Below are 144,179 nucleotides of genomic sequence, written 5' to 3'. Positions count from 1 at the left end.
CACCAACTCTATACTACAGGTATACAGCACCTCCACCAACTCTATACTACAGGTAAACAGGACCCTCTATACACACTGACACTTTATACCCAGGCAGCGCCAGTTACATTTTCTAGTAAATTAATAATTGTCCCTTTTCCCCAGCTAAGTAGGTATGGCCACCATTCCCATTAGAAGATGCCATGATGCAATTACAAAGCCTCTGTGCTGCCAGGACAGTAGAAACCCCCCACAAATGACCCCATTCTGGAAACTACACCCCATAAGGAATCTAACGAGGGGGGCAGTGGGGATATGGCCCCCTGGTGACGGCCACATTTGGGCCGTGAAAATGAAAAAAATTTATTTTTTATTTTCACGGCACATGTTCCACATATGTGCCCGTCACCAGTGGGGTCCATATGCTCACTGCACCCCTTGTTAGATTCCTTATGGGGTGTAGTTTCCAGAATGGGGTCACTTGTGGGGGTTTCTACTGTCCTGACAGCACAGGAGCTTTGTAATTGCGACATGGCCTCCATCCTCCATTCCAGCCTCTAAATGGCGCTCTGTCCCTTTGGTGGCTTGCCCTGTGCCCATATGGCACATTATATCCACTTATGGGGTATTTTTGTACTCAGGGGAAATTACCCTACACGTTTTATGTTCAATTTCTTTTTTAACCTCTTGTGGAAAAGGAAAAAATCAAGGCTAGACCAACATTTAGTGTAAAAAATGTTTAATTTTTACACTAAATCATTGATCTTGTCTTGATTTTTTCATTTTCACAAGAGGTTAAAAGAGAAAAAAAACACAAAATGTGTAGAGCAATTTCCCCCGAGTCCGTAAATACCCCACATGTGGACATTAAGCGCCATGTGGGCGCAGGGCAAGCCTCCGAAGGGAAGGAGCGCCATTTGGATTTTGGAGGCTGGATGTGGCCAGAATGGATGATGAACGCCACGTCGCATTTACAGAGCCCTCGTGCTGCCAAAACACTGGAAACCCCCCACAAGTGACCCCATTCAGGAAACTACACCCCTCAAGGAATCTAACAAGGGGTGCAGTAAGGATATGGACCCCTTGATGACGGCCACATTTGTGACGTGAAAGTGAAAAAATGGAATTTTTCCCTTTCACGTGACATTGTTCCACATTTGTGCCCGTCACCAGTGGGGTCCATATGCTCACTGCACCCCTTGTTAGATTCCTTGAGGGGTGTAGTTTCCAGAATGGGGTCACTTGTGGGGGGTTTCCAGTGTTTTGGCAGCACGATGGCTCTGTAAATGCGACATGACCCTTGAAATCCATTCCAGTAAAATCCAGCTTGCAAAGGCCAATTGGCGCTCCTTCCCTTTGGAGGCTCGTCCTGCGCCCGCTTAGCACTTTATGTTCACATGTGGGGTATTTCTGTACTCAGGAGAAACTGCGTTACACATTTGGTGTTTTTTTTTCTTTTATCCCCTTGTAAAAATGAAAAATTGAAGGCTAGAACAGCATTTTAGTGTAAAAAATAGATTTTTTCCTCTTTTACACCACATTGTTCTGAAAATCTGTGAAGCACCTGTGGGGTCCAGATGCTCACCGCACCCCTTGTTACATTCCTTGAGGGGTGCAGTTTTCTAAATGGTGTCCCTTTAGGGGTGTTTTTTAGGTTTTGGCACCCCAGAGCCTCTGCCAACCTGAAGTGGGACGGTCAAAAATGACCAAATATAACGGAGGCATTGAAATTCACTATATCTGAGGCTTGTGGTTGCGTCAAATAGCGCAATAGGGCCACATATGGGGTATATCTATAAACTGCAGAAACGGGGAAATCAATATTGGGGTGCATTTCTCTGGTAATAGGTTTATAATTATGAAAGATATTGGATTACAATAAAATCTCTGCACAGAAAATAAAAATTTTCAAATTTCTTACACACTTCGCTTTTATTTCTGTGACTCCCCTAAAGGGTTAAAACACTTTCTGGATGTGCTTTTGCAGAGTTTGGGGGGTGCAGTTTCTGAAATGGGGTGCTTTGTGGGGCTTTCTAACATACAGGCCCCTCAAATACACTTTGAACCTGAACCTAAAAATATCTGATTTTGAAATTTTACTGAAAATTTGGAAAATTGCTGCTAATGTTTTAAGCTTCCTATTGTCTAAAAAAAATTAAATATAGTTTAATAAAAGCTACCAACATAAAGTAGACATGTTGCTAATGCTATTTAATATATAATTTATGTGGCATAACTATTTTCTGTATAAGCAGAAAGGTTTCAAAGTTGGAAAAATGCATTTTTTCACGATTTTTCACGTTATTTTGGTGTTTTTCATAAAGATTCGTTATGAATATCGACTCCATTTTACCAGAAATGTAAAGTACAATATGTCACGAGAAAACAATCTCAGAATCGTCCGGATAGGTAAAAGCATCCCGAAGTTATTAATGAATAAAGTGACACAGGTCATATTCATAAATGTTGTTTTATTAAAAAAAAATCGGTCATTAATGTTAGATCTGTAAGGGTCTGTTTCTTGGCACCCCCCCACTGATCAGATGCTGCTATGAAAAATAAACCGTGTGCAAAAGTCACATGCTCCCATCCATGGGTGTGAGCTCTGTTCCACCATGCACAAGGAGGTAGAAACGGTGAGTACACAGATGCATAATGCAGTATAACTATGCAGAAGAAGTACTATATATCAGTCACCAATACAGTGTTTTTTAAAAATATACTAAAATATGGTCAAACCCTTTAAAGAACTTTTCGAGAACATACAAATTGAAGCCCAGCTTTTCATATTGAAACATTTCCTGTTTGAATGAGGCTTTGATCATGAATGGGGATGTTTTACAGTATATTAAAAGATTAGCTCTCACTGGGGGGATGAATGGGGATGTATTACAGTACATTAAAAGATTAGGCAGCAGTCCTTCATAATCTATCCAATGTATATTAGTGAACATTTTGAAAAATAAGATTATTTACAGTTTTTGTACATATTCTCTATAATCCTTAGTCTGAAGGGTCTAGAGCTCTAAAAAATAACTTTTGAAGGTGTACACATTGTAAGGCTGGTATTATTAGGTCAAGATTTCATTTATATAGCCACAGCTATTTTTTTATTTCCTGTTTCTAATATAATAATATCTTATAGAAGGCCAATTCACTTATCAGTATGTGTTTAGAGTGTAGAAAGAATATGCAGTACTTGGAGGAAAGCCTATAAAACACAGGGAGAACATAAACATTTGTGCAGATGGTGCCGAATGGCTAAATTTGAACCTAAAGAGAACCAATCATGGGGGAATTATTGTTTTTTTTTTATTCTTTAATTAAATTACTATTAACAGTATTTTTTTCTAAATATATTTAATTATTTTTGTGCCCCCATTTAATATATATTTATGTTTTTCTGTACGGGCTCGTGGCGGCGTGTATTATTAAGTGTCCTTGTACTTGTCCCTAAATCTGTCTATAAAGATACAGACTGCCTTTGCAGTCTATATCTAATACTTTACCTAATCCTGTGTCCCGCTGCCATCTTTGTGACGTCACTTGCGTTTCAGAAGTGCATTCCAGTAAGTGACGTCACCGAGATGGCAAAGACAATCTGTATCTTTATAAATAGACTTAGGGACAGGTAAACTTTTATAATAAGGGCAGTTAGTATTACATGATATTTTCCCTTTAAGGACAAGCAAGACAACAGAGTCAATAAGCTAGCCATTTGATATTAAGGTACCAACTTTATTTACTTAAAGAGAAACTAACAGCAGATTAGAAGACTCCAACCTTCAGTTTCCATAGGGCTGGAGATGCTGTGATTAAAAGTAATTTTTTTTTTATCCTTATCCACTGTGCTGTTTTTGTTAAATCTTTAGTTTAATTTATTGTCACACCACTGAAGGCTTTGTTCAGAGATAATGGGGCGCTGCTGACCCACTGTAATCCACCTGGTAGCAATGTCTGAATACAAGGAAAGGGTGAAGAGGGTGGCATCTTCCTCAAAACATGTTATCCATTTTACTAATAAAGTATCAGTTTTGTTGATCACTTTCTGTCCCTCTATTGCTAATATTTGTGGACCAGGTGGCTATTACCATTCAACTATTTCTTAGAGGAACGTGTTGCCTTCATCCTTGTGTTTAAAAATGATATTAAGGGTACAAACCCACTTGACGTATTTGCTGCGTGAATCAGTCTTAAAAATAAGCAGGCAAAACGCAGGTTGGCTTTATACGATTGTTCTGCATTAAAATACGCAATTGCGTATTTTTGAAGCGTGAAGCTTGTTGTTAGCAAAGCATCAGTTGTTAACAACCTGTGTGAAAAACGCATGTAGCTTCACGCTTCAAAAATACGCGATTGCGTATTTTAATGCAGAACAATCGTATAAAGCCAACCTGCGTTTTTCCTGCTTATTTTTAAGACTGATTCACGCAGTAAATACGTCAAGTGGGTTTGTACCCTAAGGGTGCGTTCACACGTACAGAATCTGCTGCAGATTCAAATTTGTTGCAGATCCTGTACGTGTAAATGCACGCAAAAAAAAATATTAGGGTCTGGGTGTTCAGTCTCCCAGTGATTTTTAGCTATAACCAAGAGAAGCGCTGCTGTGCACTTCACTCCTTCATTCTCAAAAGTTGGACTCCATAGAGTTACTACCGCCTCCTGTGATCAGTCATACAGAGTATTGAGTTGGGAAGTAAAGTGCACAGCTTGTGCTTTATCTACAGCGAAGTCTGAAAACCCAAATCCTGACAGATCGAAACTTTTAACATGACTGTTTGATGTAGGATGAAGGGAACTCGTCAATTCCTTAAAGCAAATATACCACTAGGAACATCCCTTTTTTTTTTTTTTTTAAATGGACATGGACATGGACGTGGATGCCAGTCCTTTTATTAAAACTGGTTCCCGCACACAGCACCGGTCTATTTCCCAGCACCGGCCTGACAAGAAGCACTAGTGGCGGCCTACTGGCCCCCGGTGTGATTATCTTCACTCTGTGGCGCAGCTCCATTGATTCTAATGGGGCCGCATCAAAGAGAGGAGGGCAGATCGTCACACTGGGGGCCAGCCGGCCGGCCTCTATCGTTTCATGATCGGCCGGTGCTCAAGAACAACAGAACCAGTATCTCAGGGTGTAAAAAACAAAAACATGTAGAAAACAAAAAAGCGATGCACCATTGGTACATTTACTTTAAGAAATAGATGTTACATTCCCAAGTGGCACAATCTGGTGGTAATGGCCATCCAGTCCGGAAATATTAGCCAGTGACAGACACACTGCAACTGATCAAAAATTTGACATGCCTATCTGACATATCAAAAGTTTTTTGGGGTTTTTTTACGCGACAGTAAAATATAGTAGCTTAGGGGGATGCAGCTGCAATATCTCTCTCATACTAAAGAAAGTATGAGATACAAATGTTAAAGGGAAGACTAGCCAGATACCACAGTTCTAGGCTACAGAACAATACTATGCAGCTGCCTAAGCAGTGAATGTCTATGCAAAGGTTTGGAACTCGGTATCATAAAAACTGAGCTATGGCGGCTATAACGGTATATTACGAAATTAATCAGCAGAGAAATTAGGACCTAAAACAACATGATAATAAAAGGTGAAGATTCGCATTAATGTATTTGTTCATATTAACCCTATCCATCAATAGAGCTGTCCTACCCATTAAGATGAAACTGGCGGCTCTGTATTGGCTTTAAAGGCCGTTTATTATCCGGACGTGACGTATATCATTATTTATATCATATATCTCTCCTCATTTACTGGTGCGTTTTATTTGGCTTTGTTCGTCTTCAATCTCCTAATTTTCTGGTAAATTGAGCGCAGAGCTCAGGAGCCTTTATAGAATGGGAAAAGCTCCATGAAGCAGATATTGATAAAATAATAGATGTTTCTCTGCGATGTCCTTTTAAAGGAATTATTTTTTTTCAACAATTTCAGCCGTAATACACAATAGAGCGGAGAATGGATCTCAAGCAGTTATTAGGGCCATTACTGTTAGAATGTGTCACTAATAATAACCAATATCTTTTAAGCAGTTCGTGGAAGGAGTCTGGAGGTCTTTGTTATTCAAATGATCGTTTCATTATTCTGCGACGATAATGAATAATACATCACACAAAGGAATAAAGACTGGTTCAGCCCATGTCCAACCATGAGCATAGGGGATTAAAGGGATACCGAGTATTGTCATAATTGGAAACAGAACAGACGGAGAATCTAAAGCATAATAGAATGTTCTGTTAAATAATTGAAGAAGATAAAGCAAGGTTACTGCTATTTAGTATTAGGTAGGCTCAGTCACTTATTATTTTTAGCATTTATTATCTGTAGGAGTTTTATGGGCATAACAGACTCTGATTGACAGGGTGTCTACACCCAGTACCCCCACTGATGAGCTGTTTGGTGCCCACACTACACAGTGAATTGGTCTGATAGCAGTTTGTCTACATTCACTGTGTAGTAATGGTGACACGCAACCGCAGCTCAAATCCTGATCAGCTGAGCTGCAGTAACCAGGTTTGCCCACTATACAGTGAATGGAGCTGTCTGCTTCCTGCCCTGTTCACTGTGTATAGCTGATTGGTGACTGATGTGCTACCCTGTAGACCAATCACCAGTCTGTTTTGCCCAGAAAACCCCTTCAATACATATTTTCTGATACAGTATTTGGCTATGTTCACACATTGTATGACACTGGCAGTTCCTTGACCCGGATGTCAGATAAGATCATCCCGGCTGGTACTGCAGTGCCAGCCGGATGATCTTTAGCGCCGCTGAGTTCTGATGCAGGCGCATCAGTGTGCGCATGCATCAGAGCTCTCAACTGCACACAATGGAGCGCTCCATTGTGTGCACTGACAGGTTCTCTGCGGCCGCTATTCAATGAATAGTGGCCGCAGAAAAATGACATGTCAGTTTTTTGCTGCGCCGCTATAGATCCCGTCCCAAGCGTATACTATGGGGGGGATTTATGAAGACCAGCGTACAAGTACGCCGGTCTTATATTAGGCCCCGCCCTCTTTCCCCCTTAGGATTCACTAAGAGCACACGCCCGAACCTGCGCCTGGCGTAATAAATCTACACCTGCTCCCAGCAGGTGTAGATTTCGATCATGACTTATACCTGAGAGCAGGCATAAATGATGATAAATGAGGCGCGGGAGGAGGCCTCCTCCCCCCTCTTCACTCCCCCCAAGCTCCCCTGGCCGCCTATGGGGCGAGCAGGGCGTACGGGAGGTGTACACCAGGGAGAAGGGCGAATCTGCACCTTCTCCCTGGCATACGCCTCAGGCGTACACTTCGTAAACGTCTCCCTATGTGTATACGCTCCGGCCGGGATTCCATAGACAGCAACGTAACATATATTTTCGTATTAATCGGACATACTTTTACGAAAATATACGTTGTGTGAACATAGCCTTTGTCCTCATTTTAGTTATTTTAGTTTAGAATAAATCTCTTGGTTACAAGAGCGAATGTTGGATCTCGTAATATTGCATCAAAATGATTTAACCCCTTAGGGAGCAAGCCAATATGGACCCTATTCCCAAAACTGTTTTGTTTTTATTTCATTTTTTTCATCTCCACATTCTAAAAGCTATACAGTCTATGGCTATGTTCCCACTATGTTTTTTCCTCTCTCTTTTTAAGTTCAAAATTACATCCATCATTTGCTGTTTGGCCGCCCGTCAGTGCAGTGACAGCTGCTGGTACATTATTCTAGTTTAGGTGGACTGATTGGCCTGTGGGTGTTTCTTTAATTGAAAAGTCCATTGAATTTGATAGTAAAAACGGTGAAAGGATGGTGAAAAAAGAAAACCTGTCTGTGAACAACTTAAAAATAACGTCCATTGTTTGCAAAAGACGCCACCGATGTCCGCTCAAAGAATTATCATCTCAATTGTGGAGGCGGAGGCGCGCAAGGATTCCTATTGACACACTGAGGCAGACCACTGGGTCTGGGCTATAACAATGGAGAACTAATGTCCAAATCTATATTTCATGCAGTTTGATAGTCCTGTGGTTTATTTCCCACTACCTGACATCCTCCGATTAAGTGAGTCAGCTCTTGGCTTTTGAGGTTTTGTATTCCGTCTCCAATATCACATTCAAAGGATTTTTTTCTCAGCCCAGTGGTTTGATCATATCTCTATTTGTTAGAGTTCAGTCTGTGTGTGTGAACTCGGCTGGAAGAATCAGCCGACGCCCGATTTCTCTCTGACCTGTTCACACTTCTTGCTCTGCTGCCAGGGAGCCGACACCCGGCTTCATGCTTCTCCTGACTCCTCTCTGGTGCTCGTGGGGTTAAGCCTTCAGGTGTTGCATTCTCCTGAGGCTTGCTCCTGTCTGAGTACAGGGGAGGGCTCCCTGGCTGCTATTGGTGTCTCATGCTGCTGTCAGACTCCTTGCTCCTATCAGGGGCTGGGGCGGGAGCTCTGGTAGCATTTAAGCTGGTGATTTACACCTTGTAGTTGCCAGTGTATGTTTGGTCTCCAGCGTATCTTATTGTTCTGCTTGTTATTTGACATTTGGACTTGGACTTCGCCTCTGCCTCATCCTCTGTACTGCGTTACCTCTTGTGCTTGACCTAGGACCGGACTCTGTTTACCCTTTGTTTGTTGATTTGGTTTTGACGTGACCTCCTGTTGCCGACTCGGACTGCCTGACCTGTTTGTATATACCTGTCTGTGTGTTCTGTTACCTCCCCGTATCCCTAGGTAAGTTAGCTGCCCTAGGGGTTAGCCTAGGGAGGCAAGCAGGTAGGGACAAGGGTTGCGGGTCGAAAGAAGAGACTGCCAGCTTCCCGGACCCCAGGACTCCCTGACACTATTCATATATCTAGTGGTTGGATCACTCACCTGCTTGCTCAAAGCTGTCCAGCTTTTTTCCTTCTGCTAGAAGAAATATTGCAGTGTAATAGTTCCTTTTAAAGGAGAAGTCTGGTGAATTTTTTTATTAAAGTATAGTATTGCCCCCCAAAAGTTATACAAATCACCAATATACACTTATTATGGGAAATGCTTATAAAGTGCTTTTTCCCCTGCACTTACAACTGCATCAAGGCTTCACTTCCTGGATAAAATGGTGATGTCACGACCCGACTCCCAGAGCTGTGCGGGCTGTGGCTGCTGGAGAGGATGATGACAGGGGGACACTGAGGGACACAGGGCACTGGGGGGACACTGAGCATCCCCCTGCCATCATCCTCTCCAGCAGCCACAGCCCGCACAGCTCTGGGACTCGGGTTGTGACATCACCATGTTATCCAGGAAGTGACATCACCATGTTATCCAGAAAGTGACATCACCATGTTATCCAAGAAGTGAAGCCTTGATGCAGTAGAAAGTGCAGGGAATAAAGCACTTTATAAGCATTTCCCATAATAAGTTTATATTGTGATTTAAGTGTGTACAGAGACACATCGGTGAGTTCACTCAGTGTCAGCAGCAGCATTTTGTGGTGGGATGCAGCCTCCCTATTTCTACGTATATTGTGATTTGTATAACTTTTGGGGGGCAATACACTACTGTAATAAATTTTTTTGCTGGACTTCTCCTTTAAGAATTCGTACTTAAAGAGCAACTCCAGCAAAAAAAAAAACACACAAAAAAAACATTCAAATCAACTGGTGTCAGAAAGTGACAGAGATTTGTAATTTACTTCTTATAAAAATGTCTTTTTTTTTGTCTTCCAGTACTTATCAGCTGCTGTATGTCCTAAATGTCTATTTCTATGTATATGACATACAGCAGCTGATAAGTACTGGAAGACGTGAGATTTTTTAATAAAAGTAAATTACAAATCTCTGGCATTTTCTCTTACCTGTTGATTTGAAACAAAAATGTTCTCGCTGGCGTTGCCCTCTAAAGAGTATGTTAGTGCTATATATACTGTAAACATCAGTGTATACATAGTCATTACATTCATTCAGCACCATGGACAGAAACAAATATTCATAACACAGGATTACCTGTAAGTGCATTAGATCATATACAGATATACAAGAGTTGAGTTTGTCGCAATGGTTTTTTTTTTTTTTTTTAATGGTGCTGCAGGTAAACTCGCTGCATTATCATAACTCACAGTCACAGAGCACAAAAGAAACATCTGTTACACTGATATACTAGAACCCATAGCCCACTGCAGAAGGGATGGGTTCCCTCTAGAAGCCACTGCTGTCAGGGAATTACAGGGACACTTTATTTAGTGCAATTCTTTAATGCGTTACATAGGGAATATTCCATACATTATTGTTATATTAAAAGTCCTTTAAAGCTATTTAGACTTGTAAGTTTCAATTCTTAGCATAAAAATATATATTTTCACAATTTTTGTGTCCTCCTTTATGCTACTAATCTGTGCTGCAGGGAAAGGCAGTGAACAGAATCAGTCTACTTCCTCCTCTGGCAGATGACCATATGGCCCATGCATACTTTCCAATCCAGATTTACATTACTAATAAATTGAGAAGGAGTCCTTTCAGCAATGCTGAAATGTCACTGATGAGACATCACTAAGAGGTGCACGCCTCCAGCCAGCCAAACCCCCGACCCTGCAACCAGTGTAACAAATCTACACCTGCTTCCAGCACTGCTTCCAGCAGGTGTAGATTTGGATCATGATTTACACTTATGAGCAGGCGTAAATCATGATAAATGAGGCGCTGGAGGAGGCCACGCCTCCTCCCCGCCTTGCCATGCCCCCCCTCTACGAGGCTCCCCTGCCTGTCCATTGTGTGAGTGGGGGATACAGCAGGTGTATGCTAGGGAGAAGGGTCAAATCTGCGCCTTCTCCCTGGCGGACGTCCCTGCCGAAACTTTCATAAATGTCCCCCTAGGTGTTGCAATAGTATACACCATGACCCTTCATTGGATATTTTTTTTTATACAAAATGTGTAGTTTGATCTCCTAGAGCATGTGTGCCAGCTTGTTTAGATTTAAAGGGGCAGTGTGCCCTTACGTGGCTGCAGACTGCAGCCTCTCCCCTATAAAGTCCAGCTCTATCATGGCTCCCTTGTTTGAGGTTCTGCATGCTTAAAGCAACTCTGTACCCACAATCTAACTCCCCCAAACTGCTCATACCGTCAGATAGCTGCTTTTACTCCAAGATCTGTCCTGGTATCCATTCGACAGGTGATGCAGTTATTGTCCTAAAAAACAACTTTTAAACTTGCAGCCCTGTGTGAAATTGGCGTGGCCTAGAGTACCCATGCCCCAGAATTGCACCACCCCTCCATCCCTCCTCTCCGCCCTCCTCATCATTAGGAATGTCCCCGGGCAGGATTTTTCCTATTCATCACCTGTCTGAACACTGCACAGGTGCCTTAACGATCCAGCTCATGTGCTGTGTTCACACAGGTGATGAATAGGAGAAATACTTCTATGGGCATTCCTAATGATGAGGAGGGCGGGAAGGAGGGGTATCACAATCCTAAAACATGGGTACTCTAGGCCATGTCAATTTGACACAGGGCTGCAAGTTTAAAAGTTGTCTTTTAGGCTTTTAGGACAATAACTGCATCACCTGTCGAACCGAACCCAGGACAGAATTTGGATTAAAAGCAGCTATCTGATGGTAGGAGTGGTTGGGGGGGGGGGGGGTCAGATTGTGGGTACAGAGTTGCTTTAAGCTTTAGTACTATGGACCCAGCCTGTTTACAAATGCATATAGATGTGGTGGGGAAAAGGAGGAATCTCCTGCCTGGAACTCACAGATAAGAATTACTAACAGATGTGAATAGCCAGCATGTAGTAATAATTGCCGGAAATACAATCTATGCACCTACAGTATAAAGGTGTGATAATTCTTTGGGGGTAATGGAGAACAGGGGGTAATGCTAATGGTACTTTCCCTTTTAGAGCTTTTCAAATGTCTCACCACTAGAGATGAGTGAACCTTGAGCATTAACAGTTTTTCTTCAACTATACCTTGCATTTTATTATTGTTGGCTGAAGAAGTTGGATGCAGCCCTAAGGAGTCCTGGAAAACATGTATATAGCCATAAGCCAAAGTCTGTATCCATGGTTTCCAGGCAGCTTTAGGGCTGCATCCAACTTCTTCAGCCAACAATAATAAAATGCCAAGCGTTCGGATTCGGGGAAAAAAAAAAAAGATTTTGCTCAAGGTAATCTTATCTCTAGTCAGCACTATAGTGCATAGATTTTTAATGCATACTTTTACTTTACAATGTCATTGCTGTTATAATGGCAAATGATGCTATGAGATTATTATATTTTCTATAAAACCCTGTTTTATAGTTATTATACAAATCTATAAGTTTACATATAATATAATAATATAAAATGTTGTTCGGAGATGACAAGGCGATAATGTTCACTTTTACTTATTTTTAAACATTCCCTGGAAAATCCATATTGGAAAACAGCAGCTTAGATTCTGCCTATCCCTCCACCAAATCAGATGCTCACAGGCAGGGCTGAATAGTAGCAGGAGAGCGCCACCCAGTGGGGAAAAGCAGCACTCTGGTGGCATGCAAAGCTACACATGCAGTTTACTATATGTACAATATGTGAAATGTAACAAGGCAAGAGACGAGTACTTTATGTACAGTGCGATACATTCATGTCACACTGCAATATCATCATCAACCCTGTGTATCAGGAGAGATCAGAACACTTACACTGTAGAACAATGTAACCTTTCGAAGCACGGACTCCTGCTACTTTTCCATTTTGCATTTCAGACATATTAAAGACAAGCTGTCAGCTGTTCGGTCAGGATGTCTTTACTATTTATCTTTATTCCTGGTGTCACTTTACTCTTACTGCGCCTCTTTTTTCCTGCAGGTTGTACTGCGTCTCTGTAAGGTTATTTACACACCATGGGGAAGATTTATCAAACATGGTGTAAAGTAAAACTGGCTCAGTCGCCCCTAGCAACCAATCAGATTCCACCTTTCATTCCTCACAGACTCTTTGGAAAATGAAAGGTGGAATCTGATTGGTTGCTAGGGGCAACTAAACCAGTTTCACTTTACACCATGTTTGCTAAATCTCCCCCCACGCTTTCGTGGTGTGTCAAAGAATTCTGAGGAGTAAAAAAAAAAAAAAGCATACCGCATGGTATATGATTTTTAAAGGACACTGGAAGCCACCTGGAGGTCAAAATGACACATTTCTGGCCTTTACTGGGTTAGTGGGGGTGAAATATTAGATTTGCTGTCTGGTTTAGTAGATGGACATGGTGTGAACAGAGCCTTAAAGTGTCACTGTCGTGAATTTTTTTTTTTGCAGAAATCAATAGTCCAGGCGATTTTAAGAAACTTTGTAATTGGGTTTATTATCCGAAAAATGCATTTTTATCATGAAAAAGCAGTTTGAATCTCTCCCCCCTGTCTTCATTGTTCTCCTATGGAGAGAGCTAAAGAATAGACCAAAACAGGACAACAAAGAGTTAATCTACAAATCCCTCACCCGTTATCTCTTCTGACCATCACCAGTGACCTGTCTGAGCTCGGATTACAGCTGTCACCCAGCTCCGTGCCTGTAATCCTCTGTTATCTGCTTTCTGCTGCCGGCTAACTCCCTCCTTCCTCCTCCCCCCTCCCCTCTCCCTAGAACAGACAGGGTACGACTCCTGCAACAAGTCACAATTTTCAGATTTGTTTGGAGTGGATGAAAAAGAGGAAGGGGGGGGGGGACCTGGGAAAAGGCTTTTTACATGCAGATAATGGCAGATTTGGCTAATAAACCCAATTACAAAGTTTCTTAAAATCGCCTGGACTATTGATTTCTGCAAAAAAAAAAAAAAAAAATAGATAAAGCCTTCTGGAACTGATCACCTGATCAATGATCTCATGGTCTTGGTTTTTTAGTAGGAAGCTCCACAAAAGAAGATAGCAAGACCCTTCAGTTTTATCGAAATACTTTAAGATTTCAGGATTAATATTTCAAGCTCTACAGGGAATTATTGCTGAGTATAATATGCATATGGTTGTCATACCATACTGGGGGGTCCCCTTCTTGAACCCACCCTTTTATAGCCAGAGCAGAAGAAAGACCCTTTTGAGAAAACTACTACTATTCTTATCTGGTTAAAGTGAATGTACCATCAGGTATATTCGTTTTAATTAACCCATTTTTCGAACCATGGCTCGGTTCCCGTGTACGGTGCTGTTCTATCCACGGGTATTGGGCCAGGGCTGAAGCACTGGAGTCAGGTTGGGCCGCCACCAGTGGGAGGAATCCCCCGCCCTCTATGACGCGGCTCCATTAGTATCAATCAGCCCCGGCCCGATACCCGTGGATAGAACGGCGCCGTACACGGGAACCGGCCCATGGTTCAAAAATTAACCATGGCATCGGCTTCTCTGCGCCGGCACCGATCTATCCGTGGGTCAAATTAAAGCGAATGTACCTGATGGTACATTCACTTTAAACACTAAATTTTGCATAACTATCTAAGCTCCAAACAGAGGTGCAGTTTTTTTTTATCAGATTCCACTTTGTATAACACCCAAAAAAGATAAAGTGGCAATAATACTGAATACAAAAGGCAATGGCTCCTTCCCAGTTTAGTAACTGCAGTGTACGTCCTCATTGTGCTCCAGTTTTGTTCTTTTCTATCCCCAATTAAAGCAAATTTTAGTCTTTTTTTATTGTCTTGGGCACATTTTCCCTTCAAAGCCAGTTCAAAAAGAGTCAGGATAAATGAAGAGTGACGTGGCCGCTTTAGTGTACCTGGCCTGTCTGCCGTATGGTACCTAACAACCTGTGATTCCTTAGATCTTGAGATCTGAGAACCAGGACTATATTTAAAAGTGTGATGTCCATAGCAATTCTTCCCCTTTCCCGAACAGAGATGAAAGAGAGATGAAACATTTGATCAATGAATTTAAAAGAAGATCTTGAGTCTGATTTCTGTCTTTTATGACTTTGTATAGTAAATACGTGCACTTGTCCTAAGTGTGACTGTAGTCATACCTGTACTATAAAGCCAGAAGGACACTGCATTTCCAGCCCCGGTGCCATCAGACATACCATCATTCTCTAAGGAGAGAGGTGCTTTGTTCTTCTGTATTTTGGTAAAAATGAATGTATGCTGCAGTCACACTGTATAACTACGCTGGACCTGCAAGACAATAGAAAAAGAAAGCCCTGCTGTGTTGAGGCCATAGTCAGCCCACCTTTCCATAGAAACTGGTTCAATCCTAGTTAAAACAAAGTCCTATTTCAGCTTTTACAGATAAATTGCCAACTGGGTGTTACCATTTCTTTTGTGAAATGGCTGTTTCCTCATTACATCTTTTTTCCTTTTCCATGTAGCCCAGACAACAATGACAACTTTAGATCTTCCGGTCAAGATCTCTGGTCCCTCTCTCCTGCAGCCATTAAAAGGTTTTTTTAGCAACACAAATTAATCCAGACTACAGACCACTTAAATAGGCACTATTGTTTCAACAAATTTTGCATAGATTAATAATAGAAGTGAATATAAGAAATGTTGTAATATATCTTATCAGACAAAAATGCTTCCTTTTCCTGTTATCAAGCATCTTCCCTCTCCCTCTATTCCTGCCAAACTGTCATCCAATTACTTTTTACCGGCTACCACTCATAGCACCTCAGGAATCAGATTACAAATAATACAAGTCTATGGTGGAGGGGTTTAACCCTTTAAGGACACATGCTGTACCCGTACGGTACCAGGATTCAGAAAGGGGTCGTGCCACGACCTCACTCTGTATCACGCTATCTGCAGCTAGGGACCAGGGCTATTAGACATTTAAATGCAGCTGTCAAAAGTGACAGCTGCATTTAAATGCTGTTAAATACAGTCATTGGTAGTTCAGTAGCGGTGATCAGGCTTCCCCGTATGCGATTGGCGACGCTGATCCTGCTACAAGAGCTGCTACAGCAGCCCTTACAATCAATCTGCAGAAAAATAGATTCAATGTAAAATATACACTGTACACTACATTAATTTCTATGAGGAATCCGTGTAGTGTATAATGTTGCCCCCTAGTGGAGCAAAAAGAGTAATGTAGTGTAAAAAAAAAGCCCCCTTTTCTCATTTTATAAATAAAAAAATAAATAAATAAATAAATAAAAAAAACATGTTTGGTATCGCCACATGTGTAATCCCCCCATATTATTAAAGTATCACATTCCTGTTCTCGCATGGTAAAACGTGTGAGCGCAAATAAATTCCAAAGTGCAAATTTGCTGATTTTGTGTCACATCACAACAGAAAGAACAGACAAAGCGCAAAAAATGACACCTCACATACCCCATAGACAAAAAATAAAAGCGTTATAAGGACCAGAATACAGCAATTTTAAGAATATATATATTTTTTAAAGGATTTATATTTTTAAAAGCAATCACATGAAATAAAAGTTATACAAGTTTCATATCGTTGTATTCGTACCGACTTAGGAAACATAGATTACATTTCATTTTTACCATAGGGTGAACAAAAAAAACAAAAAAAAAAAATAAATTGTGTTTTATTTTCAATTTCACTGCACAAATAATTTTTTTCTGGTTTCGCAGTATACTTTGTGGAAGGATTAAGTTGGCCACTGCAAAGTACAATTAGTGGTGCAAAAAATAAGGGCTCATGTGGATCTGTAGGTCAAAAAATGCAAGTGCTGTGGCTATATATATATATATATATATATATATATATATAGTGGTGCCTTGAATTACGAGCAAAATTCGTTTCAGGACCGTGCTTGTAATCCAAATCACTCTTATATCAAAGCAAATTTTCCCATAAGTAATCATTGAAATGCAGACAATTGGTTCCACACCTCCAAAATAATGATTTTTTTATTCTGAATAACATAAAACGAATGAAACAAACATTTAGAAACAGCTGAATATGTGATATTATAAGTTACTGTACAGTATAGCAATCAGCATGTGAAATGTAATGTATAGTAAGGGCATAAACCTTAAGCAGCTGTCACGATCGCGCCTGAAAAGGCATCAGTGCCACCCTCTACTGCGAAGGCCAGATCATCAGCGTCCAGATGACTACCAGAAGGGTCATCTGGGCGCACAGGTGGGTGGAGCTTATGTGCATTGTCCTGCTGATGATGCCATCTCTATGAGTTCATGTAATGTAGAAACTGGTTCTGTGTATCCTGCTGAGGATGCAATATCTTTGAATTCATGCAGTGTGGAAGTTGGCTCTGTGTGTCCCGCCGAGGATACTATGTCTGCCAATTCGTGTAAGGTGGAAATTGGCTCAGTATATCCTGGTGATCTTTCCACGTCTGTGTCTTCACGTTATGCCGAATTTGGTTCTGCGTCTGGTACAGATATGAGCGGTTATGGGAGATCTGTCAGGAGACCAGCTGTACGTCACCTGGATTCTGACTCTGATGAGTGGGAGACGGACAATGACATTTCCAGTGACACCGAGACATGCATTTTAAGAGGTCCTTTCCCTCCTAGGTCCGGTTCGTCTGGTGAGGGTCCAGAGGCCCCTCATAAAAGGGGTAATGTCACGATCTCGCCTGAAAAGGCATCAGTGCCACCCTCTGCTGCGAATATTAGAGCTCTGCGCCAAAGACTGCGCTTTTGGCCATGATCCGTTCCTGGTTTTACTATGTTCTCTGCCTATGTCTTCTGTGATCTGGTCCATGTTTCTTATTTCTCCCTGCACTTTCCTTGCTGTGGTCTGTTCACTAATTGTGTCTGCTGTGTTGTGATTGACAGGTCTCCTCACCTCTGGCTTTCTGTGTTTCTCCTGTTCTACCTATCAGCTTAGAGTCCGGGACTTCTGTTCCTTTATAAGCTTTTCCTTCCCTTCACTCTGGGCTCTTCATAGCGTTGTTCAGCTTGTCTGTCTGCTAGATCCTGCCTTTCCTCAGATTGTCTGTATTTCTGGTTTCCTGATCCCTTCGCTTGTCTATTGTCTTTTGGTTCAGTTTACCTTGCCTTGTCCTCCAGTTACCTGGTTATTGTCTCTGGTTTCTGTTTCACCGTGTACCTTGTTTACTGTCTGTTTTTGCGTATAGTTCCTTGTACCTTTTCCTTGTATCTCCGTTCCGTGTTTATTAGTATTTCTGGATTTCGTGACCTGGATTTCGTGACCTCGACTTTGCTTTTGGATTCTGACTCTGTACTTCTGCTGCCCGTTTGTTGCCAACCTTGCCTGCTGACTATTCTTTGTTAGTTTGTCTCGTCTTGTTTTGTGTTTGCACTTACTGCAGCATAGGGAACACCGCCCAGTTGCGGATGGTCATTTAGGACCTGCACTGCAAGTAGGTAGGGACAGTGTGGGGGGTTGTCAGCCATAGGGCCCACTTGTCCTGTGTCTTTGTTCCCTGGGGCCCTGACAGCAGCAGTTTGTAGATATAGGATAGAACTGCAGATCCCCATAATGCAGTAGTGTTGTACAACAGGCTGGAATAGAGAAGCAGGGCTGATGTCAGAGGTCTGTGTGGTCACATGACAGCAATGGGGAAGGGGTGTGTGTTCAGCGTGGACCAATCAGGAAGTGACAATCAAAGCTGTGCAGGAGGACAGTGACAGAAACTTTTCTATACAGCAGTGTGAATGGCTGAGTGTAAGTGCAGGCACATTATAACAGCAGTGTGTATAGCTGAGTGTAAGTGCAGGCACATTATACCAGCAGTGTGTATAGCTGAGTGTAAGTGCAAGCACATTATAGCAGGAATGGAGAGGATGGGAAACACAAGGGCTGACAGAGACTGCAGAGAGCATGAAGGAATGAGCAGGGCATATTAGGGGAAGTTAAAGTCTATCGGTTTGGAAAGTTTAATGTGTAACTGGATTGAAAACTGGCTTAAGAGACTGATGGTCAATGATTCCTACTCCGAATGGTCCACGGTAATAAGTGGTGTACCCCAAGGGTCAGTACTGGGCCCCCTTCTGTTTAACTTGTTTATTAATGATATTGAGAATGGAATTAACAGCAATGTTTCTATCTTTGCAGATGACACCAAGCTTTGTAGTACAGTACAGTCTATGGAGGATGTGCAGATGTTACAGGATGACTTAGGCTGCATTCACACGTTCAGTGTTTTTCCCGGTCCGTAATTGTGGTCCGGCAGCAACCTCCGTGATCCGTGAAAAACACGGATCTCATTGATTTCTATGGGGAATCCTTTCCGTGCATCCGTTCCGAGTAATGACATGTCCTATTTTTTAACGGAACGGATCACGGATCTGTGAAATCACGAAACATCTGAATAGCGCACTAGAAAGCAATGGGCTGTAAAATTGTCCGTGCGCACGGATCCGTGAGCACGGACTACTTCCCGGAACGTGTGAATGCAGCCTTAGACACACTTGGGTGTCCACTTGGCAAATGAGGTTCAAAGTGGATAAATGTAAAGTTATGCACCTGGGTACTAATAACCCGCATGCATCATATGTCCTGGGGGGAGTTACTCTGGGAGAGTCACTGATAGAGAAGGATCTGGGTGTACTTGTAGATAATAGACTACAGAACAGCACACAATGTCAGTCAGCTGCTTCTAAAGCCAGCAGGATATTGTCATGCATTAAAACAGGCCTGGACTCTCAGGACAGGGATATAATATTACCGCTTTATAAAGCTTTGGTGCGGCCTCATCTGGAGTATGCCGTCCAGTTTTGGAACCCGATTAATAAAAAGGACGTTCTAGAGCTGGAGAGGGTACAAAGACGGGCAACTAAACTAATAAGGGGAATGGAGCATCTTAGTTATGAGGAGAGATTAAAAGAATTAAATTTGTTTAGTCTGGAGAAGAGACGTTTAAGGGGAGATATGATTAATTTATTTAAATATATAAATGGCCCCTACAAGAAATATGGGGAAAAGATGTTCCAGGTAAAACCCCCTCAAAGGACAAGAGGGCACTGCCTCCGCCTGGAGAAAAAAAGGTTCAATCTCCGGAGGCGACAAGCCTTCTTTACCATGAGAACTGTGAATCTGTGGAACAGTCTACCACAGGATCTGGTCACAGCAACAACAGTAGAGGGCTTCAAAACAGGGCTAGACAAGTTCTTAGACCAAAATAATATAAATGCATATGTATAGAACCTATCACCCCTCCCCCTTCCCTGTATTGATCCCCTCCTTGGTTGAACTTGATGGACATGTGTCTTTTTTCAACCGTATTAACTATGTAACTATATGTGGACGCATAGAGGGGTTACAGCTATGAAGAGATTACCTCCACAGTCCTGTCCCCTGATACAAGCCCCAGCCTGAAGTGGATCTGCTATAATTTGGAAGGTGAGGGAGACTTCCTGGGTCAGAATACAGTGCTGTAGACCCTGCCATGCAGACCATCCCCCTCCTCCACTCCCCTTCTTAGTACAGGGAGCTCTTAAAGCAAAGCAATGCTCTTAAAACAAGTTACAAATTTGAAAAAAATGTGAGCTCTTCTTGCAAAGCGCTCTCAATCCAAGTTACACTGTATATATTTTTGGACAAAAATTGATGTAATGGAAAACAGCGCCTGAAATATTGATAAATGAATGGGTATAAAGTCATAAAACCAGACAGATAATTAGAACAGCAACACAATGTTTTTTTTACAGACATAATATACACATGCCAGACTTCAGAAGGAGAAAATACAAAGACTTTTAATTTTATAGGCTTTGCCTCAAAGGTCACCCACCTCCTGATAGTGATGCATCATCCCGTGATCAGTGAAAAATATCCCTTCCATCCCTGTTCAGGAGCCCATTGCCAGTGAGATGATGGATATAAAAACCTTGGAAGTCAGGTGGATCAGGGAAGGAAAAATCAGGTGACAAATTGTAGTGTGAATGATTAATCTACATGTAAAAGAATTTCCTGTGAGTTGTCTTCCCGATCCTGAGATGTTTAACAGTCATAGCATGTTTGATACTATACATATAATGATATCTGATGCAGGGGTTTGTGTATATTATTACATATACATGTCCATTATATATTTCTAGCTGGTGCATTTTCATAACATAAATCTAGATAAGGTTGTTGAATGGTAGAGGAGGCTTCAAGGGTATGTGAACTTTTGCAATGAATTTGAAAGAACTTTGCACATAGTGTGTAATACAAATGTATTATGAGGGTTGCATGATCCTGCAGCCATAATTCATTTTATTTGTCCTGTACTTCTTACTAACACATATTCACACATTGTTACAGTAACCTTTAGGGAATAAAGGCCCCCCCATACACTTTATACAAGCCAGTGGCAGGTTCGGCCATCAGTATAAAGTGTATGGGGGCCTCCTGAGTCCCCACTGACAGATGATGTTGGTGGAGATAGGGTTTGGGCGTGATGGTTTTTTACTGGCTGACTTCTTTGTTCTTGGAGAGATAAACTGGTGCCAGAGCAGTCTGGTGGCAGCTTACCCTTCCATAAGGGAACAAATGAATATGGGAAGCACAGGAGATAACTATCAACAGTTATTGAAGGTTTATAGGCACCTTAAGGCCCTATTCCACGGGCCGACAATGAGGAGCAAATGAGCGCTGTGAGCGCTCGTTTGCTCCTCGTTCCCCGCTCGCTGCCGCCGGCAGCAGCGAGCGGGTGAGTCCGGGGGGAGCTGCGGGGGGATGCCACGTGATCACTGATTGTCTGGGCAGCCTATAGGATATAGCGGCGGTCTGCTGCCGCCGCTCCTATTCCGCGGAGCGACTGCAGCAGATCGTTGCTATATAAGTCGTTTGTCTTTCAACATGTTGAAACACAAACAACTTCAATGATCAGCTGACATGAACGATGTCGGCTGATCGTTGCTTCCTGTTTCATGTGACGATTATTGGCCGTAACGGTCGATATCGGCCAAATACGTCCGATAATCGTTCCGTGGAATAGGGCCTTTAGGAGTACAGAATCAGACTACATAGGATTTATTAGTGCTCTACTCATACAGAGACAAAAGTATACATAGGAGCTGTAATCGTAGTCAGTAAGTGAGCTGTCACTGTCTCACAAGTGGAGAGCAGAACAGCGAGCAGAGGACTGGAAGACATCACAAAGGGAGCTGCAGGGGAGCCAGGTAGGTGAGTATGTCTTCTTTTTTTTCTCATGCCAACCCTAACAACTTTTTCTTTTGCTATCTAGATAATCCCTTTATAGGGATATTTTAATTTTAACAAATTATACCCTATCCATAGTGTCCACAATATATGGCATAAATAATAGATCAGAAACCCCAAAATCTGACTGGTGTGCTGCCACTTCATTCATTTTATACATAGCTGGCAAAGATAACTGAAAGCTACCTTCATCTATCTCCAGCAACTCCATAGAAAATGAATGGAGAGGTGGTGAGTATGCATGGCCCTCAGCTCTATCCAGTGGAGATATCTGGGTACACATTCTCGAGAGATCCAGCGCGGGGTGTGTGTGTGTTCTGGAGGGGGGAAAGCAGTAGGACTCCCCTGCAATCCTTAAAATACTGTGGATAGAACATAACTTGTCAAAATGGGGACACCCCGAAGTATGCCAAATGCCAAGAATGCTATAATAAGATTTGTAACAGGAGAGAACCCTGCTGAATACCCTGCTGAGGACCGCAGTACTTCTTATCACAGCGTGTTTCATTTAAAGATTACATCTACTTCTGAAATATTCTTAAGAATATTTAGTATTACTTTGCTTACCAAGTTAATCTTATTAGAAAATTAAGTAATGGGAAGTTAGCTGGGAGAATTTCCTAGTCCCCATGTCTTCCCCATATTTCCTCATCAATAATATCTTTTTTATCTCATTATCAGAGGTCGATAGCTTAAAAAGTCACTGTCGTTTAATTTTTTTTTGCAGAAATCAGTACAGGCAATTTAAAGAAACTTTATAATTAGGTTTATTAGCTGAAAAATGCCTTTTTTTTATCATGAGAAGGCAGTTTGAAGCTCTCCCCCTGTCTTCATGGTTGTCTATGGAGAGGGGATGGGTGGAGGGAGATGAGGCACCAAAACAGGACAACAAAGAGTTAATTTACAGCTTCATCACTGGGCTATCTCCTCTGAAGTCAGCAATGACCTCTCTGACCTCTGAATACTAGCTTTCACACAGCTCCCACTGTGTAATCCTTGGTTCTCTGCTGCCGACTAATCTCCCTCCTCCCCCCCCCCCTCTCCATAGGTTACACAGGGCCCGACTGATGTAAACTAGTCGAGATTTCCTGATAATGAGCAGTGAATGAGAGAGAGGAGGGAGGGGGACCTGGGGAAAGTGTTTTTGAATGCAGATAATGGCATATTTGCATAATTACAAAGTTTTTTAAAATCGCCTATACTATTGATTTCAGCGAAAAAAAACAAAAACAAACAAAAAAATAAATAACAGTGACACTTTAAGTTCCTACTACATAGTCTGCTGCCTAACCCAATATGGTGGATAAGTGAGTGACTATCTGCTGAATCGGTGGTCGCTTACAGAGCCTATTACATGTCTTAACTATCATGCAGGAAGGGCTGTGTGTATGTATATATATATATATATATATATATATATATATATATATATATATAAAGGGACCACTTAAATAACACATCCTAGATCTGAGTGAATGAAATAATCTCATTAAATACTTAGTTCTGCACAAAGTTTATGGTGCTGACCAATAAATCACACAAAAATCATCAATGGAAATCAAATTTATTATCCAATGAGGGCCTGGATTTGCAGTAACACACAAAATTAAAGTGGAAGAACACTACAGGCTGATCCAGCTTTGATGTAATGTCCTTAAAACAAGACAAAATGAGGTTCAGTACTGTGTGTGGTCTCCATGTTCCTTTATGACCTCCCTACAATGCCTGGGGATGATGAGGTGGCAGATGGTCTCCTGAGGGATCTCCTCCCAGACCTGGACTAAAGCATTCGCCAACTCCTGGACAGTCTTTGGTACAACATGACATTGGTGGATGGAACGAGACATGATGTCCCAGATGTACTTAATCGGATTCAGGTCTGGGGAACAGGCGGCCAGTCCACAGCTTCAATGCCTTCATCTTGCAGGAACTGCTGACGCACTCCAGCCACATGAGGTCTAGCATTGTCCTGCATTAGGAGGAACCCAGGGCCAACCGCACCAGCATATGGTCTCACAGAGGTCCGAGGATCTCATCCTGGTACCTAACGGCAGTCAGACTACCTCTGGCGAGAACATGGAGGGCTGTGCAGCTCTACAAAGAAATGCCACCCCATACCATTACTGACCTACGGCCAAACTGGCTGGATGATGTTGCAGGCAGCAGATCGCTCTCCATGGTGTCTCCAGACTCTGTCACATCTGTCACATGTGCTCAGTGTCAACCTGCTCTCATCCGCACAGGGCGCCAGTGTTGAATCTGGGGTTCTCTGGAAAATTGCCAGTTGCCCTGTACGGTGTTAGGCTGTGAACACAACACCAACCAACGGAAGTTTGGCCCTCATACCATCCTCATGGAGTCTGTTTCTGACACTTTGAGCAGACACATGAATATTAGTGGCTCACTGAAGGTCATTTTACAGGGCTCTGGAACTTCTCCTCTTTGCACAAAAGAGAAGGTTGTAGGGTTGTTGGGTTGTAGACACCACCTCATGTTACCTCTATGGGTATTAGCAATGACAAAATGCAAAAGTGACCAAAAAACAGCCAAAAGGGATGAGACCAGAATAATGGTCTGTGGTCTCCACCTGCAGAATTTCCCCTTTATAGGGGCTGTCCTGCTATTTGTCAATCATTTCTACCTTTTAATTGTTCCATTTGCACAAAAGCAGGAGAAATGGATTCACCATCAGTGTTGCTTCATAACTGGACAGGGTGGTTTCATAAAGGTGCGATTGATTTGGAGTTATATTGTGTTGTTCAAGTGTTTCCTTTATTTTTTTAAGCAGTATATAATATATATATATATAGCAACACGTGTTCTTCAAGCTTCTGCCTGGTCCCACAGCTGCTGCTGGAACTTCAAGTGTCACTGTTGTTTCGTTTTTTTTGCAGAAATCAATAGTCCAGGCGATTTTAAGAAACTTTGTAATTGGGTTTATTAGGCAAATATGCCATTATCTGCATTCAAAAAGCCTTTCCCCAGGTCCCCCCTCTCCCTCCCTCATTCACTGCTCATTTTTACATCAGTCGGGCCCTGTCTGTTCTATGTAGAGGGAAGGGGGGTGGAGGAAGATTAGTCGCCAGCAGAGAGCAAAGAACAAAGGATTACACAGTGGGAACTGTGTCAAGGTGGTATTCAGAGGTCAGAGAGGTCAGTGCTAAGGTCAAAGGAGATAGCCCTGTGATGTAGCTGTAAATTAACTCTTTGTTGTGTTTTGGTGCCTCATCTCCCTCAACCCCTCCCCTCTCCATAGACAACAATGAAGACAGGGGAGAGCTTCAAACTGCTTTTTCATGATAAAAATGCATTTTTTGGCTAATAAACCCGATTACAAAGTTTCTTAAAATTGCCTGTACTATTGATTTCTGAAAAGAAATTTAAACAACAGTGACACTTTCAGGACCGTTCTCTGAAGTGACAGGCCACTCAGAAAGTCACTGGTTGCGGCACTGTCCCGTCTAGGCCAGCGATTGGCTGAGCGGCCTGTCACTTCAGAGAACAGCTCTGAAGTCCCAGTGGCGGTTGTTAATCCCAGTGATTGTCATCGTCGGCTGATCGTTGTCTTTATTACATAGAGTGATAATCTGACAAATCAGCCTTTACTGTGGGATGTTCAGTCCACTGTAAAAGCCCCCCTTACTCTATTTCCAGCCTCTGTGACTACCAGAAATTTTTTTTAATACTATAAATATATTATGGAGTTCCCCTTAGAGCCCCTCCCATTGATATCCAGCTATATACCTCTATACATATATCATACTCGCTGCAGCTATCATTGATCTCCATTGTGTCTCCAACCTCGGCAAATATGTTTCGGATGCCCCCTGCTGCTTTCTATCTCCAGGTCCGGACACTGAACATTTCCCGCTAATGTGAGGCTATTTCTTTCGGATACTGAAATTGAAAGGAATTCTTAAACCTTGAGTCCAGTATTAAAGATGTTTTATTGCCGAGCCCATCTCCCCCGTCTGCATCATTTTCTCTATTAGCGGCTCTATATTCGGTTGCTAGGGGAAAGCTTCTCTTCTATTTCCTGCCTCCTACTGTTACTCCTTGTGGTTACTTCTCATTATTAGTTCTTAACCGTTACAAAATAGAAGCTGGAGATGTTGAATCCAGAAATCTATTAATGAAGAGTTAAGAGGTGAGAATGAATTGGATGAGAGATATTTAATGCTTCCCGTTGCTGCTGACGGAGATCTTTCGGAGCTCCTGATTTCTGTGGTTTGATGTATTCACTGTAATGTGCCGACTGCAGATGAATCTGTGACAACATGCTGACTGCATCACTGCAGAGATCCTCGCAATGGTGATTCATTTGTTTTTCAGTCTTAGCAGCTAAACATCTATAATAATACGAAGGGGGGATTCTAGCCTTAGCTAAAGAGAGATATGGCACCCGCCACCTCACACACAGATGCCACCTTACTGCCACAATGATGCCCCCTAAAGTAAGGAAAGGGCGTCACTCACTGAGGATGCAAGTGCAGAAACCTAGAGGGGGCGTCATTGGGGACAGAGCCAGTTGGCAGTCACAGATGAGGTTGATGGACGTGGATTCCCCCATGCCCCATGGGTCAATACAGTGCCAGGGGGGTGCACAATAGGTATGGATGGTGTAATGTCCCCTGGGGCACACCCTGTGTAGTGTCCAGTAGCAGAGAAGTGGAATACACTTAAGGCCCTATTCCACGGGACGATTATCGTTCGCATAATCGTTAACGATAAACAATTCAAACGACCGCTATTGCGAAAGACCTGAAATCGTTCACCCATTTACATGGAACGATAATCGTTACTTATGATCATTCTTGCGATCGTCTTGTCGTAGCTATTGCGTTCGTCACTACTGCGAACGACCGAACGACGTCTTATTCAATGTGAACGATTTGCGAACGAGTAACAATAAAAATAGGTTCAGGTCTTATGAAACGATCAACGATTTCTCGTTCGATCGTTAACTGCTATTCAACCGAACGATATCGCTTAGATTCGAGCGATTTAACGATAATCTGAACGATAATCGCCCCATGGAATAGGGCCCTTAGGGCTGGACTGAGGAGGTGTCCCTTTGGAAGAAGCAAGGTAGTAATTGTGGGGTCCTTAGTTCTAGTCCTAAGTATCTTCACTTCATTGGTTGCATAAGCATACTTACTGTGGCTGAGCTGCAATGCCCACTACGAGGTGCAGGTCTTTAGGTAACCCCATGCTGTGACAGCCATAGCTTCCCTAGGCCTGGAAAGAAGCTTGTGAAGACTAGAAGATGCTAGACCTGCTATCCTTTTATACATCTTCACCCATAGTCTTTGTTTTCTATGTCTGTGTCTCCTCCCAGGTCAGATTGAGTTTGAAGCCCCAGAGCATAAAGTCCTTTCTTCAGAGGAGTAGTGGTACCCGGAATGGTCCTGGCCACTAAGGCCTAAGTAATATAGAATGGGATTCTAAGTACTCCTCACCCTTCCTCACTCTGAGCTGAAATCCAACCAACTAAAAACAGTATTTTCTCTCTCTAAGGAGAGATAAGCTGGCCTATGGAGACTCCTCCGACAAACCAGAATGTTCCTAAATGTAATGTGTTAGTGTGAATGTATGGGTGACCACTTTCATGGGCAGATACCCCATCTGATGGCCTAGATGATTCCTAACATATTTGTAAATCACTTCATTTACCAAAAATGACTCATTCCCCAAGAAAATCAGCTCTAACATCTTGGTCACCAGGTGTCTCCCTTCTCTGCAATCTGCTGTTCACTGCTTGTTGTTAGGCTTAGTCTGTCTCTAGTAACAGAGAGACCAAATCAGATCAGAGGAAGTGGAGGAGCACAGTAGGTACGGGAGAGAGAACCTGGACTGTATGAATGCAAGCTGAACCTGTCTGTTCTTTAAAGAGCATCCTCACTGTGAATGAGAAGCAAATCAATGTGACCATAGGGGCCCTCCTCAGCAACTTTAAGAACAGAGACCCAAGTGCGCCATCTTGTGCATACAGGATAACAGATGGGAATACCCCTACTGGAAACCACAGGCTGCTCACCATCCTGAAGGGAATGGTGAAGGGAAGGTACAGGATGACACTGTTATATAGAAACAGCAGACGTTTACCCCCCGTTTGCCGGAGCGTATACATCACCTGCTCACCGCTCTGGCTTGCTTCAGGGCTTCCGGCGTTTTCATGTCCCGCTCAGCCAATCAGTGCACTGTGGCGGGGCAGCGCACTGATTGTCCGAGCAGGACCTGCCGGGAACCCCCGAAGCAAGCCGGAGCAGGGACCAGGTGATGTATACGCTCCGGCGGCAGGGGAATGAACGGAGCGGGCTGCTGAAAAACTGCATTCTGCTGTGAGTTTGTCTGCCATTGAGTGCACAGGGCAGGGATATTCGCAGCAAGACCTGCTGCGGATTCGCCCAGTGTGTTTGTGCCCTAACAGTGTATATAGGTGTATACAGTAAGGGTCTTACCTACCGGGTGGTGGTGTTGGGGAATGTATACAGTGAGGGGGTGTTAGGGAATGTATACAGCATGGGGGCTACCTGTGGGGGGGGGGGGTATACAGCATGGGGGCTACCTGAAGGGGGGAGTGTATACAGCATGGGGGCTACCTGCAGGGGGGGGAGTGTATACAGCATGGGGGCTACATGCAAAGGGGAGTTTGTACAGCATGGGGGCTACCTGAAAGGGGGAATATATACAGCATGGGGGCTATCTGCAAGGGGGCAGTGTATACAGTATGGGGGATACCTGCAGGGGGGAGTGTATACAGTATGGGGGCTACCTGCAAGGGGGGAGTGTATACAGTATGGGGGCTACCTGCAGGGGGGAAGTGTATACAGAATGGGGGCAACCTTGAGGGGGTGAAGTGTATACAGTATGGGGGATACCTGCGGGGGTGGAGTGTATATAGTATGGGGCAACCAGCAAGGGGGGGAGTGTAAGGGTATGGGGGCTACTCGCAGAGGTGGGGGGTGTATAGAGTATTTGGGGCTATCTGCAGGGGGAGAGGGGGAAGTGTATACAATATGGGGGCTACCTGCAGGGAGGGAGTGTATACAGTATAGGAGTACCTGCAAGGGGGGGTGTATACAGTATGGGGGGATACCTGCAAGGGGGGGGTTACAGTATTAGAAACTTTGAAACCTCTTCTGTGTTGTCCTCACCAAGGATGAAAGGTAGTGCCTAAGAGGGTCAGATTATGATGATACAGGATCGTGTATGCACTTATTATTATAAGCTGCAGGTTTTCTGCACACACACTTAACTTATGGTCTGCAGTTGGCAAGAAGGGGGGAACCCAAACTATACACTACAGGTATACAGGACCCCCAAACTTTACACTACAGGTATACAGGACCTCCACCAACTCTATACTACTAGTATACAGGACCCCCAAACTATACACAACAGGTATACATGACCTCCACCAGCTGTATACTACAGGTATACAGGACCTCCACTAACACTGTCAATGTTGTGTATAGCCAGGCTCAGCATAACACTACCAATGTTGTACATAACCAGGCTGTATATAACACTGCTAATGTTGTATATAACCAGGCTGTATATAACACTGCCAATGTTGTATATAACCAGGCTCTGTATATAAAACTGCCAATGTTGTATATAACCAGGCTCTGTATATAAAACTGCCAATGTTGTATATAACCAGGCTCTGTATACAGTCTGATCACATGACATCTCAGTTTGGCTATTAGGCATTTAGGATGTTTAAAGTTTTTAGTTTATTTCTAATGAACATAAGCTACAATTTACATAAACAGTGCAGAACTGTTGGGGTATATATCATATAAAGGGAAATATAGGGCTCCTGGTGATTTTCTCTTAAAGGGAACCTGTCACCCCCCGTGCCAGGGTGACAGGCTCCCGACCCCCCGTTAGAGCCCCCTATACTCACCTAATCCCGCCGGGTCCCGCTTCTGGAGGTGGTCGGGTGATGAAGATCTCAGCCGCTGCAGCCCGATGCGCGCGCTGACAGATGAGTCCAACGCTCATAGAGAATGACGAAGCGCTGGACTCTCCTGTCATTCTCTATGAGCGTTGGACTCATCTCTCAGCGCGCGCGCCGGGCTGCAGCGGCTGAGATCTTCATCACCCGACCACCTCCAGAAGCAGAACCCCGCGGGATTAGGTAAGTATAGGGGGCTCCTGGGCGACCTTGGAACATATCTAATTAACACACTGAGGGCCCTATTCCACCGGACGATTATCGTTCAGATTATCGTTAAATCGTTCTAATCTAAACAATAATCGACCGAACGAGAAATCGTTGATCGCATTATAAGACCTGGACCTATTTTTATCGTTGCTCGTTCGCAAAACGTTCGCAAATCGTTCGCATTGAATAAGACATCGCTCGGTCATTCGCAGTAGATACGAACGCAATAGCGAAGAAATAGCGAAGAAAAAAACGATCGCAAATACGATCATAAGTAACGATTAACGTTCCATGGAAATGAGTGAACGTTTTCAGGTCTTTCGCAATAGCGGTCGTTTGAGATCGTTAATCGTTAACGATTATGCAAACGATAATCGTCCGGTGGAATAGGGCCCTGACACTTTATACCCAGGCAGCGCTGGGTACATTTTCTAATATATATATATATATTTTTTTATTTTTTTTTTAGACCAGATAGTTGCGCATGGTATGACACTGTTATATGAGGACTGTATGGCATTGTTATATAGACATATATAAATAAGCACACTGCCACACAGCTTTCAGCGACATTCCCCGCTCTCTATGTCCCTCGCTGACTACTGATAACAGCGCCCCCTGGAGGAGGCAGCAGTAGCAGATAACAAGCCCCTCCCCGGCCGGCTCTCCTCCCTGCATCCGCCCGCAGCCATGACAACGCCGCAAACACAACTTGGTAACGGCTAAGGCGGGGAACGTGTCACGCTAGAAATAAGGAGCTGGGCCGGATACGTGACCTAATCCCGGGCCGGAGCCCCCCACAATACCGTCCATTAATCCGCCCTCCCGCCAGAACACAGCTGTCACCATACAGACCCCTACACTCAGCTGTATCACTGACTCTGAATCGAGCGCGCAACGCATGCTGGGATATGTAGTTTGTTTCTTCCCGGCGGAGAAAGGAAACTGTAAACGCAGAACTACAAGTCCCGAGATACCACGCACCTTGCAGGGATTCTCCATCCTTATCCCTGTTCATTTATCCCTATTGTAGTGGATACAGTGGATCAGCGACCCGGACTGTAATATAAGAGCTGCCCTGGACAGGTGAGTGAGGAGGGCGATGTGACTGCTGTAGCCTGGGATGTATATAACCGTATCTATGTAACATGGGGTATAAGAAGGGTGATCATCCAGGGCCTGGGGCTCAGTAGTGTCTGTTACCTGCTTTGTATTACAGCAGTGTATTATTTCACAGGGATATGAGACCTATGGCCTTCCTGCTCCTGAGGCACCACAAATCCCAGCACAATGCACAACAAATAGCATCATTATATGGTGCATAATATAGAATGGAAATGACCTTAGGTAGAGCCCAGTGTTCCTCAACCGCCTGCTTTACAGTTGTTGCAAAACTACAACTCCCAGCATGCCCTGACAGCCTTCAGCTGTATACCGCCACCAAGCACCAATGTGGTATAAACAGCGCCCTAGACATAGTTTCAGGTGTGTGTAACTATTATGCCAACTTAAAGGGGTTTTATCAACTTATCACTTATGTTCAAGATGTGTGTGTGGGGGGGGGACAACGGTTGACTCGCCACTGCGTTCATAACAATCACCCAGCGGTTGGACCACATGATATGACATTTCCCCCCCATTCTGTGAATAGGCGACAATTGCCCCTTTAAAGCTGGCTCAAAAAAATACTGGTGCACCTTTAAGCATTTTGTCACATAGCCCTTCCTTGCGAAGCTAGGCCACCACGTCACACTATATAAAACACACAATAAATGGTCTCTGTGTGAATTCCTCATGATTATCAAGATACTTGTATATAAGCGGAAACCCTGAACTCTTATATACGGTAGCAGTCCTGCTGTCAGCTGAGACATGGATACAGTTGTATCAGGCCTGGACAATGCTCTGTGTGCCAAAGACCTCAGCAGTGACTGCAGACGTCTATCTGCTCCTGTGCTACAGTGTATCTGTCTGGAGTTTGTTTTAGACTGTACCACCAGGCCCAGGCTGAAGCACTGGGGGCGGGCCGACCCACCCTTAGTGGGAAGAAACTCCAACCTCCCATGACGTGACTCCATTAGAATCAATGGAACCCTATCATGGAGGGGCTGGGGTTTATTCCCACTAAGGGTGGGTCAGCCCGCCTCCAGTGCTTCAGCCTGGGCCTGGTGGTACAGTCACTTTAATGTGGACATTATCCCTTATCCATGTAACTTACGGATTGCTAGGGTTTGACTGCTGCCACCTAACCATCATCTTGACCCATTTCCCTGTTAGAATGGTGGGCCGAATACAATGTAAGCAGTGAAAACATTTGTGTTATATTGTTATTTATGTTTTGTTGTATTTGTGAGCTTCATTCACCAGGACCCAGTGACTGACAGCAGCAATGTGGCTATTAAAGACGACTAAGGGTTCTAGTACACTAAGCGATTTTTAACGATTAACGATAAAGGATCGCAAACAAGATTGTTTATCGTTAACTTGAAATCGTTCACCATATATCACCATATCAGAACGATGGTCATTAGATACGATCGTTATTGCTATCGTTACTACGATCGTTTATTCCTTCTGAACCCAGCAAAACAATGAACAATGTGCAATTACACTGAACAATTTGTGAAAAAATACGGAACTTGAACGAATGTGGAATTACAGCGAACGATTAACGATAATTTTAGGTTCAGATCTAAATCAACGACATACAAACGATTTTTCGATCGTTGCCTGCAATTACAAAGAACGATTATCGTTTAAATTTAAACTATACAGTATAATGATTTTTCGCACGATAATCGGCCTGTGTAAAAGGGCTCTTACTTACTTCCCCGCTATTAGGACAGATCTGAGTATGCTGAGACCTGTAGTGCTTTACACCAAGAATACAGAAAGCTAGAGATCAGTCACATCAGAGCTCTGTGAGAGTATGTTTAAACATCAGACCTTAAATCCGACATCTATTTGGCATGAATCTGCTGCAATTTTACAGCAGATCCACACGATGGTCAGCTCTATTGTCATTCATTGAACCAACTCTCTGCCTGTCCATCACAAGTGAGTTATTTGCCAACCCCAATGGTTAATGAGTATGATGCAGATATTGGCTGAAATCTATATCAAGTGTAATACATGTAAACCTAACCTAACAGCAACCCTCTACAGCCTCTTCATACTCTTAAAGGGTTGTTCTATAAAAGCTTCTCTTCAGTGTGGTGATCAAGCAACTCCAGATCTGAACGTTTCTGTGCCAATTGGTCTTGCTGATTAACTTAAAGCTTAGAGAAATGTGGCTTCTTTCTTCCAGAAACAGCGCCACTACTGTCCTTAGTTTGGGTATAGTTTTGCAGTTCAGTTCCATTGAAGTGAATTGAAACGAATTGTAATGCCACACACAACCTAAGGACTGGGGTGACACTGTTTTTGCAAGAAAGTGGCTGTGCTGTTTCTAATCCTTGATAATCCCTTTTATAGGTTCTTGTGGAAATAATCCACGGCAAATCTATCATATGTGGATTAAAGAGGATGTACCACCCGGTACATCCTCTTTAACCTGAACCCACGGATCGATCGGCGCCGGCACGGGGAAGTCGGACCGCCGCCCGGTTCCCGTGCACGGCGCCGTTCGATCCAGTGGTACCGGCCGGTGCTGAAGCACTGGAGTTCGGCCGGCCCGCCCCCAGTGGGAGGGAATTCCCGCAGAATTCCGCAGCTCCATTCATTCTAAGCGAGCCGCGTCATACAGGGGAGGGAATTCTCTCCCATTGGGGGCAGGCGGGCCGACCTCCAGTGCTTCAGCACCGGCCGGTACCACTGGTTCGAACGGCGCCGTGCCCGGGAACCGGGCGGCGGTCCGAAAAACAGACCGCGGCCCTGGCTTCCCCGTTCCGGCGCCGATCGATCCATGGGTTCAGGTTAAAGAGGATGTATTTCTGCTTGAAATTCCTCTTCTGTTCTGCTCTGGCAGAATAGGAGCTGAATTTGAGCGGAATTTCAAGCAGAATTCAAGCCCCATTGACTTCTATAGGATTCCTCTAGCGGAATCCGCCCAAAGGCTGGAGCTCTCCGCTGTGGAATCCCGCCATGCTCAGTGTGCTGCTTTGAGTGAAGGAGAGGGCGCGCGCTCCTCCACTGCCGCCGCTCTCCGCTTAAAGAAATGACATTTCTTTGAGCGGAGAGGGGAGGAAGTGGACGCATGCGCGCCCTCTTCTTCACTCCCAGTGAGACACTGAGCACAGCGGGATTCTCCGCTGCGATATCCGGACGTTCTTGCTCAGTGTGAACGGGGCCATCGAAGTAACATGTCACTTTTTTGGGCGGCAAGCGGATCCGCGACGGAAATTTACGGATGGAAATTCCGCTCTGTGAAAAGCGCACTGCAAAGCCCATTGTAAACAATAGAAAATTGCTTTGCTCAATTTAAACGGGCGGATTTCTGATCAGAATTTTGGGCGAACTCCTCTTGAAAATCCGCCTCTTTTGCTCAGTGTGCATGAGCCCTAATAGAGTGGAGAATAATGTACATCTACCTAAAACAGCATAGGTGTATCTAAGCCGTTCCTATGTTCTCTTCTTTGTATAATAATACGATTTTCCTGTTCCTTTTAATTTTTCCTATAGCTCCTGTTTCAGTTGACATCAGTCACTTAAAGAAACCTCCTTATTTTTCCCCTTTCATCTCGGACTTCTACACATCCCATACACACGCACGTCATCTAATCGAGGAAGTGTAGGGAAAAATAGCATTCGGCTTTTAACTCTACAAAAACAAGTTAGAGGAGTGCACTTAAAAGGGCTATCCATGATGTAGTTATTCTTATAAGGAAGCCGAGTGTTTACTTGTTTTGTCTGGATTTTTTTTCCTTTAGGAAACTCTGTAGTACATAAAGCAGGTAGAATAATAAAGCAGATTTTCAGTCATATCTCTTTTCTTATCCTACCGAGTCCTTCATTATTTGGTGGAATTCACTATGTATTGGATACCACCTGGTGGTCCTTCATATCTGGTCAGATATTAAAGGAGAAGTCTGGTGGATTATAAAATCTGGCAGCTGGCGGGGAGAAATTGATTACAAGTATTAACTTAACTCTCCACGTGCCCGCGGTGAGTGACTGAACCGGCCTCGTGGACCCTGCCAGTAAAGGCCTGTTCCGGGCGATGGACTGACCGCTAAGCCAATCAGTGACTGGAGCGGCGCCCCGCCCCAGTCACTGACTGACTGAGCGGCCAGTCCATCACGTCACGTCTCGGGCCCACGTCAGACACCAGGAACTGGCTGGGAACCGGGCACCGGAGCGCCACGATGTGGAACCCGCCGCTAGAATCGGGGAGGTGAGTGGGCGTCTTTTCTCTCAGCCACCTCGTCCCCGGTCCCAGAGAAAAAGTGCCCCCCCACTGGAGTACCCCTTTAAAAACTGCCAGACTTCTCTCTTAATAGTCAAGGAGCCAGCGGATACATGCTGTAGGGCCAGGTTTACACGACCTGGTGGGGAAACAATCCCCAAATGTCCAGCAAAATAGGGACAGCCATAGGCTGTATCCATGTTTTCCAGGACTCCCTAGGGCTGTATCCAACTTCTTCAGCCACCGGTATTCAAATGCGATTGGATTTGAGCATGCTTGAGTTGCGCTCATCTCTTAGGGTGCGTGTTTACTACGGAATGGCGACGGAAAACCCTTTTTTCTGACCAGTGTACTTTTTTTTTTTGGTATTTTTGGCCACTGCTGGATAAGCAGAAGCATTGTTTCTTGCTTTGCAACAAAAAAGTCCCCTTATATTAAAACTGTGTGACATTGGGCCAATAGCCGAAGTAACTGTATGGTGCCTGGCAAGTATTGTCCTTGTGTCCTAATAATTAGGATGGAATATGATGGTTAAAGGCAACCTGTCCCCAAGACAATCTATCATCATCATGTGCTGAATAGAAAGTAGTAGCTGGACGGCACTGTGCTGGCTTGAAGTCAAAAACTAGCTTAAAGCTGGTGGGTGCACGTCCCATAAAAGTCGACCCCCGACTCCTCTGGATAGCAAAATTGAACACGAGGATGGCACTCCAGTAGTGTATAGTGAAGATTTATTCACCCAATCACAAACAGCTGTTTGTGATTGGCTGAATAAATCTTCACTATACACTACTGGAGTGCCGTCCTCGTGTTCAATTTTGCTATCATCATCATGTTATAGAGCAGGAAGAGCTGAGCAGATTGATATGTAACTTTGTAGGAAAAGACTCAGTATAACCTGCAACTTGTTAATTGAAATCCCTGCTCATTCTGTGGTAAGGAGTCCAGTGGGCGGTGTCACTCAATGGACTGGACTCTTTAGCATGGAAACATCAGAGATCTTAATCAATAAATCACAAGTTATACAGAATTTTTTCCCATAAAGATATATATCAACCTGCTCAGCTCCTCCTGCTCTATAACATGATGCTGATAGTTAAAGTAGCATTTTTATGGCAATGGGTTCCCTTTAAGTTGTATGTGGCTTATAACCGTTGCCCAGGGTATCATCTATTGGTACTATACCAGACTCTCTGCGGAAAGATCAACATTACATAACTACACCACTATACTGAGCTTAGATTATCAGTCAGTAACCAGCAATTTTCTGATTTAGAGTAAAAACGAGTTGCAGCACTGGAAACATGCACCATAACTTTACAGTACAGTATAACTTTTTTTAAGGTATGTAATTAAATACAGTATATTCATCTTGCTGTACCGTTCACTCAGTCCAGGCGGTATAATTTATCCATATTACGGCAGGAGTCTCTGCTCGCGCACATGATTGCACATTCATTTTTTTTTGTGCTCTGCAATCAACTATTGGTAAAAGGAATAAATATGGTTTTTGGAGATGTGGAGGAGGGGCGGGAGGCAGAGGAGGATGTTTTCTCAGACACTGACGTCTTTCATAGTCAGATCTTTTTCTTTTTTTTTTCTCCTTTTCCAGATCTGTGAATGTTAACTTATTATTCTTTAAAATGTCAAGATGTGATTAATGCTACATAATTCAAATGAAAATGAGTGAAAAACATCAAAAAATACAATCCGTTGTAATACAGTGGTCCCTCAACTTACAATGGCCTCGGGTTACAATATTTTCAACATATAATGTATATACATAACATTGTATATGTAACATATATATGTACCTTTCTAGACCATTGTAACTTGAGACCAAACCCAACATTCAGTACATTGCTGCAGACAGGATCTGCTACATACGTAAATAACTAGATCGACCAATAAAAGTGTCCGTTTTACGTTTAAAACCCCAGAGTTAGTGTATTCCATGCAGTTTTTGGCTGTCTAGTATCTACAGAACTAGTATCTCCTCTCTACAGTACAGTGTGATACTACATGTCCTGTACTGCTGTGTGTGTCTAGTATCTATACTTACAGTATAGTGTGATACTACATGTCCTGTACTGCTGTGTGTCTAGTATCTCCTCTCTACAGTACAGTGTGATACTACATGTCCTTTACTGCTGTGTGTGTGTGTCTAGTATCTATACTTACAGTATAGTGTGATACTACATGTCCTGTACTGCTGTGTATCTAGTATCTCCTCGTTACAGTATAGTATGAAACTACATGTCCTGTACTGATGTGTGTCTAGTATCTCCTCTCTACAGTATAGTGTGATACTACATGTCTTGTAATGCTGTGTGTGTCTGGTATCTCCTCTCTACAGAGGGTGATCGGGCGGCTGCTGTCCGTTCCGGGGGGCAGAGAAGAGTGATGAGTTCAGGAGGGGGGGGGCAGCTGTCTGGTCTGGGGGGGGCTGCTGATCGGGCTGCTGCTTTGTGGTCCGGGGGGGAAGGGGGTGTGCCGGGTCTCAGCGGTCCGGTCCAGGGGTGGGGGGGTGGGGGCGGGGGGGGGTGTGCCGGGAGGGAGGCCTGTGGATGTCTGTGCGGGTGGGGGGGGAGGCAGGGGTGCCAGTGGTTGCGGGGGCCGGCGGGCTCTCACTTATCCGGAATCACAGGCACTTTCCTGATGTACATCAGGAAAGTGTCCGTGATTACGGCGCTCCCATAGGCTTCTATGGGGGCGTCTGGGACGGAATTCCGGATTAAAATAGGATATGTCCTATTTTCCGGAACGGACACCCTTCCGGAAAAATCCGGAAGGGTGTCCGTGACTAATTAAAGTGTATGGGTCCGGAAATCCGTCCGGATTTCCTGATAGAAAATCCGGATGGTTTTTCCGGATGTGTGAAGGGGGCCTAAGGCAGGTCATGGCATTTACTGTCATTCACTATGTCAGGAAGTGCACCAGGAGGTGATCGGCAGGACCCATGAACCAGTGAAAGAAGTAGGGAATTGGGCTGTTTATATAATTTTTTTTTTTAAGGGGTCTATGAAATCAAGTTATATCCTATCCTTAATATAGGGGCTAATTCACTAAAGAACGGGGACCTCAATTTCCCGGAGACTCGTGTCCCCGTTCTTGACATTGTGTGGAGTCTTAACAATTGAACTGCTGATATCAGGGCATAGTGCATAGGGCTTAATTTTAGCTTAATTTTGTGAGACTGCCCCTTTTAAATTATTTTTTTTTTAGCAGCGCCAGACAACCCATTTAATGCTTAGACTCTTCTTCTTCCTCCTTGTTTAGCTGAAACCACACATACTGTTTTTCCTTTGCAAAGAATGAAATCTTTGGGATACCGTGAATATTTTCAGGTGAAATCTACACATCCTTGACAACAAATTCATGTGTGATTTTTTTTTTTTTTAAATCTTATAATAAAGCATTTGAGACTCTTTTACAGTATATTCACACACAGCAGATTTCTTACAGAAATGTCCGACTGTCCCATTCTACTAGATGAGGCTTATTATATATTGCAGATAGTTTAGTGTCCCTACTTTAAAGGGGTTGTCCGGCGATAAAAAATTATTCACAGAATAACACACATTACAAAGTTATACAACTTTGTAATGTATGTTATGTCTGTGAATGGCCCCCTTCCCCGTGTCCCACCACCCCCACCCGTGTACCCGGAAGTGTGGTGCGCTATACATTACCTGTCGCGTGCCGACCACGGTCTCCGATCGTCAGCAGTGATGTCTTCTTCGGGAGCTTGGCGGATCTTCCCGAGTGCCGGCCGCCCTCTGCAGCGTCATCCGAAGCTCAGCCGCGATTGGCTGAGCATAACTGTGCTCAGCCAATCGCGGCTGAGCAGCTGATGACGTGGCCGCGTCATCAGCCGCTCAGCCGCGATTGGCTGAGCACAGTTATGCTCAGCCAATCGCGGCTGAGCTTCGGATGACGCTGCAGAGGGCGGCCGGCACTCGGGAAGATCCGCCAAGCTCCCGAAGAAGACGTCACTGCTGACGATCGGAGACCGTGGACGACACGACATGCGGTGAGTATAATGCACCACACTTCCGGGTCTAGCGTGGGTGGGGGGAAACACGGGGAAGGGGGCCATTCACAGACATAACATACATTACAAAGTTGTATAACTTTGTAATGTGTGTTATTCTGTGAATAATTTTTTATCGCCGGACAACCCCTTTAATTCCATTATTGTATATTGCAGATAGTCTAGTGTCCCTACATTATTGCCGTCCCATTCTAGTGGTATATGGTAGTGACAGCCGCATAGTAGTGCCATATAGCCTCAGAGTAAAGGCATTAAGCTATGAATGCCAGTGACACCCACCCTGGCACACAGTATAGAGACGCCTATAAAAATGTACTGTGTTTAATTCTATCCAGCTATATTCAAGCCAACTATGAGTCATTCTATATTGAGTAGGTAAAAAGCTTTTTAGCGTTTCCCAAGTAAATTCTTTTAAGACTAAGCAATGAAGTTTTAAAGAAGAGTACGCTGCATTCTGTCCAAACAGCGGCTTCAGTCCAAGTGGACCCACTGAGTTATATGGAAAACGGATGACGGCTGATGGCAATAGGTTTTCCTGTTGCTTCTGATCCATTTTTTGATTTATTTTTTGCTAGGAAATAGAACCTTTTATCCAGGGCCATTTGGGAAAAAAGGGAAGGTGATATGTGGGAATGGTTTAAAATGATAAATCATCTGTATTTTTTTACGGACTTGCGGCCGTTAAAAATTTTTCATTTGTAAAAATTACGGAACTGTAAAAATTACGGACGTTCCCATTGGACAGTCGCCGCAGTTACAGTCCGTACTAGAGCTTGTCAGCAATTTTTGCGGATTAGTAAATAGATGAACAACGTGAATAGCCCAGTTGAAATCAATGGGCTCTAATAAATTTGTCTGTAATTGCGGATGTGTCTGTTTCAATGTAAATTTGTGTATGTATATATATTATATATATATATATATATATATATATATATATATATATTTATTATTATTATTATTATTATTATTATTATTATATTTTTTTTTATTTTTTTTTTATTTTTTTCATTATGTTTCATCTTTTACTATTTTATTTCTCCCCTATAGGTTTACCAAAATGAATTTGGCTGAGATGTGTGATAATGCTAAAAAAGGCCGAGAATACGCTCTTCTTGGAAACTATGACTCCTCCATGGTTTATTACCAGGGAGTCATTCAACAGATTCAGAAACACTTCCAGAGCATTAGGGATCCGGTGGTGAAGGTCAAGTGGCAGCAAGTGAGTGATTTGATCATGTATTGAGCCATACTGCTCCCTTGCTATTGTATGTTGTGGCGTTTGCATTTGAATTTTCCTTTAGAATATTGCTAAAGGGTAGATTGATTTAAAGTGACTGTATCATTAGGTACATGGCTTTTTTTTTGTACATTAGTACATTAGATCCTAGTGGCACACTTTATTTCCTTAAGTGCCACCTGGTTCTCGTGCTCGGTGCCTTTCTTTGGCCGTGCACTAACCCGGCTCTATGCACTGGGGTGCGTGCCTGCTGCCACCCAGTGGTACCATATCCCCTCCACCCTGTGACGTGACTCTGATTCTAATGGAGCTGTGTCACAGAGGCCTGCGCCCCAGTGCATAGTGTTGTCCTTCTCTGGTTGAGTCTAGCCTCAAGATGGCCGACGTGGAGGAGCATGTGACCATGTCCCTCCCCCAGTGTTCTTCATCAGTAAATACAGGCTCAGTGATGGACACGGAGAGGGGGGGTATGGTCACATGCTCCTCCATGTTGGCTGTCTTATGGGCAGAGCAGGGCAGCACAGCCTGGAGAAGGGGGTGGGGGGATGATATTAGCTCCATGAGGTACACAGGGAACTTCTGTCAGTAATAGCTGTGAGTACACTAACTAATACTGTACACTGAACAATTTTACTATTAAGTAGCCAACCCCTATAAGAAGAAGTAATAGCTGGGATGGAGGCAATAGCTAGAGAGTCCATATCTCCTCACATTAGGGAAGGTGATATTAGTAGAAACTGTAGCCTTTTGCACAGAGTACTTTAAGTCACTGGTCTGGAAAGTCTACATTACGTTCCCCTCCCTTGTTTAGGGTGCCCGGCTTAGTGATGCAGTATTTATACCAACACCATAGTAGCCGCCATAGTGTTTAGGAAACAGGAGCCCTTTAATATTGGCCTGGTTAAAGCTTACACCCTCCACCACAGGAAACTCAGAACATTCAGACACCTTGTATTTTCGTTGCCTCTCAGTCACATTCTTTCCGTCTGCCTCTAGTGTCTCATGTATTATACGAATACGTTTTAATAGTGAAATCTACATTGTGTTGTCCTGCTGTAAAATGAACATGGCTGGATGTTGTTAAAGGGCATCTGACAGGTGCCCCTTTCAGCAGGTGGGTACGTAGACAACATAGCTGAACGAGGCAGATCTGCTGCATTGTGTTTCCTTCCTTACTTGCTTGCAGGTGTGCCAAGAGTTAGTGGAGGAATATGAGCAAGTAAAGACCATTGTAAATACCCTTGAATCCTTCAAGATTGAAAAGCCTGCCGACTTTCCTGTCGCTTTACAAGACGAACCTGTGAAGGACCCAGCAGTCTGGCCGCCTCCTGTTCCAGCAGAGCACAGGTGTGTATATAATGGCGTCGCTCACATAAGTGCAGAAAATCACAGTAGTTACACGGCATCTGCGAGGCGGCACTTAATCTTTTAGTCTTCGTGACAGTCACCTGCGAAGCTGCTTTTCAGAAAATCATTTGCTATATTCCTACAATGGCGACATTAGATTTCCGTGTCCTTGTTTTATGGTTAAAACATATTTTCTTCTTAAAAAAAACATGTTATTTATTTTTAGGTTTTAAAGGATGCATTGACAGGTATTGTTTGTCACTCACTTAGTGACCTAATTTCCTCTGTGGGAGGTGCCATGCATTCTAGTCTGCCTGTCCTTAAATCTAGGGTTATTTAGAATTCGTAAAATCTACTTCTTTACTACTTTGGAGCTGATGAAGGCTATAGACCGAAACGCGTCCTCTCAGGGACCTGCTTTATTCACTTAAATAAAAGACTCATTACTAGATTGTGAGTGCTGGGAGCTATCTACATAACTTCTCTACTTCTTTGGAGCTGATGAAGGCTATAGACCGAAACGCGTCCTCTCATGTTACCTGCTTTATTTACTTAAATAAAAGACCCATTACTAGATTGTGAGTGCCAGGATCTATCTACACTACTTCTTTACCCCAGTGATGTCACCATGGGCTGTGCCTGGTATTTCAGCTTCTCAGCCCTATTGACTGGAATAGGTCTGAGCTGCAATAAAGTTAGGGCTACGCTGCAGATTTGGTCATGCAACATGGAGATCACTGTTATGCACAGCGCATCTAACATAGTGAGGGTATGTGCACACTGAGGGAAACATGCAGAGGACTTGCGGCGGATTCTGCTGTCCTCCCGAAGAATGAACAGGTTCATTCTTTAAGCGGATGGAGGAATCTGCCTGACAATAGAATGGAGTCTATGGCACAGGTGGAGAGTGAAGCGGGAGCGAGCAGCGGTATCCACCGTTAGGAACACTGCCTGCCCCATCCAAACTGTCCCGCCCCTGGCAGGCCCACTCCTATGCTTATCATTTGAAGAGGCGGGCCGGCTGGGGGCGGATTGGTTCTATGGGGGCGGGCAGTGCTCCTAACGGTGTCATTGGACCATGGGGCAAAAGACTACCTGCACCGGAACGGCACAGAGGAGGAAGGTTAGACACATACCTTCCTCCTCAGCATCTCCTGTGCAATAGGAACATATCAGCAGGTTACATTTTTCTAACCTGCTGATAGTTCCCCTTTTAATAAGGTTGAAAAAAGACAAGAGTCCATCAAGTTCAACCTACAGAAACCCTACTGCGTTGATCTAGAGGAAGGCAAAAACCCTTTTGAGGCAGATGCAGTTGCCTCATTGCAGGGAGAAAAATTCCCTCCCAAGTCCAATGGCAACAAATGGAACAAATGCCTGGATCAATGTCCTATCACATGTCATCTAGTGTCCATAATTTCTAGTATTATAGTTTTCAAGAAAAGTGATGGTCAGTGTGGTGGCATTCTGATTGCGACTGTTACAAATGAACCGAGCAGAGCGCTGTCCTAATATTTATTAGGAGGGACAAGCTGGCCGGGATGGATCGGTCCACTGTGGGTGGTAGCCCCATTCCCAGTGCACTGAAATGCCTCCTTAGCATATGAAATAACCAACAAATATCTTGAAACCGTTATTGAGGATCAAGATTAGGTTATTTCTAACCTGCTGATTGTTTCTCTTTAAGGGTACGTTCCGCTGCGGATCCTGTAAGTGTGAACGCACCCTAAGAAAGAGCTTGCTTTAGAGCTAAATTAGTGAGACCAGTGCAACAGGTGTGCCTTAAATCGACTCTGTACCCACAATCTGCCCCCCCCCCCAAGCCACTGTATACTGTGGCTATTCACATCTGTTAGTAATTCTCATCTGTGAGTTCCAGGCAGGAGATTCCTCCTTTTCCCCACCACATCTATATGCATTTGATGTGAGGGGGGAGGCTGGGACATTGCTTTTTCAGTCCAGAAGGAAAGTCTTTTAGTACATAAAACCTATTACAGAGTTTCTTAAAATCGCTTGTACTGTTGATATGTAATGTTTTCTGAAAAATGACCCTGAAATGACAGTTACGCTTTAAAGAGTCACTGTCGTATTTTTTTTTTGTTGCAGAAATCAATAGTCCAGGCGATTTTAAGAAACTTTGTAATTGAGTTTATTAGCCAAATCTGCCATTATCTGCATGTAAAAAGCCTTTTCCCAGGTCCCCCCCCTTCCTCTTTTCCATCCACTGCAAAAAATCTGAAAATTGTGACTTGTTGCATGAGTCGTACCCAGTCTGCTCTAGGGGGAGGGGAGGGGGGAGGAGGAAAGAGGGAGTTAGCCGGCAGCAGAAAGCAGATAACAGAGGATTACAGGCACAGAGCTGGGTGACAGCTGTAATCAGAGCTCAGACAGGTCAGTGGTGACTGTCCCAGGAGATAATGGGTGAGGTATTTGTAGATTAACTCTTTGTTGTCCTGTTTTGGTCTTTTCTTTAGCTCTCTCCATAGGAGTACAATGAAAACAGGGGGGAGAGCTTCAAACAGCTTTTTCATGATAAAAATGCATTTTTTGGCTAATAAACCTAATTACAAAGTTTCTTAAAATCGCCTGGACTATTGATTTCTGCAAAAAAGAAATTTACGACAGTGACACTTTAACCCCTTAAGGACAGAGCCTGAAATGGCCTTAATGACAGAGACAAATTTTATGAATCTGACCAGTGTCACTTTATTCATTAATAACTTCGGGATGCTTTTACCTATCCGGCTGATGCTGAGATTTTCTCGTGACATATTGTACTTTACATTTCTGGTAAAATGGAGTCGATACTCATAACGAATCTTTATGAAAAGACCCCAAATAATGTGAAAAATTGTGAAAAAATGCATTTTTCCAACTTTGAAACTTTTTTGCTTATACAGAAAGTGGTTATACCACATAAATTATATATTAAATAGCATTAGCAACATGTCTACTTTATGTTGGCGGCATTTATTAAACTATCTTTCATTTTTTTAGACAATAGGAAGCTTAAAACATTAGCAGCAAATTTCCAAATTTTCAGTTAAATTTCAAAATCAGATATTTTTAGGGACCTGTTCAGGTTTAAAGTGTATTTGAGGGGACTGTACGTTAGAAAGCCCCACAAAGCACCCCATTTCAGAAACTGCACCCCCCAAACTCTTCAAAAGCACATCCAGAAAGTTTTTTAACCCTTTAGGGGAGTCACAGAAATAAAAGCTAAGTGTGTAAGAAATTTGAAAATTTTAATTTTCTGTGCAGAGATTTTATTGTAATCCAATATTTTTCATAATTATAAACCTATTACCAGAGAAATGCACCCCAATAATTATTGCCCCATTTCTGCAGTTTATAGAAATATCCCATATGTGACCCTATTGCGCTATTTGACGCAACCACAAGCCTCAGATATAAAGGAGCGCCTAGTGAATTTCAATGGCTCTGTTATATTTGGTCATTTCCGACCGTACCACTTCAGGTTGGCAGAGGCTCTGGGGTGCCAAAACCTAAAAAACACCCCTAAAGGGACACCATTTAGAAAACTAGACCCCTCAAGGAATGTAACAAGGGGGGTGCAGTGAGCATCTGGATCCCACAGGTGCTTCACAGATTTTCCGAACAATATGGCGGGAAAAAAGAAAAATTTATTTTTTACACTAAAACGTTGTTCTAGCCTTCAATTTTTCATTTTCTTAAAGGGATAAGAGGAAAAAAAAGACACAAAATGTGTAGCGCAGTTTCTCCCGAGTACGGAAATACCCCACATGTGGCGATAAAGCGCCACGGGGACGCAGGACGAGCCTCCAAAGGGAAGGAGCGCCAATTGGCTTTTGGAAGCTGAATTTCACTAGAAAGGATTTCAAGGGCCATGTCGCATTTACAGAGCCCTTGTGCTGCCAAGACACTGGAAACCCCCCACAAGTGACCCCATTCTGGAAACTACACCCCTCAAGGAATCTAACAAGGGGTGCAGTGAGCATATGGACCCCACTGGTGACGGGCACAAATGTGGAACAATGTGACGTGAAAGGGAATATTTTCATTTTTTCACTTTCATGGCACAAATGTGGCCGTCATCAAGGGGTCAATATCCTCACTGCACCCCTTGTTAGATTCCTTGAGGGGTGTAGTTTACAGAATGGGGTCACTTGTGGGGGGTTTCCAGTGTTTTGGCAGCACGAGGGCTCTGTAAATGCGACATGGCGTTCATCATCCATTCTAGCCAAATCCAACCTCCAAAATCCAAATGGCGCTCCTTCCCTTCGGAGGCTTGCCCTGCGCCCACATGGCGCTTTATGTCCACATGTGGGGTATTTACTGACTCGGGAATTGCTCTACACATTTTGTTTTTTTCCCCTCTTTTAACCCCTTGTGAAAATGATAAATTCAAGGCTAAACCAACATTATAGTGTAAAAAATTTAATATTTCATTTTCACGCCACATTGTTCCACATTTGTGCCCGTCACCAGTGGGGTCCATATGCTCACTACACCCCTTGTTACATTCCCTGAGGGGTGTAGTTTCCATAATGTGCTCACTTGTGGGGGGTTTCAACTGTCTTGGCAACACAGGGGCCTTTTGAATGCAACATGGCCCCTCGAAATCCATTCCATCCAAATCCAGCCTTCAAAAACCAAATGGCGCTCCTTCCCTTCGGAGGCTTACCCTGCACCCGCATGGCGCTTTATGTCCACATGTGGGGTATTTCCGTACTCAGGGGAAATTGCGCTACACATTTAGTGTTTTTGTTTTATCTTTTAGCCCCTTGTGAAAATGAAAAAATCATGACAAGATTAATGATTTAGAGTAAAAATTTTACAAAAATTACACTAAATGTTGGTCTAGCCTTGATTTTTTTTCCATTTCCACAAGGGGTTAAAAAAGAAAATGAACACAAAACGTGTAGGGTAGTTTCAACTGAGTACGAAAATACCCCACATGTGGGCATAATGTGCCATATGGGCACAGGGCAAGCCACCAAAGGGACAGAGCGTCAGAGGCTGGAATGGAGGATGGAGGCCATGTCGCAATTATAAAGCTCCTGTGCTGCCAGGACAGTAGAAACCCCTGACAAGTGACCCCATTCTGGAAACTACACCCCATAAGGAATCTAACAAGGCGTGCAGTGAGCATATGGACCCCACTGGTGACGGGCACTTACGTAGAACATGTGCCGAGAAAATAAAAAATACCATTTTTTTTCATTTTCACGTCCCAAATGTGGCCGTCACCAGGGGGCCATATCCCCGCTGCCCCCCTTGTTAGATTCCTTATGGGGTGTAGTTTCCAGAATGGGGTCACTTGTGGGGGGTTTCTACTGCCTTGGCAGCACAGAGGGTTTATAATTGCATCATGGCATCATCTAATGGGAATGGCGGCCATACCTATTTAGCTGGGGAAAAGGGACCATTCTAATTTATTTGGGGGTATTAGGCCAATTATTAGTTTATAAGGTTGAAAATGACAGATGTCCATCAAATTCAACCTGTGTTGATCCAGAGGAAGGCAAAAAACCCTCGTGAGGCAGACGACAGTAGCCTCATCACAGGGGAAAAATTCCCTCCCGACTCCATATTGGCAATCAGAATAATCCCTGGATCAACGTGACCCCTGAAATAGGAATAAGGGACAGAATTTAGATAATGTAGAACTCCAATGACGTGTGGTACGCCTTGAAGCGATCCAGTATGCAGAGGCCGGGGTGATCAGGACAGGTGTCACACTGCAAAATAGTGTCCTTCCTGATCCCCCGTTACACCACACTCTGCACTTCTTCTGGGGTCTCCCGTTCTCCAGTGTGGGGGACGTCACCTGGAAAATGTTGTCCTGGTGCGATATGGGTCCTTCATATCCAGAAGCGCTGGGTCCGCTCCATGGCCGCTAAATATTAGGGCTCTATTACTGCTTCTGATATGTTCGGATCGTGCCGCAAGCTACAGTAGCTCAGGCAGCGAGGGACCGGAAGAGGGGGTGCTGGTATAAAAGTTATCCCCGTACAGGTGGTGACCGTTATCCAGCAGTGGGAAGATCAGTTCCCGGACGATCTCCCCACTAACTCGGAGGATGGGGGGGGCATCTGGGGGCTGGATTTGGGTGTCCCTTCCTTCATACACTCTAAGGGTACGTGTACACTGCGGAATGGCGAAGCATAACCCTTGGTGCATTCCGCAGCTGGCACCCACCGGCGGACTGATGCGGGCGCGCGTCTCCATCCGTGTCATAGACTCCATTCTATGCACGGGCAGATTCCGCTCTCCGTCCAACGTGTTCATTCTTTGGATGGACGATGGAATCCGCCCGTGCATAACATGGAGTCTATGACACAGGTGGAGACACGGGCCTGCATCAGTCCGCCGGTGGGTGCCAGCTGCGGAATGCACAAAGGGTTATCCTTCGCCATTCCGCAGTGTGCACGTACCCTAAATCTGTAAGTGTACCCTGAGGTACTCTCACAGAGTTTGTAGAATTTCACGCCATACCGTCATCTCTTATTGGGACGGTACTGGCGGAAAAGACGTGTCTGGGAGGCAGCGTACGCTACGCTACCCCCAGACACGTCACTGGATGATGAGGATGAATGGAGGAAAGAAGGATTCCCCCCATTCATCCTCACTGGCTGTTTCGGTGTCGGAGGCAATAATAACGTATGCGTCCGACGCCGAAAACACCCTGGGGGCCATCTTTATACGGGATTGGTATATGGGGTATGTAGTGGTGTAGTGTCAAACTTCATTCAATGTAGTGTGGTGTAATGTAGTGTTTTTTACGTGTTTTTTTAGAGTAAGTATAAAAAAAAACCTACGCCAACAAAGGAGTTGCTGATAAATGCCGCACTTATGTGCGGCACTTATCAGCAGACCATGGCAGTAGAATATAGAAAAAAAACACCCTACGCCAAAAAGGAGGAGTTGCTGATTAGCAGCGCACTTTCGTGCGATGCTGATCAACACTCAGCGGTGATAGGGTGCGGAAAATAGAGAAAAAAACACACGGCGATCGGGGAAACATCGGGCGTAAATTTACGCACTGATGCGTTAAGTACCAGGGCGCGAGGGAGTAATTTACGCCCGATGTCGCTAAGGGTTTAAAGCGACTCTGTACCCACAATCTGATCCCCCCCCCCCCCTCCAAACCACTCCTACCATTAAATAGCTGCTTTTAATCCAAGATCTGTCCTGGGGTCTGTTCGTCGGGTGATGCAGTTATTGTCCTAAAAAACAACTTTTAAACTGGCAGCCCTGTGTCAAATGTTCGTGGCCTAGAATATCTGTGCCCTAACTTTGCACCACCCCTCCGTCCCTCCTCCCCACCCTCTTCATCATTAGGAATGCCCCTAGAGCATTTTCTCCTGTTTGAACATTGCACAGGTCCTTAACGATCCAGCCCATGTGCCGTGCTGACACAGGTGGGGAATAGGAGACAATCTGCCTGAAACATTCCTAATGATGAAGAGGGTGGGGAGGAGGTATGGAGGGGTGGTGCAAAGTTAGCGCACAGATATTCTAGGCCTAGGCCGTTTGACACAGGGCTGCCAGTTTAATAGTTGTTTTTTTGGACAATAACTGCATCACCTGCCGAACGGACCCCAGGACAGATCTTGGATTAAAAGCAGCTATCTGAAGGTACAGGTGGTTTGGCTGGGGGGGGGGGTCAGATTGTGGGTACAGAGTCACTTTAAAGGCAACCTATCATGGTATAGACTTCTGAACTTCCATGTGCAGAAGCAGCTGAAAACAGAAGTGTGGGTTGTTGTGGCAATGTCCTAAGCTTTTGTACGTTCTGTGCACTAACCCTATATGGTCCCTTAACCAGGCATTGGGTTAACTCTTGTTTTTGAGACAGGTGTGGAACCTGCATTAATCTGATCCTGGGGATACCATACATGTTCCAGATGGGAATACCCTATTTAAGTGTTCATGTCCCTTTAAAAAAAAAGAAAAGAAAAAAAGACAAGGCATAGGTGAAAATGTTTGATCTGTAAAAGTCTGGGTGTTTAGACCCCCTTCTAATCATTAGATAGAACCAGGAAGTGAAGCACTTACCAAGCACTTCTCCCAGCTTTATCTAACAATTGGGATTTCAACCGATAAAAACTTCCAACATATCCTTAACACGTGTCAAAGTTTTTGTTAATGTGATGGGGATGCTGTAAAAGGGGTATTTCCATCTCTAACATTTAAAGATGGCCGATTGGAAATGTCTTCAATGTAATATTGATCCGGCCTTATCGTGTGTATTGTTGCCTCAGTGCATTATTTTTTCCCCCGAGTATTCCATTAGTTAGAAAAACCTTCAATTTATATGACCTTGTAGTAAATACCACAAGTCAGTGAAATTCTAGCCCCCTTCTGTTTACTGAGGACATTGCAGTGTGTTCCCAGGTAGATTTCCAAGAACTTACTGACTTTAGTGGTTGAATGAGATCAATACTGTCTCTATTTTCTCCTCAGACGGGCCCTTCCTTCCCGCAGCTGTGCTGTGTGGGATATTTTTATGAATTGTCTCTCGGTTAGCCTATTAATGTCTCGTAGTGAATAATTCAGTCTTCTGCGGTGCCGTGTTACAATCTGCCACTTTTACATATTAGAGCACCGTCTATCTGTTGTGTCATGACAAATCAGATTTTCTCTTGTAAAGACACAATTTGACGTAGCACCAGGGGAGGAGAGTTATAGCAGAGGCCTATGCTTCTTACCTGTGTACATCCTACAGACAACTAAAGTCACATTCATGGTATTATTACAGTCGTTTTGTTTGGGTTCCTTTTTTTTTGAGAAATAAGAAAAGATGTCAATGGGGACCAAAAAAAGTTTAAAGCGACTCTGTACCCACAATCTGCCCCCCCCCAAGCCGCTTGTACCTTCGGATAGCTTCTTTTAATCCAAGACTTGTCCTGGGGTCCGTTCGGCAGGTGATGCAGTTATTGTCCTAAAAAACAACTTGCAGCCCTGTGTCAAATTGGCGTGGCCTACAGTGTGTGCGCTCTAGGATTGCAACGCCTCTCTGTTCCTCCTCCCTGCCCTCCTCACCATTAGGAATGCCCCAGGCAGGATTTTTTCCTATTCAACACCTGTCTGAACACTGCACAGGTGCCTTAACGATCCAGCTCATGTGCAGTGTTCACACAGGTGATGAATAGGAGAAATTGTTCTAGGGGCATTCCTAATGGAGAGGAGGGACAGAGGGGTGTCGCAATCCTAGGGCTTGGGTACTCTAGGATATGCCAATTTGACACAGGGCTGCAAGTTTAAAAGTTGTTTTTAAGGACAATAAATGCATTACCTGCCTAATGTACCCCAGAACAGATATTGGATTAAAAGCAGCTATCTGAAGGTAAAAGCGGTTTGGGGGGGGGGGAGGGGGAGGCAGATTGTGGGTACAGAGTCGCTTTGAATGTGTTCTGCACATACGTTATTTCCCTTCCCTACAGATGTTTAGGTGGGAATACCTTTTAAACTGTTAGCCCAACCTGCTGGGGCGTCCTGACTTTAACTCAACAGTAGTGTTGAGTGAACTTGCCGAATGTTCAGGACTCCTGGCGGCTGGAGAAGTTGGAAGCAGTCCTAGGGAGTTGCATCCAACTTCTCCACTTTCAGCACGTCCAATGAAGATTCAGGCTTCATATCACAATAGGTGCCCAATGTTTTGGCTATCTTAGCCTTTTTCAAGCAGTGATGTCCAAATATTTTAGCCACTGGGAGTCAAATACAGAGTGGTCGGGTTCATCTGAACCCTAACGTTTGGCAAGTTCATTCAACGCTAGTCAACGGAAAATTGTGCTGTTGGATTTTAACATTCCTGATCTTTTTGTTCTCAGGAGGAAGATGGGCTGTTGTCAGGGGTGTCTGGCAGGGGCTTACTCTCATATTCTCATAAGGTCATAGGAATGCTCTGCTGAGCGCAGCGTTAATATGTAGTAGGGGAGCAGGAGCGATTGCTTTCTGCCATCAGCTTACACATGCCCATAGCTCCACTATTCCCATCTCTAGTCTGTCACCCCTAGCAGTGATACGTGGACACTAACAGCTCCGTGATATGTACAGGCCATCCTGCAGCCACATGTGTTGTGTCTCATGGCTTCTATCTGCATGATAATACCTACACAGATCAAGGGCTCCCCAGGAACGTCTCCACCAGACTCCCTCACTTCTTTGGCCTGCCAGGTCACAAATTAAGCATTTATGACCCAGGTAGGATTCCAGGTTTAGCAACCTACCAGTGTGCAGTATCTACAGGCCCCTCTTTGACATCTGGGGGCGGATGTGTTGCTGTATAGAACCTGTATGCCTCCATGCCCAATTATATCTTACATGTCAGAAGATACTTGAACACTTTTAAGGACGATCAATCTTTTGGAAGCAGAAGAAATTATGTTTGTTCCAGGACCGTGCTTGTAATCCAAATCCACTTTTAAATCAAAGCAAATTTTCCCATAAGAAATCAGTGATATGCAGACAATTGGTTCCACACCCCAAAAATAATCATTTTTTTTATTCTGAATAACATGTAAAACAAATGGAACAAACATTTAGAAACAGCTGAATATGTGATATTATTACTGTATATTATTACTATTATTACTGATATTATTATATACAGTTACTGTACAGTATAGCAAGCAGCATGTGGTGTATAATGTATAGTAAGGGCATCAACCTAAAAAACAGCAGCAGTTTGTAGATATAGAATGGAGCTGCAGATCCCCATAATGCAGTAGCGTAGTACAACAAGCTAGAATAGAGAAGCAGGGCTGCTGTCAGGTCTGTGTGGTCACATGATAGCAATGGAGAAGGGGTGTGTGTTTAGCATGGACCAATCAGGAAGTAAGAATCACAGAGCCGTGCAGGAGGACAGTGACAGAGTGCAGTGAAGAGTGCAGGCACATTATAGCAGCAGTGTGAATGGCTGAGTGTGAGTGCAGGCGCAGGCACATTATAGCAGGAATGGAGAGGATGGGAAACACAAGGGCAGACAGACACTACAGGGAGTATGAAGGAATGAGCAGGGCAGATGTGGGCACATAAATGCATCATTGCTCGTTCACACAGAGCAAAAGCAGCTGAATTTCTGCGCTGAATCAGTGCTGAAATTTCAGCCGTTAAATAGGTGCAGAGCTGATTTCCATTGTGTTGAATGGAAATTCTGCTCTGCAGTTCACACGGTGGAATTTCCACACTGAACTAATCCGCTTTCCGCCAGAAGAATGAACATGTTCATTCTTCTGCTAACGGAAGCCTATACAAACCAATGGGGCTTTGACTTTCTGTTTCAGCGCGGAATACAAGCATACAAGCGGAAATGGGGAAAAAAGGGGGGGAGAAGGATTCTAGTATAGTCTAGTTTACTCGCCAAATACTCGCTGAATTTCAGCGCTGAATGCATGCGGATTCAGCACGGATTCCTCGAGTATTCCGCGCTGAATTTGTCAAGAGCTGATTACGAGCTGAACACTTTCCTAGCGGAATACGCAGGGATTCTGCTTACATTCTGCTCGGAATTCAGCGTCAGTTGATTTCAGGCGGAAATATTTCCTCGCGTAATCCGCCCCTTTTGCTCTGTGTGAATGTAGCCTAAGCCCCAGCCTGAAGTGGATCTGCTATGATTTTGATTTGGAAGGTGAGGGAGACTTCCTGGGTCAGAGTACAGTGCTGTAGACCCCCCTATGCAGACCATGCCCCTCCCCCACTCTCTCTCCCACCCAGTACAGGGAGCTCTTAAACCAAGTCACAATCCTGAAAAACTGTGAGCTCTTCTTGCAAAATACTCTAATCAAAGTACTCTTAAACCAAGGTACCACTGTATATGATTCACTAAGTGCATCTGGAAAAGAGATGGCACCTGTATGGTATTCATGTGGTTGGTCACTTTGACTTGACCTCCAAATTCCCCAGATGTCATTGTGATTGAGCATCTGTAGCATGGGCTAGAGATAGAAGCCTGATCCGAGGATATCTTACCTCACGAGTTTCAGAACATAGCCTCCTGCTAACATCTTGATACCAGGTACCATAGGATATATAGAGGTCTTGTGGAGTTGGTGCCTAAATGTGTCAGAGCTGGTTTGGGGGCACATGGAGGGCATAGACAAAAATAGACTATGTTTCTATAATCATTCTATGTAAGGTATTGGATTCACTAGGATTGACACCCCAGGTGTGGGCTCCATTTCATTATGTAAAAACTGTATATAGGTTATGACCATTTCTTTACATATAACACAGTCACACAACATACAGGTAAAGATAACCTGGTGCCAGCTATTAGATTTATATTTGATATTATTATATCTTTCATGCCAGGGCCCCTCCCCAGGTGAGAAGACCAAACAGAGATGTAAAGCCTTTACGTAAAGAATCTCCAGGAATCCAGGCACACGGCCCTGTTGGCAGAGCTCACCCTATTTCAAAAAATGACAAGGCATCAAATCGGGAAAGGGACGTCCGAGGAAGAGCGAAGGATGACAAGGTAGGGAACGGATGGCTTTTCTCAGATGATCTTCAAGGAAATTAGGAATAGTGGTGTTTTATTATAAGGTAATTCTATCATTATCAATATTACTATACTATTTTACCTGTAAGAGCCGTACGGCTATGGACCTTTCTACCACTTTCTACCCCTTAAAGTAATTTATTATTAAAGAGGTAATTCGGGAAACTGGGGTGGGTGACCTAAAAAAGAGGTCCTACTTACCCGTCCCTATGCCCCGCTCAGCCAGCTAGTGAGTAATTGGCTGATCAGGTATTTCGGGGAGTCGGGGCTGTGACATCACTGGATCGGGAGCTTCTGAGAACCCAGTGGAGAAACGGGAGTGGTGATGCTTCACTGCGGGAGCACGGGGATGGGTAAGTAGGACTTCTTTATTATGTTCCCCCCCACCCCCTGCCCCACCTCAATTTTTACTGTTGCCCAGAGTACTCATTTTCTACTATAGATGTAAATATGTCACTGTTCAAGGTAGCTATATTGTACAGGTTTTTTGCCTTCCTCTGGAGAGATTGTAGTGTGAACTTGTAGTGTGGTGTGGCTACTGTGTTTGTCATTAGAAGTTGTGCTTGCATCCTAATGGAGATGACATGAGGGTGAGAAATGAATGCTAATGTTGGTTCTGATTGGTTGAGGGGGAGCGCACAGGGGGTCTATATACTACTGGGGGAGCGCACAGGGGGTCTATATACTACTGGGGGAGCAACAGGGGGGCTATATACTACTGGGGGAGCAACAGGAGGGCTGTATACTACTGGGGGAGGGCAACACGTTCAACTCGGACCTTCACCTGACAATAGACCTTGGTAAGTGAACCTTCACTAAAAGTTGTTGAGTACCCCTGCCTTTAGGACATGTCCCTCTTTTTAAGCAAGTAGGTATTGTCTATCTTCAGTCGAGGTCCACTCAACTCATCACACTAGCACAGGTGTCAAACTCATATTGATGTTTTAATCTAGAATATACAGATTTTTTCCCCAGTTACCCATAAAACAATTGCATTACATCCTATGTTTTTTTTCAGCAGCTGAAAACAAAGTGCATTTCCCTTTTACCCTTTTTTTTCTTATCTATTTTTAACCTAATTTTACGTTGCCATGGTGGTTATTGTTGTCTGCGGAGAGCATTAGTCACATTTTTAGTTTCTGGAAAGGTAGAAAGTGTGTGCGGCAGAGCTTGTCACGCTGTGAGGCTGGCTGCGCTGCAGAGACTTGCTGTCATCTCCACAGTAATAACCTGGAAGAAGCCATTGTCTGCTTATGGCAGATTTCTGTACCATGCATAGTGTAGTCCGCTGCAGCTGTGTGTTCTATTCAGTGATACCACAGAGCTATTAAAAATCAGAAAAAGCTGTAACACAGAGCACATTGATTTGTGCTGTTGTGTGCATCCCACCCATCTAACAGCAGCCAGTTCCCACCGTTAGCAGGGGCTTTATGTGCCCCCTGCTTATGAGATAGGAACAAGGTTAAAACATCACCATGGTCATTGGAGGGTTGTGGGAGAATGGAGTTCAAGTGTTATTGAAGAGGTTGTCTGCTCTATTCACATAAAATAAGATAAATGGAACAGCAGTGTGTATGGGATTGATCAGATAAAGGGACACTCCGGTGAGAAAAAAAAAATTCTTTAAATTCACCTGGTTTCAAAAAGTTCAGAACTGTCCAGAGCAGCAGCAAATGCCCATAGAAAACTTTTTCTGCTTAGGAAAGTTTCTGATATGGACAGAGGTGACAGCAGGGAGCACTGTGTTGGACTGGAAAGAATACACCACTTCCTGCAGGATATACCGCAGCTGATGAGATTTTGTTACCTGTTTAATACCCAGGATAGGAGATACACTTTTGGGCTGCGTTCACACTACGTATATTTCAGTCAGTATTGCAACCAAAACCAGGAGTGGATTAAAAACACAGAAAGGCTCTGTCCACACAATGGTGAAATTGAGTGGATGGCCGCCATATAACAGTAAATAACTGCCATTATTTCAATATAACAGCCGTTGTTTTAAAATAACAACAAATATTTGCCAATTTTAAAACGGCTGTTATATTGAAATAATGGCAGTTATTTACTGTTATATGGCGGCCATCCACTCAATTTCACCAATATGTGGACAGAGCCTTTCTGTGTTTTCAATCCATTCCTGGTTTTGGTTGCAATATGAGGACCACAATACTGACTGAAATATACTGTGTGTGAACCCAGCCTAACCGTGGGATAACAACCTTTTTTAAGGTGCCTTTACACCTTCAATAACTGTTAGCCAAATGATTGTTTGGCTGTCAGTTATCTCTCCTGTCCTCCCCATACATTGCATGGCTGAAGATTTGTGTGCTCCTCATGGGGAGTGAAGGAGTATGGCAGTAGCCTGACCCTTCTCTCATCTGTCTGTGGATAGACTGGAGGCCCCCATGCAACTTATAATACCAGCAACAGATTTGGCTCACATCAGTATAAAGTGTAAGGGCACCTCAACAATTGCACTCAAGAGTGACTGTCTATATATATATATATATATATATATATATATATATATATATATATATATATATATATATATATATATATATATATATATAAAATAAATATATATATATATATATATATATATATATATATATATATATATAAAATTTTATTTTTTTTGCAGAAATCAATAGTACGGACAATTTTAAGAAACTTTGTAATTGGGTCTATTAGGCAAACATGCCATTATCTGCGTTCAAAAAGTCTTTCCCCAGGTCCCCTCCCTCCTCTCTCTCATTCACTGCTCATTATCAGGAAATCTCGACTTTTACATCATTCGAGCCCTGTCTAACCTATAAAGAGAGAGGAGGGAGATTAGTCGCCAGCAGAGAGCAGAGAACAAAGGATTACACAGCGAGACCTGTGTGAAAGCCGGTATTCAGAGGTCAGAGAGGTCAGTGCTGACTTCAGAGGAGATAGCCCGGTGATGTAGCTGTAAGGCCCCCTTCACACGTCCGGAAAAACCGCCCGGATTTCCTATCAGGAAATCCGGACGGATTTCCGGACGCATAGACTTTCATTGGACACGGACACCCTTCCGGAATTTTCCGGAGGGCTGTCCGTTCCGGAAAATAGGACCGGATTTTTTAGAACCGGTCCTATTTTCGTCCGGAAATCCGGCCCGGACGCCCCCATAGGAGTCTATGGGAGCGCCTGGGCCCCGGACGCTTTCCTGATGCACATCAGGAAAGCGTCCGGAGTTCCACTCACCTTCCGCCTCTGCTCCTGCTGCCTCTTCGCTGCCTCTTCATCCGCAGGTACCCCCGCACCCCCCCGCGGCCACTCGCGGCACCCGGCACCCCCCCGCGGCCACTCGCGGCACCCCCGCACCCCCCCGCGGCCACTCGCGGCACCCCCGCACCCCCCCGCGGCCACTCGCGGCACCCCCGCACCCCCCCGCGGCCACTCGCGGCACCCCCGCACCCCCCCGCGGCCACTCGCGGCACCCCCGCACCCCCCCCCCCGCGGCCACTCGCGTCACCCCCGCGGCCACTCGCGGCATCCCCGCACCCCCCCCGCGGCCACTCGCGGCACCCCGCACCCCCCCCGCGGCCACTCGTGGCACCCGCACCCCCCCCCCCCATCCCCACCCCCCGGCGGCCAGGAGACCAGGACAGGTGAGATTACAACTCCCATCATGCCCTGCTGACAGGTCATGATGGGAGTTGTACTTCTGCAGCCTGTGGCCATCCAGGTTGCAGAAGTACAACTCCCACCATGCCCCTGCTGACAGGCCATGATGGGAGTTGTAGTTCTGCAGCCTGTGGCCACCCAGGTTGCAGAAGTACAACTCCCACCATGCCTTGCTGACAGGCCATGATGGGAGTTGTAGTTCTGCAGCCTGTGGCCATCCAGGTTGCAGAAGTACAACTCCCACCATGCCTTGCTGACAGGTCATGATGGGAGTTGTACTTCTGCAACCTGGATGGCCACAGGCTGCAGAGGTACAACTCCCATCATGTACTGCAACCTGGGTGACCACAGACTGCAGAAGTACAACTTCCATCATGACCTGTCAGCCAAGCATGATGGGAGTTGTAATTCTGCAAGCTATGACCATCCAGTTTGCAGAAATACATGTCCTATTTTTTTTTTCTCATCAGGAAATCCTGAAGGTTTTTCCTGATGGTTTCCTGATGGTAAAAACGGATTACTGTCAGGAAATCCTGATACTATCCTGATGACATTTAAGGCCTCCTGATCAGGATTTCCTGACAGTAAAAACTGACACGGACGTGTGAATGGGGCCTAAGTTAACTCTTTGTTGACTTGTTTTGATGCCCTATTTCCCTCCACCCCTCCCCTCTCCATAGAAAACCATGAAGACAGGGGGAGAGCTTCAAACTGCTTTTTCACAATAAAAATGCATTTTTTGGCTAATAAATCCAATAACAAAGTTTCTTAAAATTGCCTGTACTATTGATTTCTGCAAAAAATGTTTAAACAGCAGTGACACTTTAATGGCTGTGGTGTGGCCTCAGTGTGTCAATGCGACGCCTCAGCTCTCCGGCGTTCTTCGCTCAAAGAATTGACATGTCAATTCTTTGAGCGGAAACGTGCGAGGTGTCACATTGACACACTGAGGCAGATTGGATTCTGAGTGGAGTCCGTGGCGGGGGCACTGCTGTAGTCTGGCATGAGACCGTTCCGGAATTGCGCTATAGTTACTTTTTATAGCTCAAACCATGACGCAAATTTGAACAAATTCTTAGAATAACCCCAAACCGGTTACATAAAATTTGGCGAGTTCTTATTTTGGCCTCTGCAAGGTATTTCGGTGGGTAGACCGCATCACCAATAAAACCGGCTTCTATTTAATCTTTTATTAGTGTTTTTTTTTCGCTGAGCATATGTTTTCTCCAGTTCCTCTCCACGCGGTCCCAGCTAGCTGTAAGAATATTATCTATAACTATTGATAATTATACCCGGGAAGCTAAAAGCATGTTTGCTTTGCCATGTATATTTCATGAAGTAAAAAAAAGTAATTATTTCCCCATGCACGCAAGACGATTGTAAAAATAAAGCCGCCAGTCTGCAGCGTGTGTGGGTTTCTTTCGGAAGGTTTTCGAGGGCTGCTCATTAGTGTGTGTGGCTGGCGTGCCGGCAAAGTGATTGAACAGCAGGTTTGCTTAGCAACCAACCACAAGTGTCAGCAGAAGTGTTGCAGACAGCACAGCCGCTCGGATCATTCTCACATCCCGCATAAAGGAAACCATCCTGTGGGGTTTGGCTTATCGTTTTATTATTGTCTGGGCAAGTATAGGTTTTAGTTAACCTTTTTGTATCCCCGGTTGGGGTTCTAAAAGAAATCTCAGTCAAGCGGATAAATTATTTTTTTTTTTTGAATGATGAAATTTGTCCCGAGCTGCTAATTAAAAAATATACTTAATTACGAAAAAAAAAAAAACTGGACGGATGAGTCGGTGGTGTGAGCACAGGTTCTAAATGCTACTATCCAGATAATTTACCTCGCACAGTTCTGCTTTATCCGCACACTATTAATCTGCGCGCCGCACGACTGACTCCAAAATGGCACAGTCGGGATCTGCTAATAGTAAAGGCATTTCTACCTGGTGAGTGTATATACATAGATCCAATCATTCACATAGCGCTGGCCTGGTTAAAAATTCCAGACGGCTGTACGAGAAGCCCAAAAATAGACTATAGGAGGAATATATGGAATTGGGCGTTAAGGGGATGAATTACTAAATATTATGGTTCAATAGGATTTCCTACTTCCTAAAAATAAGAATGAAGGGGTACTGCTGTATTTATGGACAGTGACTGGGGACAGAGGAACCCCCCTTCTTGTGACTGGTGGTGATCCCACTGAGCAGATGCTTATTTCCTATCATGTGGTTAGGTGGTAAATTTTAATTTGGGTTTAAGCCCCCTCTGACCACAACCAGACTGGAGGAGCCAGTGGAGGGGCCTTTGATCTTGAAAATAGTGCACGCCCAGAGATGGAACTCATGACTGTCAGACATTGATAATCTCCTACCTGCTGCAGAAAGGTAAGTATTAAATATACATTCTCTGAAGCAGAATGCGGTCGGCACCACTAACGCGGTGATAGCAGGTGAGTATACAATGACACAATAATTCCACCGGGTGCTCCGTAAAACAAAAGAATGTATGATATTTACAACGGAGAAAGAGATCTGGGCACTCGCCGATCTTCTGGAATCTTTATATGAGCACAGTAAGGTGAGGAAGGGAGGACAGGTGGAAGTGCGGGCGTACGCTACCCCAACTGTGCTCAAATAAAGACTCCAGAAGATCGCTGAGTGCCCAGATCTTTCTTTATTGTATATATTAAATATACATTACTGCTTGCTTCGGGGTGACACCAGTATATAGACAACACACAATTCCCAATACCTAATATTCAGAGCTTGCCCCCCTGCAAATGGGGGAAGTAACTTTGGACTCTGGAAATCTTTCCCATTCATGTGAGTAGTGTCTGCACCAGACTGTTGTTGCCTATGTCCATGAGGCTTGCTGTAAAGCACATTTCTAAATCATGTTAGCAGGATAGCACTAGATCTGAGCAAACAAGATGATAGTTGAAGGTTCTCAGTACTTAGTGAGTGTCTTTTTACAATACAGGACCTAATTTATAATAAACACTAGGGGGAGATTTATCAAACATGGTGTAAAGTGAAACTGGCTCAGTTGCCCCTAGCAACCAATCAGATTCCACCTTTCATTTTTCAAAGAGTCTGTGGGGAATAAAAGGTTGAATCTGATTGGTTGCTAGGGGCAACTGAGCCAGTTTCACTTTACACCATGTTTGATAAATCTCCCCCATAGTCCATTGAATTAAATCCGAGCTGTGTAATTCCTTATTTCCCCTGTGGTGGCACTGCTGGGAAACGGAACACTTTTTGGTGCCTCCCAGTAGACAGAAGTACTTATTGTCAAAGAATCCTTCTAACAAGTAGAAACTAAAGCAGAGAACCATTTTAAGGGTTATTCAGATCAGAGAAACATAGCTGCATTCTCACCTCACCTGTCTTAAAGTCTGTGTGTGGCATTGCATTGCATCTCCATTCACTTAATAATACCACATACAAACAGTGCAAAAGTGATGCTGTTTATAATCCTGAATAAGCCCTAATAGCTCTCTACAAAATGTAATATTATACACTTTGATCGCTCGTGGTCTGACTGCCAGAACGACGTTCTATAGTCTATGGGGCCCATCTTGTGCAGCGATTAGTGAGACATGGAGGGAAGTGACCAGTCAAGCACTTCTCCTGCTTCATTCTGCCAGTAAGTGGGGGTCTGAACATCCAGATCCCAGCCGATCATGTCAAATTTTTTTTTTTTTACAAATAATATGAAAACTTAAGGTCCATATTATAAATGGAGCCATTAATGAGCAATATAATTTCCCTGATAGGTTACACAGTATAACCGCATAATATTCAGCACATGAATACACTTTTTTTATTCATTCATATGTTGTTATAAATGGAATTTACTATGTAAAATTCCTTCTTTTCTCACGATCGAACAGCTGAGGGCGCCGCTGCTTTCTTTTCCCTGTGTACAGTCCAGCGAAACGCACTTTCTCCATCTGCTTTTCAGCAAATCAAGTGTAAAAGGCACTTGACATTAGAGTGTACTTGGCTTACATCTGCAAGTATAGAGGAACGGCAATGGGACGGAAAACTGTTCATGCAGTGACTATCTCGGAAGGAGTTATTGATTTTAACCCCTTTAACACCTTTGGTCTGTTTAAATGTCTGCACATACAATTGCTGGTTGGGTAGTTCCATTACACAGAAATATCCCGCGGCGTTACCTGTTTTACATCAACCACGATTCTGCACCCTGCTAGGACTGTATGACATCCAGGCGCTTCATGAGTTATTTATTTTATTTAAATTATTTTCACATCCATGTATACATTGTCATTTTATGCATTAGAATTGCACAAGTAGTAATATCCTAATATACTATACTCTGTATATTCTTATAAGAATCACTTTCAAGATGGAGTATTCTGCGTATAGGAGAAGGCTGCAGGCTCCGATTCCCTCATGGCATCCCTGTTAGCCCATTAGCAAGTACAAAATATTTTACGACTGTCTTTATCTGTTGCTGCATAGACAGAATACAGCTGGCTGTAAATGGTTAGTGACTCTGTTTATGGATTAGCAGATTTCCTGCTGCTCTCTTGCTCGGTTATTGGATTGCTTACGCTCGTAGAGAGCATGAAAGTTTATTAAAGAATCGCTGTTTATGCAGTTCCCTAATACCTGTGATGCACCTACATTCATAGATGATACATAATACAGGGCCAGTGACTGCTGCAGTGCTTCTCTATATCCTGTTAGTGCTGCATGGAGAGGGAATTGATTTCGCCTTGGTGAAACACTGAGCTTAAAGGGAATGTGTCGTCTGAAAGCTGCCTATTATTTGAGTTGAGTTTTTGAGTGGCGTTTTAAGTTTAAACATATATTTTATTTATCATTTTACTGTCTTACTAACTCTTGCAGTTTCCATTCTGGCCACTAAACTTAAGACTGGGCAGATCACTTTCCAGCACTCTCCTCTTTATTATCACTCACAGGAGTACAGTTGATGTTCACAACAGCTGATGTTTCGAGCTCAGCTACATCCTCCCTGCGAAATGACCTCTACACAGGTCACAGATTATGCCTACCCTGTTTCCCCGAAAATAAGACCTAGTACAGGTTTTGCTGACTGGCTAAATATAAGGCTTCCCTTGAAAGTAAGACCTAGCAAAGATTTTGTTTGGAACCATGTCCACAGATCAGAACACCAGGACATGCAGCTGTGATTCTTTTTATCCCGCCGCTGTTGTCCCCCACTTCCACTGTCCATTGTAGAGCACCTGCATGCAGGACATGAAGACCATCACCTGCTGCCAAACCTGATGTTCCCTTCTGCGGCTATCACCTGTAAATGTGCAGGCAAGGCATCAAGAGGCCTGCCGCCATCCCTGTTGTCCCCTACCACCAGATGTAGAGCTGCACAGTCTGCCACTATCCTGTTGCCTACCACCATACCATATCATACACTGTCCCTGTTGTGCTGTACAAGTGTGCTGTAATGAGCTCCACCTGGTGGCCGGAAGCCACCATACCATGTGCTCTGTCCCTGCTGTGCATGTGATATGCAAAGTCATTTTAAAGGGGTAGTGCAGCGCTAAGAAATTATTCACAAAATATACAACTTTGTTATGTATGTGAATGGCCCCCTTCTCGTGTTCCCCGACCTCCACTCATGTACCCGGAAGTGTAGTGCAGTATACATACCTGATCCGTGTCAAAGACGTCATCTTCGGGAGGCCGGCCGACCTGCTCCTGCCGGCCCTCATGCCGGCCCCCCTCTGCCGCGTCATAACTGTGCTCAGCTAATCGCGGCTGAGCAGCTGATGACGCGGCCGCCAATCGCGGCTGAGCACAGTTATGATGTGGCAGAGGGGGGTCGGCATGAGGGACGGCAGGAGCGGGTATGCATACTGCACTACACTTCCGGGTACACGGGCGGGGTTCAGGGAACACGGGAAGGGGGCCATTCACATACATAACATACATTACAAAGTTGTATAACAACAGGTCATGTTTTGAGGATTTCCTTAGTATTTCACAGGTGATATAATTGTACTAAGTGCACCAGGTATTAACACAGGTGTCCTTTGTATGGGATAGCCTCAAAACATGACCTGTTGGTGAGGCCTGAGGACTGGAATTGAGAAGCACTCATCTAGGGGATACATTCACTTTAGAGCTGTTTTTGTCTCCTCACACCCATTCTGGGCTGATGCTTGTTATAGAGACCTCCATTGAAGCATGGTAGCTCAGGGGATAGCACTGGGATCCTGGGTTCAGGTTCTAGTACTACTAGTCTAGGTATAGCAGGGATATTAGAGTAGTTGAGGCAGTGTAATCTAGCCATGGCTGCCAGACTTCAGTCTTTTCATACAACAGTATTAGGTTTACCCTCTCTGCAACCGCTTGGACAAACAGTGTGGAGGACCTCCATCTGGCCACTATGTGAATTCTGGCAGCCATGAGAACATATCCGAGTAGCTTATGTTTAACATTCATGGAGGAAAACATGTCTCCCTGTTGGAGTGCTGAGGGCCTTTTGGGAAGTTGTTTTTTTAAGCAGGGAGGAGAGTATTGCTAATATGGAATCCCTGAACCTTGAGACCACAGGGCAGGTATACAGAGTATGTAGTGTATTGCCAATATCCGAGCAACCGCGGAACTAGGTTGGGGGTACATGGGGGTTGAACTTATGGGTAAGGCTACAGACATAGTGGACCCTGTGTGGTACCTTGAATGAGGATTCCATAAAAGGTTACTTGACTGCTTCCTTTTTTGATCTGCTCGCAGCGGTGGTGCCAGTGCTTTACGGATAGTATAAAAGTGAGATCTGTTTACCATTTCACCATGATGGGGAGTTTGATCTGCGGAGGGGGGATATTGAATGTGCAGTAAAGGTCTGAAATTATTCCTTTCGCAGTTGGGTTTGAGCAGCAAAGATGTTCAAATGATAAGGTAGCACCAGCATCTCCTTCTTATCATGGGAGAGATTTAAGAAAATGGTAGATTTGACGTAGTGTGAACAGTTTTGAAGGTGATACGATAATCTTGATGGAACCTATTTAGGGGGATTAATGTGGAGGATTAAGAGTGGTCAGATGGTTTTCTATCCACCTCTGAAATTCAGAGGTAGAAAAGCCAGGTGGACATAGGGTTGTGGAATAGTTCCAGCATTTCAGATGGGTTCAATTGCAATTCATACTGGAAACAAAGGGTTTTCCAAAGGAGTAATAAATGTGTCAGGGGGGATTGGACTTCCAGTTCTGGTGGGAGAGGACCGGTGAACCACAGTAGGCCACTCTGGGTGTAAGGATCTAGTAAGGCCGCCATAAGGTTTCCCAATTCTGAAGAGAGATCTTAAGAATAAAGGGGATGCAATATTGTTGTAGCACTGTATTTTATAACAAGTGAATGGAATGGCAGCCAGGCGTGCCCGCAGCTGCTCCGTGCATTTGGGGGCCAAGGGATTGTTATAGTGGAGGTCCCAGCAGTCAGACTCCCTCCGAACAGCTCTGGGTTTATTCATGGGATATTCTCTAAAGGGGTTTTCCCATTTCCTAAAGAATGATTGTGATAATGAATAAGACACAATTCATTTCTGGGTCTTTTCCTCCACAGCAGCGCTCCTGGCCACCTTAAGAGCAGGGAAGACCCTATAGTTCTCTGCTTAGCCTGATGGTTAGATCCCCATTAATCACTAAGTGATAGCATATCCTTTGTGTTTCATTGGGGATTGGACCTGCCGTGTAGGAGAAAACAGTGAAGAGGGCAGGGCTCCGTTCATCCTCATGATTGGTAGGTGTCCCAGAATTTGGCATATCCTATCAATATATAGGGAATACCTCTTTAATTGGCTATCCTATAAAATTGGGATAATCATTAGAGATGAGCGAACTAAGGTTGTCTGGAAAACATGTATACAGCCAATGACTATATCCATGATTTCCACATAGCCTTAGGGCTTTTTCCAAGTTCAGCAGCCCCTGCTGACCAAATGCCGAACGTTCGGGTTTCGGATGGACTCGAGCATGCTCCATGTTCGCTCATCTCCTAATAATCATATAGGTTGTGAGTCCTATTGAGGACAGGGACTGATGTAAAGCACACAGAATGTTTTCATGCTGTGTAAATCAGTAACCTTCCCACAAGTCCTGCAGAAGGTCATGGTACAGATTGTGCAGGTTAAATCTTGTTCAGGTCTTGGTTTTCCTAGTAGCTAACAGCGATGGACATTATTGTAAATGAAGTAAAAAGCTAATGACATTGCATATAACTCCAGATTTCCAGAACTTTGAGCACGAGGTCTTCAGGCCTGTGGCCAGCTGTAACACCGCTCCTAGACAGGGTTAATGGAGCATACATCGATGACGGTGTGCAAAGGGCCGACTCATTCACAATATACAGGTGTTATTCGGGCTGAGCAGATGAATGGCCATAAATAAAACTAGCGCTGAGCTGGTTTATTGCTTTGCCACTTAATCGCTTTTGTTTTTGCTGGCTGTTACCTTGTACATTAATAAAGTGTTTAAGCGAAAGAGCCAATTCCATGGTTGGCATGCCTATAATGCTATACTATGTATTCATTATGCAGCAAGAAGTAATGTAGCCACAAGTATTTTGCAGATCCCAGAGAAAGTCATTTATAACTGTACAACTTTCAGTTTCCTCGCACAGATTGTTCCCCAGAGGCCGCAACACTTTGGATTTTTGGCTTTTCTGCAGACTATCATTTCAGCTTTTTCAATTAACCTGCATTTTCACCTGCATAGTTTATAGCAGTGGATTTTTACCCATGTAGATTGTCTCCCTTGTCATCATGTTCCTTAACCCCCAGTGACCCTTTTTTATATTAATGTTATTACATGTCTTCAGTCTCTTCCAGAAAATAAATGTGTATATTCAGTGGGACTCAGTGACTCCTTCTATCAGGTCTGGGCAGTCTTCTGCAAGCTCTATCGGCAGTAGCACTTATCCCGCTGATCATGTACTACAATGTAGGGTAGATGTATTAGCTTGTATCAGTCCATTGTCTGTCCGCTCCTTAGCTGAGCACAGCTCACTGGGACTGTTCCAGTTTTGTCACAACCTTAAGCTTGAGAAAAGGTTTACACTAAAAGGATGCCTGTCCTTTTTTCTTGCATTTTAGATTAACTGTACTACTTTGATGTGGATTAATAAACTATACTACACTAGCATCACCACTGCAACACTGTGCCGTCTCTTACTTTCTGAAATGGTCACTGTTGTTTAGTTACATAGTTACATAGTTAATACGGTTGAAAAAAGACACATGTCCATCAAGTTCAACCAAAGAGGGGATGGATACAGGGAAGGGGGAGGGGTGATAGGTTCTATACATATGCATTTATATTATTTTGGTCTAAGAACTTGTCTAGGCCGTTTTTGAAGCCCTCTACTGTTTTTGTTGTGACCAGATCCTGTGGTAGACTATTCCACAGATTCACAGTTCTCATGGTAAAGAAGACTTGTCGCCTCCGGAGATTGAACCTTTTTTTCTCCAGGCGGAGGCAGTGCCCCCTTGTCCTTTGAGGGGGTTTTACCTGGAACATCTTTTCCCCATATTTCTTGTAGGGGCCATTTATATATTTAAATAAATTAATCATATCTCCCCTTAAGCGTCTCTTCTCTTAAACTTTCTTCCATTTCTTCCATGTGATTCCTTACATCTTTGTAAATCCCTTTATTTATCAAAAATGATTCCTAAACCCAGATAAATGGCACTAAAGTCCCTTCCCTGTAATCTGCTGTCCATTGCCTATTGTCAGGGAAAATCTGTCTGTAGTGACAGCCCGAGCAAGACAGATTACAGGAAGCATGGGGGAGACATGCAATGTGCCCTGTGCAGGAGGGGAAGAGCGAGAGTCTGGGCTGTGGGCACTGTCCATGCAAGGTAAATGTTTCCCTCTCTCAGCAGCAACAATATTGCTTACAATTACCCTTTGCTTGCTGTGCTGCTATTTCTTTCTTTCTACTGGTATAGCACATTGTAATCTTTTCTCCTCCACATGTCAGCTATAGTTATATACTGTGTAAATCATCTCCCAGCACGATGCGGCCTGTCAGATGGACTTTCCCCTTTTAAGGAAGCAGGAGGAGGGATGAAGTTGCACATCAGCTCAAAGAGTGAATGAGGGGAGAGAAATCTTGAAGGACAGCTCACACAAGCTGAAGAAAGAGAAGAGTGATTAGCAGTGGTAGTTTGTAGGGTAGAGTCATACAGCCTGTGTATAAGGATAGAGAGAAAATAAAGCTCATACAAACTGTAGTAGCAATAGAAGCCAAAGTAAGCAACATTTGTAATAAACAACTGAGGGGAAGAGATTTTTTTCACCATAGTGAAATTTTTACCCAGAGATGTTAATGGCCTTTAATCTCAGGGTTTTTATAGTGTTCGTCAAAAGTGTAAAAATTGTTCTGGCTTAAAAACGGTTAATCAAGATTTAGTGTGCCAACAACGAGATGTCTGTGTTACATTAATACCAATGATGGGTAGCTCTTCCTTTCTGAGTCTGTTCGGTGAATTTTTAACTCTTTCTAAATGCTGTAATGACAGATCTGTAGACGTGTTTCCACTACATACTAATGGATGGCGCTGAACCGTCCTCTTGTTGTCAGTGCAGCATTCACAATGTCCATAGAAACCTGACTGCTCACAGCTCTAAAGAGAATCCTGGCTTTTCTTCTATGTATGCTTTATGTCCATGCATATATTAAATATAATAATGAGGAGTAAAGAGGGGCACACTTCCTCGTCCACTCTCCTCTACCAACCATAGCAAAGAGCATCTACAAAGAATATACCTTGCTCAGTCAAGATAAAACCTGCTACAGATACATGACCTTCAAACCACCCTGTTTGGGTCTGTTTGCTTTGTTCCACACTTAAAGGGGCTCTTCAGGCGTGTATATTTTTTTCATCCCAGGGAACAGCCAATAATATCTGATCTGTGGGGATCCAACTTTTGTCTCCACTTATTGAGGGGTCTACTATGCCTGTTTGAGCGCTGAGATCTCTTCCCTTCCTACCTGACATAGTGCCATGCGTTGGGATAACTGCAATACCAGATACAGCTGTTACTGAATGTACAGCTCTTAAATAAACTGATCAGCAAGGTTGTAAGGAGTTTGTCCTACCACTTGGATATTTATGGACTATATTAAAGGGAATCTGTCAGCTGTAATTCAAGTTTCAAACTTCTGACACTTTTAGATATTTGTTGGGACAAGGAGACACATGGTACCCCTCATATATCCAGCTGTGCTTCCAGCATGTAGAGAAATGCTTTTATTCTCTGGTACAAGGAGTCTTTTCCAAGCTCCTGAATAGCTGCAACCTCTCTTCTCCTCCCTGCTGGAGTTCTAAGCAGGGTCTGGGATGGGAGGGGGAGTTTACAGCTTGCTGCACTTCAGGAGCTCAGGAAAGCCTCTTTGACTTTTTGTACTATATAATAAAAGCATTTTCCTATGTTCTTGATGGATATATAAAAGGTAGCATTCATCTCCTGTAGTCTCCTCTACCTTTTGTCTCAACCCCTTCCTCCTGCATAAGGGCATGGGGATGCAACCGCCCCATAGTGAATGGAGTGCTCAGGCTGCCTCCGCAGCTGGCGCTTCATTAATTCCATGTGGGGCTGCCGAATGCTTCTGAGCTGAAGTGATCAATGGCTCCGTAGAGAATGAACAGGAAGGGGCCATGCAGGTGCACTGATGGCTAAATTCCCTGCTGGGCGATAGCATCCTCATTCTCCGGATTAGTATCATAACATGTCCAGATCAGAATACCTTCTGGCACACGTAACGGATCCGCAGCTGATTTCTCTCTGCGAATTCGCATCGAGATCAGCTGCAGGTCCCTGCCCAGTAAACTCTATGGGCAGACAAACTCGCAGCAGGATGCACATCCCGCTGCGAGTTTGTCAGCAGCCTGCCCCGTTAACCCCCCAGTCGCCGGAGCCTATACATCACCTGGTCCCTGCTCCGGCTTGCTTCAGGGGTTCTCGGCACGACCCTCTCGGCCAATCAGTGCGCTGCCCCGCCACAGCGCACTGATTGGCTGAGCAGGACGGGAAGACACCGGGAGCCCTGAAGCAGTCGGGCTGCACGTTTGTCTGCCCATAGAGTTTACTGGGCAGGAATCCGCAGCGGATCTCTGCGAATACGCAGCGAGAAATCGGCTGCGGATCCGGTACGTGTGAACATACCCTTAAAGGGGAACTATCAGCAAGTTAAACAAATCTATAGCAGCCGGGGACACTGAGGAGGAGGAAGCTATGTCTCTTACCCTCCTCCTTGGCGTTGGTCCCACGCTGTTAGTCGGCATAATCTTTGGCCGGGTACGCTGTCAGGTGCACTGCCCCGCCCCCACAGCGCCATTATTATTATTTATTTATAGAGCGCACTTAATTCATCCAGCACCATTGATTAACATTGATTGATGTAACCTTCTGATTCCCCTTTAAATAAAACCAGAAGGTCAATACACAGCTTATACAACAATAATTGGTAACCCCAATAAAACTAGACACCTAGACCCCCTGATGGGAAACAGGATTACCGCATTGGGGAAGGGTTGGTTTATGGGAGGAATATACATACAATCAATGTATCTGTGCCCACATAGAAACATATGGGGTGACAACCAGAAAGGGTTAGGGAGGCCACCAACAAATATAATTTCAGGCAGAAGGAGGAAATGACAATAGAAATTACATATGTGCGTCATCTTCTAATCTAATCAACCCCTTCCTGCCTCCCCTACGTAAGCACTGCCCACACGCCAGCAGTTTCGTGTGGTCCTGTACCCTGTCACTGAAAACCCTTCAAGACATCAATCATATTGAGCGCTGTCTTTCTGAATGCTGGGAAACCCTGTGACCTCTCCGTACATCTGTGGAGATGATGAACATGTCATTTTGCACACAGCAAGACGCCTTCAGCCCTGCGAGTTATACCATGGTCTGTATTCAGCTCATTTTTTACAAGAGCAAATACCGCCATTGGCTAAACAATCGGTAGCTGGAATATAGTAACTAAACACCAGAATATCTCGAAGTTACATAATGTTCCTTGTTATACCCTGTACAATTTATGTGGTCAATTACTAGGAGATTTCCATTAGTATGCTTTTTGTTACATGGTATCCCTGATGCATACACCATTTCCAATATTCTCATTCCCAAAAGCTGTATGTTTTGTCTGTGGCCTGTTTCTCAGATAAACCACTTGAGGAACAAATCCTTCTCATCCCAAGAAGCTAGCTAGCGTATTGATTTTGTAGTTTGCTTTAGGTGTGAAGACTCAGCATGGAGTAATGCGTTCACGGATATCCGTCAAGATCTTTCCACTCAGATCTGCCAAGATAAATAGATCTAAAATTTCTGATCCGCTATGGCAACTTTATGCTGAAAACTTTTTTTTTCAAAGAAGTGATAAAAATAAATTACTTTTTTTAAAACGTCATCAATATATCGCAGTAGTACGCCAACTTTTTCGGTCTGAGGAATAGATTATTAGATTGTGCTACTTCAAGGGGCTCAGATAAAATTTAAGATGCTTGAAGTATTACCCCACTCCGATTGGGCATTCACTCAGCACTATTAATAATATGGGACACTCTGCCGACATTAGTAGTGATGTGGGCCCTTTGCCAGCACTAATAATAGGGCACTGTACTGACATTGACTTTTTTTTTCTAATTTTCTATATTACTATCTTTATTATAATCCTGAAATCATGCGGTTTTCATTCTGACCACTGGGGCTGAAACTAAGCTGAGACTTGTGTTGTGGTGATAAGAGGAGGCTGCTGTAAAGTGATTTGTACAGTATTGCAGCGACATGTGACACCATTAGATACAGGAGGCAATAGCAGCTTCCTACGGAATTACCTCTTTAAAGATCATACTCAGTTGTGTTTCACATTCATCTCAAGGGGACAGAATTGTTGTCTATGTCCATGAGTCTTGCTGTTAAACATATCACTAAATGTTGTTAAAAACAGCTCAGGCAATATGTCCACCCCCTCAACAATATAGAAAATGTGAAATAAAGAAAAAATAGTCAGAAAATAGAAACAGATTATAAGTTTTTGTATCTGACTCTAATCAGTGAAAGGAAATTGAGGTGATACATTATCTTTAAGCTCTGAACAATTTTTTTTTTTTTTTTTTTAGGAAGTGCACAATTTTTGACAAATTCTCCAAGGGCAAGGAGAAAAATCTCAGGAGGGCATTTATTAAGTCCGGCGTTTTTTACGCCGGACTTAAAAATGCCCCCGCAGCTCCGGCGCTACGGAGATTTATGTAGAGGCGGATTGCCTCTACATAAATCCCGTGCGCACCGCCGAAAACCTACGCCAGCTGAGGACTGGAGTAGGTTTTCGGCGTATATTTGGGCGGAACGGATGGTAAATCGCGCGGACTCTGAGTCCGCGCCCTCCGTTCCGCCCACTACACGCCCCCTTTCCGCCCCCCTGGCATACTCGGCGGAAAGTACCGATTTGCGAATATTTTATTCGCAAATCGGCCATTTGCGTATAAAAAAATACGCAAATCGGCACTTTCCGCCAAAAATCATCCGTACGCCGGATGATACATGTGGCCCTAAGTTTTTATACTCAATAATAAATTTTCCCCCATTGATAGCTGTGTGTCAGGCATAATTGCTGTAAATTTAGCTATTTTATGCTTTACAGTTACCGTCAATGAAGGTGATTTTATAGGCATGCATAATTAATGTGAATCAAGATACACAATGATTGGGTAGTTTATACAAGTATTCACGAAGCTCATTCAGAAATGATAATCATCCAGTGTAAATAAGTGGACAGGTGAAGTTCTGCTTAGGACCTCCAATAAATATTTCACCAATATCTGGCCTTTTCAAAAACCAATGTATTTTGTTGTATCGAACACATCTTTATCTGTTTTCATAGGGACGAAAAAATCAGCAAGATGTGGGTGGGGACAATGAGTTGAAGAAGTTTGATGGTGCTGGATATGACAAGGATCTCGTTGAAGCATTAGAGCGGGACATCATCTCTAGGAATCCAAACGTCCATTGGTATGTTTCAGTGACCCTACCATGAGCCTTTTGTCATTTACGAGGGTATCTTTAATTGTTTCGTGTTTAATTTCAGTCTGGTCTTTGCTCAAGCAATTTCTCTAGTTCCAGTTAAGGTTAATGGAAGTAGCAACGTTCACCACCTGTGGAGAAGGAAGGGGTTTGGAAGATGTTCTATGGACCAGATTCATGGACTTCCTGGCATCATGTATGATTATGATGCTGGGAGTGCCGCAACTGTGCACAGCTATGCCAATACTGCAAAGATGTAAACAGTTGTGGCACTTCCAGCATGATAATGATACATGATGCCGAGAGGTCCTCTCCGTAGCACATCTTCCTTGCACGGAATATGTGAATACCCTCTTGGGCTCTTTACCTTTTCCCTTTGTCCTCCTAAACTCGTCATTAAAAACTGCTCAAAACGGTCTTGATATTAATCTGCTCACTGAGGGATCAATGCTGCCTGTAGAAGTGGGTTGTGATAGAGGAGCATTGTCTGGAGAGTGACAGAAGCAGAGACAAATACAGAGACTGGGCTGCAACTTTTAGTGGGTGCTAGATCTCACCCTAGTACTAGATTCATAGCTTGGACTGTTAAGTACAGCTCTATAATGTCCTCAATGCTGCTGCTTCTTATGTGGGTGTGCTGTAAAGAGCAGGATCTCCTATATATAAGACATCATAGCATCTAGTCTCCACCTACTAGCCAAAAGACTAAATTAGAGATGAAGCCTTTAAAGGGGAAAACCGGTGAAAAATGCCATATTAAAGTAATCTAAGAGCTACTTCTTATACACACACACACAGCTTATCCTGAAAAGGTACATAAAATTGCAGATATGTTTTAAGGGCCTTTCTGGGCAAAACAGATTCTTATCTACAGGATTATCACTAATTAGTGGCGTGCCTACACCGACCAGCTGTTCAGCTCCTATACTACACAGTGAACAGGGCAAAAGCAGTAAACTGGGCCTTTTACATTTTAGCAGTGGCAACTTGTAACTGCAGCTCAACTTCCATTCAAGTGAATGGCAGTTGAGCTGCACTAACAAGGTATAGCCACTACACAGTGAATGGAGTTGTCCGTCCACTCTGTAGTGCTGAGGTGCAGTGTGTCCTGTGGATCAATCTTTTTTGCCTAGAAAATCTCTTTAAATTCTATTGTCTATCTAAACTGCAAAAATCTGGTTATGACAGTATACCTAAAGAAACCATTTTTAAATCCATCAATTTTTGCTTTTCGTTGCACATTTTTATATTAAAGAAAACTACTTTTGAATAAATCGGTAACGATAGGGTTAAACTATTGAGTCTAATGGCATAATGATCCGTTTCCTCTTCTCTTCAAGTCTTCTGTTTTTAGCTGGTTATCAGGAGTCAGCCATGCTTATTTGTTCTCTGGTTTATATTCCCGTCTGAGAAAAGTGGCCCTGACATTTATTATATCTGCCTGAACAGAAATAAAGAGAATGAATGCGGCATGAATGGCTGCCTCCCATAAAGCGGTTATGTAGAGACCCAAATGTAGCCATGCAGGAAAATCCACGCTCTTTAGAAATATACTTTTGGAAATTGTTACTGGCTTAAGTGATTAACGTCTGAACAAAGCGGAGCGACGCTTAAGCCTGGAAATCCTCCACCTAGCTGTGAATTTATATTTCACTCACTTGAAATGTAATATGGTATTTACAATAAAGCTGCATTTTGGGGCCGACGTGTGTGCTGTCGGTAATAAAATGTTTGTTTTGTTCAGAAGGGAATTTCTCATATCATTAAATGAAAACTAACACGACTGCCGATAAACAAAACTTTATAATGTCAGCAGAACTATAGGCCAGATAGAGGACACGATAAATTATTTGCCGATTTTAAAAGCCCCCAAATCCCTTGCATAGACATAGGACTGATAAAATTCTGTCTGTGTGAGCAAGGGGACACTTACTGCATAAGATTTTTTGTATTGTCATTTAAAGGGATGTTTTCATCTCGTAAAGTAGTATTATCGGCATATGCCATCACTTTGTGATCGTATTGGTCTGACCGCTGGGACCCCCCCATTGTTAAGTAGTGTTGCATCCCTACTGTCCATATGGATTAACCTAAATAGGACCACCAATAATTAATATCCATACGCATCAGAACAATATCCACAACCTACAACAAAAAAATGCTGGACAGTGTTTTTTAAATTTATCAAAAGAATCCTTTATTATTACAATCAAAAAACAAATTTAAAAGACATTTAAAAAGGGGAGCAGAAAATCATACAGCACATGCATCAGATGGTATACAAGGCAGGAAAAATAAATAAATGTTGTGTGCTCTATATACTCAATAAAGGATGGTATATCAGTTAACCCACAGAGGAATAAAGAGTGTATATGGTAACCAATATACTGCAGAAAAGTAAACTAGTGTATATAATGCTGCAAGTGCAGACTAAAGTGCAACTAAGTGCAGTACCACATAATAAATAAAAAAAACACAAAAATATATATACTCAAACCTCTGGGTATAGAGATACCCTGCCCGGTAATACCACTCACCTAACGCTGCGTTTCGCCGTACAAGCTTTATCAAGGGTAGAAAAAAAAGGCTATAAAAAGGAACCTATGCCTACCCCATTAATGGTTTCGGACACCTTTGCACTTTTTTATGTTTCCTGAATGCAACTTTGTTGTCTTCATTAGACATACACTACCATTTATTTTCTACTTGAAAGAATAGATAGGTTTTCTGCTTTAGTGTTAACGGTAGCATCAGTGAGGAAAAAGGGATTACATATGAGCTCAGGTTGTGGACAGAAGGGAGATAATCCTTGGAGGACAGCTCACACAGACTGGAGATGGCGAGTACAGCGAGAAAGCAGAGCTCACAAACTATAGAGGCTGTAATAGAGAAACTAAGCAAAACTCTTAAAGAGTAACAATCATTAAAACTAACTTTTGACATGTCATTGGGCATATCAACAGTTATTGATTATAGCTGGTCTGACTGCTGAGACCCACTGCAATCAAGAGATATATCTGGGGAGAGAATCCAGTGGCCTCATAGACTTATATTGTTAGTGGATCAGGAGATACACCTGGGGAGTGGATCTCCCTTGCTATATCCCCTGATCACAGTGGGTCTGAGCAGTGAGGCCAATCACTGGACACAGCAGTATATGACACAAAACCAGAAACTGAGGTTAATTCTTTCTCTCTGCTTTACCTCTATGTTGTTTTTTGCCATTTTCCCTTACTTTTATAGTAACTCATTTTTTTATTTTCTCCTTTGTCTCCAAATAGGGAAGACATTGCTGATCTGGAGGAGGCAAAGAAATTATTAAGGGAAGCTGTTGTTCTTCCTATGTGGATGCCAGATTTTTTCAAAGGGATCAGAAGACCCTGGAAGGTAAGATAGAATATAACACTTTAGGGTAACTTCGCACGTACCTGATCAGCAGCGGATTTCACGCTGCAAATTTGCATTGAAATTTGCTGCGGATCCATTGCCAGTTCTTTTCTATGAGAATACATAATTGCAGCAGGATGTCAGTATGTAAGTTAACCCCCTGCCGGCCAGAGCATGCTGTACCTGCTCCACGCTCCGGCTTGCTTTGGGAGTTCCCGGCTGGACATCCCCCTCAGCCAATCAGTGGCTGCAGCAGGGCAGCACACTGATTGGCTGAGTGGGTCGTGCAGACGCAAGCAAGCCAGAGCATGGAGCAAGTACAGTATTCTCTGGCTGACAGGGGGTTAACTTACATACTCGCAGTGAGATGTCAATCCAGCTGCGAGTATGTATTCTCATAGAAAAGAACTGGCAATGAATCCACAGCAGATTTGGCTGCAAATTCGCATCCGGTATATGTGAAGGCAGCCTTAAAGCGAATGTACCACCAGGTGCATTCACTTTAAGTTTTGCCCATGGATAGAATGGCGCCGGCATGGTGAAGTTGGTGCCGCAGTCCCTTTTTTTGAACCGCAGCACGGTTCCCATGTACGGCGGCATTCTATTGCCGGTGCCCGGGAATAGAAAGGCACCACACACGGGCTGCTGTTCAAAAAAAGGACCACAGCATCGGCTTCTCTGTGTCGGCGCCATTCTATGCATGGGCAGAACCTAAAGTGAATGTGAATTTTCACTCATTTTATGCTTGTTAGAGCAATAACCCACCAACAGGTTAGAAGAGAATCACTTTAACTTTTACCCAGGGACTGGGCTACATAGATCTTGAGGTGTCTTCTTGCCTTCTTTTTAGGATTTTATAAATTAAAGGGGTATTCCCCCCAAAATAATTTTTGCATTAATACGCTGCCCACCCGTAGTTTTCCATCTTTCCAATATACAGTTATTATGGATTCTGCACAGTTTTGCTGTTATCCAGCTGCATTCACCCCCACGGATTGCATAGAATCATCAGACCTCAGTCCAACCCGAAACGCTCCCTGCTCCTGGCCCGCACCCTCTGAGACGGCATCACGTGTCCTCAGTCCCAGCACAGTGAAGTGACTGAGAACACTGATGGGGTGGCTGCTGTTAGAGAGGGAGACAGTGATCAGCGCAGCTGTGACTGTCTCCCTCTCTAACAGCAGCCACCCGGTCACCCCCAACCCAGAGCTCACTCGCCCCACAACCAACCGCCCCTCCCCTCCATCACCCGTGGCATCCCTCACTCACCCGTGGCACCCCCCCCTGGCAAGCTCCGCCCCTCCGCAACAAGCTAACCCCCCCCCCCCACGAGTAGCTCCCCCCCCCCCCCCCCCCCCCCCCCGCATGCATGATGGGAAATGTAATTTCCTATCTTGGATATAGATTGGCTTTTAGAAAAACTTGTAACTCAGGAACGGCAGCAGCTAGAAAGATGGGAGACGTCTCAAAATACGCAGGGGGACTTGGTTAGTAAGACCAGCTAGGTTTGGGAGCATTTAATTTTTTTAGCTCTTGGGGGGAATACCCCTTTAAAGTGTACCTGTCGCGAAGTTTGAATGCGGTGTGGCGTGCAATCCATTTGCAGCCGGAAGTTCGGCTATCCGTGGAGATGGTTATGCCCGGTCGGTAATGCGCACAACTTCATTTGGATCAGAACGTTGGTCGTGCGCAGAACTGACCCAGCATGGTTGTCTCCATGGATACTCAAACTGCCAGCTGCAAATGGATTGCACACTACACCTGGTCCTTCGTGACAGGCACACTTTAAATGGAGTAGCCAGGATTAGAAAAACATAGCTGCTTTCTTCCACAAATAGTGCCACACCTGTCCTTAAGCATTATTTCAATAGAACTGAGCTGCAATACCTCCCACAAACTGAGGTTAGGTGTGGTGCTGTTTTTGAAAGACAGCGGCTATGTTTTTCTAATCATTGAGAACCCTTTTGCACTTTACATAGAGCCATTATTTATTTGTACAATTCGAAAGGCCTAGAAATCTTGCAATTGGAGGGCTGATGGTATAACAACTTTGTCTCTCCTACTAGTCATCAGAAAAATAATTTTTTAAAAATTGTATTTTTTTATTTTTAGAAGGAAAAAAATTGTAAGAAAAAATATTTATGGAAATGTGTTTAATTGTCTTTTTTTTTTTTTTTTTTTTTTTTAGGGTGTTTTAATGGTTGGACCACCTGGTACGGGAAAGACCATGCTGGCTAAAGCTGTAGCAACAGAATGTGGGACGACATTTTTCAATGTTTCCTCTTCGACCTTAACCTCTAAATACAGGGGAGAGTCTGAAAAGTTGGTGCGCCTATTATTTGAAATGGTAGGTTTATTTTTGTTGCTTATATGGTCAAAAAAGGCAAAATAAATATATAATAAATATATATATATATATATATATATTATATATATATATATATATATATATATATATATATTATATATATATATATATAATGTTTTATCTTTTTTTTATTTTCAAAAATGAAAATATTGGTTTTAGGGTTGGAATGAACCATCAGAGTTGTTTGATCGGCTGAAATGTAACTTTTTTATGTTGACCTAATATTATTGTAACTTTATTTTATATCGGAAATGTAATAATTTTCCATCTCTTGCTCTAGTGTTTGTTAGACTTAGATTTTTATGCTATGTTTTTCTCCAAGCTAGGAACATAGAAAAGTACAGCTGGGAATCTTCTAAAAAAAAATAAAAAATAAATTATTCAGGTTCTATATCTTTGACATTTCTTAAAGTGAAGAAATTTCTCCAGGGTGTATTTAAAGTAACATTTCAGGCAAAACTAATACACTGTTATGCCTAGTGCACAGCCTGTGGAGGGTAGTACTTGGCACAGAGATTTAAAGAACACCGGAGAGAACAGCCCTGTGTTACTCACTTCACTAGGCATACACTGTGTATCGGTTTCGCCTGGAGTGTGCCTTTAAAGCAAACCTGTCATGTTGAAAATGTAGTCTGACCAGTGGGAAGCAAGTGTTGGAGCATGAAGAGCTGAACTGACTGAGATACATACTTTTGTGATTAAACTTGACTTGAAGTTTATACATTTATAGTATATCTGCCATTAAAATTTAAAAAAAAAAAAAAAAAAAAAAAAAGCTGCATGGTTTGGTTACATTAACCCTTCAGAGTGCTGACAAGGTGGTTTTAGAGCTGTCACTGCTGTATTGAGCCGCCAACATGGTGCATGGCGTGTGTGTGTGTGTGTGTGGTGGGATCTCACTGGAGCACTGCGTATGTACACCAGCATAGGAACACTGGCATTTACAAAGGAAACCCCATTCTGAGCTTTATGGGTAGTATGAGAGGAAAGCCTTCACTTACCTTTCAGGAACAGTATGGACCATCTTCAGCAGGCAGTATGCAGGTACACAGCCCAGGCTCCTACAAATAAGTTAGTAGTCCGTATCAAATGTAGGAAAATTGTTTAAAACAGTGACCATGTAAATCTTTGCCCATTTAGTGTTTCAATTGGTGATTAGCACCGTCCACTGGACCCACAAAATTTTGAAATAATTTAGATTTTCTTTTAAAGAGGTTGTTCAGGGAGACGAAGAACTAGGAAGTATCCTTTTTTGAGACGTGTGTGTGTGTTGGTCCCGATCATTTTATGTGGGTGAAACCACGCCTGCATGCAACGTCAAGTAGCTGCACAGTGTTAGATATTTTTTTGGTCTGGACTTATGGTCCTATAAAACAGAGCAATTTATAACGATTAACGATAAACGATTGCAAACGAGATTGTTTATTGTTCACCTAAAATCGTTCACCATATTACACAGAACGATAATCGTTAGATACGATCGTTATTGCGATCATTACTATGATCGTTTACTCATTCTGATCCCAGCAGAGCAATGAACTGTGCAATTACACTGAACGATTAGTGAACAAATGCGGAACTTGAGCGAACGAATGTGGAACTACAGCGAACAATTAACAATAATTTTAGGTTCAGATAATCATCCCGTGTAATAGGGTTCTTAGACTTCGGGGCTTAAAAAGTTTTAGTGCCAGGGAGCAGAAGGCTTTAGCTGTCTTCTGCTCCTCAGACAACCCCTTTAATTTAGAATACCGTATTTTCCGGCGTATAAGACGACTTTTTAACCCCGAAAAATCTTGTCAGAAGTTGGGGGTCGTCTTATACGCCGGGTATGGTCGCCCCATACGGTGGGGAGGGGCTCAAAAATGGCCCGCATCCCCACCGTATGGGGCGACCATTTAAAAACAACAAACAGTTCCCGGCCTCCGCGCGTCTTCTCCTCCACTCCCGTTGCCGGCACAGCCAGTGTGATGTACACTGACTGCGCCACAGATGCCTGAAGCCTTTCCCAGCAGCCGAGCGTCTAATTGGAGACGCTTGGCTGCTCGGGAGAGCTTTGGAAGAATGATAGAGGCTTCGGGTACTTCCGGAGCCTCCCGAAGCCTCTGTCATTCTTCCGAAGCTCTCCCGAGCAGCCGAGCATCTCCGATTAGATGCTCGGTTGCTGGGGAGAGCTTCGGGCATCCCTGGCGCAGTCAGTGTGCGTCACACTGGCTGGGCCGGCAACGGGAGCGGAGGAGAAGACGCGTGGAGGCCGGGAACGGGCCTGGGTGAGTTAACTGTTTGTTGTTTTTAAATGGTCGCTGACTGCGCCGGGGATGCCCGAAGCTCTCCCCAGCAGCCGAGCATCTAATTGGAGATGCTCTGCTGCTCGGGAAAGCTTCGGGTGAATGACAGAGGCTTTGGGAGGCTCCGGAAGTACCCAAAGCCTCTATCATTCTTCTGAAGCTCTCCCGAGCAGCCAAGCGTCTCCGATTAGACGCTCGGCTGCTGGGGAGAGCTTCGGGCATCCCCGGCGCAGTCAGTGTACGTCACACTGGCTGTTCCGGCAACGGGAGCAGAGTAGAAGACGAGCGGAGGCCGGGAACAGGCCCGGGTGAGTTAACTGTTTGTTTTTTTTCATTAGTTTAGCTGCAGTTAACCTCTGTCTGACCGCAGCAGGGCTGCGGTCAGGCAGTGGGTAACTTTTTCTGGCGAAAATACGGCCTGGTGTAAATAAAGACTGTATTTTCCAGAGTGTAAATCTCTAGAGAGAAACCTACGTACAGACACAGATTGACCAGGGAATGCTGGGATATTTGAGCTGCAACATAAGTAAAGTATACTATGTATGTGCTTTATGCTAAATAAAGACCATACAGGGAGATTTATCAAAGGGTCTAAAATTTAGACTGGTGCAAACTGCCCACAGCAACCAATCACAGCTCAGCTTCCAGTTCTGGTGAAAGAAAAGAGGAACTGTGATTGCTGTGCGTAGTTTGCACCAGTCTAAATTTGACACCCTCTGATAAATCTCCCCATAATGTTTTGTAGATGTTAGACTTTACTTGCTCTGCTGTGACCTTTCTAGCATTGCTCCCATGCCTTCAAATCATCTTCCTTAATAAATCTAATAAAAACTAGATAGATATTTCATGTCTTATTAAAGTACAAATGAAACAGTCATGGTGTGTTTACACAGGCAGATTTATCTGACAGATTTTGAAAGCCAAAGCCTAGAATGGATTTGAAAAGAGGAGAAGTCTCAGTCTTTGCTTTATGACCCGTTCCCTGTTTATGGTCTGTTCCTGGCTTTGGCTTTAAAAATCTGTCAGATAAATCTGCCTGTGTAAACGCACCATAAGTGCTTCTCTTCTGAATACCTCCTGAGATGTGAGAATAAACTCCATCTGAATATCACTGGTTTGGAGAAACTTCCAATGAACCAATTTTAAGTATTTTTAAAACTTTTTTTTTTAAATTCATTTACATAGTTGATCATTTAAATAAAATGAATGGCAAACAACTTTTTTGATTGACGTGGGCTAGATCCACAGAGCCACAGAGCAGTTTGTCTCCATAGAATTTTTGTACTGCCTTAGTATGAGTATAATTATGATTGCTGATTATGGTCTATTCATCTGTAGGTAGTTAAATGTTACTTTACTGAAATGTTATTTCAAACATCTTCCCTCCATTCGATAGCCTATGGGATTCCTAATGCTTCTATAAATCACGTCATCTGGCAAACATAACTCCTTACCCCCAAAAAACATATGCAAAGTTTTGGCCACTAGGTGTCTCCCTTCCCTGCAATCTGCTGTCCACTCCCTGTTGTTAGGTTCAAAATATACAAATAGGGCTGGGTTTATAGCACTTGTTGTGCCTTCAAGGTACATATACAATGGCAGAATCAAGTGGTCCTATATGAGCACAGATACGTTAGCAGCCGATTGCCAGATTCTGCTGACATATCCGCAAAGGATTCAGCTGCTTAGTGAATACCTTGAATGTCATTTTGTATTATATTCTATATATTTGTTATATGTGATCACATGCTATTTCCAATTTATAAAATAATGATATCACTAGAATATGTAGCTCAGGGCTTTGTGTACCCCCTCCCCCCCCCCCCCCCCCCCCCCCCCCCACACACACAATTTATACCAGTGAGCTGTGTAAACCATCAGCCCAGAACAATGCCAGGCTGTTCAATCCAGTACACTATGTCATGGTATAGCAGAGAGGAGTAGGTGAGGTGCTGTGCGGTGATTGGCCAGAAAAGTGTGGTAATGGATCAACCTGTATGTGTACTACTAACCCACTCCCTGAAATGGAGAGAATAAGAAATAGCTGTGCACCCAGCCCTGACGTCTTTTGTTATGCTCAGCCAATCGCGGCTGAGCAGCGGATGACGCGCTGGAGGGGGGCCGGCATGAGGGACATCCGGAGCAATCAGGCCGGCTTCCTCAAGAGTGACGTGATCGTCCCAAGATAGTGGCCAGGGTCGACAGTGATTCCGGGAGTATACAGTATCACACTTCTGGGTCAATGGTCGGGGGATGGAAACATGGAGAAGGGGGCCATTCACATAAATAACACATATTACAATGTTGTATAACTTTGTAATGTGTGTTACTTAGTGAAAAAAGGTTTTATACCGCACTACCCCGTTAACATTACATGGTGATACGGACTTTCTCCCAGTTCAGACATATGGGAGTTGTGAAATGATTGGTCTTTATATACATTATTTCTTGTATCTTTTTCCTCCCACCACAGGCCAGATTTTATGCCCCCACCACCATTTTCATTGATGAAATTGACTCAATCTGCAGTCGAAGGGGAACATCAGATGAACATGAGGCCAGTCGCAGAGTCAAATCAGAGCTGCTTATTCAGATGGATGGTATGCTAAGATTTTGCTATTCTGTGGGAGCATCACATGATGTTCTCAATTTTTAAAATGATGATATCACTAGGATATGCCATTATTTAAAGGGGTATTCCCTTCTGAGAAAGTTATCCACGGCATAGGGAATAATTAGCTGATTGCAGGGGGTCTGACCACTTGGAGTGGAGACCGAGAATTGGGACCCCAGGCTTCCTGTAGGACAGTGGGCCGCAGATACATTCATTCTATACGGGAACTGCACAAACGGGTCACAATCAGTTAGTTATCCCCTATCCTGTGGACTTTTAACTTTTTCAGATGGAAATACCCCGTTAATGATCAGATCCCCTAGCTCTGCAGGAAAAGCTGTGAAGGGGACGGAGCACTACATTAATGCTGTTGTCACCCCTTCAGTTCTGGAACAGTAGGAGTCTTAGAGGCTAGACCCCCGCCGATCATTGGTAATTTTTCAGATGGGAGTGTTCCGGTAAAGGTGCCGTGTGAAAAAAACCCTTCCCCTCTGTAAAGCGGTTCTTTTGGAATTAATGGAGTTGCATCACTGAGGGGAAGGCAGAATGTCACACTGGGGGCATCCTTCTGTAAGAAGGATAGTTAAAGGGCTTATCCTGGATTTAAAGTGACACTGTCACCCCCTTTTTGCATTCTGACTTCTCTATACAGATGTAAAGGGTAAATTTAGCAGTTTTCATACCTTATTTTATATCCTATGTCATGGTGCTTGCTCCAGTTAAAAGTGATCTTTTATCATCTGTGGATTGTACCACCTGGGTGGGGCTTATCTACTGAAATGCCACTTAGTCCCCCCCACAGTGGTGCCTTAGACCCCTCCCCTCTGTGACATCCTAGCCGTATAGGCCCTGCCCCTTCAACGGAATGGGCTTACCTAAAGGTCTAGGCCCCACCCCCTCTAGGTTGGCCCATAGCATTGTGGCTTATGTGATGATGACGTCATGGAGGGGTGGGGCCCATGGTGGGGATGTGGGCAGGGCTAAGTGGCACTGCGGGCGTGAAGCCCCCCCAGGTAGCACCATCTGCAGATGATAAAAAAAAAATCTCTTTTTACTGGAACAAGCACCATGACGTATGAAAACTGCAAAATTTAACCTTTACACCTGTGTTGAGAAGTCATAATGCAAAAAAGGGGTTGACAGTGTCACTTTAAAGTAAGCATAGCTGCCTTTTCTCCAGAGACAGTGCCACTTCTGACTTCAGTTTGTGAACGGTATCACAGCTAAGTTCCATTGAAGTAATTAGAACCAAGTCAGGCATGGTGTTGTTTTTTTGTTTTTGTTTTTTTTTTTAACAAATTTTTTTGCTCATGTTGATAAGACACACGTATAATAGAAAGGTGCATAACTTTTTTCATATACAATTTATAAGTCTTATTTAATATAATCAGATCACTCCTTTATGCCCTATGAATAGATAATTATAGTATATAATAGTTCATTATAGTATATACTTGTGCATCATTTTATTTGTTTGTACTGATATCAAGCAAATATTCTCATTCTCATATTCTCATAGGGTGGTATGGCTGTGGGCTCCCCCTTCATGGTTTTGCTTTTACATTGCTTGGTCTATAAAACATCGAAGTCTTGATATCTAACCTCCTGAATGCATTTTTACTTATTTCGAGAAGGGAAGTAACTATAGATAAATTCAAGAAATTGGTCCTTCTAATACTCCCTCATAATAGCGTTTTGCTTTTTGCTCAGGACTAAAGTGCCTGGATGCAGTTGTGCTTTTTGCGCTAGATATAAAAGAACTTTTGGATTGTTTCCTTTAATAACTTTTCATCCCCTTTAGTGTGAGAGCAGTAGAGACAGTTATATAAATAACCTGTCTCCCTCGGCTGAGCAATGTACAACAGTAGTTATTTTATGTAAAGCCCTCCAGCATCAGACTTCAAAACCACCGAGCACAGATGCCATTTGAGAAATTGCCTGGGACAGTCTGTTTTATGAATATATACTTGGATGAACTAGCCGAGCAGTACGGCAAAAGCGGAGCCTCTGTGATTGATGGCGAGTGGGCTCTGAATCCTAAGGAGTCTACAGAGCAAAGTGCGGTTTTAATAAAGATCATGGTTCCTCCATTGTCAACACCCTTATTCACTTTACTTTATAATGAGCATTTTATTATTGCAGGTGTTGGAGGCGCCCTAGAAAATGATGATCCCTCAAAAATGGTTATGGTCCTGGCCGCTACCAATTTCCCCTGGGACATTGATGAGGCGTTACGGAGGAGATTAGAAAAGAGGATCTATATACCGTTACCTACAGGTACTGAGATACTCACATATAACATAAAGCAGATGCAATTGTCATAGAGCACAATGACATCCACTAACATGTATACATAGAGTGGGCGTTATAGAGTGGGTAGCATGTAATACTCTGTTAGGGTATGTTCACACTGAGTAAAACAGGCGGAATCCCACCTGTCTTATTGTCCCATAGCCCGTCTATGGGAGAGCACGCGCTTCTTCCAGCATGTCACTCCTTTGAGCAGAAAGCGGAGGAGCGCGCGCCCTCTCATTCACTCACATTGGGACACTGAGCACGGCGGGATTCCGTGGCGGAGAGATCCGCCGCCGAATTCCGCTGTATTTGTTAAGTGTGAACATACCCTTAGAGGTAAGATGTATGGATGACCAGAACATATTCACACTGATATCTGTTGTGTGAATTGTGTGACCCAAGGGTGTGTACATTAAAGGGGCATACTGTAGGATAGGGGAATAACAAGCTGACGAGTGGGGACCTAACTCTTCTGTTGGAGTAGAGCGGGGTGGGGGCATGTGTGTTGGTCATTCATTCACTTATTCATTCATTCTGTATGGTGGCCATGGAGATAGACACCCATAAGGGGAGATTTATCAATCATGGTTTAAAGTAAAAATGGCTGTTGCCCCTAGCAACCAATCAGATTCCACCTTTCATTTTCCAAAGAATCTGTGAGGAATGAAAAGTGGAATCTGATTGGTTGCTAGGGGCAACTGAGCCAGTTTCACTTTATACCATGTTTGATAAATCTCCCCTATAGAGAATAAGGGCAGCGTCCCACATGCTCTCTTCTGAAGGGAGACTCGATCAGGTTGTTATCCCTTAACAAAACTGAGAGGTTAATGTCCCTTTAAGACCTGTGTACCTTTGCAGGAAAGCAGCTTGTAAAACTGCGGCTATTAACAATTCATAGAAAACCATGATAAAAAGCAGGTTGCTTAGCCGCAATGTAGCTGCCCGGATTCTACATTTACTGCTAAAAGTTCCTCCAGTCATTTATTTGTTGAGGAATCTAAATAATTGTCCAGTCTATGGCAACACTGCAGTATTATAGGGAGGATTTGTGGCCTCCTAGTGAAATCAATTGTGTTGACTTATTTAAAGGGGTACTCTGGCAAAAATCTTTTTCTTTCAGATCACTTTCAAAAAGTGATAAAGATTTGTAATATACTATTATTTAAAAATCTTCAGTGTTGCAGTACTTCTCAGTTGCTGTATGTCCTGCAGGAAATGTTTTATTTTCACAGTGCTCTCTTCTGTGATCTCTGTTCATGACAGGAACTGTCCAAAGCATTAGAAAATGCCCATAGAGAATCTATCCTGCTCTGGACAGTTCCTGTTATAGACAGAGGTGGCAGCAGAGAGCACTGTGTCATTTTAAAAAGAAAACACCACTTCCTGCAGGACATACAGCAGCTGATAAGTATGTAAAGACTTAAGAGTTTTTAATAGAAGTAAATTACAAATCTATATAACCTTCTGACAACAGTTCCTTTGAAAGAAAAAGATTTTTGCTGGAGTACCCCTTTAACTAAGCAGTCTGTGGTTTTCATCTGTCAATACTCACGGCACTTCCATCAGCCACAACATGGCCTATCAAAGTCTAATACAATTGTTGTAGATGATGATCCGCTAAAATCGGCCATTTCATCCGACTATTATTAACATTGAAAATCTCTTTTTTACGCCCTTTGTAGCACACTTTCTCGTTTTTTTTTTTGTTTTGTTTTTTTAAAGCTCTTTCCTTTTAACACTTTTCTTTCATTGATTTGTCTTACCCAACTTCTTGAAGCACCATTCCTAGGTAACAAAATTGCCCGTTCAGGCTCCAAACTACACTTCAAATAATACCCGTTTTTGATGTGTTATCCAGGATTTGTGTGGGGTGTTGACATTCACCTCCATTCACTTTACTGCGCTGCAAAACCCACACTCAAACTGAGGGTGTGGATTGCTGAAGGAAAGCAGTCATGTTTTCCTTATCCTGGCTAACCTCTTTAAAGGGGTTATCCAGCGCTACAAAAACATGGCCACTTTCTTCCAGAGACAGCACCACTTTTGCCCTAAGTTTGTGTGTGGTTTACAATTAAGCTCCATTCACTTCAATGGAACTAAGTTGAAAAACCCGACCCAACCTGGACACAAGAGCGGTGCTGACTCTGGAAGGCAGTGGCCATGTTTTTGTAACACTGGATAACCCCTTTAAGCCATTGTGTAACAAGAAGTTTTCTAAAATCCTTAGTGTCTTATCCCCAGTCACAGTTCTCTATTCTTTCGCTCAGACTTTAAGACTTTCTCTGCTTGACTAGCAGCAGATTAATTACTTGTGTCAGTCCGCCAGGCGCTGCTCGCTGATATTTGTTTTCTACTTCATTGTATCCAAGTTCAGCGGTGCCGAATATGGAAAACATCTTCATCAACCATTAACTCTGTTCATTCTCCCCACCTACAATGGCTCCTGTGTACTAAAGACTGACACATAAGGGTTGGTGAAGTGTCCATCGCGCTGCAGTCCTGATGGATTATAGAGAGTGTTTGCATTTAACTATTCAGCTCTAGGTGGATGATGTCAGCTGCAGATTAATGCGATAACCGAGTCGCCTCCATGTCTGACGTAGTCCTCACCGCAGGAAATCACTCCACGCCAATAGATTTCTCTTCCCATTGGATATTTGTAAAATGTGTATTTGATGCTGGCTGCTGGTCAGACAACAGGGGAGACTATTAACTCAGCCTGTGTCCTGCACAAATTGAAATCCTAAAAGCGAGGCAGTTGTTTTCAGTTCTATGGAAGCCTGTATTAGCTTGGAGAGGTGGTGATGTAGTGTAAACTTTTTCTTATAGGAAAAAAAGAAAGAAGGTAAATCTGTCATCTTTATCCAGGCATACATTCCACCTTCAAGAATGGAATACAGAACCAACATTAAGGGGATTGTCCGGGGAAAGAGATGGGGGCGGGGGGGGGGGGGGTAGGGTAAAAAAAAAAAAAAAAAAAAAAAAAAAAAAATATATATATATATATATATATATATATATATATATATATATATATATATATATATATATAATTATTTTATTTTTTTTTAAAAAAGGTATACTTACCTAATCCTGGCTTCTGCAGCTGCCTAGTTGACGCTCTTGGTAAGTGTTCACTACTCGTGCTGCTACTTCCTGGTGTCAAATCGTCCCTGCAAGGACTACACTCTTAGCCAAACACTTATTGAGGTGTGGCAGTTCTTGTCGGGGTGATGTGTCTCCAGGAAGAAGCAGTGACAAAAAGGGACTGAGATCATGGGTGCAACAGCTGTGGAGCCTGAGGGTAGGTAAGTGCGGCATCTTTATTGTTTTGAACACTACCCTAGCATATATAAAACATTTTAATTAGGGATGGTCCGAAACTGCCAAGGTTTGGGTTTGTATGAACCCGAACGCTCAGCACCAGATTCCCGCTGTCTGCCCGCTCCGTGGAGCGGGTGGATACAGTGGGAGGACCGCCTGGAAAACTGGGATACAGCCTATGGCTATGGCTGTATCCCAGTTTTCCAGGCGGTCCTCCCGCTGTATCCACCCTCTCCACTGAGCGGACAGACAGCGGGAATCATTACCGAGAGTTTGGGTTCGTATGAACCCGAACCGAACTCTGTTCGGACCATCCCTAATTTTAATCCTCGGACATGCACTTTAAATTGTATCTTTAAACCTCTGCCCAACTCTGCCCTGAGTCAACCGTATAACAACATGCGAGTTTCATGTGTGAGTCCTAATAATTAGTAAAGCGTCAGTGCAGGAAACTCTCTGGGTGTTGTACAGTTTTCTCAGCAACCCAGCAACCCAGTGTAGACCGCACCTGTCTATACCCAAACTGAATAACTGGCGAGAGGGGAAGTTTACAGGTCTCTAGCTGCCTTTGGCCTAGACAGAACTTTGTTTTACTGTATGTAGTTTAGTTGCTGGTGTTGGTTTTAAGTTGTGCTGTGACTTCCTGCTGTGATAGAGACAGAGAGAGCTGCTGTGCCCTGGCCTGCCCACATAACTGCTGTACACACCATACTTGGTATACTACATTTATGTTTGTGCATTTGTTTACAACCCCTCTGAAGATAAAGCAGAATTCCTAGATTATGGTTTTAGTAAGAATAACAAAGTGCTGTCCTGTCCCGGTGTTTTTTTTTAAATCTAGCTCTATAGATCAGAGCGAATACGCTGACATTGCATGTTCCCTTCCTCATTACACACTAGATCAATAGTTCTCAAACTGAGATGGACGTCGCGTATGAGAAGCTCTTCCTCCAGTTGTTGGTTAGGTACAGCTGGGAAGAAGTGAATTTATGCTGCATAGCGCACTCAGTGGCTGATCCAATATCTAGTTTAGTAAAATATTTGGATCCTTATGTGCCCATTTTTCTCTGAAGGAGAAAAACATTTTAATGTTCTATTATGGGCTGACACCATTCTATGGCTGGTGGTTATTGTTGAGCGAACTTTCCGAAAGTCTGGGTGCCGAACATGAACGCTCTGCACTTGACTCCCAGCAATTAGAGAAGTTGTAGGCTACCCTAGGGTGCCCTAGAAAACATGGATTCAGCCATAAACTATATTGAAGTTTTCCTGGCAGTCCCGGGTCCGGACATTGCTAAACCCAAACTTTCGACAAGTTTACTCTTGTGTGGTGGTCCTACAAGAAAAAGATGCCAGGAATTAGGGCCCTATTACACGGAACGATAATCGGGCAAATCGGCAGATTCGGCTAATTATCGCTCTGTGTAATAAAGACAACGATCATTGACTGATCATTGATTTAGGTTTGGATCTAAAATCGCCAACTGCACATCGCTGCGTACAATAGTGATGCGTGACGCCGACGATTCTCCAAACACCTGACACCTTACCTCTCCCCGCTCCCGGTCTTCTTTCCTGTGCTCCGCAGCTTCCCGGTCCCGGCTACAGTGGCGTCTGAGTGGCCTGTCAGCTGACTGGCTGCTCAGCAAATCACAGGCTGATGTCCATGCAGCCCTTACTGCCCGATTATCAGGCCGTCTAATAGGTCCAGTAAACGAGTGCTCGTTTACTAAAATGATCTTGCTGTAGTCGGCCCGTGTAATATTACCCTAAAACAACGATCAGCCGATGATCGTTGTCATCGGCTGATCGTTCTCTCTATTACACAGAGCGCGATTATCGATCCGTGTAATAGGGCCCTTTAGACTTTGTGACATCTCATAGAAGGAATCGGCAGAGTGTATGGAAGCAGCATGAATAACCTCCACCCTCTAGATGTAATACAGGTACAGGCAATAACCTAAAGTTGTATCAACATAAATTTCAAGGCTGCATATAACTTTTCATCCCCTGACATTTCATGAAAAAATTTCTCTCCCTACTTTGCCAATAAAACATTTTTACTGCCTTATACACTCGAGCCACTTCACTTTTTTGGAAACTCATCTATAGAGTAGAAGTAACTTGGAGAAAACAATCCAATTGGTCAATTATCTACCGAGAATATTGCTAAAAATAAGCACCATCTACAAATAGAAATAAATGGGAGCGCTTGAAATAGAAATGACTTCATACACAGTAGGTAGCTCTCATTCCTGCAACTAAATGTGTCTGGAAATTAAGCTTCCCACAAAAGAAACCCTCATGTCTTTCTAGTATTTTTAATATGCGGGATGTGTAAGGGGGTGGCACCCCACTGGAAGGGCGCTGACTTTTCTTTTAACAAGTGGCTGTAATACATGTTTCCCACTGAGGCACAGCAAGCTCAACAATTAAGGCTTATAAAAGTGGAACTCCTCGCTTGGTGGTTGCAGTCACACTTGATGCTTGAACAGTTGCAGTTAGAACAACAACTTTAGGTTATCAATCAGCAGTCTCTTAGAGGGGCTCAGAGGACCATGACTTCACTAGCCCTGCCTGTCAGCTTCTGCCTGTACCATCTATGCCACTGTGGGACTCTGGGAAAGTAGCCCTTGCCTTCTGAATACACTCTGCTGTATGCCACCCAACACTTATCGCTAGAAGAGTACAGTCCCTGACCATTAAATGAGGCAAAGAATTTAAATCCAAGTCTTTTGTATGTATGTATGTATCTATCTTATCTATCCTGGAGTGCTTCTTTAAAGTGTCATTGTCGTTTAAATTTATTTTGCAGAAATCAATAGTTCAGGTGATTTTTAAGAAACTTTGTAATTGGGTTTATTAGCCCAAAAAGCAGTTTGAATCCCCCCCCCCCCCCGTGTCTTCATGGTTCTCTTTTGGAGAGGGGAGGGGTTGAGGGAGATGAGGCACCAAAACAGGACAACAAATACAGCTACATCACCGGGCTACATCACCAGGCTATCTCCTCTGAAGTCAGCACTGACCTCTGAATACCGGCTTTCATACAGCTCTCACTGTGTAATCTTTTGTTCTCTGCTCTCTGCTGGCGACTAATCTCCCTCCTCCCCCTCCCCTCTCCATAGATAACACAGGGCACGCCTGATTTAAACAAGTCGTGATTTCCTGATAATGAGCAGTGAATTAGAGAGGAGGGAGGGGGGGACCTGGGTAAAGTCTTTGAATGCAGGTAATGGCATATTTGCCTAATAAACCCAATTACAAAGTTTCTTAAAATCACCTGTACTATTGATTTCTGAAAAAAAACACGACAGTGACTCTTTAAATCTGCACACATTAGCTAATTAAAGAGAAAATATCAGCAGGTTAGCCAAATCTAACCTGCTGATATGTCCCTTTTCTGCACAGGGAGCTGAGAATGAAGGAAAGTATCTTACCGTTATTCTCTGCATTTAGTAGGTTTATCCTTGGGCTAATTGGCCGGTTTTGAGCTCTGGGGACAGGACTACCACCCCAGAGCACTGATCTGGCCGGCCAGCCTGCTCTGTTGCTATTCATCAGGATAAGCGCTTTTGGAAACGATAGTTCCTCAATGGCCTATGCACAAAAGGGAGACATCAGCAGGTCAGATTCATCTAACCTGCTGATAGTTTCCCTTCAACTTTGTAGCACATTACAGTAGTAATAGTAATAGTTAATCAGACCATTTTGGAGATAGCATTTCTTTAAAGCGTACCTTTCACTTCACAAAACATCTCAAAGTTTTGATCAGTCCGGAACTGGGTGTTCAGACCAGCAGTGTTCCCTCTTCCGGCTCTGTGTCACGTGATTAGTCGGACTTATAATGGAGCTCTGTGGAGCACAACTAATCTGATCACATGACACAGAGCCGGAAGAGGACACGCTGCAGCGCATCTTCTCCCTGCTCTTTCTCCCGGTCTGTATGGGTCTGAACACTCAATCCTGGACAGAACAAAGGTTTTGTGAAGTGACAGTCACACTTTAAGTCAATGCTTGTTTCCTTTAAGAAGCCTTAGATTATAACCAGTGATTTAAAAGTAAATAGAATTTCTGCTTGGTTTGGTAAATCCCCAGTCCATTTCTAAGGCTTCTTAAAGGAGCCAAATATTGACCTGGAAGAGAAAGGTGGTGCCAGAGAGTTATTTTGCATATCCTTTTACCCAGAATTCCCGATGGCGTGTAAGTCTCCACATGCCTTTTTGGCACTTTCCTCAAGAAGAAACATTACCCCTTTGCTCCCTAGATTATATACATATTTTGCCTTGTTCAGCAAGGGGCTTAGCTTTACTATTGAATTGGGGGCGGGACTTGATGTTGCGCCAATATTTTAACACACTATTTTGTTATAAGCCAACACCGTCTATAGATACTACTGTGATAAATCTGGCACATTTTTAGACTATTACATGGTCCAAGAACTAGTTTTTATTTATCTGACCCTTTTGTCTTTAAAAAGATGGTCTGTTTCTTCTTCTATTTTCATGTATTAGAATTATTCATCCAAGGAGCACAATATCTTGAGGGGGAGCCCTTTACACACAGTAAATAAGGATGAGAAAGTGAGCCGACAAAGAATTGCAAGTTTTCAATGCAGAAATGTATCTGAATGTAAATATAAAGTGCAGCATTGAAAAGTAGACTTCCCTAAGGACCATCCTCACATAGGTTTATTTGCCATTCGCAGATGTAATTCCCTTTAAATATTTACCGCCACACTCGGGCAACTTGAAGCCGAGCATCATTTTAACATCACTAGAAGCTGCCAGAGTTTCAGTATCTAAACTCCGCTGTTCTCCGGGAAAGAACATAAGTTTCTACATTTTTTTCACTCGAAGGCACAGATCATTGTAATCAGATCATTGTAATTCACCGATGTCTGGTCCCTGTGACTGCGCTGTCTAGACTCCCGCTCCATCAGAATGCAGCAGCCTCACCTCTCCCATTACTGTTTAATCACATATGTCAAACTCTTTTATGGCTGACTGCAACAACCCGACGAGTAAAGTTACTTGCAAATAGCGTTGGTTACGTTATTACATTATTAGGAAATAATGGATATGTAGAAATTAGTGCCCCCCCCCCCATAAGTCAGACTACATTGGGTTTCTAAATTAGACAAATACTTTAAAGCCTATTGGGCGCAATATAGTGCTCTGAGCCTGAACGGTTGTATTTGGAGTCCCTATGGCTCTTTACTCTTGAACATTTTGAAGAATACTCCCATATTAAAGCATCTAACTGCGCATGCCAGTTTTTTTCTGTATGAACCCAATAAAAAAAGATTGGAAACATTACAGACCTGTCCTTTCTTGTCTTTTTGTTGGCTGATTGTTGGGAGATTTACATGTATGTACATGTATGCATAACTATGGTCACCTAGTAGGTTTGGTGTGGATCAATGTCTATTGAGTAGGTTTTGCTAGAATTTTAAGCTAATGTATTAAATTTGTATTGAGAAATCTGAATCCTTAAGGGGGTTGTCCAGGAAAGAAACGATAGTCAGTTGGGGGGTGGATAATAGTGTTCGCCAACGTTCTCAGATCACTTAACATTTGACTTCCCGGGGCTGCAGCCTTAGGCTGCATTGACAAGTCCCGTAAAATTGAATCCGCAGACAATTTTAGGGACCATTGAAGCGATCACATGATCCGTGCGGCCGTTCTGGCTAGGGGATCCGCGTCGCGATCCTCCTCTGGATCGTGACACTGATCGTGGGAAAAAGCCCTTAAGGAGTCCTGGAAAATATGGATACAGCCATAGGCTCTATCATCGAGTTGTAGTATTCTTCCAAGTATTGATCAGTTCTATTCAGCTGTTTTTCTAGGAAAACTGTATGGTAATCACTATTGCTGCCTTCACATTCTATTGTAGAATTTTTACCTCTTTTTGTTTGTCTTGAATAGACTGGAGGAAGTATCAATGAGTATCATGAGTCAATTCTTCCAGTTAATAATCTATGGAAAGCTGCCAATGTGGGGGAGGTATATTAGCAGCCATCTTGGTTGTCCTTTAGCTTTGCCTGGTACAAATGGTCACTTTATTGTAAGAAAACTTGTTTATTAGTATATTCAGCACCTATGGGTGATTTATCCCACTATATGACATCAGCCATGGAACATACATTAAACAGAGACCATAAATGTCATATACATTAAAGGAGAAGTCCGGCGAAAAATTTTATTTAAGTATTGTATTGCCCCCCAAAAGTTATACAAATCACCAATATACACTTATTATGCGAAATGCTTATAAAGTGCTTTTTTCCCTGCACGTACTATTGCATCACGGCTTCACTTCCTGGGTAACATGGTGATGTCACTTCCTGGGTAAGATGGTGATGTCACAACCCGACTCCCAGAGCTGTGCGGGCTGTGGCTGCTGGAGAGGATGATGGCAGGAGGACACTGAGGGACACAGGGCACTGGAGGGACACTGAGCATCCCCCTGCCATCATCCTCTCCAGCAGCCACAGCCCGCACAGCTCTGGGACTCGGGTTGTGACATCACCATGTTATCTAGGAAGTGACATCACCATTTTATCCGGGAAGTGAAGCCTTGATGCAGTAGTAAGTGCAGGGAAAAAAAGTACTTTAAGGGTGCGTTCACACCTACAGGATCTGCAGCAGATTTGATGTTGTGTTCAGTTATTTAAATGAAATCTGCTGCAGAAAATCAGCTGCAGATCCTGTAGGTGTGAACGCACCATAAAAGCATTTCCCATAATAACTGTATATTGGTGATTTGTATAACTTTGGGGGGAGCAATACGATACTTTAATAACAATTTTCGCCGGACTTCTCCTTTAAATAGAAGCCATACAAATGATATAAAACAAGTTTATTTGAAAAACTTCACATAGATGCAATGGATTTCAATGGATGTCTGCACTCTATCTCCTTACTCTAATACTAGCTGTGTCCTCCCCTCATGTGAGCCCACCATAGTGCTCTTCTGCTAGTGGGGAATTAACGGTATCAAAAGTACTGGAATGACCTGGATTTTGCCTTGTAAGTTATTGTGACTATTGTAATGGCAGTCATGTTGCACTTCTGATACGATGGCACATCTCCGCCAGCAAATGTCCAGTCACAGAACATTACAGAGGACGCGATTAATCCTCTTTCTCATAATAATAATCTGGTTCAAGGGCATTGACTTTCAGACTGGAATAGAAGTATAAGTTATGAGGTTGTTGCTACTAATGGAACAGTTGTGAGCATTGTACGGGCTGCATGTAAAGTGGATGCGCTTCCAGCGAGAACTTGGCTGAAGTATAGAACTTTTCAAGCTTTTCCTGGAAAGTGATGTCATTAGATCAGATTTATTCATACATGTATTTTATGCTGCCCGCTGCTGTGAAAACGTATTACTTAACACATAGAAGAGTGGATTACAAAGAACATTGAGAGAGTTTTCAAGGTCTTCACAGTTGACTTTCAAACAAAAAAAAAACCCAACTCATTTTCAAGGGAATTACTGAGAAGTGTATAGGATATTCTAACAGGAATACATTGCAAAGAGTGATATTTTCTAAAGCAACACATTTTATTCTGGAAAAAAAACTAGGTTCTTGGAGTAATGTTGTCTTAAGCATTTGATTCACTTGAAGCTGTTGATACTTTCAGGCAGAATGGCTCATGGTTATGACTTTTATTTAAAGGCAAAGAAAATATTACTTTACTGAAAGCGTAGTGGATACTTGAAACGAGCTTCCAGCAGGTGGGGTTGGTAAATCTACCGTAAGTGAATGTGAACCTGCCTGGGGTAAAAAAGAAAGAAAGAAAATAAATAATATAAGGGCAGACTAGATGGACCAGGTGGTCTTTTTTTCTGCAGTCAGTCTTTTTGTGTCTGTAGACCCAAATGAAAGTAACCAGGATCTTGAAGTTATGCCCATATGGCTTTAAAGAGTAGTTCATTGTTTAGCACCCACCCTCTGTTAGATGTAGGGGAAAGACCCTACGAGTCAGTCTATACATTTCATACATGGACACCCATTCATGTTGATGCCTGAAATGTAACATAGTATTTTAGTCAGTATTTTAGGCTAAATCAGGAGTGGGTCCAAAATACACAAAAAGGTTTAAATCTTTCCAAAAATAATTTGCTGGCCCCACTCCTGGTTTTGGCTAAAAACGACTGACCAAAATTAGCTAAAAATGAAAAACTAATACCGACCATAATACTAACATGTACATCCAGCCTAACATTACAGCAAATGGTTTAGGGCAGTGCTTCTCAAACTTTTTCTACTGGAGCCTCACCCAACAGACCAAGGCAATGCCTGGGCCTCACCAGACTGACCAAGAGGGTACCTGGGCCTCACCATCTGTGGTGAAAGTCTATTTAAAAGTTGAAAATAATGCTAGGGTTACCTTTCAATCATCTCCCAAGCTCAATATACTAATAAATTAGTACAAAATATATTAATAATGTTGCTAAAATATAGATTTCGGCAAAAAGCAAAAGGACTGTGCAGATAATAGTCAATTTGTGAAAACTAGCTCCCCAGCTGGGCCTCACCAACAACTAGGGGGCGCCTCACTGGTGAGGCCCGCCTCACAGTTTGAGAAGCACTGGTTTAGGGAATATAAGTGGTTGGTAGCAACTACCCTGGTCATATACATATCAAGCTGTATATATTTTGAGGACCCTACCAAAGTACAATAGTGAGAGGACAAAGGCCACTAAGGGGAGGGGGCGATTATAATCAGGAGGCAGCAATGTGTACATTTAATAGAAGAAATCCTAGAATATTATGAGCAGTGAAAAATTATAAAAAAGCTTTAATTTACCTTTCAGGCACTGTGTGGATCTACCTGAGGAGGCAGACAGGCTCACATTTTGCAGATACACAACCCAAACGCTCTTCCTCTCTCCTATGCATAGTAAAGGCCCGCTTCCACTTCATATGTTCTGTCTTGGCCTCTCTGTTATAAGACACAGACTGAACCTAACAACAAACAGTATAGGTTGAACTTCATGGACTCATGTTTTTTTTTGTTTTGTTTTTTAACCAACCTTATTATTGTCTGATAGCAGACATTGTAGTAGTGGGGGCTCCTGCTTTCTAAGTTACCCTATATAAAAAAGACTAAATTGGGAGAAGGAAGAGTGGTAAATTGCTGATTTCCATAGATACCTAAGAAGTTTTTTTTTGTTTTTTTTACTAGATTTGTTGTTTGTGGCTTGCAAACCGTATTTTGTACTGTTTTTGATAACTTGGTGATTGTTGCTTTATTGTTACTAAGGTGCTAGTATAGGGATGGCAGACAGCTCCGTAGGCCATCTACTTAGCCGTTAGTAACTGTTTCTATGTTCATTTGTATTATCTAGTGCACATATGTTCTGCTAAATCTGCCGTGATAATTTTGAATGGCATTTTATCAGAACTTGGCACCTGACAGCCAAGTGGAATCTCCAGAGAGAATATAATTTGTATTTAATTGATTTAATCTTGGCAGATTTCAGTCTATGCTTATGTTTTCAGTTCTTTTGGGAACTTGTTCTATTATTAATCACTACAAAGTTAACTCTGCTCCGTCTCTTTGTCGCAGCTAATGGAAGAGCTGAGCTGCTGAAAATAAATCTCCGAGAAGTTGAGCTGGACCCAGCAGTAAACCTGGAGGTCATTGCTGAGAAGATTGAGGGATACTCTGGTGCTGACATCACCAATGTTTGCAGGTACTTTATAGACTCGCATGAATCCAGCAGCCATTATGTTCTACTGCAGTATTGTAATGCAGATCTTTATCTGAAAGGGGCATTGCAGCTTCAATAAATAGAGGGACAATCTTTCAGGATATCTGCTTGTAGGGTATGTTCACACTACGGAATAAAATAATTTTCTCAAACAAAATTAGCCGTCCACCCAAAGAATTGACGTGTCAATTCTTTGGGTGGATGTTGGAGTTCGTTTGAGAAAACCATTGAGTTTATGGAACTGGACTGACTTGAAATTTCCGCACGTATTTCATAGTGTGCCCATACCCGTAGTTGGCACAGTTAGGAGATAAATCCTTGGCAGGACAAGGGGGTCTAATAGTGAATGCAGAGGACAGTCCAGAGACAGCTGATTTCTCTGATGTAACATAACTTTTTCTATGATTGGAGGCTTTGTGGTTGCAAAATATACACAATTCAAAGCACGATGGCTCCCAAAAACAGTCCAGGTTGGCAGTCATGGCCCTAGTTATGCCGTGCCTCTGGTCTGTTCCCACCATTCGTGTAGTCTCCCCCTGGTAGCAGCGATTTTGCTCACAGCCCTCTTAGGTCTGTGGCGCTCTCGGGGTTCAATACAGCTGCAGACCCTTTGGTTGTCTGTATAGTTCTGGCCTTCTGCAGGGTTATCTGCCATCATCAGGTCACGTGGTGCTACTTTCATGGTCACAGCCTGGCAACAAAGGTCACTACTAAACCCTTATTAGTCAATACGACAATAATGGAAAGAAAACCCAGTCTCCTCTCTTTGTGCTGGTGTGAATGTCGCCCCTCCAACATGCACTGTCACCAGAGGGCCCCCTAGTGAAGTCCCTGTACTACACAGCCCAGCAACATCATGTTGTATACCATGAGGAAATGCACTGCTTGACTCTATACATTAATTTGGTGGTCTCCTCAAAGAGACATGTGCACCTCCAGGGGCTATGATATGAGCTTAAAGTGACACTGTCACCCGCTTTTTGCATTCTGACTTCTCTACATAGGTGTAAAGGGTAAATTTAGCAGTTTTCATACCTTTATTTTATACCATAGATCATGGTGCATGTTTCAGTAAAAAGTGATCTTTTATCATCTGTAGGTTGTGCAACCTGGGCAGGGATTCTCGGCTGCAGCACCACTTATCTGCCCACATTGCCACTACAGGCCCCCGCTCCTCTTTGATGTCATTGGAGCATAGGCCTGCCCCCCTCGGCGGCCATTGGTATGGGCCAACCTAGTGGGTGGGTCTTAGACGGCTATGAAGTCACAGAGGGGCAGGGTTTACAGTGCTGTTGTGGGTGGGGCTAAGTGACTGTTCGGTCGAGAAGCTCCGCCCAGGTGGCACAATCCACAGATAATAAAAGATTACTTTTAACTGGCACAAGCACCATGACGTATGGTATAAAATAAGGTATGAAAACTCCAAAGTTTATCCTTTACACCAGGGGTGGGGAACCTCCGGCCCGCGGGCCGCATCCGGCCCCTGAGACCTCCCAATGCGGCCCGCGGCCCGCGGCTCCCCTGTGACACGCGCTGCTCTGGAGGAAGGAAGGAGCCGGCGCACACAGCATCCTCTGTGACAGCTGCCGTGCTGTCTGTGTCGGCTCCTTCCTCCTCCAAAGCGGCGCGTGTCTTCAGTCTCCTGCGGGCCGCGCGCGATGACGTCATTTCATCGCGCGCCGCCTGCAGGAGAAGACCGGCACAGAGGACCTGGGAGAGAAGAGGACCTGGACAGCGTGGGAACGGAGGTAAGGTGAGAGGGATGTTTATTTTTTTTTTATTTGGGGGTTAAATAGGCTACCAGGGACATGCCTGTTGGGGGGGGGGATAACTAGGCTACCAGGGACATGCCTGATGGGGGGGGGGATAACTAGGCTACCAGGGACATGACTGATGGGGGGGGATAACTAGGCTACCAGGGACATCACTGATGGGGGGGGGGATAACTAGGCTACCAGGGACATGACTGATGGGGGGGGATAACTAGGCTACCAGGGACATGACTGATGGGGGGGGGATAACTAGGCTACCAGGGACATGACTGATGGGGGGGGATAACTAGGCTACCAGGGACATGACTGATGGGGGGGGGATAACTAGGCTACCAGGGACATGACTGATGGGGGGGGGATAACTAGGCTACCAGGGACATGACTGATGGGGGGGGATAACTAGGCTACCAGGGACATGACTGATGGGGGGGGGATAACTAGGCTACCAGGGACATGACTGATGGGGGGGGGGGGATAACTAGGCTACCAGGGACATGACTGATGGGGGGGGAAAACTAGGCCACCAGGGACATGACTGATGGGGGGGGGGATAACTAGGCTACCAGGGACATGACTGATGGGGGTTAACTAGTCCACCAGGGACATGAGTGATGGGGGGGGATAACTAGGCTACTAGGGACAAGACTGTTGGGGGTTAACTGGTCCACCAGGGACATGACTGTTGGGGGGGGGGATAACTAGGCCACCAGGGACAAGACTGTTGGGGGTTAACTGGTCCACCAGGGACATGACTGTTGGGGGTTAACTGGTCCACGAGGCATATGACTGTTGGGGGTTAACTGGTCCACCAGGGACATGACTGTTGGGGGTTAACTAGGCTACCAGGGACATGACTGTTGGGGGTTAACTAGGCTACCAGGGACATGACTGTTGGGGGTTAACTAGGCCACCAGGGACATGACTGTTGGGGGTTAACTAGGCCACCAGGGACATGACTAATGGGGGTTAACTAGGCCACCAGGGACAGGCCTGATGGGGGGTTAACTAGGCTACCAGGGACATGACTGAGGGATTAACTAGGCTACCAGGGACATGACTGATGTGGGTTAACTAGGCTACCAGGGACATGACTGATGTGGGTTAACTAGGCTACCAGGGACATGCCTGATGGGGGTTAACTGGTCCACCAGGGACAGGCCTGATGGGGGTTAGCTAGGCCACCAGGGACATGACTGTTGGGGGTTAACTAGGCCACCAGGGACATGACTAATGGGGGTTAATTAGGCTACCAGGGACATGCCTGATGGGGGTTAACTAGGCTACCAGGGACATGCCTGATGGGGGTTAACTAGGCTACCAGGGACATGCCTGATGGGGGTTAACTAGTCCACCAGGGACAAGACTGATGCGGGTTAACTAGGCTACCAGGGACATGACTGATGGGGGTTAACTAGTCCACCAGGGACATGACTGATGGGGGTTAACTAGGCTACCAGGGGCATGACTGATGGGGGTTAACTAGGCTACCAGGGACATGCCTGATGGGGGTTAACTAGGCTACCAGGGACATGGCTGGGGGGGTTAACTAGGCTACCAGGGGCATGGCTGGGGGGGTTAACTAGGCTACCAGGGACATGGCTGGGGGTTAACTACAATAGCAGGGGCACTAGGCGAACAATACTTTGCCTTGCCCTGGGTGCTGCAAACCCCCGCTACTAACTGCCGCGCACGGTATGCGGCCCTCGAATGATTTTATAAATGCCCGACCGGCCCTCGACATGGAAAAGGTTCCCCACCCCTGCTTTACACCTATGTAGAGAAGTCATAGTACAAAAAGAGGGTGACAGTGTCTCTTTAAAAGCTGAGCTTGCTTCATAGGCAGAGCATGTCTACTGCTATTAGCAGCTGTGGGTAATTTAACATTGAGTAAGTGGGGGGAAAAATCCAAACCCCAGAATTGCTGATTCTTGGACACATATATATATATATATTTATATAATGGCTGATATAGTCCTATATACTTCCAAGTAGCACAAACTATGGATCACGGCTCTAAAAAGAGCCCTCACAGGCCAGACGTAAAAATATTACAGGGTTTGGAATAGGACAGTTAAGCATGTACATTTTTAAGAAGAACTTTCACTTGTTTTTATAAGTAGTATAACCTATTAAACCAAATGCTATGTAAACGGGGGAGCAAAGTGATTGTACAGACCCATTTTTTTATTTACTGCACAAATACTGTATTTTCCCACCCCCAGTTCTGTCATATATGTTATGGTAAAATGAAAGGGGTCATTATATAGTGCAGTTAGTCCCGCAAAAAACAAACCTCCGTATTGCTCTGTAGATGGAAAACTGTGACTTTTAGAGGTCAAAGAGGGAAAAAAAATTCCCTTGAATAAGGTTTAAATAAGGTTTATATTGTGTGACTTAAAGGGGTTGTCCGGGATATTTTAATAAACTAGCATTGCATTGACCTCTGTGGGTGTTATATATATATATATATATATATATATATATATATATATATATATATATATATACATATATTACAGCAGGACCTCTATACACAAAACAACTAGATATCTCTCTCTCTCTCTCTCTCTCATGAACATGGTGAGACCTCTAGTTCTCCTATATACAGGCCCTGCAGTGATATACAGTATATATATATATACACATACATACACACACACACTGAATATCACTGCAGGGCCTGTATATAGGAGAACTAGAGGTCTCACCATGTTCATGAGAGAGAGAGAGAGACAGATATCTAGTTGTTTTGTGTATAGAGGTCCTGCTGTAATATATGTATGTATATATATATATATATATATATATATATATACATATATTACAGCAGGACCTCTATACACAAAACAACTAGATATCTGTCTCTCTCTCTCTCTCTCTCTCTCATGAACATGGTGAGACCTCTAGTTCTCCTATATACAGGCCCTGCAGTGATATTCAGTGTGTGTGTGTATGTATGTGTATATATATATATATACTGTATATCACTGCAGGGCCTGTATATAGGAGAACTAGAGGTCTCACCATGTTCATATAATACTTATAGATAGATATTTCCGAAGTAGATTATAACATATACAGTGTAACATATAAGAAGAGGACAATTTGGGTACCAGAAACATGCTACAAGGTCTGAAGAGTGCCCAAATAGACTCTCCTGTGTAAAAAATTGGTGGCACAAAGTGCAAAGGTGATGGCTGTGCAATAAAGTGTTTGGTGTTTTAAATGATATAATAAAAGGTAATTTTTAAGTGACTATTGGAATATTCAGTGATGATATAAAATTAACATAGTCTTCTATATTGACTTACATTCAGAGACTGTGTATGTATATATATATATAATGCTGGTGCTGCTAGTTCTCCTGTATACAGCTCCTGCTCTGTGTGTGTGTGTGTGTGCGCGTGTGTATGTATATATATATACACACACACACAGCAGGAGCTGTATACAGGAGAACTAGCACTATCAGCATGATATATATATAAATCCTGTGACTGGGTCTAACTCCTCCAGAGTCCTGACTACTGCAGAGATCAGGAGATACAGGAGGAGAAAGATATATGCAGCAGCCGCATGTTTCTTTTGCTGCAAATCTTTCCTCGCCTGTCTCTCCATGTTTTGCTCCTCAAAGGAGCCCGCCGAGGCTCTGTCGCCCAAGGGCCCACAAAAAGCTGGAGCCGGGCCTGAATACAGACATTTCCCTGCCTATGGGTAGAGGGGGTGGAGCTATATTCAGAGAGAAGGGGTGGAGCTACAGGTTTGCAGATGTTTGCTGTGATGTCACTGCTGACCCCTGTGACCTGGAAGTTCTTTATGTAAACAAACACAAATCCAAAAAGCAGCAACAGAGGAGGAGGCCCAGGGACAAAAAAGGCGAAAAAAAGGTTAGAGAAAAGCACTCAGGGAAATGGACAGATTTCAAAGTATTCACATTTGCAATAAGAAACAAATGTTGGACAACCTCTTTAAGGAACTGATACAGAAGATATACTGGGGTACGGTATCACTTTTTGATAGACCATTACATATGTTGAAGCTGTAAAACTTTTTAGATGTGTATATTAGATTATCTGTTCCTCCAAAACCAGTCGTGAAGGGTTAAACAAATAAGATACAAAATGTTCCTACCATTTTCCTCCGTCTCTTTCACCAGCCTTCCTCTTTTCTTACAGGTGTAATCTCATTGGGTAAAACCGTAACCTTTCGTAAATTATTTAGCAATCTGTTAGCTGTCTTAGGCAAATCTGCTTGTGCAATTAATCAGCGGCTCTCGGCTCCTTAGAAATGTAATTAGAGATTTAATATCTGGGGGGAGGATTTTTCGATTGTCTATTTAATTACTTTTAGCTGCGCCACGATCTAAAAATTAAGTGAAGTTCCTTCATAGAAACCTTGAAATGGTGTCAAAAATAGGACCAGTTTGCCCAATTAATGTCTATTGTCTTTGGTTTGTACAAGATATTTTATCAGATAGGCACTTGTGTTATTACATTCTAATTAGGGACAAAGGGCTAAAGTATGATGAGGTTGTGTCATCATAGAGGCGCTACTTTCTGGAGCATTCTGTCTCACTGTGAAGGCTCTAGGAGGAGGTCACTATGAGCCATCAGGTTATAACCTCTCAGTTAAAGGGGCTTACCAGGATTAGAAATGCACAGTTACCTTCTTGAAAGAACAGTGCCACCCCTGTCCCAGGTTGTGTTTGGTATTACAGTTTAACTCCATTCACTTCAATGGAACTGAGCGGCAAAACCAAACCCAGGAAAGCAACCATGTTTTTCTAAGCCTGTGTAACTGCTTTAAAGAGGTTGCCCCACCATGATAATTTATCCCCAACATAGGGAATAGGTTTGATTCTGTGGTTTCCAACTGCAAGTATCCTCCCACCCCTGATCTTGAATGGAGGTCCTGAGTCTTTTGTTGAAATAGAACAGCGGTCACACAGGCGCATGGCTCAAGACGTTAGATGTAGCCCTGGGGAGTCCTGGAAAACATGAATTTAGCCTATGGCTGTATCCATGTTTTCCCAGACTCCCCAGGGGTTACATCCAACATCTTCAGCCACCGATATTGAACTGCTGGACAATTGGACTTGGGCATGCTCGAATTGTGCTCATCTCTAGTGTCCATAATTTCAAAACCTCTTTAAGTTCCCCCGCTAGCCTCGTTAGGCTACGTTCACACGTAGCAAAAGTGGGGGAATTTTCCGCCGTGGAATGCCACCAGCCTCCCTGTCATAATGACGGCACTGAAGAATGAACATGTTTCACTGCGGAATTCCGCCACTTTTGCTGCGTGTGAACGTAGCCTTAAAAGTATTTAGTGGATAACAAAAATAGTGATTGATTTTTTTAAACGTGTGAACATTAAATTTCTACCAAATACTGGTATCTGATTTTACTGCAAAAGGTCATTGGTGCTAATCTGGTGGATGCATAAGTTTTTCTCCCTACCTTCTGCTTGCGGACATTGCTGTAAGATGCAGCTATTCATCAGTTTTGAAAAAAATTGTACGTATTTTGCTCTGATAAGCAAGATCAATGACCGCACACACCTGTCATCCCTGCTGGATCTGTTTTTTTCTGTTTGCATGTTACTGCTTATCGCTATTGCATTGATTTATGTCTTATATAGTGCTTGCACAATAATGTAAATTATGGTAGATTTTTGACTAAGTTTATTGTGCTACATTGTGTTTTAGGACAGTGGGCCTCCTTTATTAAAGGAGAAGTCTGGCGATTGCTAAAATACTGCAGGGGGAGGGGAAAGTTGATTGCAATTAAGCACCTACCTCTCCTCGTGCCCGCAGTGAGTGGTGGGAGCCGCCGCAGGACCCCCGCTGAAAGTCATTGTCCCCCCAAATTGTGATGATGTTACGACCCAGGGAAAAATGCCTGTCTCCGGTGCTGAACTGGCCGCTCAGCCAATCTGTGACTGGAGCGGCCTCCCACCCCAGTCACTGACTGGCTGAGCGGACAGTCCATCAGCTGGGTTGTGATGTGGACACCCTGAAGATCCTGGAGCCTGGTGGGGGTCCCGTGGCTGCTCGATGTGAGCATGAGGAGAGGTAATTGCCTAATTGCAATCTATTTTCCTTCTCACCTGCAGGCTTCAGGATTTCAGCTATTGCCGGAGTTCGCCTTTAAATCTGTCTAGCCCTGAAAGTGTCCATGCAGTACACAGTCAGGTCCTTGCACACGAAAAAAAAAAAATGATAGCTGCCCTGGGATGGGTTGAAGTGGGGAGTAGGGTCATTTTTTTTCTCTTTTAATAAATTAAGCCCAACATTTTCCCAGAAGGATATTTTGTTAAATCTGTACAATAAAGATGTGTCGCTGTTTAAAGGGTATTTCAAGGCAAAACATACTGATGACCTTTCCTCAGGATAGCTCATCAGTCACTGATCGGTGAAGTGGCGACACTTAGAACCTTTGCCAATCACAATTAGGTGCCAGCACTACACAGGTAACAGGGCTGGAAGCAATCATCTCCATTCACTGTATAGTGGCCTGGACCTGGTTACTGCAGCTCGGTTGCCGTTCAATTTAATAGGAGCTGAGCTGCAGTTACACGTCCTCATCCGTACACAGTGAACTGAGTCAATCTCATCCAAACACCCTTCACTGTGCAGTGCTGGCACAGAACAGCTGATTGGTGGCTGCTACCGGCTTCGTTTTTTTTTTTTGTCTAGGTTTTAATGGCTGTCCAACAGTACACAGAAAGCAAGTAGAGTGCACCGTCCCATACACGGCAGATGCTCCGGCAAACCACCAACAAAGTGAACCCTATTGTTGCTTTATCATGAACAAAGATGTCCAAACAATGCAGGTGCGAAGAAGGAAGATGGCACTCACCAACTGGGTATAATCATCCGGCTTTATTGAGCATCTGAGGATCGGGGGAGGAAGGAGTCGGATGACCGCAGTTTCGCGGCAGAAAGGGTTAGACAAAGTGGCGTTCTGCCGCGAAACTGTGGTCACCCGACTCCTTCCTCCCCTGATGCTCAGATGCTTAATAAATTCGGATGATTATACCCATTTGGTGAGTGCCATCTTCCTCCTTCACATCTGTATTGTTTAAATGGCTGTTATTGTCATATTGCCAATATATGAAGTCTGTGTCCGATAAGTGGTGGTCCAATCACTGTGATGCTAGAAGGGATCACTGAAGTGGTGTGGTGTTAAAAAATACTATGCCACATTGTTCTCTGTTGGCTCCACTAAGAGCCTCATTACATTTAATGGCTGACTAGAAGTCCAGAGCCAAGAGGAAATGAATTGGCACAATGTTTCCTAGCATGACTGCCACCTTTTAGTAATCAACAAGGGTCAAACAGTGATGGCACATGCAGTTATACTTCATCAATATCTGTCTTGAGACTACCCTACTCTGTCATTTTTGAGGTTTGTCAAGCTATCTAGGTCAAGATAACCATTAGATTTTGTTTTTTTAGGGATGCTTCCATGATGGCTATGCGACGACGTATCCAGGGCCTAACACCAGAACAGATCCGTGCTTTGTCCAAGGATGAGCTACAGATGCCCGTGACAATGACAGACTTTGAGTTGGCACTAAAGAAAATCTCAAAATCTGTGTCTGCCGCAGACTTGGAGAAGTATGAGCAGTGGATGGGTGAATTTGGTTCAGCTTAGTAAACGTGCATTGAACTTGATTCCCACCTTTTTTTCATTGACTCTAGACAAGGTCACTTGGTGGCCTACAGTATATAGACTAAAACCAATCCTCATTAGATCCAGTTCTACCTTTATCCATTTATTCTGTGATTTTGTGGGGGCAGAAAGGACATTGTTGAATGTGTCTCATCATACAGTTTGCTTTGATGTCCTCAGTTTTATGTTTTAGTTTCTGTCACACTTTGAAAATCCACCTATTCCCATCAAGAAGACCAGTTGCCACCATTTCCTGTTATGCCGAAACTAACTGAACATTTATTGTTTCTACTTTAGTACTAGTAAGCTGTATACTAAAGATTTGGTAATTCTTGCCACATAAGGTAAAAATGTATACATTGGATTTGGATTGGTGATCCACTATGGCACTGTAACCTGAGCCATCCATCTTCAGCTTATTCTTATCTTCTGCTGTAATAGAGGGGGTTCTCTGTTCAGGATCCTAATCACTTAGAGGCTAGAACTATTACCATGACTGTTTTTTTTTTTTGATTCGACCTCTATGCAGACCTACATGTCTCCATGGTAACAGACTACAAAAAAATGGTGTGTAGTCTGATCTTATCCTCTTTTGTAGTTTTCCAAGAAGATGGGATAAAAGGAATTAAGCAACACATGACTGCAAGCCCAACAAACTAGATGGGCTTTGTTTGTAATTTCAACCACCGAGACATAGATATGTGTATATGAGCTGTATACACAATGCAGTTTGCTGATTTTTTTGAGTCTAATAATTTATAATCTTCTTTAACAATTGGTACAGAAAAACACATGTATCCTGTTTACTTTATGAATCCCATGTTCCGATTGTTCTGATACATAGCTTGTAGAAAACAGTATTTATCACTGTGGCACATTACTTAAAGAAGCACTCCCCCTTACTTTTTTTATTCTCCGACTGTAATGTGCAAAGAGTTACTTAAAGAAACACTGTAGGCAAAATACAATACAATAATTATGGCTATGCTTCTTTAGCTTTTAAAAGGGTTGTTTCACAAAGCAAAGTTAGTAAAATTTAAGATATACCACATACACATATGTAAAGGAGTACAAATGTGTTGCTCTTAAGTAAAGTAACTTGCATCCCTGTACTGTTCTTCTCCTCCATTGATCTGATCACTTCTGCACACTTTCCCACAATTCCTCTGGCTTGGATGTGCAGTGAAGACCAACTGCCAGTACTTCATAGAGATTGCAGTTGAACTGAGCATGCCTGACCCACCACAGCTGGTCATAACCAAGGGCAACAGGGTAACAGTAATTCTATCTCTTTTAAACAGTACATTTCTAGAAATGCTTGCACATTGGAAATTTGTTTACACATAATGCACCAATTTTAATAATAATAATAATAATAATAATAACGCTTTTATTTGTATAGCAATTTTCACCAGTTTTCACATAATGCACCAATTTAGGCCTAATGTAGCTTTACAAGACAAACTCTTCAACCATCTTTATTGAGAAAAATAACCAGCACATCGGGAACAGTGGATAATAGTCTCACTGAGACCAAGAATGAGGGGAATTCTCTAAAAGCAGGAACAAAATCACCCCCACCACCACCACTAATGTGTAGGGATTGACAGGTCTCTGTATAAGTTAAATCCCTGTGTCAAGTGACCTGCACTAGAGGTAACACATCAGCATTTCCTTGCTTGTTCCTTTTAGCTGTTCTTCATCATGTTTAGTAGGTATGGGATTTATTTTCATATTTTGTATACTATTATCTCATACATGTCCTATTGTTACATTACCTTCTCTGCTTAGTTACGTTGCTCCCGTCACACAACTTGTCATAATTTTTTCTTCTTTTTTTTTTTATTTTCTCCTTGTTTACATGTACATAGACGTAGCATTTTTCTCTCGCCCACCCTAAATGTAATATAAAGCCACTTAGGAACACAATTAGATCATATTTCACGCCTATTGTGATCCATTTTACAACGGGAACCTCTGTGGCAAAGATAAGGCAATAATTCAATTTGCTCTGCTAAAATCCTTCCAGTTGTAAAGATATTACAAGCGTAATTACATTTCTGTCTGTTTGGTAAACTCTTGCCACTAATCCAATTATGATAGCGTTCTTGGAAAATTTCGCACGAGGACGTTTAATGCTGGCAGAAGGTTTTTTTTTTTTCTTTGTGAATCAATGGTGTTACCTCATAAGAAGCTCATGTGAAGACTGACCATTGCTTGGCTGGCCGCTATGAAGTCTGTGATTTTTCAACCATTTGTCCAACTATGGTATTTAGATAAGTCCGGTGTGTGGTTGTATTTCACTGTTTCACAATGCAGAAGTTTTTGTTCCCTTAGGCCACAATCAGATGTTCCATGCACGGCCCATATAGACGCACCATGTGCTATGGAACAGAATTCATGAATTCCGGCATTATCATTCATTATGATGCCGTGAGCTTTGAAACTGTTTGGACCACTTGGTCAGTACAGTAGCGTAAAGATTTAACTATTTCAGAGCTCATGGCATCCTAATAAGTGATGATGTTGGGAGTTCCAAATTCTGTTCAGTTGCACATTGTACGTCTATACGGAACGTGTGAATGAGGTGTGAATTCACTAATGAACATAGGCAACTTTTTCTTATTTGTTTTTATTTTGCTAATGGGGCACTTTAGGCACTCCAGTTGTTTCAGAACTACAATTCCCATCATGCCTGGACAGGCTTTGGCTGTCCAGGTATTATGGGAATTGTAGTTATGCAATAGCTGGCGTGCCATAGGTGCCCCATGAATTCTCTACAATTATATATGTCCCTGGGGTGCGCTGCAACATCAGACCTAGTCCATAGAGTGGTGCTAATCCTCGAAAGTAAAAAGAAAAAAATGGCTGTTTATTTCTTTCAACCCCTTTAAGGTCAAATTAGAATATCAGTGAAGGTCAGATCCAAAATATGTAAGGAAGTTCTAGGGGGACCGGTCAGTCTACATGTCAATAAATGTTTGTTGTCATAATGAAAATGTATGCAGAGTTCTATTATATGTTTTCAAGATGTCTGCTTGATGTCAGTGAATAAGGGCATTCTTAAAAGGGTTATTCAAGATTTAAAAAGTGCACTTTCTTTCAAAAACAGCGCCACCTACATTCTCAGGGTGGGTGTATTGTATTACAGCTCCGCACTATTCATGTCAGTGGAACTGAGCTTCAGAACCCACTCAGAGGTGCTGTTTCTGGAAGAAAGCAGCCATGTTTTTCTAAGCCTTTTTAAATCCAGAGGCTTAAGTTGACATAGAGGTGAATAAAGTTATACTCCTTCTTAGCAATCTACTATCTGGATACGACTGTACTGTATCTGACTACAAAGATCTTGAAAATGGTTAAAAACTAAAAAAAAAAGGTATGATAAAAATGTGTAAAACTTATAGATCTACAGCACAGGTTAACTTCTGCAGTCATCTCACCACTGTAACACTTCTCTGTTTACCTCATACAGTACTATTATACATGGTACTACTATTACTTTTACCCAGGGGGACACGGATAGTTTCCTATTGGTTTTATTTCTAACCTCAGCGAAGTGTATAACAATATTTATTGACCAGATGAATTGTACACTCACAATGTGCTGGGAAATTCAGATGTTTTATTATTTTACCTTCAATTAATAAATGTACATTAATAACTGTGACCGCTATCAAGTTTTTCTTCCAAAGGTTTTATCCACTTTCCATCTATTGGTTGCCTAGTAAGGTGTCTATATCTACAGCTGCACGGCTGTATCAGTACAGTCTGCGGAAGGTTTAAACACTTTCGGCTCTCCCAGCATCATATTGAGTCCACAGCGCAGCCTCACGATCCGTAGGGTCTGTGGATTGTGGAGCGTGTGAATGACCCCTTAGCACTTAGACCCTGATTACTAAATGGCTAAAACTGTCAAGTATTAAATGTATTAGCGAATGTACCATTAGTTACATCACTCTTTTTTTATGAGAACAGACGGCCGGTGCTGCGGTCCTTTTTTTGAACGGCCACCCGTTTCCCGCACACGTCTTTTACTACGCAATGGCTTGGCATGAATCACCGGAGTCGGCCCGCCTCCGGTGCTTCATGCCGCGCTGGTGCTTGGTAATAGACTGGCACCATGTGCAGGAAACAAGTGGCAGTTCAAAAAAAGAAACAAAGCAATGTTTTTAGTGGTAAGTTCGCTTTAAGAAGCACTGTCTGCATATGGCCAAAGCACCTGCAGCATGCCTTTTTACCGTAGGTGCAAAGGACATCTGTTCGGCAGTTTGAAAAGTTTGAAAATCATTTTGCCAAGAAAAACTGATAAAAAAAACCTCAATTTAAAAAAAAAGGACATCTGCTATTTTTATTTTTTATTTTTATTTTTTTTTGCAAAAGCTGTGCCTGTGTTGTGTGGAGTATTGCCATTCAGCTCCATTCACTTTAATAGAACTGGGCTGCCAAACCCCACCCAAACTGAGGGCAGGAGTGGTGCTGTTTCTGTAGGAAGGACGCCATGTTCTTCTAAGCCGTGATAACCCCTTTAAATTCTGAATACGCTGTGGGGACATGACATTGCAGATGATTTTCTGTAACGTGTCTAAAAAAAAAAACTTGGATGAAACTATAGATGAAATTAGCGATTGATTGAATGTGAGGAGCAGATTTGCTGCCCAGTAGTTCAGTGACTTACAAATTGGATATGGCAGTCCCAGCTGATTTTCCCTGACCTCCGCCACAATTATGAGATTTAATTTGCAGTGTTATTATAAAGCAAAGGAGTCTAGTTAAAGCTGTCACATATGGTTTACAGGAACGCTCAATTACGCTCCACTGAGTCCCTGATTGTCGTTGTTCCCAGTGTAACAGTACATTTCATTCCTACAACATTAAACAACTCATGGCCGGATACAATGCCATGTTGCTTATGCCTTCTATGGGAGAACGGCTATACATATATAGTATATCGCTTTTATTGCACTACTAACATTTAAGGGTTATGATAATGCTACACCATACTGTATCTTCCCCATAAAATTATGATCATGGGAATCTATTACAAGACAAGGCACCTGGCTCCCTAATTTTGCATCTGTGTTTTAGATTTCTGCACGATGGGGGCAAAGCTATGCCAAGAACATCTGTGTAGGAACAAAGGTGCTTAAAGGGGTTGTCCGGCATTCTACATTTTTTAATATATTATTCTGGTGCATATAAAACAATCAATGTTATCCTTACCTACCCACACCCCTCTGGTATTTGTGCTGTCACCCGCTGACTGCAGAGCCTCCACTTCTGAGACAAAGGGGACTATTACACAGGCCGACAAGGGCCCGCTCCTTTACTGGACCTATTGGACAGCCTGATAATCGGGCAGCAAGGGTTGCATGGACATCGTTAGCAATGTCCATGCAGCCCTTGCCCAAACACCTGATACCTTACCTCTCCCTGCTCCCGGTCTTCTCTCCTGTGCTCCGCAGCTTAGCGGCCTGTCAACTGACCGGGACCAGGAAGCTGCGGAGCACAAGAGTAAAGACCGGGAGCGGGGAAAGCTAAGGTTTCGGGTGTTTAGGCAATCGTTAGCCATTGTCCGCGCATCGTTATTTTATGTAGCGATGCACGGTCAGCGCCCGACGATTTTAGGTCCAAACCTAAACCAACAGTCAGCTGATCGTTTGGCTGATTATTGCTCCATGTAATAGGGCCCAAACTTGTTTGGGGAGTGACGGCCCACTCAGCCGATTACTGGTCACAGGGCTGTTCCATCTCAGAAGTGGAGGCACTGCAGTCAGTGGAGGACACCAGCTACACCAAAGGAGGACACTGAATGAGTGCAAACAGGTAAGGATAACATGGTTATTGTTTTATATGCACTAGCAGCAGTATGTTAAAAAAATGCTGAACACTGGACAACTGCTCTTACCTTATTTTGAGAATCAGAGGTGGAGGCTCATTCTTTATTGTGAGTAGACCCATTTAAAGGGGTTGTTTTAGTTTAGAAAGCAAATTGTTACATAGTGTGATTGGGGGGGGTGGCTTCCTCACCTTTTACCAACAGAAGAGAATGGTTACAAAGAGCATCCCTCTGTACGTCTTGTCCTGTCTTGTAACACAAAGACAACGTGAATGGGTACTGTGTGATGCAAATCGACTACTCACTGTCAGTTTTCTCCATAGATAACAGCGGCTCGGTGATGCTAACAGCAGGGGAACACATTGTGATCAGCTTATTGTCAAGAGACTTCTGTAAAGAAGAATTCTAGGCACACCAAATAAAATCAGAAGTTCCTGATTAGCTCAATAATGTCATGACCATGATGTAGGAATCACACCTTAACATTGATAGATGCTTTTCTTAGCTATTCTTGACTGTTTCTAACCCTAGACATGATGTAAGGCAGGCAGCGAGTGATGGACCAAGGGGGAAGCGAGCACTGAGCTGACAGGAATGTGCTCTCTTCCCCCATAACATCGGCCCATGTAATACAACCTTTAAAGGCCTTTTTCGTGGGCAGAATATTGTCCAGGAGCACCACTAGATACGCTTCTGTGGCTGATAATCGCCTCATGTAAGGCTGCATTCACACGTTCCATGTTCTGTCCGTGAAACACGGATGGTGAATGCAAGTCCTGGACTGTTTCCCCGAAGGACATGACGTATGAACATCATGCCGGGAGCAGGGAAACAGATTGTAATGATAGAGCCATGGTGATTGAAACTGTTTCCTGTCTCCCAGTATGATATTGATACATCATGTCATCCTGTGGAAACAGTCCAGGACTTGCATTCAATGCCTATGTCATCCTTGTTTCACGGACAGAACACGGAACATGTGAATGCAGCCTAAAATTGACAGTGATCAGCTGAGGACTGGGAAAACAGCTGATTAGAACCTGTTCTAAAATTTATCTCTATCGGCCGCACAGAGGTTTGTGCAGCCGATAACTATAAAGGGAAACTGACAGCACAGATATGTATATAGGATATGCTGTACATAGGATATGTATATATCTGTGCTGTCAGTTTCCAGATCACAAACACTCTATACTTACCATGTTGCTTGGAATCCAGCATCTGGCTTCTCCAGTCCTCCGGCTGTATCTTCATATCCTCCTGTAGGAGGCAGAACCTGAAGATGCAGTCGAAGTACTAGGAAAGCCAGATGCCGTATCACAAGCAGCAGGGATGGTAAGTATAGAATTTTTTTCCCGCTGAACTACCCCTTTAAGATCAGAGCCTTGTGGATAGGGGATAAATGTCCATTGTGGCAAAACCACTTTAACGCTCAAAGATAACATGTCCATTTCTGTTCATGGGTGGATGGGCGGAGGTCCAAGTGACAATCATTCATCAAAAGAATAATAGAGCTTTTTTTTTTTTGGGACACAGCATTATTCCCAAGCATTGTGCAAAAAATTAAAATTGCAACGTAATCCCATTCATTCAGGCCATTTGTTGTATGGACCATTGTAGTTCCAGCATTAGGGTCCTATAGATATAGCCTATAGATATCCTATGGATGTTCCTAATGGGAGAGCTCCTCTCATCTACATTCTCACAAGAACATTGCTGAGTCAAAGGTTCTTTCATTTCATCAATAACTATGTAACACTGAAAGTCCAGATAGTTATGAGCTTCAGGGCTTATGGTGTCAATTACGATACCTGACATAAGTCAATACAGTAGTTAATTGCAGCCGGTAGAGAAAGTCCTGATTATTAACACTGAAGGACATGACATAGAAGGAGAAATGCCACAGTCACTCCACTAGGCTAACAATTCAGCATAAGAAATGTTGAAAACAATATAACAACCTGTTATACCTGCTAATACCACTGGGGGTGCTGGGCGTCTGTGGTCATAATTACAAAGTTACATCCTTACTCCTCCATTGAAAACCAAAAATACAGTGTGAGCGGTGGGGGCAGGAACATAATAAAGAATCTATACTTATCCGTGCCCCCTGCAGCGCTGCATCACGAACCCGCTCTTAGGGCCCTATTCCACGGGACGATTATCATTCAGATTATCGTTAAATCGTTCAAATCTAAACGATAATCGTTCATTTGAATAGCAGTTAACGATTAACGACCGAACGAGAAATCGTTGATCGTTTACCAAGACCTGGACCTATTTTTATTGTTGCTCATTCGCAAATCGTTTGCATTGAATAAGACGTCGTTCGGTTGTTCGCAGTAGTAACGAACGCAATAGCGACAACAAGACGACCGCAAGAACGATCGTAAGTAATGATTATTGTTCCATGTAAATGGGTGAACGATTTCAGGTCTTTCACAGTAGCGATCGTTTATCGTTAACGATTATGCGAACGACAATCATCCCGTGGAATAGGGCCCTTACTCTTCATTTTCCAGTTTCTTCAGTGTTCTGGAAGTGCCTGCTCAGCCAGTCAGGGACTGCTGAGGTGTTCCCCCCACTTAGTGACTGACTGAGTGGGCCTTCCTGAGCCAAGTCATGATGCTGCAGGAGGCCATTGGTGGTCCATGGTAAGTGATCTGTTGCTGCGCTGAGGTGGCACAGGGATGGGTAAGTATAGACTCTTTATTAGGTTTCCGCACATCCCTGCCTACACTGTGTAGTTTGTTTATGCTGGAGTTCTACTTCAATGCTTGATGCCAAATAGCGTACGTGTACAGTCATCAATGGGCATAGAAAGAGGGCATGGTATTAACTATTTAACTCCCCACCCAGGCCGGGACTTAGCTGCAGTACTCCCCGACCAGCATCGTGAAATAACAAGGCATGATAAAGAGAACTTACCCGCTAGATAGATAGTTAGATAGATGTAGCGTATATTAAAACTTTGCCAATTAGACAGAGAGGGCAATACACTTGAAGATATACATGCAGGCATCTTATTAGAGGTCTGGTGTGTAGGGGATACTGGGAGCCGATTCAGACTACTATTTAGCGACCTAAGGCTGGCTTAACACTGCCTTAAAATCTTTGAAAACTGCCAGCGGCCAGATGTTAGTTGGCGGTAAATGGAAGTTTATGATCTGCCTTACACACATCTGGGGACATTCTTCAGAGTTACAGCAGGGAGGTACGCCAGGTGCAGATTCACCCCTTCTCCATGGCGTCCGCCTGCCGTGTCTCCCATTTGCCCGATGACCTCCTCCCTCGCCTCATATCAGGAGTGATGCCTGCTCACAGATGTAGATTTAATACACTGGTCGCATGGACGGCCCCACGGCGAGTCGGATTCACTAAGAGGCGTGCACCACCTAGTGAATTTGGCTGGGGAAAGTGGGCAGGGCCTAACTTTCTCCATGGTGGTTTTTTGGGTGGTGTTTTTATCTCCTCTCTGATGTTTTTGAGGCTCTTTTTCAAAACGCAGCATGCTGAAGGTGTGGCATTTTTCTTTTGCAAACTGTGGAGTTTTTTCTACCATAGACTTTAATGGAAGTGTTCTGGTTGTCTCAAAAACACCATTGCTGGGAATATGACTTTTTTTTTACTGTCATTTTTGTCACCTTTTGTGGTCCAGCAACTAGGTCATGTGATGGCAGAGGAAAAAAAAAAGTTTTGCACACAAAAATGCCTAAACCACAAAAAAAGAAAAAAAAGATCATTCACACAAAGTCAAAAACACCTGAAAAGAAATGCTTGAAAAAAAAAACGCATTGGCGTTTTTTTTGGAGGCCTGAAAAACACCACACAAAAAGGGTGGGGGCATCGTAAGGGAAGAGACACACTACGGCTACAAGCAGCAATACTCACTGCAGTAGGGGACTGACCGCAAGCATGAAGTAACGCTGCAATCTCTACTACAGCTTCCTCGTAGGGGTAAGATCAGACGTGTGTATTATCACCCCAATCATAATAATAACTAATAATTTAATAATAATTTTTATTTATATAGCGCCAACAGATTCCGCAGCACTTTACAATTCTGGGGTACGTACATAGACAAAACATAGACATTACAGAGATACATATAATTATCCATACATGAGGAGTGAGGTCCCTGCTCGCATGCATGAGCTTACATACTATCAGGAGGGGGGTGTCATAATTGTCTCAATCACTGACATCCCGCAGTGTGTACCGGCTACTCCACGTGTATATAAAAGTACAATACGCATGGAGTACATCATTTGTGTGTCGGAAACTGCAAGTTACGCTGCTGACACTAAAAGATTGCAAGCTGCAGTGACCATCAATACAGTACACGGGTAACTGGGCGAATACTACACCTAGCAAACTAACCCACTCTGCCTCTATACACAGATATATTGTATAAAGGGCCGATGCTTTCAAAGTCACTATTTCTGCATTTTTATAATGCATACTAATAAAAGTTACATTATAATACTTTAATCTCCACTGGGGAAACAATAATATATAACTTCGCCAGCTTTCGCTTCCGTTTGTGTGTCAAATCAATAGGCGTACAGGCACAATGAGGAGTATAGCTGTGACTAACTACCCTATTCTCACATAAATGCCAACCTATGAAGCATTGTCAGCGGTGTTTTCAACCCCAGCAGTAATAGACGCTACAGATCTCGCTGAAGAAGAACGGTCAGCATTGGAATCCCGCTGTCTGGAGAAAGTGGATGCAACTAGAGATGAGAGAACCGGGTTCGGGTTTGAGTCGATCCGAACCCGAACGTTCGGTATTTGATTAGCTGGGGCTGCTGAACTTGGATAAAGCTCTAAGGTTGTCTGGAAAACATGGATACAGCCAATGACTAGACTTCAGCATGCTCCAGGTTCGCTCATCTCTAGATGCAACCCAAGGACTGCCTGGAAAACATGGGGACAGGATATGGCAAACCCAAACCTTCGTCAGGTTTGCTCATCTCTTAGGCTAGGTTCACGCTGCGTTTTTGCTATCCGTTTTTTTCATCCTCTTTTTGCAAAAAAACGGATGCATTTGTGGGCATCCGTTTTGATCCGTTTTTTCATTGATTTCCATTGTAAAAAAAAGGATCAAAACGGATCAGTTTTTTTGACAGACACAAATTAAGGAACCTGGTAAGCCTGCCTTTAAAAGATGAGTTTTGAGGGCACATTTGAAGCTTGGGGTATTGGAGGTGAGCCTGACATTCTTAATCAATGCATTCCATAGAACTGGTGCAGCTTGGGTAAAATCCTGAAGATGGGAATGAGAGGTGCAGATTAGGGAGCATGTTAGGCATAGGTCATTAGCAGAGTGTACAGCACAGGTAGGGCAGTAGACAGAGATAAGGGAGGATATGTAGGGAGATTCAGCACTATGGAGAGCTTTGTGGGTAAGCAGGGGTTGTTTCTATTGTATTCTGTGCTTAATAGGGAGTGCCTGGCACAGGGGGGAGGCACCGGTATAGTGACTGGCATAAGGGGGAGGCATTGGTATAGTGACTGGCACAGGGGGGAGGCATCGGTATAGTGACTGGCATAAGGGGGAGGCATTGGTATAGTGACTGGCACAGGGGGAGGCATCGATATAGTGACTGGCACTGGGGGGAGGCATAGGGAGATCAGCCTGGCTGAGAATTGCAGTTGTCTAGACGGGAATGAATCGGCGACAATGAGAGTTTCAGCTGATTCAACAGTAAGGAAGGGAGATGTTTAGAGATGTTTTTTAGATGTAGGTGACAGGAACATAAAAGAGACTGACTATAGGGAGTATATAGGGAGTCGAACATAACCCCAAGGCTGCGGACTTTCTGTGTAGGGGGTTATAGTTGCACCACAGACAGAGATTGACATGTCAGGTGAAGGGTGGTTAGCAGAGGGAGGAAATACAAGAAGTTCCAATACAAGTAAGCTTGAGTTTTAGAAATAGGGAGCTTATAATGTTAGTGATGGCAGACACTCACTGGTGTTTTGTAGGAGTGCGGAGAGAGAAGACTGGATGGAACCAGCAATAATATGCAAAAAACGTCCAGAGAGGTAGACGGAAAACCAGGAGAGAGCAATACCAGTCCTTCAGGCCAATGGAGTGGAGCATATTAGGAGGAGCTGGTGGTCTACAGTGTCAAACGCTGCAGAGAGATCCAGGAGAATTAGTAGGGAGTGGTCACCTTTGGATTTGGCAGTAAGGAGATCATTGGAGACTTTAGTTAGGGCTGTATTGGTATAGAGCGTATCAATCTTCCTATATAGAATAGGGGATAGGAGGCACTTACTTCTCAGCCATGAACCATTTTGGTTTCTAAACAGAGATATAAAATAATATACTAATACAAAGTACTTATAGGAAGAGTTATCTAAGGTTGTTTAATAGGAAACTATTCAGACTATGATTAAAGGCGATCTAACAGCACGTTCGTACATACGTAGTTGTGGCATTTTCACACTGACTCCAAAGATAATCATTTAGTAAAATCCAGGTTGTGATGTCTCCTTTCCCCGGATGAAGATCCCGCGTGCCGTTGCTGTCATTTTTGTTCTAAGAATAAACATAACCTTACACCCTCGTAAACTGGTGAAACTAAAGACAATGAAGTTTCTTTGTATTATTTCTCCTTATATCTTCTCTGATTCCACAGATCTGAACCCCATCGGATGCCTTTAAATGTTACGCGCTTAAATCCCTGCTTGCCGATAACTTTATTCTGAGAATATTTCGCAGTGCCCTCTGCCGCATCGCACCGCGACACACTAGGATGTAATTCATCAACATTGAAAGAAATATCGTAATCAAATCACAGCTCAATATTTTCTAAAGCTTCTAGCGCAATTCCTGTGCTTTGTTACTTCAAGGGTGACATATTTCAGGAAAAGCTCAATACGTGTGAATTGTTGCTGGGGGCAGAGAGCAAGTGATCATTTATGTGTATGTATCAGCAGACGGGAGCTCGTTCCTGGTGCTCAGCCGCTCCTGCTCGCTCTCGCATTCTGCTTGATTTATTGCGTATTTAGCAGGCTTGAATAATATCTAAGATAATGAGAGATTCAGTGGCCAAGAGTTACTAAGATTGTCCAATTCTTACACAGTGTAAGGCTATGTTCACACTACGTATATGTCCGGCCGTAGTTCGTACGTGGCCGGACATGTGCGGCTCAAACTACGGCCGTGTGAAAAATAGACATGCGGGCGAATTGTGAACATACGCCCGTAGTACAGTTATGCTTCCCTAGCTTGTTTCGAAGCGGTCTGAAACAGGTCATTTACTTGGAAATCTTCGCCCAGCCCAGTAAACCACACAGAACCTTTTAATATAAAAATCAAGTTCGATTTGGCTGAAAAAAGAACTCCTTACGGGGCCGCATTGAAATCCACAGCCGTGAGTTGGAACAGTTCCGGCCTCAAACAATGGTCTTGTTCTTTTTCACGGCGCCCTATACGATCCGGCCGTAGGCTCATATGTAGTATGCATAGTGCGGCCGTATATCGTATACTTTCCAGTACGCATCAACCTTATAACTACGGGCGTATATTCGCGGTTCGCACTACGGCCGGAAATATACGTAGTGTGAACATAGCCTTAACCTGGACGGACAGACCTCAAAGGCGCCATATTTATTGCAGCGTATCACGTGGAACAACTATTGACGGAATTATACATTACATTGTATAATGTGTACAGAGGGGTTACATCCGCTATAAAGGTAGCCTCCTTTATGGAGGGGGGGGGGTGTTTTGTTCCAAATCGTGGATCCCCTCTATTGCATCCACATGTCCCAATAGGTCATATGGAAATAATTAGTCTTCATGAGATAACTAGAGATGAGAGCAACTCAACTCGAGCTGGCTTGGGTCCGTGACTTAAAGGGGAACTACAGATAGAGGTTAAAAAAAATTAAACTTCTGCAGAAGCAAATAGCATTACTTACCTGTCTATCCCAGTTTTGAAACTATTACTTGCTCTTTGTTGTGTTTCTGTCCTTCCTGGTTTAGCATTTCCCAGAATGCAATGCTTTCCCTCAGCTGACCATCACAGTCCTTCACTCACACAATCAGTAAAATTAGTGCAGCAGCTGCTTCTGGCCATTCAGAGATGGTAAATCACTCAGGGGATTGGGGAATCCAGCCAAGCCTCCAGTGACATCACGCCCTGCCCCCTTGTCTCCTAAGGTGGGAGAGCAGAAGGAGCAGTAGACAATGTGAATTGGCACAGGGGCCATTTTTTTCACTTCCTGGTTTTTTATCAGCTATCAGTGTGGCAGAACTGTACAGGTATAGTAATACATTGTATAGACACATCTATATAACTTTTAATGTACTTTTGATAGAAAACAAGTTTTTCTTATCCGGAGTTCCCCTTTAAGAAATTGAATAGTGTCCTGGAAAACATGGATATGGCCTATGGCATTAGGTTGGCATCCATCTTCTTCAGCTACCAATTATCTAAAGCTGCAGACTTGGGTTGCATTCTTCTCCAGAGAGGAGAGTAGCATAATTTGGGTTAAAGTGGCTGTTTGACCTGGATTATTTTTAACCAATTAGATCCAGTTAGAAAAATATGTTTCTATTTGTCCTATTTTGATTTTCTTTTATGACATTATTATGTTGTCTCCCATCTTACCTGAGATGTCTTTAACAGCTTTTTTACAGCAGCTACCCGGACAAAGGAACAATAGACTGGATAGGACTCTGTTGGGGTTTCTAGGCAAGCTCTGTGACCTGTGCAGGGAGGGTAAGGAGGTGAGTTATGACATGTTTTAATGGATCCTCAATAAGGAAGAAGTTAAGGATTTTTGCCCCAGATTCAGCGGTTTGGTCTGTGCACCCAGAGAAGATTTATTTTTAAATGTAGATAATAAATAAATTTAATTTTGTAATTAGTACAAATCTTAAGACTATGTTCACACAACGCACTTTTTATGAAAAAAACGGACGCTATTTACAATTTACACAACAGCCATTCTTTTCATAATGAAATAATTTGCATTGAAGTCAATGCAAACAACGACCCTTGTTCACACAATGTAGCGAAGAACGGCTGTTTTTTGACGGAGCCGTAAAAATATGAAACATGTCAATTATTAATGGCTATAGTTTGGCAAACATTTTTTTTTTACCCATCCTTTGCATTAAAGTCAATGGAATTTTATTATAGGACACACCCAAATGGGATATCAATCAATAATGAGCAAAAATAATGTTGTTTGTACAGTGTGTGAACATAGCCTAAAAGTGAATCTATCATCACTTTTAATAAATTACATTTTTAGAACTATCCGATGGCCGCCATTGCGCTAAATGCAGTGGTGCCCCTTATTAGCATATCTGCCGCCCTGTTCCTAAGAAATATCTGTTTTTGTGAATATGTTAATTAGCACAGATCCAGGCGACGGACCCAGTGCACCAATTTCCTTTCTCATTCAGGATGTGCGGAATCAATGGGAAGAGGGAAAAGGTGTACTGGGGTCACTGGGTCCGCCCCCTGTGCACCAGACCTGCTAAATAGCAGATGTACCAAAACCGGTATTTCTTGGGAATGGGGCGGTGGATTCATTAAAGAACGGCATTGAAAATTTTGGACATTCTTCATGAAGGTGTCCTGTTACTGTATATAATTTTCTATGACTGTCCAAAAATCTACAATTTTTATGAATCCCTTTAAGAAGTGTAACATTTGAGTGTTTCAAGTGTATAATTATGAAAAACCATCTGATACTACCAATCCTTAAAGGAAACCTGTCACCCTGGCACCCGGAGCAGAGCGTGCCCGACCCCCCTAGTGAGCCTCCAATACTTACCCACTCCTGCCGGTCCCACTCCCAAAGCCAGGTAAGTATTGGGGGCTCTACAGGGGAATCGGGCTGGCCTGATATGGTCTACTATGGAGCAATCAGAAGATCACAAGCGAAAGTCCTCTTATGGGGCTTGTTAAAAAAAATACAATCAGATAATTATTTTAAAAAATGCATAAATTCGACTTAATTGTTAAATAAATTTTTTTTAAAATATATGTATTTGGTATCACCACATCTGTACCCACCCGAAATTAAAAACCATATTATTATTGACCCTGCATGGTAAGGGTATGTTCACACAAGCTGTATTCTTGGACGTAAATCTGAGGCGCAAACGTGTTTGTATTTTGATAATTACTTACGAAAATAATAATGGCGCTCTCTGTTTTCTCTCTTTAATTATCAAGATATTTTTCGCCTCAAAAAGACAGCCATCCGAAAATACGGCCAGAAAAAAGCTTTGTGGGAACATAACCGTATCAGGATAAATAATTATATATTGTAGTTTTTGAGTTCAGGAGGTTAAAGATGGGGTGATACCACCTTCCAAATAACAAAATGTTAAACAATCAAAAAGTCATATGTACCAATTATACCAATAAAAACTTTTTTTTCACAATACCAAAAAGGGCTTTTTCCCCCCACAATAAACATGGCTATGTTGAGCAAAGTTAAGCATTTACCATTATCCAAACTCTGGTGTCATAAAGCAAATTTTTTTGGGGAAAAAAATTCACTTTATTGGAGAATTGTAACACGCCTAAATGTCCTTTTACACGCAAGCACGCACACACACACACACACACACACACACACACACACACACAGATATATCTGACAGATTTTTGAGGCCAAAGCCAGGAATGGATAAAAAAAAAAAAGAAATCTTAATTTTTCCCTTATGACCTGTTTATAGTCTGTTCCTGGCTTTGGCTTCAAAGATCAGATATCTATGTGTAAAAGGACCCTAAGTCACTCAACACTTCTGCCTTTGCAATTTTAGATATGCACCTGTCAAATATCCCCCCTCCCCTCACATAGAACAGTAGCTCATCATATTCTATTGGCTGCCGGACTTGGGATAGCCCAAAAATGAAAGTTGCCAACTCCTCCGTCCATTGATGAGGTTGTTTGTAGAGTGAAACAATGTTATGATGAAACCACTTTGCAAACTCTTGGTTCATTTGGACAATGTCCAAATACTCCAATCAATCTCCGATCTCTGAGTACCTTTAAACTATTCTATGATTCTATGATTATTGTTGGATTGGTTCCTTTTATCACCTGTAAAACGTAACTACCTGTTCGTTGATGATTTGTTTCAATATGAAAGCTTAAAAAAAAAAGTTAAAAAAGGGGTCTGAAGACTTAAGGGCCTAAACACATTCTTTATCTCCTATAGGTATATCCTAAAGGTATAGAAAAAAATTATAGAATTTTGTCTTCCTGCAGCAAACACTAGAGGGGGCTCAGGAGCTTACCGCATACTGAGCTTTCAAGAAGACCTGTCCACTAGTGATGAGCGAATACTGTTCGATCAAATAGATATTCGATCGAATAGTAAGGTATTCGATCTATCAAATATTATTGAATAGTTTGCAGAATATTCGATAAATATTCAATAAGCGTTCAAATCCCCCAGCTTCCGTTTTTTACCTCAAAGTGGTTGAATAGATGTTTTTCAATAATCAAATACTTGTTCCCATAGACTTTAATGGGATCGAATATTCGATCGAATATTTGAATATTTGGGAGATATTCGTACGAATATTCGAATATTTCACTATTCACTCATCACTACTATCCACCCACCTGTTATGTTTATAGTGACAACTACCTTTTATGTTTCGGAGCCTTTTTTCTACAACTTTGCATTGTGATGATAGCCCATATTTTAGGAAGTTGCATACCAATTGAGTGGAGTAGTGTCTGGGCTTGTGTACTGCTTTTCCACTCACCTGGGGGAACAGAAAGCTCCTATTCTCTTGGCGGTGGTTGGACCCCCAGTAATCAGATATTTAACACCTATAATTAGAGATGAGAGCATGCTCGTGTCCGATCATTTCCCATTTTTATTACCGGTGGCTGAAGAAGTTGGATGCAGCCCTAAAGGCCCTATTACATGAAACGATTATCGACCAACAAAACACAGTGATCACTGAACTCAAGGAGAACAGCGAAAAAAATTCCAATGAAGTACTCAATCAAGAGTCTCCACTGATGCCCCCAAAAATTTAAATATGCAAAACAAGAGTCCGTGGAGCCTCAGTTACGAGTCTCAAAACACGTGTTTCCCTGTCTATGTTCCAATACTCGCAACCGAGTGGGACTTAAGGGGTTATTTATCAGGGTGGTGTGGTGCTCTCCCCATCATGGAGGCACCCCGTTGGCAACAGGCTAGAGATATCTAGCTATCCCGTGTTTTGAGACTCGTAACTGAGGCTCCACGGACTCTTGTTTTGCATATTTAAATTTTTGGGGGCATCAGTGGAGACTCTTGATTGAGTACTTCATTGGAATTTTTTTCGCTGTTCTCCTTGAGTTCAGTGATCACTGTGTTTTGTTGGTTGATTTTTCATTGCCCCAACTAGCCAGAATCCTACCCCACACTGACGAGGGGCAAAAACCCCGAAACAGCTGTCTGTGGGTGGAAGCCTGCCTTTGCAAGCCCTTGTCATGAACGCAATACTCGCACCTTGAGTTAGACATTGACAAAAGGGGCCACCCTGTTGTTTCCCTGTCTATGTTCCAATACTCGCAACCGAGTGGGACTTAAGGGGTTATTTATCAGGGTGGTGTGGTGCTCTCCCCATCATGGAGGCACCCCGTTGGCAACAGGCTAGAGATATCTGGCTACCCGTGTTTTGAGACTTGTAACTGAGGCTCCACGGACTCTTGTTTTGCATGAAACGATTATTGACCACATTCGGCCGTTATTGGTCATTACGGACGATAATTGTCTCGTGTAATGGAAGACAACAATCAGCTGACATGAACAATATCGGCTGATCATTGTCTGTCATTGCCTTTCAACATGTTGAAAGACAATAGACTAAGATAGTAACGATCTGCTGCTGTCGCTGCGTGGAATAGGAATGGCAGCAGACCGCTGCTATGTTCTATGGGCTGCCTGGATGATCTAGCCGATAGCATTGCACCGTGCGATAGGCAGGGCCGGGACAAGGAGTTTTGGTGCCCTAGGCAGAGAAGGCAAATGGCGCCCCCCCCCATTAGAATTGGTGCTCCCCGCACAGTATAATGCCCTGAATGTACCCCCACACTGTATTAAGAGCCCCAATACATACAGTAGTTACCTTATAACACTATTTCCACCATACAGTGATTACATATTACATGAAAACTGCACTGAACAGAACAGAAAGATATCACCAATGATACCATTATATAATACCGCCACATCATGACCCCTAACACTACAACTCTATAACAGAGTGCAGTTACATCCAGTGACTCACATGGGCCGTCTTCTCCGATCTGTCACATTTTCTTTTTCCCTCCATCCAGCGTGGGCCACCTAGAAGTCGTCTTCTGGCTGTGAATCTTCTCTCCAGAATCTGTTAGAGAAACATTTTAGGCTCCAACACATACAGTAGTTACCACCCTCTGTACCCCTATATAGTAGTTACACTCCTCTGTGCCCCATAGTTTTAAGGTGTCCCTGTGCCCCAGTATTGTAGTAAAGCCCCTCTGTGCAGCCCCAATATAGTATAGACTGCTGTGTGCTGCCCCCAGAAATATATAGACCCCCTGAGTGCTCCCCCATAAGTATATAGATCTCCTGTGTGCTCCCCCAGAAGTATATAGACCCCCTGTGTGCTCTCCCAGAAGTATATAGAACCCCTGTGTGCTCTCCCAGAAGTATATAGACCCCGTGTGCTCCCCCAGTTATATATATAGACCCCCTGTGTGCTGCCCCCAGTTATACATAGACCCCCTGTGTGCTGCCCCCAGTTATACATAGACCCCCTGTGTGCTGCCCCCAGTTATACATAGACCCCCTGTGTGCTCCTCCAGTTATATATAGACCCCTGTGTGCTCCCTAACCCTTCCCATATAACAGTAATTCTCCAAAACAAACAAACAAAAAAAAAACACTTATACTCACCTGGGCCATGCGTCTTCTCTTCACTGCACTCTTGTAGCAGTTACCTGCGGTCACAAGAGGCCGCTCTCCCCATCGCATAACAGTGCACCAACACACCCCTGACCCTGCAGAACATCTCATATCTATGCACCCACACACCCCTGACCCTGCAGAACATCTCATATCTATGCACCCACACACCCCTGACCCTGCAGAACATCTCATATCTATGCACCCACACACCCCTGACCCTGCAGAACATCTCATATCTATGCACCCACACACCCCTGACCTGCAGAACATCTCATATCTATGCACCCACACACCCCTGACCTGCAGAACATCTCATATCTCACACCCACACACCCCTACAGAACATCTCATATTTATGCACCCACACACCCCTGCAGAACATCTCATATCTATGCACACACACACCCCTGCAGAACATCTCATATCTATGCACTCCCCCCCTGCAGAACATCTCATATTTATGCACCCACACACACACCCCTGCAGAACATCTCTTATCTATGCACACACCCCCCTTACCCTGCTGACCAGTGCCCTCAATGTTGCTTACCTCCTGTTGATCTTATACACTGCACTCACTGCCTCATAAACAGCCCAGGAAACTAGCTGCCTCATAGAGCCTAGCAAAGGAAGATAGCTCCTCCCACACTGGTCACATGGGCATGATGTCATCGTAGGCCATAGGCTGTATCCATTTTTTTCCAGGGCTCCATAGGGCTGCATACAACTTCTTCAGCCACCGGTATTCAAATACCAAATGATCGGACATGAGCCTGCATCTCCACCTATGATACAATCTCAGGATAACCCTCTTGAGTTCCTAGCTGCATACGGCACAATCACTACAAGGAGATGGAAGAATCCAGCACTTCGCTGTCTAGAATGATTGGATTTGGCCCAAAAGATTCCATTTGTGTTGCTCGAAGAGCTTTGCAAATGTCCTTCCCTCTTTAATCTTTCTATAGCCAATTTTTCCCAATAGTTTTCCCGCAATGGTAAATGACACGGCGGATGTTTATTGTACACAGTTTCCATAATTGTGCCCTGTAATTGGATGGCAGCTTTATATGGAAATGAAGTCCATTACGTTACATTTATAGATTTACATTTAATATATGGAGCAGAATTGTTCCTCGGCGCGCGTACATCTTCCTTTGCCGTGTGACAGAACAATTTATATTTCTTTCTGTGCAAATTCCGCTCAGTGTAATTCTCGTATAGACATTAAAAACTACACTTCTATTTAAGTGCCTGCAAAATGGTAATTTACCAATAAGACTGCGATACTTTTACTCGCAATAGAATATTATTAAGCTTAAAGAATATTTCCTGCGTGCCGAGCGTTGCATCGTAAAAAAATAAAGGCCATAAAAGCGAAATGAAATTTTTCATAAAGAAAAAAAAGAGGAGAAAGTGAAGCTCCTTGAAAGGTCATTTAGGTTGGATAATGGAGACTGAGATAGAAAGGAAACACTTTATGCCCCTTGCACATATGACTGCCTCCGCCTATGTTCACACACTGCTTTTGTGCCTAATTTTGAGTCATAAACGGATGAGGAAAAAAAGCAAAAAAGAAGAAAAAAAAAAAGACTAAAAAAACAATGAACATAGTATGACCCCAACAGAATTTTATAAAGCACCAGAATACTCTGTATTATGGTGCGTTCACACCTACAGGATCTGCAGCTGATTTTCTGCAGCAGATTTCAGTTAAATAACAACACAGCATCAGATTTGATGCTGTGTTCAGTTATTTAACTGAAATCTGCTGCAGAAAATCAGCTGCAGATCCTGTAGGTGTGAACGCACTTATGGAATATTTTTCCCTAGGGGAGAATACCTTAGAGCAGGGGTAGGGAACCTTGGCTTTCCAGCTGTTAGAAAACTACAACTCCCATCATGCGTGGACAGCCAAAGCTTTAGCTTTAGCAGTCCAGGCATGATGGGAGTTGTAGTTTTCCAACAGCTGGAGAGCCAAGGTTCCCTACTTCTGCCTTAGAAAGAAGATAATTGGTGCCAAAATATACTTGCATAGCCAATATCTAGAGATCAATAGGGGATCAGCAATGAGACTTTGGCTGGCAAAAGTTTTTTTTTTTTTTTTTTTTTAAATAACAGTAACACTTTATTGTAGGTATATGGAACTCTGGTGTTTAACAATATCCCAAAATAGGTGGTAAGAAAACAAATGCTAGTGGTGAGTTACACAATTTGCTTAGCTCCTGTTGACTTTAATGGCGTAGCCTGCGAGCTATGCTGTTTACTTAACTTCTGTTAGGGACTTCTCAATTTTCCCCATTGTTACTGGTTCTTTTATAATAATTTTATTTTATAATGGAGACTACAATGTAAGTGATTTCATTTTCTTTCTTAAATTCTATGAGAGTACCCAAATCTATGGTCTGTGATTTAGGATGTTACTGGAAGGATGAGAACTTTGAGAAAGTGTATTTACTAACACCATTTAGCCACTAGAGGGAGCAGTTTATAAAGGATACTAGCACTGTATGGCATGGACAGAGAACCAGAAGAGCTGGAAGCTTTAAAACTAAGGTCCTTATTCCACCGGACGATTATCGTTTGCATAATCGTTAACGATTAACGATCTCAAACAACCACTATTGCGAAAGACCTGAAAATGTTCACTCATTTCCATGGAACGATAATCGTTACTTATGATCGTAATTGCGATCGTTTTTCTTTGCTATTTATTCGCTATTACGTTCGTATCTATTGCGAACGACCGAACGCTGTCTTATTCAATGCGAATGATTTGCGAACATTTGCGAACGAGCAACGATAAAAATAGGTCCAGTTCTTATAAAACGATCAACGATTTCTCGTTAATTGTTAACTGCATTTCAACCGAACGATTATCATTTAGATTCGAACGATTTAACTATAATCTGATTGATAATAGTCCAGTGGCATAGGGCCCTAAGCTGCTGCAATCACTGTACGTTTATTTATATGACTCTAGGGCAGTGCCTGATCATCAAGGGTTAATATGAGGACTGTAATTTTGGTAAATAGAATAATTCATAAAGGAAAGTACACTTTATTCGCAAAACTTTGCTATGGTCTATATAACAAGAAAAAAAAAATATTGGGTTCTATCTTGGTGGAAGGTCACAACTTAGGCTGCCCTACACCTTCAATAAATGGTTGACCATTATCTCTCTCCCTCCTCGTACATTAGAAACTATGGCATGGCTTGCTCTGGTTTATCCCTCCAAGAACAAAAGGCTGCAGTAGTAAAAATCCATCATGCTGTCCCTAATCTCCACCAACATCATCTGTCAATAAAGAGAAAGGGGGTCACCATATACTTAACTATATACTTAAAGGGGGTCACCATATACTTACATATACTTAAAGGGGTACTCTGAGTCGCGCTGCATTCTAGGGCGTCTCTTGGTCCAAGCTGTGCCGTCCTACTCTTCAGACACAGAGTATTACAAGCACTGCGTTTGGAGTAGAGGGCGGCATAACTTGGACCAAGAGACGCCCACTGCAGCTGACGTCATGGCACAGAGTGATGGCACTGGAATGCAGCCGTGCCATGACGCCATGCTTTCGGCCTACAGTTCCCCTTTAAGGTCTTTTTACACAGTCCGATTATCGGCAACGAGTGTACCTAGAAATGCTCCACCTGCAGATAGTCGGATAGTTGGATCTTTTGACAGTAAATTCTATCGTTATGGGACGCACATTGGGGAAGATTTATCAAACACGGTGTAAAGTGAAACTGGCTCAGTTGCCCCTAGCAACCAATCAGATTCCACTTTTCATTCCTCACAGTCTCTTTTAAAATGAAAGGTGGAATCTGATTGGTTGCTAGGGACAACTAAGACAATTCTACTTTACACCAGTTTGATAAATCTCCCCCAATATGTGTAAATAGAAGACGTGCGGCTAATAACAATGAATGGTAAAGGGGAACTCCGGATAAGAAAAACTTGTTTTCTATTAAAAGTACATTAAACGTTATATAGATGGGTCTATACAATGTATGGCTGGGTTCACACTATGTACAGTATATTTCAGTCAGTATTGTGGTCCTCATATTGCAACCAAAACCAGGAGTGGATTAAAAACACAGAAAGGCTCTGTTCACACAATGTTGAAATTGAGTGGATGGCCGCAATATAACAGTAAATAACTGCCATTATTTCAATACAACAGCTGTTGTTCTAAAATAACAGCAAATATTTGCCATTAAATGGCGGCCATCCACTCAATTTCAACATTGTGTGAACAGAGCCTTTCTGTGTATTCAATCCACTCCTGGTTTTGGTTGCAATATGAGGACCACAATACTGACTGAAATATACGTAGTATGAACCCAGCCTCATACTGTATCTGTACAGTTCTGCCACACTGGTAGCTGATAGAAATCTAGGAAGTGAAAAAAATGGCCTCTGTGCCAATCCACATAGTCTCCTGCTCCCACTGCTCTCCCCCCTTAGGAGACAAATCTTCCATGCCTCTGTCTCACATTGTGTGTGTTTGCTGAGCACAGGCTGATGATACAGACAGGGGGAAGGGCGTGATGTCACAGGAGGCTTGGCTGGATCCCCCAATCCCTTGAGTGATTCACAATCTCTGACCAGCCAAAAGCAGCTGCAGCACTAATTTTCCTGATTGTGATGGGTGGGGGACTGTGATGATCAGATGAGGGAAAGCATTGCATTCTGGGAACTGCTCAACCAGGAAGGACAGAAACACAATACAGACCCCCCCCAAACAAATGGATTTTTGGTAGTTTGAAACTGGGATAGACAGGTAATTAATGCTTTATGCTTCTTCAGAAGTTTCATTTTTTTTTAACCTCTACCTGGAGTTCCCCTTTAATGGCCACAGAAATTACACATGGCTCATCGGTCCAGGCCACATCATTAGTCGTGCCATGTAAAGGTGCTGTAAATGAGTGCTGATGGTTCTGCAGAAATGGTGCCCATCTGTGTCTTTTATTCTCCCCCCTACTTTATAAACCAGAAGACATGGTAGTCCTGCTAGTTCCATCATTGCTCACTTTATAAAAAGAGCAGGCACCTTCCACCATCATCACCAGCAGCAGCATTGCTTGTCTGAGAGGACCCCGGGGCATTGTGGAAGCATTGCACACCTTCTCCGCTTCCCAAACATGTAGATCCTCTTCTCCCCTCGTTCCTGAAGGTTGTACAGGCATCACTTCAATGTCCTGACACCAGAGACTTGTCTGTGAAGGTGCTCAGGAGTGAAGACGACTGCAGGAGAGGAGAGCCTGACACTGTGCATTGAAGCATAAGCCTTTCCTGATCTAGCCTTCCTTTATACTGATTCTTAATCTGAGGTTATAGAGATAGGGGCCCAGTCCTCATGCAGTACATGCTAGATCTGCTGTCAGCTCTACAGTACAGAAGACATGCCCTTCAAGCTATCTTAATGCATTCTTCCTGCTCGATGTTAACATCCTCTTCATGTAAAGAGATTTCCATTGCTTCTTTGAAAAGATGTAGAGAGAAGTAAATCCTATTACTGTAGCTGCACCGAGCAGCTGATATCGACCTGTGTTTAGACTCTTAAAATATTCTTTTTTAAAGGGAACTTGTTACCACTCCTGACCTGTCTGTCTTAGACTGGGTTCACACTGCATTTTTGCAATGCGTTTTTTCTATCCGTTTTATGCAAAAAAAAAAAAAAAAAAACAGATGAAAAAACGGATGTATCAGTTTTGATCCATTTTCCCTTTGACTTCCATTATAAAAAAAAAAAGGGATCAAAACACATCCGTTTTTTTGGTGTACACAAAAACACAGTCGACCTTGTTTTTGTGTACGCTAAAATATGTCTTTTGATCCGTTTTTTTTTTAATAATGGAAGTCAGTGGAAAAAACAGATCAGATCAGATTTTTTTCTTTCACTTTTCTTCTGTTTTTTTTTTTTTTTTAAATAAAACGGATGAAAACAAAAACTGATTGCAAAAGTGCGAACCCAGCCTTAGCAAACACCTGCAGTGCCCATAACAATTCTGGATCACCTATTCGTATCGCTCTCTTAAGGCCATATTACACTTAACAATTATTGGCCGTATTTGGCCGGTAATCGTCTTGTGTAATAGAAGGCAACGAATAGCTGACATGAACGATGTCGGCTGATCTTTGCTGTCGTTTGTCTTTCAACATGTTGAAAGACAAACGACTAATATAGCTGCCATCGCTCTGTGGAATAGCAGCAGACCGCTGCTCTCTGCTATGGGCTGCCTGGACGATCTAGCGATCACCCAGGCAGCTCCCCGCGGACCCCGCTGTACTCATCCGCTCGCTGCCGACGCTTGTAATAGGGGCTTTAGTCTTATTAGAAATGTATGATTCAATAACCATCTGCATATGACCAATTGGATATGTGTCCCTACACAGTCTGACATTATCCAATCAGAGCTTGACAGTGTACAGACACGCCCCCAGCTCAGAACGCCCAGTTGGCTATTGAGTCATATATTTTTTGTAAGACTGACAGAGGAACGGCACAACATAGAGCTATAAGCAGAATTGTTATTTCATGGGCAGTGCATGTGTTTGCTAAAACAGAGAGGTCAGGAATGGTGACAGGTTCTCTTTAATACTTACCTAGCTGAGGGCAAGAATCCAGGCCTCAATTGTCACAGGACATGAAAGATCTTTGGACACCCATAAGGAAGAGGTAGGGACATTACTATTAAACAACACTGTAGGATGCCTACAGTATGGTGGCCGGATCTTAGGAACAATTGTCATTTCACAACCTAAAAGATATGCAGTAGTCACTGGGGGGAATTTAGGATAGATACAGACCCACTCTTACATCCCACTCGCTCATTTTTGTCAACTAAGGTTAATAAAATACTAAATACTATATCGGTTTCATCCCCACAGAGTGCATTTGCACTCCTCTGGTCTTCACCGCCATCTTTGTTTAAATCCCTGCAGCAACAACATGCCGGAAAAGACTGCAGCTGGTCACTGGACTCCTGCCCATTACCATTGTAGCCAGTGACTGCAGGGGACACCATTAAAGGCAGGTCATATAGGGAATAGAGATGAGTTAACCTCGAGCATGCTTGGGTATGGCCAAATCCAAGCGTGCAGCATTTGATTACCGGTGGCTGAATAAGTTGGATGCAAGCCTAGGGAGTTATAGAAAACATAGATACAGCCTATAGCCATTTGGCTCTAAACATGTTTTCCAGGGCTACATCCAACTTCTTCAGCCAATCAATATCTACAGGCTTAGGTTCGGACATACCCAAGTGTGTGTGAGGTTCACTCATCTCTGATAGGGAAGTATACAAAGCCTACAAAGCAAGGATAAAACAGCTGACTATGCTGTATTTTGTTATTTTATCATCCTAGCAGACTACAATTCTTTTCAAATAACTCAGACAACCCCTTAAAGCTTTTTGCCGCTGTGATAATTTATCTACAGTATATCCTGAGCTGTATTTATACAATAGGAAGGAAGTTTATGGAACAACTTCTAAAAAAGATGTCTAAGACGGTTGCATAATAAACAAGGCATCGAGTCGCAGGGATGATCAATAAATATGTGTTATTAAGCCTTGGCACTGTGTCCCCGGATAGCTTATTGATGAAGAGACTCCAAGTTATTTAGGTCATTTTTCATATCTAGGACATTATACTGGGGCATGGAATCTTGACAATCGTTTTGCGTACTGCAGCTCCTTGCTGATCTATGGCACCTTTCAAACCTCTACAGTATCATGAAAACAGAGATTTATACAGCAGAGATCACTTTTTAAACAGACTGTAGATTCAAGAGAAATGCCACAAAGGATGAATTGTTATTGGAAAGAAAACGCATGGCGTTCCTTTACCGCATGACGTGCGCAGTAACCAGGGGATAAAACAACATTTTCTCTAGACTTTTTTTTTGCATATAAAATAATGTGTGTATGTGTTCAGGGCCGCAGTGAGCCAGACGCCCGCCTCATCACCAACCTCCGGACACCTGGGGGGGAGGGTGCTGCCGACCCTGAGTCCATGTGTGTGTGGGTGGGGGTGGGGGGGTTTGCTAGAAGGACCTGCTGTGTTTGCTGCAAAGCAATGGGGAAGGACCTGTGGTGACGTCATAAGGGGACGGGGCTGAGAACGGGAGAGGCTGCATATGGATAAAGGACCTGTGATCATTGTCATGTGACATGAGGGGTCCGGGCTCACTTATACCTTCTTTCTGTATGCTGTGAGTTGTAGTCCTCCTCTTATAACTCCTCCTGTGATGTCCTCTGATCTTCCATAATAATAGGCTGGACATGCTGGGAGTTGTAGTCCTTCTCTTATACCTCCTCCTGTGATGTCCTCTGATCTCCCATAATAACAGGCTGTCCATGCTGGGAGTTGTAGTCCTCCTCTTATACCTCCTCCTGTGATGTCCTCTGATCTCACATAATAACAGGCTGGACATGCTGGGAGTTGTAGTTCCCCCCGGTATACCTCATGTAATGAAGACCCGTTCCCTGCCCGGATTAGTGAGTATGGTTTTATTTTATTTTTTTTCTTGTGTTGAGGGAGAGCAGAGGGCATTTCTATGGGGGCAGGGGGCATTACTATGGGGGCAGGGGACATTACTATGGGGAGCAGGGGACATTACTATGGGGGCAGGGGACATTACTATGGGGGCAGAGCAGGGGGCATTACTATGGGGGCAGAGGATATTACTATGGGGCAGGGGACATTACTATGGGGGCAGAGCAGGGGACATTACTATGGGGGCAGAGGACATTACTATGGGGCAGGGGACATTACTATGGGGGCAGAGCAGGGGACATTACTATGGGGAGCAGGGGACATTACTATTGGGGCAGGGGACATTACTATGGGGAGCAGGGGATATTACCATGGGGGCATGGCAGGGTACATTACTATGGGGACAGAGGGCATCTTTACTATATGGAGGGCACAGCACTGGAACATTATTACTATATGGGGGGCTCAGCACGGGACCTACAAACCTCCTTACTTTACTGCACATGACACCAATCAGTGGAGTTACTACTGTATGGGAGTCTATGGGTGGGAAAAAGGGAAGGAAGTTGCTGGAAATGTGCGGAGTCTAACATGTTTGTCTGACAGGTCCCGAAGAGATGAATTGTAGCTTGAAGATATCATCATGGAGGTCTGGGCAAGATGGAGAGGAAACGGAGAGCGATCGCCTCAGATCAAAGAAGACGTCACCTGTGAGTTACTGGATTACGTTTTTTTTTCAGTATTTTGTCAAACTTTATTTGGTAGGTGTGCCCCGAGGTGTGCTATACAAAGGGGCCCGCTGAGTCTCTCTCGCCCAAGGGCCCACAAAAACCTGGAGCCGGCTCTGTATGTGTTGAAGGAGGTGGAGGGGTAAATGGTGTTCCCAAAACTTGCAGTCGTACTCATTATTTGTTCATCCACTGGCCTCTACTTTCTATATATCCTTCACATCCAGTACAGTAGGTCTCATTATTACATTATATACTTAAAGGCTACCTGTCATGACATAAAAATATAAAAACGCCCGTTTTGATGTTAATTTTGCTGTTCCGTAGGGCCATTTAGGGTCCATTGTGCTGCTCATGCTTTACTCTGAGATTGTGGGCGGAGCTTTTTTTTTTAGTCTACTAATCTGCAGCAGTGCTCAGATGCTGACCAATCAGCATTCATCTTCACTTGGCCAACTGACATCACTTCCTGCATTTGGTCTTTTTTTGCTGTTATGAAAGAACAATTGGCCTTAGTGATGGAGCCTGGACTGCAGTTTTTCAGTAAGTGGGACACCTAGTGGCCGAATATATAGCATTGTGTCATATAGAAAACCAGCAAAAATAAATAAATAAATAAAGTAAATAGCAAAGATGTAGTCTATCCCTTCCCCTGGTAATTTATCATTATTTTTTGGTAAAAAAAATAGTGCCTATTTAACTAACTGATCAATGACAGTGGTGTCACCAATTAGGAAGCAATAGCCTTCAAAGGACTGACTGGTGATTTGCACCAGTCTTAGCTTTTAAGACCATTAAATTTGCCTCCAGAAAATTAAGGCCCCATAAATAGGAAGGACAATGGCAAAGATGGTCAAAAGTGTCCATTCTTAAAATACCTCAAACATAACTTGTGATGGTCACTTTTTTTGCCCTATATCCCACAGTGTCCCACATTTGAAGTTCTTGATACATCTCTTGACACCAAAAATAAAGATATGCCACCCCACCCTGGATGATTATCCATATTGGAAACATAATGGGGATATTTATCAATGCTACACCCCTGGCATATGCCAGGGGGAAGGCGCAGATTCTTCCCTGGCATACAGGCAGCAAGACGAGGAGGAGTAGTGGAAGCAGGTGTAGATTTGTTGGGTCGGGCACAGTGCTGGCCGGGTTTACTAAGAGTGCCTTCTATAGACTGTGCTGCCCTGCTCTTTGGGGAGTCTGTCCATAAGATGGCTGTCATGGAGTGTCCACCATAGTGTCCCCAATAGTGTCCTCCATAGGCTTATAGGGGCTCAGTGTTGAAAACTAGGAGCAAGGGCATGGTCACATGCTCCTCCATGTCGGCCATCTTATGGACAGGATCACCACAGAGCAGGACAGCACAGCCTGGAGGAGGGGAGTCTGAATTTAGCTCTATGAGGTACACAGGGAGATGCTGTCAGTAAGTAATGTGAATACACTTACTAATACTGTACACTGAACAATTTTAATATAAATTGGCCAACCCCTTTAATAAATGTCTCCTCGCAATGTGTAGAAGAGGTCTTCTAAAAGTTGAAGTGTACTTTAGATCTTATGGGATTTACATATACAGAACAATTATAACTGGACCTCTGCCCTTCCCTGTCTGGCTAATGTTCCTCTCCATGTGTTACTACCACCTGGATCTCAAAAAGTGGCATGCATGCCAAGCACATTTCAAAGGAACAGCTGAAAAGTACTTGACCTACTATCAACCAACCAGCATGTATTCCAATCAACCAATGAGGGACATTTTAAGGTGAAGATTGAAAAATCCCTCAAATCCCATCCACTGATTTCAACCGAATCCCGATTCAATAGCAACAAGTTCCCGCCTTGAGGCCGGATCGTGACACTAATGTTTGTATAGGAAAAAAAATAAAGCTGGAGGTCAAAATGCTGCTCGATTTTCAGCCAGCTGTTGAAATATCATTAACAGGAGAACATATTTTTTTTATCAGACTTTCCCCGCTAATATATCTTACCCACCTCCTAACTGATCTAAAATTATAGAAATTAGCCTGATTATGTCTGATTAGTTGCTGATTTATTACCCTCTGTCTTAATTAAGAATTGCTCATTTTCTTTTATAATTTTAACTTGATAACATCATGGAAATGTGCCATTGAGCGATATAGACTGGATCATTTATATTCCTGCTCATTTATATTCCTGATAAACTTTCAACATCTCTCGCTTGAATATTTAAAAGTTAAACAGTTTCCGTTAAAAAGTTAACGTACAATCAAATTAGCATTCTCGTGGTAATATTGAAATGTGATTGCTGTTCCCTTAACGGGATAAGTCAGGAGATGGTAATAATTAAAAATAAAATAAGTAAGGATAAGTTTGGGAACTCTGGGGGAGATTTATCAAACATGGTGTAAAGTGAAACTGGCTCAGTTGCCCCTAGCAACCAATCAGATTCCACCTTTCATTTTCCAATGAGTCTGTGAGGAATAAAAGGTGGAATCTGAATGGTTGCTAGGGGCAACTGAGCCAGTTTCACTTTACACCATGTTTGATAAATCTCCCCCTCTGTGTACAGCCCGTTCCTTATTGCCATGCAAGTTTTTTTTAATTAAAATTTTAAGATCTTAAGGTTAAATGGGTTTTCCCACCCTGGAAAGTGATGTTTAATCTCAAGGATATTGTAATAATGCCAGCTGGTCACAAGTCAGCAGAACTGGACCTATAGCAGTCCCCTTTATTGAGCCCTAAGGCTATGTTCACACGTCGTATAGGTCCGGACGTTCCTTAACCTGACCGGGTCACGGAATGGCCGGTCTCTGCAAAGATCCTCCCGGCCGATACTTCAGTATCAGCCGGATGATCTTTCAGGCCGCAGTGTTTTGATGCGGGTGCATCAGCGCGTGCCCGCATCAGAACTCTCATAGCACACAATGAAGCAAGCGGCCGGAGCCGCTCGCTTCATTGTGTGAACTGACAGGTCTTTCTGCGCCCTCAATTCACTGAATAGCGTTTAGATACCCCTAGGACATAAAGTAGGGCTGGATTCTATACCAATAGACAGTCATAATAACAAATATAAAAAAGCATGTATCAATGCAAACACATAACAAGCTAAAAGAATAGAAACCGGTTGGGTAACAGAAATCGAATGTTGATGGTAATAGATAATAGCACAAGTGAATGATGAAGATCAGGAATTGAAAGATGGATGATGAACGAGAAGAAGCTACAAAAACAGACCCCTAACTATTTATCCCTGGACTAGTTTCCCTTGATCTCTCTCCCATCACTGACCTTCACTGTCCCTGCAAATATCCCTAACTATAACCTTTATATGCAAAACTAACACAAGCAGCAGGGAGATTCTAAGAACCAGAGACGGAAACTGTGACTGAGCAGAACTACATTACTAAAAGTAGCCATACACGTTTAATAACACATATACTGTATACATGAACGATCAGCCTTGCTATGAAAATCCATCAGCACCCTCCACAGTCACACTGTGAGTATTGTCTATAGTCAGCAGGACTTTATTTTCTGTACCCCGACGTGTTTAGCCCCATTTACCATTTAAAAATCATAGTATTTCATCTAAAATTGTCCAGTTTAATAATATATAGGGTTCAAGAGCTTAGGCTCAAGGAGAAACAAATTGCATACAGATTGACACCCAATAGTAACTACTGTATAAATCCATATATAAAGAGTTTCCCATAAGGGAAGCTGCAGGCAGAAATGATTTTATTATTCTACTCTATGGCTTGATGTCTACAGTCAGGAATGGAGCTTCTAGGTTCAAGGAGACTCCTTCTAACTGCATTTATAAGCGGAGAACAGAGATAGGACATGGTCAGAATCGTATATGTAACCCATAGCTTCCTGGGGTTGTTGCACAGACAGCAAAACGCTATGCAATGTATTTGCTAATGTACATAAATTACTAGGTTAGAATTTTGCTAATCTGCTGTGTTGTATCATGCACTAAGCAAGCACTATAAATATTAAGGGGACTGAGCTCTACAATGATCTTACAGTGGAAGGAGATGGGTATATGCAATGTATGCTGTCTGTCACATATTACCTGCTAACCAAGAATAACCTATGCATCCAGGTGCAGCATTGTGTTTAAGCGTGTGGCACAGACACGTGTCTATGTCTACGTAAGGATCTTTACATGCAGCTAATCTGACAGCATGTGGCTATTTCCATTTCATTCAGTGATATTGATATATAGAACCTTGGCAGGTAGAGTCTACCGCCGTGTAACGTAGAACATGACGGACAGAAATCTTACGGACAAGCTGACAATTCTCATTTCTTTAAGCGGCGGCCTCTCTACACAGTGTCTGGCAGGAGTCCTCTAACACTGTCTGCTGCTGCTCGTGGCTTTACCCTCCCCCAGAAAAATATGTATTTATTCCAGTAAGCACAAGGGATTATTCTTGATACAAATGCAGATCTACATCTCGTTCTCCCGATTTAGAAAGCCAGACACATGCAATGCTGGTCACAAAAATAGGATCCTGCAATGTATACCGTATATATTGTTCCTGTGTGTATTTCATTTGTGTTTTATATAGAGCTGTGTCAAGGGTTAATGTTGTGTTTCTTTGTCCAAGCTTACACTTGAGGGCCTCGTTGTCATGGCATCTCGGTTATGGCCAGGTCCTCTGCTATCCTGAAGCTACAGGTCGTTCATATGCGGAAAGTGTGAGTTAAGGCCATATTGGACCACCGTACTATAGATGAGCATTGATGGCCTAGATTGGTGCCCGGTTACAGAGCCTATTACATGGTTTGGTGATCATGCGGTAAGGGCTGAACAAACTATCACTAGATTACTTGTGTGGCCCTATTGCCAATCAGCACTATGATACGGGGAGATAGGCGGCCGAAGGAAGGTTATTTTTTGACATGTGAAAAGGGAGTGATCAGCCGCCCATCAGCTGATCACTGACTCGATGACAAGGAGCAAATTAATTGGCACATGAAATAGAGCTTTTAATTTTTACTCCTTTCCGGGGCTGCAACCAAGTTCAGGAGACTACAAGACTGCAAACTGGTGAGTGTGATAGGCAGGGTTGTTAGGTGGCAAGAGTCAGTTCAAAGACCTGAAGAGAAGCCTCTAGAACAGGTGAGGCCTCTTGCTGTTGAGGCACTCGATCAGGGATGGGGAACCTTCGGCCTTCCAACTGTTGCAAAACTACAGTTCCCATCATGCCTGGACAGCCAAAGGCCTCTGGTGCAGGTGCTATTAGTCACACGCTGAGGTGGTAGTGGCAATTCCACTTCTATGGTGGTTGGTAGTGTAGTATGGCCTAGCCGGTAATGGTACTGTCGTACTTCCTCACAGACTCTTTGGAAAATAAAAAGTAGAATCTGATTGGTTGCTAGGGGCAACTGAGCCAGTTTCACTTTACACCATGTTTGATAAATCTACCCCTTTGTTGCTATGAATAGCTACGACAAGACAAGTTCTGCAAGAGAGGAGCCTGGATTGCCCAAAAGGTCTGAAGGCCGAGAGAGGATACTTCTTCTTCCCTGCTGTGATTGAGAGATTAATCCACTGTTTTGCCACAGCAGATACAGACTTTGCCTGGAGGCAGTAAACAGGGTACAGTAGTACTTTGTCAGCAATATTCAGAGTTATAAACCTGCTTACTGTTAATATCTTGAAGCTGATATCCAGTAAAGACTGAAGAAAACTGTGATCTGGCAGCACTCCCAGAAACCGAGATTGTCAACCAATTGTCTTGAAGCGTTAACTGCCCCTATACCTCCAGACATGTAACCTTCACAGGAGTGGACACTGATATTTTGGCGCAGTCAGCGAGATGGAGGCCAAATCTGTGATCCTTTAGGCTATGTTTTTATACCATAAAATGTAAACCATACGGATAAAGGCAAACTTCGGCCATAATTTTGAGGTTAAATTACGGCTGCGTTTTCAATATAAAGCCTCGTTCGCACTATGTGTTTTTAGGTTTGCAGCAATGGACGTTGTTTAATCATAGTGGCCAATCGCAACTGTATACACTGCGGCCAGGATTCCATGTGGCCACACAGAAAACTGCAATGTCTATTTTATGCGGCTGCCAGTCAGTGTACAGTGGCCACACCAAATAGACTGTGCAGGCAATGTAATGTACAGCTCCCAGTCGTACTTTACATTGTGTGCTATGCTTTATTGGAGTGTGAGCACACCTGAATGTGCCCACATTCCAGTTAAGTTGAACATCTCAGACAGCGGACGTTCTGTGACATGGCCGCTGTTTTGCCATGTCTGAACATGGCCTAATAATTTGCTCCACTGAAAGCAATGGGAAATTGTCCGGCAGTGAACACACTATAAAGAATGACGTCCA

At 43.3% G+C, this 144,179-nt stretch overlaps 1 protein-coding gene across 1 annotated transcript; it reads left to right on the top strand.

Moving 5' to 3' along the window:
* The first annotated feature begins 30,846 nt into the window (after positions 1-30,846).
* On the top strand, positions 30,847-109,179 carry KATNAL1 (katanin catalytic subunit A1 like 1). Its single transcript, XM_069972068.1, has 11 exons — positions 30,847-31,280; positions 40,643-40,814; positions 42,019-42,179; positions 54,480-54,645; positions 73,233-73,360; positions 76,654-76,759; positions 78,948-79,106; positions 83,889-84,015; positions 86,172-86,306; positions 99,227-99,353; positions 108,600-109,179. Exons 2-11 carry the CDS (start codon positions 40,653-40,655, stop codon positions 108,796-108,798), a joined length of 1,470 nt encoding a protein of 489 aa, XP_069828169.1. The 5' UTR covers positions 30,847-31,280; positions 40,643-40,652; the 3' UTR covers positions 108,799-109,179.
* The last annotated feature ends 35,000 nt before the right edge of the window (positions 109,180-144,179 follow it).

This window comes from Dendropsophus ebraccatus, chromosome 5 (assembly GCF_027789765.1).
Source record: "Dendropsophus ebraccatus isolate aDenEbr1 chromosome 5, aDenEbr1.pat, whole genome shotgun sequence".
NCBI lineage: Eukaryota > Metazoa > Chordata > Amphibia > Anura > Hylidae > Dendropsophus > Dendropsophus ebraccatus.
The sequence above is the reverse complement of the archived record's forward strand: the minus strand, read 5'-3'. Positions and strand labels throughout refer to the sequence as shown.

Bases quoted from the DNA above. Each gene is read 5' to 3' on its own strand.
- KATNAL1 (XM_069972068.1), top strand. From the start codon at position 40,653: ATGAATTTGGCTGAGATGTGTGATAATGCTAAAAAAGGCCGAGAATAC. The intron at 40,815-42,018 runs GTGAGTGATTTG...ACTTGCTTGCAG, and splicing joins TGAAGGTCAAGTGGCAGCAA to GTGTGCCAAGAGTTAGTGGA. The intron at 99,354-108,599 runs GTACTTTATAGA...TTGTTTTTTTAG, and splicing joins GACATCACCAATGTTTGCAG to GGATGCTTCCATGATGGCTA.